This window comes from Saccoglossus kowalevskii, chromosome 15 (genome assembly GCF_978046115.1).
Source record: "Saccoglossus kowalevskii chromosome 15, keSacKowa6.1, whole genome shotgun sequence".
In the NCBI taxonomy this organism is placed as follows: domain Eukaryota; kingdom Metazoa; phylum Hemichordata; class Enteropneusta; family Harrimaniidae; genus Saccoglossus; species Saccoglossus kowalevskii.
In genome coordinates, this window is record NC_140655.1 from 26,559,720 (window position 1) to 26,703,898 (window position 144,179).

The 144,179-nt window shown below is 35.8% G+C and overlaps 3 protein-coding genes across 3 annotated transcripts; 2 read left to right on the plus strand and 1 right to left on the minus strand.

Annotated features, from left to right (window-relative positions):
- Positions 1-25,714: 25,714 nt before the first annotated feature.
- On the plus strand, positions 25,715-73,928 carry LOC102810020 (metabotropic glutamate receptor 8-like). The gene is made up of 6 exons (XM_085508554.1): positions 25,715-26,341; positions 49,558-49,873; positions 63,734-63,925; positions 64,361-64,708; positions 68,266-69,563; positions 72,400-73,928. The coding sequence occupies exons 1-5, from the start codon at positions 25,715-25,717 to the stop codon at positions 69,543-69,545; spliced, it is 2,763 nt and encodes a 920-aa protein (XP_085364680.1). The 3' UTR covers positions 69,546-69,563; positions 72,400-73,928.
- Positions 73,929-77,924: 3,996 nt separating this feature from the next.
- On the plus strand, positions 77,925-91,419 carry LOC100371887 (integrin-linked kinase-associated serine/threonine phosphatase 2C-like). Its single transcript, XM_006820087.3, has 9 exons — positions 77,925-78,119; positions 80,802-81,005; positions 81,976-82,090; positions 83,333-83,533; positions 85,254-85,341; positions 86,110-86,231; positions 87,804-87,923; positions 90,331-90,412; positions 90,862-91,419. The coding sequence occupies exons 1-9, from the start codon at positions 78,089-78,091 to the stop codon at positions 90,997-90,999; spliced, it is 1,101 nt and encodes a 366-aa protein (XP_006820150.1). The 5' UTR covers positions 77,925-78,088; the 3' UTR covers positions 91,000-91,419.
- Positions 91,420-97,556: 6,137 nt separating this feature from the next.
- LOC100372037 (glutamate receptor 2-like) lies at positions 97,557-111,373 on the minus strand. The gene is made up of 12 exons (XM_085508369.1): positions 111,281-111,373; positions 110,155-110,417; positions 109,702-109,881; positions 107,919-108,092; positions 107,430-107,534; positions 107,129-107,260; positions 106,017-106,226; positions 105,069-105,422; positions 104,309-104,441; positions 102,039-102,440; positions 100,655-100,827; positions 97,557-99,359 (listed from the first exon to the last, which is right to left on the minus strand). Exons 1-12 carry the CDS (start codon positions 111,309-111,311, stop codon positions 99,057-99,059), a joined length of 2,460 nt encoding a protein of 819 aa, XP_085364495.1. The 5' UTR covers positions 111,312-111,373; the 3' UTR covers positions 97,557-99,056.
- Positions 111,374-144,179: the final 32,806 nt, after the last annotated feature.

A 144,179-nucleotide genomic window follows, 5' to 3' on the forward strand; every position in this document is an offset into this window, starting at 1 on the left:
CAACACACAAAGGTTTGTTTAATCCAAATAAAAACTAAACGTATGTCTGTTCGAAAATCATTACCTCCAATGAGAATACACGATTAATAAACATTGCTTCGTAAAATACCTGTAAAGGAAATGACGTAGTTTCTTATCCTGTCATGATGTCAGATATCCTGCAAACATGCCCATTGTCTGTTACCTAAATTATTAAAATCAATATATGGTCTCTGCTCGACAACTGAACGTTGAGGTTATTCAACGCGAAGCCTGAGGGTTTGTTAGTGTGTAACATTTCCTAGCTGTACACAATGTAACAGATTATATTGACCGAAATATATATATTGACTGTGTTATCAGTCGTTATGTGCTCATAAGTCAATGATTTTTATCGCAGCTATCGTGGTTTGGCATATCATTTGCCAATCTTATATTGCACAAAATACAAAAATCGACCGTTCGTTACAGCAGCAGTTAACAAGAAAAAAACTAGGTATGTGAAGCTGCATGTCAAGACATTTTCACTCAATTCCAGTTGTCTTAATATTAATAATAGATATTAATATATATATATATATATATATATATATTTAAATCGATTTCAATGAGGTCTCCGCTTAAAATTTGCACATGACAGTATTGGTCGATATATCGAAATTAAAGTAGATCAGTCTCAGCAGCCCCGAGTTGATCTGGTAATGGAATGCACACTGAGAGAAGAAGAATATATCTAATGATAGTGTGAGACTATGTCTAAAAATATAATGTATGAATAACTAAAAATCAGGATATTGTGATATTACAGCAGAGTAATGTTAAAATATATCAGAGTATTGTTAGAATATATCAGAGTATTGTTAGAATATATCAGGGTAATGTTAGAATATATCAGAGTATTGTCAGAATATATCAGAGTAATGTTAGAATATATCAGAGTATTGTCAGAATATATCAGAGTATTGTTAGAATATATCAGAGTATTGTTAGAATATATCAGAGTATTGTTAGAATATATCAGAGTATTGTCTGAATATATCAGAGTATTGTTAGAATATATCAGGGTAATGTTAGAATATATCAGAGTATTGTTAGAATATATCGAAGTATTGTTAGAATATATCAGAGTATTGTTAGAATATATCAGAGTATTATTAGAATATATCAGAGTATTGTTAGAATATATCAGAGTATTGTTAGAATATATCAGAGTATTGTTAGAATATATCAGGGTATTGTTTGAATATATTAGTGTATCGTTAGAATTGGTTTGGTAACAAAAAATATACCATACACAACTTAACGTATTAGTTATGATGATAATGTATATTATTGAAGACCTGAATAATTTTGCGAGATGCTACATCTCATCATCTGTCCCGTTGCCATAGTTATACGCCCCCTAATCTCCTTAGAGCTAGATTTGCATGGAGGTAAAAATAACAGCTGCGGAGAAGAGACAGTATAAGATTGAGTGCAGTGAGAGTCTATTAACCCGTGTGTACTGCTACTCGTTGCTTTGGACAGGGTTATTAAGAAGAGGAAACCTCTAACGTATAACCTCGGTAACTTCATGTGACAAGTATCCAAATCTCGTTTAATCTTATGGCATCAATTTAAAGTGTACAGTGTTTATATTACTTATATACTTATATTAAGGAAAATGATGTGATGAGTAATAATACAATACAATATTGTAGTATTAAATATGTAAATTTTAAAAGCGACGCATAATGAGTATGCGTGTCGATATATACCGATTAAAATAGGATTCATCATCAATTATTTGTTTATTCCCCTTACGCGCTTTTTTATAGTCATCATATTGCGTAAAGCTGTTATCTCAACAGAAATCAAACGTCCCTACGCGATCAATACCAGGAAAACTAGCGTAGCATTGTAAGCCAGTGGTTGGGTATTGATTTCGCTGAGTGAGTCGTGATTTCTAAAGCTCAAATCAATGTTAATGTTGACAGTAATGCGTTCACGAAACAGCCATGCAGAGCCTTTGAAAAAGTGTGACACGTTTTTAGTCATATATGTTGTTTTAATTGCTCCCTGATAACATATGTCTCTGTTTTCGTGCAGAATACTAATTCATCGTCTCATCATAGCACCTTCTATGAGCAAGCATGGTTTCACCTTACGACACGTATGTAGTGTTAGTAAACGAACACGTGGGTGTGGTACAAACTTTATGCAACATGATATATTCATAGTATGTATTTGATCAAAAGGTATAAATAGTTCACTATCTTGAGGCAATGTGAGAAGGTTGTACATTATGAATCCTATTAGCAAACAATATCAGATTTAAAAGTAAGGTATCTTCGGGGCGGAGCTACGTCACAAGACGTTCCACGTTGCTAAGACGCACACCACTGTACCATGTATTTCTATGGGCTCTGCGAGAGTTGGTGTGGAGCCGATGAAAATAGCTAAAATCGAGAAAACAGCACAAAATCAACTTTGAAGTAATCCTGGGCAACCAAATTTATATATGTTGGACATGCAGTGGTGATCTTGTCTCAACAACCATCCCAAAGTACCGTTTTCTGAAAGTTTGCGGCCTTTATTTTCACCGTGATGGTTGCCAGGCGGTGAAAATGCCCGGATGTCCGCCCGAGAATACGTACAAATTTATGTTTGTGTTTGCTCAAATAAATTTATAAACCAGACATGAATAATGTTCAGAAAAAGGATTGTTTGCACAATGCAGCGCCCTCTACGCATGCAATGCTAGACATCAACTGTGATATTGCGCAAATTAAAAAAACGCTGCAAATTCTACGTAGTTTTATTTTAGATTTGAGACATCGTTTTAAATAAAATTCATTTTTGTATGCAAAAACTGTCTTTGATACAGGAAATGAGCAATACGTTAATAATCTGTATCGTTAATTTGCCACTGTACACTGGTTGAGTGCGTCACAGATTAAATGATGAGGCCAAGCCTACTTCATACCGGGCTAGCGTGTCACAGACTCAATGCGTACGATCACTCATGTTACCATTTGGAGATTGTGCCATAGCAGTAAGTGTCTGGGGAGGGGAACAAGTCACTCTACCCTTGTGCGGGCGTAACCATTGATTCATTTTGGAAACCAAGGCCACTGACGATTCACTCATCAACGGATTCAATTTTGAGTCAACTCTAAGACACACACGTACATCAGCTTGCTCCCGAGCGAGTCTGGCTGAGCTCTGTCACGTAGACCCACATGGACAATGGCTGGTCTCTTTACACGCAGACAACAGATAAAGCAACATATTTAGGTAATAGCTTTGTGAGAACATGTAAATGATGTTGTTAATAAAAAAATACTGATGATTGGCATCTTTGCTGTAATAAATTATTCAATACTACAGATACGTAGATGCATTACGATAGTAGCTGTGAATGACCCTGACCTGGTTCAGACCAAAGTATGTTGGGTCATATACAAAATTGCTATTTATAGTTGGGCATGGGACATACAGTACTGTAAAGTAAGCATTCTCTCATGAATATTACAATGGACGCCTTTTACAGTAATTGCCTCGATATTTAGAAATTAAAATAGACATTTTACATGTGGGCTATACGCGTTAATCAACAATCAAGTGGGTGTTCTAATCCCAATATGGAGCAACAAGGACACTTAAGCATATTTCATATTTTGCTTTGCTGAAATCATTTCTTCTTTGTGTGAAATTGATCAAAAAGCGTTGGTCAAACAATGGAAATCATTAATTCGGCGGGAAGCGGTTCATATATTACATCACTTGTGTCAAAATGAACTATAGTCTGAGATGGGGTTTTGTTCCGCGAAATTGTCTGAACTTGCTACTCATTTCGTATTTTGGCTGCTTGGAAAAAGGCGTGAATTCGGTGGTTCCGGGGGGGCACCGACATTACCACCTCTCCGGCTGCGAATATATATTATTGACGATTATTGTTATGATGATATTGATTGGTGTTTGCCATTTGAGGATAGTCACGTGATTTGTAACAATATTTGAAAGCAATTTATAGAGTCGCCGAAAGTTGTACTTTGTGTTATAGGGAGAAAAACACTCACTGAAGCATCATGGGAAATGTTGGTTGTGTAAAATTCATGATATACCTTAGAATCCTGAAATTGAATTTAGAATAACTCCTATACGATAATAAAGGAAGCCAGGCAACCATCACAAATAAACATATTCAGATGGCCTTGAGTGATTACAACAGTGGAAAAAAATTACGTTTGATTTGCAATTTAGATACCTTGTTCCTGCCAGGTGCAGGTGGTAAAATATTTCGGTATTTTTTTTTATACAAAACCAGTAGATTTTATAATTTCTCATGGTTATCACAATAATGAGGTAGAGATTTTGCGTGTAAAATAACATTGTAATGCAACTTTAATAACGTTAATCCATAGCATCTGTTTGTATTGAAACAGACAAACTAACAAACAAACAAACGAACGGATGACATACGGACGAGCAGACGTGCGGACGGGCGGACAGACATACATAGAGACAGATCTTTAAATCTTTTTTCTCAATTACCTAATATATAAACCTGTCCGAAAGAGAAATGAGTCACGTGATATCCGGTCAATCTTGGATGAAGATCATTAGATGGGATTACAGTCAGTCAGATGCATATGATGTCTGCTTCATATCCACATTTTCTCTTCTTAAATTGGGTTAATCTATTGAAGACGAATCTAATTCGGCTTTGATTACCATCTTATTTACGGAGACAAATAGCTTATTTGTGATCACCTGTATTTTGATATCGACTTTTTTAATGAAATACGGTAACTACGGTCATTGTCCCGGCTTCCTAGACACAGTGATGCATACACGATCAACCGTGGGACTGCAGTTATTCCTGTGAACAAAGCATTTCGATTCTGTATGAGCTATGCTGGGAAATACCGTTCAACGGGCTATGTAATTTCCATATATTCATGAGCATAAGCCGCGATTGAGTCATTCGCTATAGGGATATAGGGAAGCAAGCGTGATTCATGGACTGTAATCGGGTACACTTCTGTAAAACTATGTGATATACTAGTACGTTGGTTGTGTTCACATCGAGATGTACCTATGTACTCTACAGACAACCGGATAGTTATATTTACTTGTACATGTGTATTGACGGTGTTTTTAACTTTCAAGTCACGAAATCTATGTTGCGAAGTGTTTATTGAAAAGGTTATTGTTCCTGTTAAGACGTAATCAGGTGTTCATCTTGAAGCCTAAAAACGTAAGAACAGTAGACGTGTGTGAATTATCACCTAAGTGTTCAGTAAATATGCATCGTACAATCTATTAACATTCAGTCGCGAGTTATATTGTGTAATTCGTGCATTGGATGTATCGTCTAAGCGTAACTCGAAATAGTACAGTACTGGGGACTAACAGACCTTACCCGCAAATGGCCGCCAAAATCTCGTTGAGAACGAGAGGGCCACGGGACTTGTTTTGCTCCATGGGATTTGGAGTAGTAGACGCGATGGAAATAGAGAATGGAACATATTTTGGGGAGCAAAATCAAATACTGTGGCTTCCATGCTTTTACCGAGATCTGATATAAATATCGGATATACTACTATTGCCTCGCAGCATGTTGTTTCCCCATATTTCCCCGGTAACCACCATACGATTACAGAAACGACGGCGAGTCTATAAGTGACGTGCAAATCGTCTAAGCCTGCCATTTACAGCGTAATTTGGAACATAACTGGATATTTTAAGATCAAAACAGCAGAAATCCAAGCACATTCCCAACCACATTCATAATGTACTACATTTGAGTTGATAAATTTACAAGCCAGATTAACGCCAATATCAAAACACCTTAAATATAGATTTCAATACATAATACGGTCATAACCATGTTTCCCGCCATAAACCCGACTACGGAAATTAGGCCAACGATCTGTCGCTCAACGGTTTTTAACAAAAGATTTGTTACCTATAATAATAATAATAATAATAATAATAATAATAATAATAATAATAATAATAATAATAATAATAATAATAATAATAATAATAATAAGATACTTTATTACTGCCGTCTTTTTAGTATATTATTTAGGTATTAATTAAAATGAAAAACAGAAAATCAAAATTAAATATTCTAAAAATAATAAGTTACACAAATACTTTAGATGGCGATCAAAGGTGTGCCGTATTCATTAGTAGTCCGTATTCAATTGAATTATTAAATGATGGACACATTAAATGCATTGTTTTGGTGTATATGCTATGTGATTAGGCATTCGCATGAGCAAATAGGGCATATATCAAATGTTTAGGAAATCCAACGAAAACTTTGAGTACACACAAATGCGGAAATAAAAACAACTGGAGATATTGTCGATATATTACTAACCTGATAGGGCAAATATCAACACACCAAGTATCAAATCAATAGGGTTAACAGTTTTCAAGAAGAAATTGAAATTAACATTTGTTTCAAAAAATCGCGATTAAGGAATTGAATTCATCGCCAAGAAAAAAAAAACTAATCTGATAGAGGTCAACCTAATGTACATATCAGATATCAGATAGGGTTAACCGTTTTCAATAAAAATACAACAATTTGTAACCAAAAATTAAAAAATATACACTAAAATTTGAAAATCGGATATATGTTAATCTAAGGATATCCACCCAAAGATGTGACCAGCCTATAACATATTAGGGGCATTTGGCGCATTGTTCTCCTCAGAAATATTATGTTTTTTTTTAACAGAAATGAAAAAAAAACTTCTTAAAAATGTATCGTCCCAAAATAAACAAGTCTTGAAAGAGGTCTGTCTTGAGGCATCGTCACAACGAATACATCACTGTAGGCAAACTCTGTCAGACAAAAAGTCATATATAAGCTAAAAAGATGTTAATAGCCCTCGTTAGCTAGTTTACATAATCTTTGACAGATCAATTTCTGATGAACAATATTCCACTGAAACTTCTTAAGAGACGCCGAAATGATACATGGGATTGTCGTTACTTGTGTTCCATTAGGCAATCTCATTCGCCGGTGATTCAAAAGAAATTTTCCTTCGAAACATCTCCGTTTCTGACTTATTTATATCAATGTCTCACTCATTTTGCATGTAAGTGTTTAGGTGAGTGAGTTTCATCAACACAACTATAGTTCTCTAAGTAAAGACATTACCTCGCAATATTACAAAACAAAATTATTGCGCAATCCAACTGACGCTCAAAGTATGAAGTGCGCCACCAGCCGACCACAAGTGGTGTGATAGCAAGATAGACTATATTTCCGCATTTTTCGCACCACAGCCAAAGCTCACATCATCATACTATCTAAAATAACTGTAATTTAAAGCGGGAGGCTCGTCACCTGCGCACGCGCGGGAATTGAGCCCCAACACACGCTAAAAAACGCAAAGGCTCATGGGTATACGCTTGTTTGTAAACAATAACACGCTGTGGCCATCTGACGCATGCGCAGGTGACGACTCCCCCGCGTTAACACAATTCGTAGAGTTATACCTTATAATCACGAGGTTCTTTACATGCACTCTAGAATAAGACACCACAGTAGACGCAATATCAGCGAAAGAATGAACATTATTTGACGGGTAAAACAAGTCACGTGACTTTCTTGCTTTGACAAAAGATTTGATTTGGTATATTTAAACGTATTTCAAACAGATTAATTTAAATGGTACAGTGTTTAGTGTGGGAATTATATTCCCATTACATCAAATACACACTAACTCAAGTATACCTTTGACACAATTCCTAAATCAAAAATATACGTATACTAAACACATTGTGAATTTTATACCCAAGCCTAAAATGATGTATTGAAAAACAAATTTCAAATGCGCTAATTTGATTGCTACAGCGCCCTCTGTTATAATTCATTAAGCTGCATGATGGGTAATGCTTTTGGAAGTATTATCCAAGATGGCGGCTGTATGGTATGCACGTGGTTTGAAAGCTGGAACTAGTAATTGGAGTTAAAGCGGGGAGGGTCGTCACCTGCGCACGCAAGAAAATCCTAAGCGATGATAACAACACACGCTAAGAACGAAAAGGCTCATGGGTAGACGCTTATTTGTAAACATTGACACGCTATGGCCACCTGACGCATGCTAGGTGACGACTCTCCCGCTTTAATTCTATACTATCAGTGTGATGAGCTATTCCCGTACTCTGTGGAATGGGATATCGTCGTTTACGTGCACTGTCTCTTGATATAACAGGTTTATCTTCTTATCTTCCGAAAGTGTCAACATACTAGTTTGCTATAAATCTTCCTGTGAGATTTGTTGCGTAACTCAGGAAAGTAACTGAATAACTCAATTTATTCGCGTTTTGTTGATGGTCGCATTTCCACGACAAAACAATCATCATATGGAAGTGGAATCGTGTTATCAATTCGAGCAAGATATAGATACATAACGATTCAAAGATCTACCGAGGAATCCTCGTGTTTGTGGGTTGAGTAAACTATAATTGAAAGTAAATAAATATTTTAAACACGTCTGAAAACTAATATCAAACATATTTATTCATCGCACAGTCAAACGTATCTAAAGCCCCTTTCACAATTGTTGCCAAACAGACTACAACGGCTTGCGACTCGAAATGTTTCCCGTTGTACGACTCGTTGTAGCCGTTGTACCACTTATTGTACGATCCAGATGCGACAAAATGGTCGCATCTCGGTCGGGAAAAAAAACCGTACTTCTCCGATATTTTGAGCGACTGACGCGATGAAAAATAATTGCACGACAGGCAGTACGAGTGTTGTGCGACTTTGCACGCACTCGTAAAACCCCGAACGAGTGTTACACGAGTATTTTCATGTCGTACGATGATGCGTCCTGTCGTACGAGTCCGTTGTACCACCCTAAGACTATTGGAAGACCTGTCTTGCCCCCTTTGCAACGTTGTACGATTTTTTTTCACTCCCAATATAAGCTCGAGAACTCCTGAGCTTTCATCCCAAATGTCTGGACCATCCATACTGTAAACATGGCTGCTGCTCGACCAATAGCTCCTGGGAGGCTCTTGCATTTGCTAAGTCTGAGAAGGCAAATCCAAAACGTTCAAGACAAACATGTCATATTGATGACCTTACTAATCCGTAGACGTCAAAGACATGCAAGGCAAAGAAGAAGGTGGTGGGTCAAACCCTGTAATGAAGAAAGTCGCATCGCGTGTCGTATTTATAGGCCAACACCTCGCGCGACAGGTGGTGCGGTGTGTCGCACAATGGGTCGTAGCCTTGTACGATCGGTTGTAGTAGTCGTACAACGGGTCGCTAGGTCGCGCGACATATGGCGCTACAAAACGCATATGTCGTGCGACTTGGTCGCATCATCGTTCAACCGTACGCGTTGCAGCCGTTGTACGACTGTTGCACCCGGAAACATGAAAATAATCGCACGATTACGTCTCACGACTGTTGTATCCTGGTGCAGTGGTCGTTCACCTTTCGTACGATTTTATATATTGCTTGCGACTCAAAGACAACACTTCTACAACAGGACGGAAAAAATATTTTCGAAAAAAAAAATTATCGCACGAGTGAGGCGCCAATTGTGAAAGGGGCTTTAATTACATTTCCAACGCGTTTCCAATGCATTAAGATTTGAAAAGATGCATTTAATATATGTTTTGCGGTGTAAAACGAAGATCATAAATGTATTAGTAATATATTTCTACTGGATAAGAATGATATTGGTAGTGCGACGACGGATTTAATGTGTATGTAATATCTTGACGATCAAGATAACATGTGGAACCTTGGAGCGAGTGCATTACACACAGACTGACCGAGACTGGTCGGAAAACAAAAATACCATAGAAGACCTCAAAGTTGATAGGGAAATCATGGCAATACATACGTTCAATTTAAAACTAGAAATACAATGTCGTTGACGTTAAATCCTTATTACGTTTTAGTAAATTATTTAAAAAAAAGATATTTAAAAGCGTAAAATGGGTCTGAAACAAAATAACTAATAATAAAATATGAGGATTGGAGAGTCTGGGTGAACGTGAATAATAATATAAGTAATAGCATAAGGCGTTGATGAGTTAGTTTTCGCTGTTCAACTTTCAACTTTGTTTGATTACTCGTTCTTAGCCGACCGTGAAACGCCAGTTAAAAAGTATTAACTGCACAAAATATATAGTTTTCAACAACGGGTCACAAACAGCAACAATTAAACACGCTGTGGCCGAATTGTTAACGTGCGTATCGATAACAAATAAATGGTTCAGGCGGAACAATGAAATTATCTTCCACAACTGAAGGGTCGTCGAATATTTGAGGTCATATTTGCTGAATGATTAAAACGACCGCACGTTTCATGTATGATAAGTGAATGATTTGGTAATAAACGTACATAAGTCTGTTCAGTTTTGAACATATCATTATGATAAATATATTTCTTTAATTATATATCGTGCGATATCGTCATTGAAACGCTGTATTCTCATTGGTCGATATGTGCCACGTGCATTCACGATGTCAGACAATATCATGTCATCACTTGAGATCAATGCACGAACATAGCAGAAAGATTGCGTGTATGTGCGACTCGCCTGCATTCAATGTTTCCTCGTATTTGTATAAATATTATAAATCAAAACATACCCTTTTTTGTCAATTTAGGCTTGAAACTAAAAAGTGATTTGAAATTCCTTGGGTTCAACATCCAGGTAATTTTTATCTAGAAATTTAATATTTTCTTTTTCTCTTGTACGTGACCACGACGCGCTAATCACACTGTCTATTGCATTTTTTCACCAGCTACCACTGCAAATATATTTAATTTTTTCGACATTCCATTGTAATGTAATTAAGATACAGAAAGAGTATGCGGTAATTTTGCGGTATTTTACGGGGTATTTTCATCCTACCATATTAGGAAATGCGAATTCCAAATATGGAATTTGGACGCGTAAGCGTCCTCTAATAATAACAAACATGGCTGCCACCAGGGTTTGACCGGATATGACTCCAAACAAAGAGGCACGCTGATTCTGTTCTAGACTGTTTGTATTTCAGCATTCCCATGATGTATCCTTGAGAGGAAAAGGTGTATAATAGTAAGGTTATTACGAGGATACAGAAAAGTATGCACCCAGACAGTACACGGTCGTATCGTCCTCCACTGCGCGCCGGTCGATATCCTCGTAATAACCTCATACTATCGCAGTATGCGGCAGTATTTATACATCAACCTGTGTGTAATACAAAAAAGAAACATACTGAAATGTCAGACTAAAATTGTTGAATTCTTTCGTTTTTATGGAGGAAAAACAATATTTTCATATGTATTAAAGTTTTTGTTCATACATGTGTTGTTGAACACACTACATATTTTATAATTTTATTCAGCTGTTTCAGTCATAGTTCGGGACAAGTGAAATTACAAAAATATCGAAAATATAATAAAATTAGGTTTTGTCCCTAATTAATATTAAAATTATTATTGACATGTATATAGAATCAATTTTTTCACTTGTCAAAATCAATTGTTCGAATTTCCCAATGTCGAAAACGGAATATCTTTATCTTAGTGTTATACAGAAATGTCAGAATAAAATAATGAACATATCGATTTCCATTTGATTGTAATTCTTCCAAAGTCATATTTTTCAGCGAAAATGTTGCCGCAAAATATAGTCATAATTTCCCACTTCCTTGTTTTGAAAAATATTTGAACAACAAATGCGGAATAAATTGATGGAAGGTAAGATACAAATTTGGTGCTCGAAGGGTTAAGTTTTCTTCTCAATATTCGGCATAATAAGGTTAAAAACAAAATCCCACTTTTACACGTCAGGCAACATTTATATAGACGTAGAACTTCATTTATAACCAATGAATTCAATTTAACCGAGAGTAATTCTCATCAACTTGTAAATCAGAGTAAATGATCAATTCAATGAAACCCCTTTCGTTGTTAACTCTCTCGCGCTACTCCAGGAAAGTCGAAGTAACTGAATGATTGAGATTTCCTATTTCGTCTGACCGATGTGTCGTCTGGTCGATGTTTGTAGAGCGATTATTATGTTTGGCGTAGACATCGATTTACTCGGATACGTAATTTGTAATGAAAATGAAAATGAAATTATATATCTTACAATGGTGGCATTAAAAGAGTACTAATACTGTTTTGTAATCTGGATAAGTCATCACAACAATCCTTAATCACGTGACACGGTTTATGTTATTATGTAAAACATTCTCTTTATCATTTTTCTGGCATCTTTTGTGAAACGACCTGGGTTTTTTAAATTACATCAATTTATTTCATTATTGCGAGAAATGTTTAATTAGAAATTCAATAATTCGTGGAATAAGAAACGTTCCTTGCATACCCAAACCTACATTGTATAATACTCGGAACTTATACATCTGGCCTATGTTGCAGTGTGGTAAGCGGTACACGATTCTGCATGACGCAATTAGGCCTGTTCAAGTTAAGTCAGTTGCGAGCAAGCAATTCGTGACATTTTTTTATTTCACTTTTATTATTATTATTATTACTGGCAAAATACGTTTTTTTCTCCCACAGAAATCCATAAACCCTTTCTTGAGATGTTCGTTAAGGTGGCTGTAACATAACTGTGAAAGTTTATCTGTCTTTTTAGCATATGTTAAATCATTAAAGAGCGGTTACGGCCATTCTCGTGTACGAAATGAACCACCAGAATTTAAATGTGTCAATACACTGGCGCGATTGTCGCGTTTCTTTATGCGTATGACTAATGCTCCAATGACAGTGCCTGGAGGCAACCTCTGAAAGAGATGAATGCAGTTTAGCTATACTTTTTTCACAACGTCTATAATGCGTTATTATGTATCATTCGCAGTTGTGACGTTTAGGATTACTATATATCTCCAGTAAATATCATGAACTGCTCATACGATACAGTGAATAACCATATAGTACATAGAGATCACTAAATTGTGCGACAGTACCGTTTTTATTCAAATGATGGTAAACTGACAATTACTCATAATTATTCCGACTGTGAGTTTATTTAAAAAATGTATATTTATCGCTAATAATTAGTCATATATTTCATTACATTTTTCTGCCTTTTGACACTCATATGATTAAGAGATTATCACCTTCTACGAACAAGTGATATCAGTTGATAACCGCATAGTGCTCTGGTAGGGACCGACTATTGTGTCTTGTTCTTGCGGTACCACAGTGGATCATTACCGAATAACGTTACACTTTGACTCATGTCATATCATATATTGTATTCGACATGGAAGCGATAATTCTGATCCGGTTATATTGTATTGCTTTATTTTTGACATTAGTCCCCCAACCCATTTTGCTTAAATGTTCGGTACGCCTGTGATATAGCAATTACAATTGTTGATTTTAATTCAAAATTTCTGATAAAAAAACACTATTAATGTTATTATGATTGGAAGAGTTTTAGCTATATAGCTCGCAAATAGAATAATTGTCTTGAAGCGAATCAAATACACGCCACGTGTTTGGTATACAGATTCATATATACATGTATATTGTTATACGATGTAGATAATGAACATTTACACTTTCTACTGTCTTAATTGTAAAATTTGAATTTGAATGTTGGTATACATATTAATAATAATATAAAAGAAATATATACAGTACATTTATTCAGTATCCAAGTTCATAATGAAGTAGTATGAATAGGCTATTTGTTGCATCATTTTTATGCAGCAATATATCAAATCATCACCATTCACTTTGCGAATTCGTCGTTTCTAGATAGTATATATTAAAAAGAAATGGTTTGATACTAAAATACCGTTCCGGTGAATGCAACATATGATTGCTGGGAAAGATATATGATTGTGTGTGTCACCCAAACATAATAAAATGTCATACTGACGTATAGAAAATCCGGAAAATAAAAGTATAAACATTTCACCAGACGTCTTAAGACATTATATGTGTAAAAAATACATAAATCCAAAAACGTTCAAAGATAAATGGTTTAGAACTGCTCATATGGGTTCGTAAATATTTATATGTAATTGATTAAAACATCATTGAAAGTTACTTTTGTACGATTTGTTTATATATAGTGATTTTATGATACAAAATCGATCAACTGGTTTGCAGTTAACATGACTGATATCATGTTTGTACATATAATGATTGCGACATCAAACATTGAGCGGAGCTGGTTTTTACTATTTAAGTGTCAATTTTCGGCTGAAATTACTGACCATGCTCATTCAGATATCCAATGCTTTATATACGTATCAACTGAATATGTAAGGTACATTTCAAAACTTAAGGTCAAAAATACTATTGGATTTTAGGAAAAATATTCGATAGACTGCTAAGTAATCATGTCGACAACACAATAACACGTAGCATGGTTAAGAGATTATTAATATTAGTAACAATACTCAATTCATAACTCTGCGCAATGTTTACTTCGTTCGTAATACAATGTACATACATTGAAGACTAGAATATAAAGTATGGTGTTCTTTTTTTATTTTTTCTGGACTTCCTTGGACTAATCCACTAATTTCCCATCCAATATAAGATTCTGAATCTTGCTATTGCTTAAAGGGTACGCGTAAAGTAATTTTCGTCACTTTTGTTTTATTTCTACTAAATAAACCATACCTTAATATTAGCTCACTATCAAAGTGGTATATTCATGCACAGAAAATAATTACTTAGGGCCGAATATATTTTACTAATGGACATATATAAATAATGCATGACGTCAAAATATTATCAGATTCCAATCTGCTATACTGAGCTGAGCTGAATTATGCATAATCAAAGAATGTGAAATCAATTGGTAATTGAATATAAAAGTCCATTTCCAGACGCTCGGGAGTGGTCAAAATATATGATCTTGAATGTAACATTGCTGAAATGTACGTTATCTTGTATGACTTGTATGACTGTGAGATTATTAATGTTTTAGAAACACCACATATGAAGTAACAAGCACTAGCACAATAGTTTAAGTTAGATAACGTACAACATTATTTCACAAATCAAGCAAAATCAACGTCATTAAGGTCGGGGTTTAAACGAAAATTGTTTCATTTGCTGACTGTCGTTAAAAGAAGAGAATCTTGTAGTAAACTTAAAACTAGTTAATTTCTCTAGTTTGTACCCATACCGATATCACGAAAATTGATACCATATATTTTGTCATTCACATTTATTTATAACATTTGTGGCGATATTTTGTTTCTTTCTTCTTCAGATGTGTGCCCGTGTCCTTTCTTCATAAATGCAATAAGTGCAGTACGCATTTGTAAATATAATATTTGCAAGGTCATGTACGTGTACAAAAGTCTCGCACTCGATTTGATCAATTTAGATAACGTGTGTACTTGGAACAGATTTTCTAACACGCATTTACAATATGCGATACAATTATAACCAAAATAGGAATCATTAATATACCAATCGATTGATCTAAACTCAATAGTCATATAGGGATTCCAACGAAGTACAATGGTTCCCTAGAGTCAAATTTAAAAAGAACATCAAGATAAGAGACAGATTCTGTAATTTCTTTAAATTCAAGTTCAGGTGGATATATCACAGAATGATAATTATTGATAATGGAAGCACAACATCGATATTCCCGAAGGTGAAATTGAATGATTTTTCCTCCCTGTGTCTTATTTATTTATAACTTTCTAAAAAAACTTCTGCCTCTATAAATAAACAAATAAATCGGCCAAGTTTTGATAGCAGGAATGTTCGAGAGATCATGCTTTTACGTTTTCCAGAAGTTGTTTGGAATTCTTCAATATATGCATTTGATTAATATCACTCATTGGAAATATAACAATGCAGTATTTTTGTAGTCCATCTTTGACGGTAGAAATAACAGATATTCAGGTCTTAGAAAGTTCTTCGATTGAGCATTTGTAGACGAATCTGCTACAAATGTGGTGTGTTGTGCAGCTCATGTATACACTGTAAGTTGAGCAAGGCGTTGGCATTTTCCGGAGTGGAAATCCCTAATATTGTCATGAATTATTTGTGGTTAGCCATAATTTCATCCTTGTTGAATGTAGAGTGTTTGAGTTACCAGATGCATTAGCAGAGAAACGCGGAGAAGTTTATTAATCAAATATTAATTATAATGTCTCCTAGAAACAAACACAATATTATTGGGAGATTTATCAGCAGCGGCGAAAAAATATTTGTCATGGACAGAAGTATAATACTCGCGTGCTTCCACGTCGCCGAATATACATTTGGGTCGCGATTAAGTTTGTGAATACAGTAGCTGCACCTATAACAGCGCTGATCTATTCTAACAGTGTGTCATGTTCAGCCATCTGCCTTTCAGCCCGTTTATTGGCGTACTTATCAACAGAGTGCATTGTGTAAATTATATCGCCAATTTATTTTACGAAACTCACTAAATTTTGACTCAAATGCCATTGTATCTTTCGACGACCAGCATTCTGCACAATATTCAGATCACCTGAGAGTATGTGACCAATGGGAGCATAGACAAATGGACAAGATAAGCAGTCGCAAGTATATCATTAGGATGGTTGTAGTTAATGATGGTTATAATTAAAGAAAATATTTTGCAATATTATAGTAAATCGATTGCATAAATTAGTTATTCAAGTTAGTTAATTTAGATTCTTCTTGTAATTTAAATGTATTAATTTATTCTAGATTTGGGACAGCAGTATACGTATAATTTTTAGAGGTAATACGTAACCCAATGGAATATGATATTGGTGAAACTCCATGTGAAATATAACTAATTTTTTAATTTTCCCCTTTGAGATCCGAAAGAACTACCTTCAAGACACTGTTTGCTCCTCCTTACTGTGTTTCAGTGTAGGCAATGCGTGATTTACCGTGACATTATATACATTATATATGTGTTTTAGGCCTTAAATTTTAATCATTTTTCATAAATTAATTCATGTGAAATGCCACCATGCGATAAAAAATATTTTAAATGGATTTCTCAATGTTTGTGTTTGGCTACCATATAACCTTTGATAGCTTATCACGTATACATCTCTGCATAACCGACAATAAAATGTATTATTTACGCCAGGGATTTGTTTAAACAAGGGAACAGGGGCGCAACGCCCTCATACCATGGCCATGCGCCGCCTTATCCTGATTGTCTTCAACTGTGACCTGTCTGATAGTAATTTTGGCCCCAAGAACGCAATAGAATGCTACATTTTAACTTAGAATTATTAAAAACTCCACATCTTGATTGGGAGAACCCTATTTCCCCCACTTGGTGGCGCGGCAAAATTGCAGTGCTTTCTCTTGCATTTTTTTCTAGAAACACCCCTGAATTTACGCTACCATCCAAGAGTATTAGTGTAATTTTTCCACGGTAAACATTATAAATTATTGATGTTTCACATCACGTTATCATTCTTAAATAAAGCTTCGAGCTTCCATTAGTTTGTCAACACACCACTTTATGTAAGCTGAGCTTCTTTCGTAAACGACACGTCATCAATATACAGGGTAGTACAATATTGACTACAAAGCCGTGAAGGTTTGTACACTTTTCCCCGAGATTAATATATGTTATATTTGACGCCGATATCACGACACAACATCAACGCTATACATCCATGTGATATGTATTACCGATATCATGGCATATCAACGATATACATATATGTGATATGTATTACCGATATCATGACATATGAATGATATACATATATGTGACATGCATCACGAAAATCATGGCATATCAACAATATACATATATGTGATATATATCACGGAAATCATGGCATATCAACCATATACATATATGTGATATGTATCACGGAAATCATGGCATATCAACCATATACATATATGTGATATGTATCACGGAAATCATGGCATATCAACAATATACATATATGTGATTTAATACATCAACGACATTATGGCAAACATACCACTGATATGCATCCCGCAAAGAACACAATTACCTATTTCATGTCAGAGTGAGGTCATTCCACCTACCGTACAGAGGCAAAATATATTCAATTTCGTTGAATAAAAATGTTCATATAATTATTGATTTTCACATAAGTCGTATATATAAATTGTGTTTAGTCAAGCAACCACAAACTATCGTTTTGGGTCCCAATATAAAGCACAATATTTAAAATATGTATTTTCACCACACGAACGGTATATTATTCATTTCTGTGCAAATAAATTGTTTGCTGTATATATCTGGTTATTTACATCGTCCTAAAATAAAACCACGCAGACAGTAAAATTCTAGAAAATATGAAAAGGGAAATAGAAAAAGCTCACAAAATGTTACATGAATAAACATTGCCAGATGTTAGACTGTTAGATGAAATACATTCACGTAACTCGGTATGAGACGTTTAAATATATGTTATGTCTGTCAAATATAGACTAAAATGGTATTAAACCTAATAATGTGTCTGCATATGAATGCCACCTATTATATATTATACGTGCTCAGTTTGACAAACAGGATATACAATTATATAGCCAAACGAACGGACGGACGGACACATGGACAAACAGAGAGACTGGTAAAATATTATATCATCCATGGACATAATATCCCAACATTGACAATCACTTCACGCTATTATACGCTATTATATATTATACGTATATATTATATATTATACGTGCTCAGTTTGACAAACAGGATATATAATTATATAGCAGGAACGAACGGACGGACAGACGGACACATGGACAAACAGAGAGACTAGTCAAATATTATATCATCCATGGACATAATATCCCAACATTGACAATCACTTCACGCTTCTGAATTCATACCCTTATGTTATATACGAAGCTGAAATTGATATGCCCTGAAATACGACAGACGAAATTGACAACGTAGGTGAAATATGTACATGACACTAATACGTATTGTCAGACATGTTGTCCAACTGAAAACTAGTTAGTTGTACGGGGAGAATATAATGCATCATAGCCCCACAGACGTATCGTCACAGTCACTTAATTTTCAACAGTCTAAGGCTGGCGATATTTGCAATTATAGAAATTTTACCCGTCGTGGCTTATCTAATAGATTGACAATGCCATATTGCATAAATTAAGTCATTTTGAATATCGGTGTTGAAGCATTTTTGTCACCTTTACTTTTCATCCAACTGTGATCGATAATGATCGGTTCAATTCATAGCGGCTCACTGCACACAAGTTTAACAAGAAATCGTTGTAAGGGTCCCGATATAAATAACATAAATGGAAGCCTTATCAATGGGAAAGACGCAAATTGTAACAAAGGCGAATCTTCGCAGGGTACCCGTATTATTTCGTTCGCGCGTAGTGTAATGATCGTACAGCGAGGCTACATACGGGGGCCAGCATGGTTTCCAACGCTGCGATAAGTACTTGTCAGATTTCGACCTGCACAGATGGAACGAATTAAAACGCCATTAGTGTAATAATGACATGATTATATTAGTTTAACATTGTGAGATTACTCGCTAGAATGCCACAAAGGCAAGCATTTAATAACTTTGCTTATTACTCAGTTTTGCAGATTATAACCAAATTGGCAGTGTGATGGGGTGTGTAATAAATTGGAAGCGGGAGATGTTTTTTATTTTCTGCAGATGATTAAATTCTGAAAGATTATAAGGCGATCCGAAGAAAAAGAATGCGACTGTCTTCGACGAATTTGCAAAAGCTTTGTGGGTTATTAACTGCACAGGATATAACAAATTGAAACGAAGGATTTAATTCAAGTACACTGTAAACCATACCCCGAGCCTTGTTCCTGATTACATTGTCAATTGAAGAAGTAGTAAACTGTTTTGCCGGTTTTCTACTAATCATGACAATGTTGTAATTGGAAAGTCGTATGTATTTGGCCTCGGAGCATGAACAGTAGACATGAGATCCGGTGAATAAAAATGAAAAGCGACGTAAAATTGTGAAATCACAGTCCCTCTATTCTGTGGCAAAATGTTCATTCATTCCTTTCTCGTTGTTGTGATCAGCTCTGCGTCGGTGCGAGTCGGGTCGTCTGAATGACGTTACTACACATTATTGAAGCACATTTCATTATTATGCATGTTGCATATATGAATATTAGGTACTATGCCGTAGACACGAATGGCCGTTGAGATCTCGTTGAGAGCGAGAAAGCTATATGAGACTTGTTTTTGCCGCTCCAAATAGAGTTCGAATCTGTTCATAGTCATCAGGTAGACTGTCCAAAATGCCGTGATTATAAATCGGTGTAACGGTGGTCGCGGGTTCTGGCGGCTTCTTTAAATAGCTCGGAGCGAATTTCAGAGGCAAAACAAGTCTCAGCAAAATCTGTCAACCATTTGCGTCAAAGATTTTTTGGCATCAATTTAATTGTTCAAACGATTGTTTGAGTACGTAAGAGGCTGTGGGTAATTATAGCACGAAATATCTTCGTTGACCCCCTCCCATCTCTTGTAAACGAAAGTTTGCGAGTGTGAAATGTATGTGAAAAACATATTCCACTTAAACTTCAATTATACCATTTGATATAGATGCGTTTCTACAATGTGTAAATATGACGCATGCGACCAGTATGCGATGCGTTCATTTCAACCGGATGCATGCTCCACTGTTTTGTCGCAGTGTTGTGTAGAAGACGAGCATTACTTTTACAGTGTCTGCCATATGTATCTAGTATTGCCATATTCATTGGCGTGAAAAAATACGGTACGATTTATGCACACTGTAATATTGGAATCGCATACGAGATAACGTTTGTCTTGCAGTCCACGTTTTGGGATATGTAAGTTCGGTCAGAATCAAAGAGTTCAGAACTACGTGAACTGTACGAACAGTTACACAGTCGTTAGCAAAATGGCAAACGATTAAGTTAAATATAGTGGAAATTGGTTGGTTTGGCATTGACGGTAAAATACAATCAGAGATCACAAAACGGTTCGCACAACAAAGGCGGCATATTCATTTTACGGTTCATTGCCTTTATAGTTAAAATACTTTCTCTGACTGCATTGAAATGAGAAATGTTCATAAATGATTTTATTCACAAAATAATTCACAAAACTTACAACAATATATATATATATATATATATATATATATATAACTTACTGATAAACAACAAATCACATTGACAACATGTACTAAAAGTAATACTTTTATGATTAATGACTAATGAGTAACAAGGTATAATTACTCGTTACATGTGATGGGACACTATGAAAACACTGTATATTACGTAACGTATTAACACACGCAACATGTTACGTCTGAATAGGCGCTAAGAATATACAGAGAATATATGTTCGGATATGTTGTCATCATTTACACGAGGGTTTATATGTAAATGGCGCCACGATTTTCTAAACCTCCGATGAATATAGTTCAGTAGTATGTCAAGCGGTAGTAATAAGGACTTTTGTTCAAAAACCGGTGTCAGCTGCGGTGCGGATTTTGGAACAATCGGTTGAAATTAAGCTCGTGTTATTTAACCACGAAATCAATTTTTATATACTCCCCTGTGGGTGTTAAACTCGTCGTTCGTTACACAGAATGAACATACAACGGCATATAAGCCTTCTGAAGGGTCAGCATATAGGTATGTTATTCTAAATTTCGATATAGTATGATTTCTGAAATTGTGACGACAAATTGGGTATTTGGGGGTAATTTGTGACTCGCGACATTCTTAGGACCTATTGACTACCATTCTATGCATATACCGATGCCTACATTTTACTAAACCCAACAAACCTAAAAGTGCAACAAACTGAAAAATATTACATGCGGGTATAACCATAGGTGCATGTCGCCAGGGATCAGTTGGCAAAACTATTATTCATTACTTAGTATATAGGTGTGAATTGAAGATAGAATTTCATTTTATCATAGATTTACAAAAACAGATTTGGATGTTATCGGAGTTGCCAAATTGAGTGCCTTTTTATTCAGTAGTTCACATCTTAATAAATTACTCTATTGGGTTATCTAATTTATTGATAATAAGTGATATAATTGTACCCTGAAAACTAAATTGCATTTTTAAATCAATTAAATTCTGATTTACATCTAATAATTGTTATTATGTAGTGACCCTCGATCGATCTCCAGCCACAGACACAGTTCCGCATATCGTTGACACAACCACAGCTCCTTACATTGGTACGGACAAATTGAATGGAAGCATAAAAGTATTCTCTGCTCGTTGGTCACCAATACCAGTGCTCGTATAAATAACATATGATATAAATTACAAATGTATCAAAAGAAGAACAATTGAAGATTATACGCATTTTTTTAAACAAAATTTCAAATAAACCTTATACTTTTTAATATCGACCCAGTTCGTTATATGACGTAGCTTGTCATTTTCACGTACGTGGTGCTCATACAGCAAATGACCTATCACCACATGTCACTGACGGCGACACTGGAACCATTCATGCGAGTGTCAGTTTTATGGAGTTCGGCAAATGTTTTAATACCCCCAACCTACTAAATGCATAGTGCGGCAAATGCGCACTGTTCTTATGATCACGTGACATTATTTAATTACTCTTCTCTGTAAGCACCTTGAAATAGGATATGCTGCTCGTCGTGGCAATGGGCCGTCCCAAGGGAATCGACAATATTGGCAATATATGCGGGTAACGGCGTACTTTACGATGCAATTTTCTTAATGCATTTACAATGATAGCCTCTATTTCCGTCGCGATTACATTATTTTCTCGTTCGGGTGTAAAACAGGGGCACTAATATCCAATCAGTGTTATCTAACTGAAGCGATGAGTAGATTTCAGACAAGGTTTTCCTCACGTAACAGTACCTTTACATTGATTTAACTCCCCGAAGTATTTTCTATAACTCGATGCGACCGTGTCTTCAATTAGATTGAGAATTGACCGTGACGTCACCAATAGCTTCAACTTCTCATCAGTTGAGACAAAATTGAAATAGCACGTAGTTTGTCACTTTATAATGTGTTATTTTCAAATCAACGATGGGGGCTATGATTACTTGCAATGGATGTGAGTCACGGGTTTATTATCGCACAAATTATATCTCTTGTACACCGACTCCGTGACTGTACCTGATTATGAAACGACGCATTTGGTTCTAAATATACATGCTAGATTTGATCACAGACAAACCTACATACCCGAAACTGTTGTTTTCTTGACAACCGGATCAAGATTTATCGCCGAAATGCAATCGATTGGGGTTGCCTCTGGGGCAAAACAGTTCATAAACATTCGTCTATATATTTGGAATTATCCAGCTTATGGGCAGACAGACAAAAAAATGACGCCTAGATCGTCGATTGTCATAGATGACACGGTGTCTGCATTGCAGATTGAAATGAACAGTACTGACATTGAACCCTATAGCGGACAACTAGTCGCATTGTTATCCGGCCGGGTGAGTTGGGAGTGAGCTATTTCCACGTTGCGACGGAATGTTCAACCACATTCACTGATGACTATGTTCTAATTAAAATTTATAAGTACTAGGAAAGAAATAAAAAAGTACAACTCGGGTACAATACATGACACGACATTTGCTGGTAACGATTATTCACAGCAATTATAGCATTTCTGGTCGTACAACTGAAACGACATTACGCGACAACTCAGGCACTTAAATTGGACAACCGTGGGTGCCAATCACCGTACAACACGGAAGTGTGCTATAAATATCACACCGTCACGATTGGATAATATATTAAAATCTCTAGCTATTATGGCATTCTAAATTATTGAAGTTTTCAAATTGTACTAATATGAGAAGTCATTGCGGCACTCCCAGTCCCGTGGACGGGAAGAGTGATAGCTCTCTGCTTACAAGAACATGGGAATGTTTATTATTAACGGCTATTTGAGGTTTAACTTATTGGCAGATTGTCAAACGCGCTTCGCGTTGAGCAAGTAGTTTGCCTGGCCTCGCTGTACGCAATCAAGGGAACTTACATTACATACAGAACTACTGTCACACTTCTTTGTTGTGAAACATGAATTATTTTCATCGCGAAGTCAAATAGTTTAGCCAAAACGCAAACGTTTATGGTATAATACATATCCATGTTTGGGTTGGTCTGTCGGTCTAATGTAAATAGAAATATTGCAATATTCCAATGTTGTTAAGTTTGTATGCGATGAGAACTACGCGCACAACCATGTTCAAGTTAAAACTGGTCTTTCTGCGCCACTTCTTGTGTATATTGCAATGTCCGCGTTGCTAAATTGAATGACAGTGTGAGAAAATTGTCTTTTGATATTCAGCATAAATTCGTAGTGTAGTGGTGACGTAATACATCCAATTGAACCAATACATTATAACTTCGTTATAACGAACACCTCCCCGGATATAATGAACACTCACCAACTTTTAACAAAACCAATGTGCTTCATTATAGTGAACACTTCACTATATGAAACAAAATGTACCTCCCCGGAATGGTTGTTATATCGCGGTTACAGGGTAACTCGCCATGCTTGATTAATGCATTTACAGTAAGGCACAACAACCGAAAAAATACACACAACATACGGCATTAGTTGCATATAGATAGGCAGTCAGTACGTTCTTAAGTTCACATATACCGTATCGTAATGTCAATATAAACTTTGGTGAGGAAAATATCGTTCTCATTAGTTGTATTTTTTTTTCACAAAAGAGATGTTAGATTCAAAGCTGATCCGCAGGCTCACATTGTTTCAGCAAAAGTTGGTAATATCAGACACTGATCACAGAGACGCGCCAATCGTCTCATTTCAGAACAATTACGTGAATACTATGCTTTACGTTTAATGTCTTCGCCAATATTTGTTGTTCACATTTAGGAGTGTACTAACCCTTTTTATAATTCTGTTTTATTTATTTACAGTTTTCCCCACATTTACAGATAATTGGATAGTAACCATGACACAAAACTTGACGAATGAGGTGGTCGTATGATTTATCGAGCACTGTTTTACGGGAGTAAGAGACAATTGGGACGTTTCTTTAATGAAGCGAACCACTACTTCAAACGTCTCTGATTCGACAGTGGTTTTACGGTGTAAAGATTTCCTGCGATTTATCTTTTCCCAACGGAGTATAATAAACGTATTTACGCTTTTTGGCTGTGTCAATGTAACAGTGTTAACTATCACGGTCTTAAATTATTGGATTTATACGGATCGATGTTTCCCGCTAGTGTCCGAGAATCTATTTGCGGAACGAGGATTTAACTACTAGATGACTTTGTGGCTATTTCGCGCGACGGACAACAATTTATATAATTGATTTCATCAATGACACTTTCTTAGCGAATATACTAATTTATTATAATGATAATACAAGTTCGAAATTAGTTCTGACAGCGTGCTGCGATTATCACCGTGTTCACGAAATGAATGAACTGTGGGAGCATGCGTAGATAATGGGAACTCATTGGTTGCATTGCAGAGCAACACGTCCTCTGCGTTTAATAGGGAACTCTGCGCCTTTTCTATTTGTAAAGCGATATTGATTATTGTAGCTCCAGTGTGCGGTGAATTGTATGTGAGTATACAGAACTGATGTGAGACGCCAGTCGACGCAACCGGTGATATTGCTCTGCGCCCTGTATTATACACAACTGCGGATCAGATCACCTTTCGCGACATATCGGTAGCTTGCAGAGATAGACTGGCAATGCAACAGTGCTGACAACCCTATTTTCAGCATTCTACCGATTTTTAAATTTAGTTATGGCTCTCTCCTGCTATGTATTCGCCGCTCGAATCCTTGTGGTTGACACGTGTATATTGATGTTACTGGTCGGCTGCACGCATGCCGCCGAACCTACGGCAAATACAAACAAAGCCGGCAGCGAAGTCGACACCATCGCCTACAAGTACATTGCAGAGGAGTCTGTTCTTATGTATTACGAGCACGGCGTCAATATTACCTGGCCAGTCTATAAAGCAGCGACTATCGAGCAAGGTGAAGGTGACGTCATTTTAGGTGGCTTGTTCATGGCCCATGAACGACACGAAGTCTACGTCTGTGGCAGCATATTAGAACAGCCCGGTATCCAGGCATTGGAGGCTATGCTGTATACGGTCGACCGTATAAACATGAACGACACCTTTCTACCTGGTTTTAGACTCGGAGTACATGCTCTGGATGACTGTGACAAAGACACATACGGGCTTGAACAGTCCGTCGACTTTATTCGAGGATCCATCAGTAACATTGGCGGCACTGAGATAACTTGCCGGGACAATTCCATCCCCGTAGTGAACTACAAACAGATCACTGGCGTGGTGGGTGCGGCGTCCAGCATTAATTCCATACAGACCGCAAACTTGCTAAAGCTGTTCAAAATTCCGCAGGTACGTGACATGCATACTGAAATTTGATATTCATTAGCGATGTGATGCATATATTTATTATTAATATACTGAACACTTTTATTATTATTATTATTATACACAATTATTCTTAGCATGAATTCAGTTAAACACATGGCCCAGACTATACCATTAAAATAATCATATATAAAACCCAATGCAATACGGTAAAGTAAAAGTTAACACTTAAATTAAATATTTCATATATATATAAATTTAAACAATGTTTTAAAATGGTGTTTAAAAAAATGTACTTGAATGTGGCAAATTTAAAATCTTTATAATAACAGTTGTTGTTTTTTTTAATTTTGGTCGCGATTACACCAGGTCAACCCTCGACAATAATCTTGTTTGTCCCGACGTACAACATTCCAGAATTTCAGGAGGAGAAATATAGGGAGGAGAAAGGCGTCTTATAAGAAAGCACAATTTTATGTAATTCTAGGCGCTTAAAAAATAACATCATCTCAGCCTCCGAAACATGACCCATTAAAGACAGAGTAATCAACGAAACGGATAACCTTGCCAACACGTTTTTATAATTTAACATTGTAGTTCTACGATTTTTAATAAAAGTTCATCAAAAATCTTTCATTTGAAAGGATGGTAATGTGATTATTTTTGGTAGATTTTAATGTTCTACATTCTGCATTTTAACTAAAACTTGAGTGTCAAACCTCGACATTTTTAGATGACATTGTTGAAAAATAGCAATCTCTGTTCTGTTCTAAAAAAGCGGGTCTTAGCCGAGTAACTTGAGCACCCCGCCCCGAGTTTAGTCATTACATGTGATGGTTGCGATATGACATCTATTGACGAGCGTTCGTCGAATTCAACAACGCAAGACCATATCGGATAAGCTTTCGAAATCATAGGATATTTCGAGAGATTCCTTCTTACGCAAACTAAAAGATTTTACCTTTCAGCATCAGTGGATGCTAGGTCAAAGCGTCTAGGTGCTCGTGACTTCAACGTCAAAGTCAACTTTTTTAACATTTCACAAATTTTGAGCAAGACCTGTAGTCGATAAGGAATTACGCAAATTTCTTTAAACATTATCAAAAACATTCATTTTTAGAAACGTCCACACAAATTGGCGAAATTTTGTTTTGACAAGAAAGGCTGTACGTATTTGTTTCGGTTTGAACTTACACATTGGCCTTCATAACCATGGTAAATTTAAATTTCTCTTTTTTTAAACATATGTCACATAAATACTCACATAAGATTAAATGCAAATTCAGAGCTAAATTAACATCTACAATAATTGACATAATTATCATTCTGTTAATCATCGTTTTAATGATCAAGTTATTTAGAATCAGCAAATATTGAATATAGTTGACTATTTCATAATTATGCCACACACGTTGAAAACGCTAATTGCGGCAATTAACAACCCCCGTGTTGTTTGCTTTGGGTCTCTATCCTATTTTGCACGATGAAAGAATTATCACTTATTTATAAGTTGAATAATTTAAAATAAGTATTGACCTTGTATTTCAAATTATATTTGAATTTCAAGTGGTATTTATATTTGTCGAAAAATAAACACACTAAACTGTTATACTCTGAATATTTACTTGCTATTTCCAAAGAGCGAGAATACAAAGTTTTCTATAGCTATCAAGTTTATTTTCTGCCAGTTTTAACAATGCCCAAACGCTATCAGAATCCGGATTGACTTGGATCAATACTTGCATATTGTTAAAACCGCTAGACGTAGATGACGAATGCGGTGGTTGTTTGTACTGACACTATAGTGCCATCGAGCCGTTGGTACGTGCCTTCTGTTATATATCGTAATTTTTGTTGTGCTATCTGTTATATATCATATGTTAATATATGTAATATGGATATAGTAACGCACAGTGATATAATACACCCATGCATCGGAAACTAAAACGGAAACACCATTAGCCATCTATCTGTTGTTGTTGTTGTTGTGTGTGTGTTTTTAAGAATGATGAGCGGTAATTTATAATTACATAATACCAATCTATAATATAAACTGACATGTATGTGTTAGGAGTTTAATATGATTATTATATATCTTGCAAATTAGGGATGATATACTAATCTCGAGTCTCTCAGGCGACGTTTTAGCACCAATCGGTGACCTCGACTAGGCCCATTTGTTAAATTGTATTCACCGTCACGTATGGTTGTTTGTTTAACTGATAAAGGTATGGAGGTAACAACAATGGTCTATTTAAAATCGTGTTGATTTCGATGAGGATTATTCTCCAAATAGCTCGTAACCTATAACGCGTTGACGTTGCGTATCACGTGATTGACCTGGATGGTTAGTTTACAACGAGTTTTTTTTTTAAAAAAAGCTCCTGCAATTTTGTGCATACATCGTATAATCTGTCAATTCTCCGTAAGACCACACAGTAAACGAAATGTGACAACAAGAGAGACATGTCCATTATCTACAACCAATACACGTGACCTGGTGGCATGATGGATTGCACCTTGATATGTTGTGGCAGATATGGTAGGATGTGAATGTCTTTAATAATCTAAAATCGATGTAAATAAATGATTTTTGATTTTTTTTTTAATGTGTCAACTGAGGTGATATTCTCTGCTCGTGATAGGCACATTGAAGTCGAAACCTTCCAATGACAATTAAAGTGGAAATGAGCTGCTTGTGATGAAACATGATGTGGACAGTTATTGTCGATGTCTAATAACTGTACTCGACTCCGCAGAAAAAAAAGTTTAGATTAGAATGTCTATCTTGATTGGAACTAAAAAATGCCAATGTTCTCGTTTCGAGATTTTTGCGGATCACCTTGAAGTTTACGTGAAATGTCTAATGATGACTGGGGGGGATATCATATACACGATCCTCCGATTCAATATGTGTATGGCGTGGTACCATACCAAGTAACCATGGGCGAGACATTACGCACTTACTAAGAATCATTTGATTGCGGTATTTTGGTGACGCTGCTCAATTTGTGCCATAGAGTTTCGCAGTGCTTTGTGAGGTTTCGCACTGGAGTGATATAAACGACTTATACGGCGATGGCGAACTACGTTTTACATTCTACACATTATTCGTTTCGTGATTCTGCGCATTATTTTGACTGTCGTGTTGAGATACACCTAGGTCAAATTGATGAGCCAACGTCTGGTGATCATTCGGTGAAAGACCAGTACACTGTGACTGTAATGTTTTTTTAGAATTCCTTTGTTATTATCAGCGGATTAATAGAATGGCTGATTAAGACTCAATCTGCCCCTTAGCAAATCCAGCAACAACCTTGTCAACGATCCGGAGCATTTGAGTTTTCTTACTTTTATGAAGATAATAATGTCAAGCGAAAGTGCATGCTCCATTAATGGTTGGCACACAAGAGCCTGTAAAATGTAACCGTACACCATCAAAACTCATTACAGTTAAGTAAAATGACAATTTCAGTCTATTAAATATACATCGTTCCCTTGGAGCATCATCCTTTAATGTCGCAATGACATTCGTGTATATCTTAAAGAGGTTTAGATTATTTAGAGCCTTATTCAACGACCGTGTGTGCGTACAATATTTTCCAAACTGCATCCTCTTTACGGGAATTATCTCTCCCCTCCTGGTCATGCGCATTAAGTCTAATCGGAAAGTGATGAGTGAAACGTTTTCTAAACAGTATCTCTGCCCAAAGGAGATTTAAATTAAAAAAATGACGTCACAGTATTTCTCAATTTGCCACACTCCTTAGTATTGTGTGTACGACGTATAATATGACAGTGATCATCATTTCATCTTGTCAATACAAATTATCAATATTGTATCTCGAGTGTTCGGGGACAGTGTATATATGATTAATTGAATGGTACATAAAAATGAGAATCAGAGCGTAGAGGAGCTGTCTAACCGTGGCAATGAAAAGGTGCAATGTCACTCATGTGGTCACGCTGATTGAAAAACAAATTATTGGAGTAGATAAGTAATCATTATGATTCGATTTTCTAATTTGTCTCTTATTTATATCAAATAAACCATCAATTCTGCAGCCTATGACAAACGTTTTTTTTTTTTTTTTTGAATGCAACTACAAAAAACTAATACGCATAATATTCCACCGAAGGTTATGATTGACGTCATGGTAATAGCAAGCGGTATTTGTCAACGTCAAATATATGCCAATAGCTACTGTGAAAGCTAACGCAGCTTGCCTGTGATAATTACTGTTTGATGAGTGCTAGGCAAATGAACATGGTTTGCACAAACGTTTTTTTTCCATGATGGTGCTATTTCAATAGGTAGAGTGTTTAAGTGCATGTTATCCAACCTACTACTGTTCAAACAAACCACGCACTGTATGTCTTCCACGGTTGTGAACATGTAGTGGTTAAACTGAACGTGGGGCCTGGTATGTAAAGATATCAATTATACAAGTACATTCATCGCCAATTATTGCTAAGTGCGAGTATCTGCAGTCCATTGAAATGCTAAATCAACATAAATGATGGCTCGTCGGGATGAAAAAAAAACTCGTCCGAGCAGAATACGTATAACGCATGTGGTGAGATAGAGGAGCTTAGCAACAATGATATCTGTGTTTGGTATTTAAACTCATTATGTGTAAATTGGTGCGGAAAGAATTAAGATGATTGTTGTCAACAAATTTGCATACACCAACAATTCATATGTTGTATAGTTCATTCTTAATGTTTAGAGGACCTTAACTCAAATTGTCATGTCTTTTTTACTGGCAAAGCAAAGCAAATTTCTAGTGTTTTAATATTAGGTAATTGAGGTTGTTATCTTCACTCCCGGCATTAACACCTACTTCGTGGGTGTCGTGTTATTGCATGGCTCTCCTGTTTAATTGCTCACTAACGAGAAATCATTACCCTGTAACGGGCAGGCAAGTGTGATTCAACTGAATATAACGCGTTTATTATTCAACGTACCGATTGAATTACATCATTTAGAGTAAAAGGCATCAAGCGCAGCTGAAAGTGGCGCCGGAGGTGTGAATTAACGCTGCTGAGAATGACCTGTGAAAAACATTGAATTAATCAAACTATTCCGATGTACTTTGTGATTGTGTGAAGTTTGCACTATTTAAAATATAAATCTGAATGTGAATGTTTTATTTGCTTGCAAGGATATCTCGATTTGATATAATAATGTTTTAAATTTTCAAATCTCTATGAGAGGAATATTAATCAGTTATTGTGATTTTTTCATTATAATTCATAAATAAATCATTATTCAATCACGGCATTTATGTACGCAATAAATGACAGAACCTTCAAACCGACTTCCTATTTGAACTGACATGTTATACATGATGGATAAAGTTTTTTTTTAAATATGACGTAAATTCGTGTTACCTTCAAATACGAAGGGAAGTGACAATCATCCATTAAAACATTGCTATTAATTCACATTTGAAAATATAATATTCTGTGGGACTCATACGTTGCAATATTTATATGCTATAAAATTGCAATTAAAAAAAAACATTCACGATGATGCCGACTGAAGAATAAATACAGTAATTTGTGACGTCATAAATTAATGTCGGTGAATTCCAGCTAGCCACCGAGTAGAGCATCGCTTCAGTTGTTTATCTGTACACTTGAAAACCAGTGAATCAATCTAAATTCATCACAACATATCAAGGGCACTGTTATTCTCCATCTGTCAAATATAACAGATTCTTCCATCACTTCTAAACTAATTTACCCTGAACCCTTGTTAAGGGAGCGGTTATTTGTAAAACATAACATAATTGCATTGATCGATAACAGTCACTTATTAGCATATTAAACTATTTGATACGAATTCTGTAAAAACGGGGCACACCTGGTTGATAGTCATGTATGTTCTTTAATGAGGATATCGATTATTGGTTTTGAATGTTATTGACTATTTCGTTGATGTTGAGGTCAATGAATGAATGGGTCATAGACAGGTGAATGACAATCACGGACAACGAAAACGACATGCCATACAAATATTGATTCAATAGTGCAGTTTTAAAGTTCCGTTTTTTTTAAAGTGTTCATCAGTATGCAGTGAAACGTAGACTAACTTAGCTGAGATACCATGTCGGTCAAGATAGATTATTGTGCATGTACAACTGTGCTACGATGATTGATTGTTCATACACATGTAGTAACACGCGCTGTTGGTAACATCGTGGCATTTAAGCAATGAAATGTGTCTGTTAAGAGAGCGTAATCAATCAATAATTGTATTGTATTAATTAATCGCTATCATAATCAAAACTGTCATATATCCATTATGATCATTATATTGGATTAGCAGCCATTGGACGATGCGATATACGAGTGTGTATCTGATTATGTCTGTGGCAAAAAGCTATTTGTGTACACGACCGTCCGGGTAGTTAATTATACACCTAACTCGTTATAAAGGGCAGATTTGCCGCAGGTGATGCATTTCAGTTATCATGTTTGTTTTAAGTGTCTGTTACATAATTCCAACCTTTTCCGACCGACGAACTATTCGTTATTTGCTTGTTATTACAAAACGAATCTTTAAGTCGAGATGACAGGGCTGACTGACTCGAAGTAAATGTTCGAGTTCGTGATAACTCCACATTAACGCCCTATGTTTACACATTGGCGGAGATATTATATTATTAGATTTTAAAGAATAGTCTAAATCAGTTCCGTTCGATGAAGCGAGTGCGATGACAACCAGAACATTGCCATGTCGGTCCAATAAAGTCATTTACCTCCATGGTTCAATATTGTTTATTATTAACTACTAAGCCACTGTTGTCCGAATTAGGCAGATTATTTAAAATGATAGAATTAATCTAGATTATTCAACATGATAGGAGATACAGACAACGTGAAATTAGCGCTCATCTGCATTATTCATAGCATATTCATTCCAGGAAAGTTGTTTTTCGAATTGATTTTGTTTTTCTCAATATACTAAACAGTTTGGTACCATAATATTGACATTATAATAAAGCATATATCTCGTGTGTTTATATATCTTGAATTTTTCTAAATCACGTGACATACGTACATATACATATGATCGACAATTTTCGTGGCTATATAAATACTACCGTGGTATAAATTAATTACATCCCGGTCACGTAATTATTACGCACGATATGTATATATATATATATATATATATATATATATATATATATATATATATATATATATATATATATATATATATATATATATATATATATATATATATATATATGTATGTGTATATATATATATATATATATATATATATATATATATATATATATATATATATATATATATATATATATATATATATATATATACGCAATACCTTTATGAACAATATGTTATTGCCCACCTATATAATGTTGTACCTATATAGATAGCGGGGACGGGTGGAGGGCCATGTACACAGCATTCCAATGTGAACTTTTATGCACAAAACGCAGTTTAAACTATTGCTTTCACAGATACTTAATGCTTAACTGTTCGATGACAGATCGGCACAGCAAAACGTTACGTAATTTCATTACCGTGAAGTCGCTTCAAGCAACCATTCAAATACTAATTGGACATGGGCATTTATCTGTCAAACTTCAGAGTTAAATATACTGTTGGCAAACTGCTACTGGCACATGATGACTCAGTTCACAACGTCAGCCACATTCGACTACAAATCGTACATAATCAAATGGAAATGATTCGTGTTGTAATAGAAGAAGTTTATAACGCGATTATAATAGGAAACGTGCTGTCGGTAATGTATTAGAAAATTATGGGAATGAGGAAATGCAATGCATTACGGTAACTCGACTCTCGTGCCTACGAGATTGACGCAAGTGAAAAACATGTTTTGCGGTATAATGACGGCATTAGAATATTGCCATTTAATGTTCTAAAATGTACGAACGAGTTAAAATCAGCGCTAACTAGACTTAAACGTCTAGACGGACACTTCTCTTTCACTTTCTTCACATGTTGCTTGTGTCGAGTCGCAAAGCTGTTGACAGACTCGAAAGTATAATATAGTAACCATGCGAAGCAACTTACTGTGAAGATAAATGATCGCAAACATCTGTTTTGTTATATTCAGACAGTTGTGACTGAACACAGATGAAATCAGCGAGCTTTAGCACAACTGGAAAAAATTCAAAGATCAATTGTGTGTTTTTTGTTCTCCTATACCGTGTTGCGACTGGGGTGTATTGACATGTGTGACGCCATTGTTAGAGAACAAATACTATATAGAAACATATATATATATATATAATGTGTGTGTATTTCACAGGAAACAAATGAACTCTAATTACGTGTGAATTCCTTTGATCAATTCGTTTTAATCATTGTTTTGAGGTAGAGTGCCAAAATCGTAACAAATTCTCTGAATATAATGAGCGTGGCTACAACACGAGAAATATCTCAAATTTATTTAAAGACAAGTAATCATTTTCAGCAAAAAAATCAATAACAGCCCATTTCACTGGGACACAGATCTAAAATGGGAAACGTGAGGGTGGGCATTGCACAGGCACTTTAAACATGAATTTTAAACACAAGTGCCTATAAACTTGCGTTTGTATTTGTATAGTGCTCATGGTACTACGCCATAATGTAGATGTCAAGTCAATACTTTTAACTTACCAACAGCAATAAAATGTAGCCCATGAGATTGAAAAGTCTTCTCATATTAACATATGTTCTTTTCTACAATGCTGGATGTTTGTTTTTAATTTCACTACGGCTTGGCTTACACTATATTCTCTGTCATATCATACATTTACAATTGTTGCATGACTAAACCGCTGTGCTGATAACATGTGCAAACATTCGCAATAACATGATTTACTGAATTATTTTCGTATATGCCAATCACGCCAACTAAAAGCGTGCGTCTTTTGTTAGACCTCCTCGCTGCCGCAATCAGCGTATGCTTTGAAATTGTATCCCTTTCATCCGAGATTTAGTCTGAGTGTGTATATTACAAAGGTGCTCTCAACTCAACCGTTAATACCCTATGGTCTCCAATTAAACATCCGGGATACACGATATTATTCATTTGTATGCATGGTCGTCGCTGATAACATTGCAGCAACAGAAAACTCTTTTGTATTACGAGTGTTGACCCCCCCCCCCACCACCACCACCGAAAGACTGCATTGAATGTCACACGTCAAACATGTGCACAACTGCAGTCAATTTTAAGGACACTCCACCTGAATAGCGATTGGTTATGGAACCGCGGAATGTGATAAGGATCCTTTCTATTAAAGCTTTTAGTAATTTGTCGATTTCACTGACGAAAAGAGTGATAATAACACTATTCTAAGATAAGTAATATGTATTGCATTTGTAAGATTATGTTGTACAGACAGACCTAGAGAGTGCAACTGAAGAGCCAACCACTATGACATCAATTACTTCTTTCGCATAAAGGTTACGTAAAATTTATTCCAATTTCCGTTTCTCGGTGAAACCATTAACCAGTCACACAGCCTAATATATGCGTATATAAATAACATGTCTAGTAGAAAGTCATAAGTTTATTGAGTGGGTATCAATAAGCGCAGCTGCTTGGAAAAAGGGCGTGAATCAAATAAATCACGATTCTGAAGTTAAAGTCTGTTGGAATATATATTTTCTTTTCTCTAGCGCGCGCATTATTATATTCTGTTTGATTGCGCCGGGCGGCCTGGTGTATGAAGTTGGTTAATAGCGTACATAGTTAACGGTTTGTTTATACAAACAATGCTGCACCAAGTTACTACAAAGTCATCGAGGGTTTGTCACAAAATGCATTTCTTTGAACATACTTAGATAACCTGGATGATCGGATGTTTCTCAGGACACAATAAATATAAACATAAAAGAACGATGTTCTGAAAAACAGTTCAGTGATCACTGAATTAGTGCTGCAGCAGAGATTGCAACATAAGATACATCCTAAAATGGAAAAAAAAATATTAAAAGTTGTTATATATCATTCTTTGTTTAGTTGTCAGGATTATGAAAATAAATCACCCTGACTAATAATTACAACTGCGTTACCATAACAGCGCTGGTTATATTTAATTATTTGTTGTTTAGTTTAGTGATATAATTAGATGTACAGAATGACATCTTGAGCAGTTTAAAAGTTATTATGCAACGACATTCCAGTGCAATGAAACTGTTTGTATTACAGTCCACGAATCAATATAAAAAATGGTGTAAAAAATGGCGACTGTTTTTCTTTTAACATATTGCTTGTACTTCACTTTTAATGTAACACCAAAGTCGTTAAACTCATATTTACGCACATTTAGTCAATAAATAGAAACAAAATGATATTTTCATTAATATTTTTATTCAAACTTGGTTGAAAAGTAAAACATATTCAAGTGTTATATGTACTCCATTTATCATCTTAGCTTATTTGAGTGTGGTCAAATAGTTGCATTACAATTATATGCAAAAATAAATAGAATATGTAATATATGTAACAGAATAAAGATTGCTAAGAATGTGTTTGGTAACTGTTGTTTTGTAGATCAACAAAAATGTGGTCGTGTTTATATGTAGTCGAAAATATTGATATTTTTGCTCACTTATTTGGGACTTTCAAAATAAGCTCTTTACATGGTCATTTCAGTCAATAATGGTAAGCATATGATCACAAGGCGGGAATCGTACGAAGCTTCTTTCATCAACGCATCGTATGCGAGATGAAGTAAACAGAATGATCTGTTGAAATTATAATCCCCGGGCACACACTTCAGTGCTTGAATCTTGGAGGCCTGGATCTTGAAATATCATATGTATACTTCAATGCATAAACTAAACATAGTATGGTTTGATCAAACACACATTGTGAAGTATATTGTTTGAATAACAATCACCATGGTCATGTCATTGACAGTAGTGGCAGACAGTTTCTTTATTTCACACGAAATGATATATGCATTTTGAATAGACATAGACAATCCATTGTGCGGCGCATATAGTGACAACATTCGAATTAAATTGATATATGATGCATTTAACAATTTGGACCCTATTTTCATTCAAACATTATATTTTGTCTAATTATGATACATAAGATACATTTTAATTATTATTATCAGCATATATCACGCACATAGTTGTGCCAAATATGATTGCAATTGGTCATCGCTTGCACATATGCTGTTTTCCTTAATATATATATTGACATAGACAAATCATTTAGTAGAAGCTGCTCCCCCCCGCTCCCCCACCAAGTGACGACGAAAAACCTCATCATTATTATTACTTTCGATACTAATTGGATCATGCAAAAATAAACACAGTACCACAATCTTCGAGATGATTATAGAGTTCAACTGTATAATTCACACTACGCTTCAGTGTTGGGACTGCGATTTGTCAACGTGACACTTTGAGTGCGTTTTGTTTGTTTTAATGACCAACTAAAATCCATTTAAAAATCAAAACATCGGGGGGAGTTATCTGACTAAACAGTTAAGTCTAATTTCAACACACCAATATCACAATATTGAATCTAAGGCCATAAACAAAAATACGACTGAAGTGTATCAACATATGTATTGATGTACCTATGTTAGCGTCTCGGCTTCCTCACCAAAGACTCCATCTACAAAGTTCTTGCCATAGAAAACGCAATCATAAAAAAAACTCTTTGTATCGCATTTAATCGCGAGAATAAAGCGGATCATAGCTGTGCGCATTACTAGAAGACTTCATTTGGTTCCAAAGTGTACCCTTTAAATATAAGGTCAACACTTTTCTCCTTTTGCATCGTGCAAAGAATCTTCCTTGTAAATTCGTACTTGCTTGAAACCCATCGTGTAAGCAACAAAAGATCGTGTTCCTCGCATTTCTGGTTATTACAGCTTAGTACAACATAATGGTGTGTCTTTCTCCCATACAATGTATCGGCATCGAGTTACAACTTTACACAGTGATACGGAGATTGAATTGTTATTAATAGCCGTTATAAGTTATACATTTAATGGGGTTATGCCCTTTGTATATTACTTTCTGACGGGATTATTTGCCCGTCATGCACATAATAATATCAAAACAGATTCACTTCCTCACTCAAATTCCATCTAAGTACTGTGACGTCATCAAGTTGTCTACATTTTCCCACTCGCAATACAATGAGGGTGTTAAACAATATATGTATAGTTTGCGAACGTGAGCCGAGTGGCTCGTTGAACATCGCGGCTCACACTTTGCCGTAAGATCTGTGCTAAGTCGGATAAACCAACCTGGTACTACAACTACTATTTTCAGTTTGTTTCCGTCCTTACTCTTTATTTAGTAATCATTTTGTAATAACATAGATGTGATTGCCAGTACAAGATCACCCGATGTTACAATGATATACATTTAATATTGCATTCGTATTACAGCCATTATAATACACACTAACATAAACCAAAGGCTAATTACTCATTATAACTCAGCTAGCTTTGTATATCAACATGGTAATGACTACAAGTCAACTCCAGTTGCCATGGCAGCAATCAAACTTACTACAGATGATAGATAATTTCTATTGCTTAATTGTTGCCACATGCTGCGATAATGAACACTTTTCTCCTGACACAAATGTCTGACTATAATGAGTTCAAAGTCTAACCAAAACCCCGGCACGTCTTTCATTTATTAGAATGTATTTAGATGCATGTGTGCAAGAAAAAAAAGAATGACAAACCTCATACGCATGCGCATAAATATATATATTTATGATAATTCTGAACGTTGCTACAATTATCGTCTTCACGTCGGAAGTTTTCTAAAGAAAGCGTGATGAAGTAGGTATATCCCATCATTCCCCAGTAATATGAACGTATGTGTCCCTGCGTGTATGATTGTTACCTGTGTACTTGTATGGTTGATACATACTGACTGTATGGTCAATAGACGTGTGAATGTGAATTGTATGGTTGATAGATGTGTGATAGAATGGTTGATAGATATGTAATGGTATGGTTGATAAATGTGTAATTGTATGGTTGATAGATATGTGATTACATGATTGGTGTGATGGTATGGTTAATAGATCTGTGATTACATGGTTGATAGATATGTGATGGTATTGTTAATGTGTGATTGTATGGTTGATAGATGTGTAATGGTATGGTTGATAGATATGCGATTACATGATTGATAGATATGTAATTGTATGGTTAATAGATGTGTGACGGTATGGTTGGTAGATGTGTGAATATATGGTTGATAGATGTGTGATTACATGATGGATAGATATGTGATTGTATGTTAATAGATGGGTGATGGTATGGTTGATAAATGTGTAATGGTATGGTTGATGAATATGTAATTGTATGGTTGATATATATATGTGATGGTGTGGTTAATAGATGTGTGACGTGATGGTTGATAGATGTGTGATAGAATGGTTGATAGATATGTAATGGTATGGTTAATAGATGTGCGATTATATGGTTGATAGATATGTGATGGTATGGTTAATAGATTTGTGATGGTATGGTTGATAAATGTGTAATGGTATGGTTGATAGATATGTAATTGTATGGTCAATAGATATGCGACGGTATGGTTGATAGATGTGTGATAGAATGGTTGATAGATATGTAATGGTATGGTTGATAGATGTGTAGAGGTATGGTTGATAAATGTGTAATGGTATGGTTGATAAATGTGTAATGGTATGGTTGATAATTGTGTAATTGTATGGTTGATAGATGTGTGATATAATGGTTGATAGATTTGTGTTTGTGTGGTTGGTAGATATGTGTTTGTATGGTTGATATATATGTGACTGTATGGTTGGTAGATGTGTAATTGTATGGTTGGTAGATGTGTAATTGTATGGTTGATAGATGTGTAATTGTATGGTTGATATATATGTGACAGTATGGTTGGTAGATGTGTGTTTGTATGGTTGGTTGTTCCATGTATGTTTGTCTAATTGGTTCCTGTGTGCAGATTTATTTAACAGTCATGTGCATATGAGGTTCATACCCGTGTGCTTGTTACATGTGTTTTGTGAGAGGCTCGTGTGTAGATACATAGGTCTTAGCATTTTCAGTTGTAGCACGTTATTCGTAGGAGAGATATCAATTGTTTATGTGGTTGCTGCACGGATCAGATGCTTTGTGTTTCTATACTAGTATGTATCCCTGTAAAGTATATAAATTCATTCAGTCGCCAATTTCCGTTTCTCCATTTGTTCAGTATTATTCGAACAGTCCGAGCAAATATTCACAATCCGCGATTTTCCAAATTGAAACTTCTGCTTACGCCGGTCACGCGAACGAGTAGTATCACTTCCATATTATTGCTCGGGGCAAAGCTTGTTTTACACTAATTAGCGACACGTGTATATTTCTGTCCCGTTATACACAGTCGTATTTTAAGGCGATGGTCGCAGCTGTCTTCGATAGATGTCGGTCAGAGGAGAACACTCGATACTTATATCATCTTGCTCATTTATAGTAAACTTCGAGAAGTCGTGCAGATCTTAAACGTATAATTAGGGAGAATATAAGATTTTAGCATTCTAGATTCGGGGGATGTTCACGTACTAGGATTATTCCTTTAGAGTGTTTAATGACGCGTGGAGCGGTAAGCCCGATATAACTACACTAATCCAGTTGTCGCCTTAATATCCGTTGCCCGATTTCCAGGCATGCATGCTAAGTAGTCTTTTCATCAGAGCGTAGCTTCATGCGATATTACTATTGGCTAGAAGAAAACGGTCTCAAGGTCATCTATAAAATTTGAACTTGGTAATTATGATTCGGCTGATTGCATGCGTATTTTCTCCGTTGATACACCGTGTCGTGTGTCGTTGTCACTCTATCCTTATCCTCATACATTTGTATGTAAAAAACTGTATGCACGTTCATGTTTTGTACAACTTGCGGCTGTATGAACATAATAACATTATTTTCTCCCTGTAGCAATAATTTCTCCCGTCGAATAAATCATTTCTTTAATAATATTTTTAGCTTTTTTTAATCTTATCATCCTCTTCCAATAAAAGCCTTTTTTTCTCTAGAAAAATGAGTTCATTGTGTGGGTGATAAATCTTGGCTATATTATCACACAATTGCTTTTTTATTCCCGAAAGAGGGGAATTAAGGAATGCTATTAATTTAATCCTGTGTAGAAAGAATTGAATATTGTTGTGCATTAGAAATATGTGATCCAATCTGCCAAATTAATCCCCCCATTTACCTTAATGGCGATCCTAATGCTCAGTAGATTCTTCCTTACTTGTCTTATTAGAGAACACTCCACATAATATAGTCAAGCAATTCGTCTTAATTTTTAGTACATCCGTTTCATTCTTAAAAAACGTCCAAATCACTGCGAACGGTGCACTCGGCAAATTAATTCAGCAGTGCCCGATTCTTCATTAAGTCCCTATCGCCTCTGTGGAAACGACCCAAATAAATTGTAATACGGGTAATACAGTGGTAATCTGAAATAGGGAAAATATGCATGTAATTGGCGTCCTCTGGTTAACCGCTATTCCCTAAGCAATTATACATCGCTTTAATTCGGGGGTTTCATCATATGAAGGTTAGAAAGCTTAAATCTGTTCGTACACGTGGAATGATTCCTTGTTACTGAGGGCGAATCTTGTAATGCTCAATCCACGGTTTAAATTAGAAGTAACTTAACGTGAATGCCAGTGTCTTCAACACTGCAACAAATGAAAGGCAAATCCCCCCAAAACTTGACACAATCACGCAAAATAACAGTCTGCAATATCCATGGCGTTGAATACGTGATTATATAGGTTGCCCTCATACATTATGTTTGATATGCCACTAGCAAAAAAACGGAGCTATCACGTTGAAGCGGCGAGACACATTCGGCAACGGAAAACAGCATAGTTACCAAATTCTTAGGGACGGACATCCGAGTATTTTTACCGCCTGCCAACTGTCATGGTGAAAACAAAGGCCGAAAACTCTCGGGAAATTGTGCAACATATATAAATTTGGTCGCTCAGGAAAGCCGCAAAGCGACTTTAGCTGGTTTCACCGGCTCTTCGATCGGCGATCCACAGCAGCTAGCGCATGAGTCCATAGAAATATCTGGTGCACTAGTGAGTCACATGCGATTTTCTTAAATAACGACAGAATTTGGATTACAAAATTAAGATTCTTGGTAACAAATTGATCTTTTTTCATGAATGTGATAACGAACGAACATACATAAATTACAACACTTAATATATTCATAAGAGGCGTTTTAAAAATAGACCGATTACCTACATATCTTGTGTCTACATGTTACTTGAGCAATCTTTTTCACCTGACAGCATCCCCCAACAACCGAGACTACGGCCATATCAACCATTCTCAAAAGAAGAATTTTATTTCTCGATATGAAGATAAAAATACCATTACGTGAAAAAACTGGATATTGCTCACATAGATAAATTATGACCAAGTCATGTGACCTTCTTAATTACACACAAACTTGAATATAATTCCCATGGATATATTGGGGTTACGCTATTTCTGCTATTTCTGCTAACTGGAAAGTGTCCGCGTGAATTTGGTAGATTATTAGCTTGAAATGTGATCTTGCTAATTATGTGATTATCTAATTCCAAGAAATCGATACTGAGTTATTCCGAGAACATCCATGAAGAGATTTAAATAAACTATTAGCTTGTCGCGTGATCTTATCAATTATTCATCTAATTTTCTACTAATTTGTTATTGTCCACACGGATGAACAAATTCGGATTGACTATTAGATGGTCGCGTGGCCCATGTACTTAGTGATAATATTAGATCTTAAGTTTTTTTTTCCTGTCATTTCTGTGACTCATAACAAGGCAGTAATGCTTCAAGTGCAATAAGTGCTAACGATTAACTCTGATCGGCATCCAGGTATTTTTCTTTAGTTTCAATACAAATTGTACGCCGTTTGTGTATTTCAGAGTGTGGTATAATGTTTTTGCAAAGTTTACGTGGAACATGCTCCAGCATGATAGCACTGCCTTTGTGTGTCATATGTGCTGCGCGTTTTTGTTTTTGTTTCTGTTTTATTTTGTTAGTATGTGACGAACTGTGTAAATTATATTAAACGTAAAGCAAACTCAGAGGTTACACATTGAATTTGAGGAATTGAATATACATTTTGTCGAAAGGCAATCAGCAGAGAGTGTCTTCATAAGAAAAATATTCGATTCAACGGCATACTACAGTTTAGTTACATCCCAGAAAATAGCAACTAAAACGGATCGACAACATTCAAAAATGGGGAATGTACCCATGAATCGTGTTCATACAAAGGTATTTTATTTACAGCACGTTTCTCATAAAATTACAGTTGGATATGTAATACGTACAAGTTAGAGTTTTATATTAATTAAAAGAATAATTAATATGACATTTATATAAAACTTGTCAAGCATTGTCACTATAGAAAATTTAGGTAAAAAATAGTCTAACAATAAGATCGTATGGCATGAGGAAATAGGTAGACGTGTAATTAATATAATCACTGGGGTGTTTCAAATGTAACATTAGTTAATTAGCAATGTAATTGTAAATAGAAAAGGAAAATATAGTTTTTCTTTAAAAGTAAACCACTCAAGCATAGTCACTATAGAAACATTTGGAAAATAAAAAAGCAAAACAATACGATCTTATTCTATAAAGAGATGGAGTACTTTGAATCTAACTCTAAATATTGGAGATTATTTTTGTATTTAGCGATGTAATTATGAATAGTATAAATTCGTCTAATCATTAATTACATCATGTGGCCAGGTAGTTCCGCCCAAAACAGTCACGGCACAATATGTCAGTCTTTCACAATTGTGTTTCACGATCGAGTGCTTGTATAGTGCTGTATTTGTGTACATTCAGACAGGTTGGTTAGTTATTATAACTTCTTAGATTTTTAAGTCCTGGTAGTATTGGAAAAATAAATAGCCAGATAAAAAGTCATGTGACTGGTCTTTAATTAATCTCTGCCAAATCTGTGCATGTTTTCAATGCTTCTTTTAAAACAAGATACACATGTTCCTCATAGCGTTCGATTTGACGGTTTTAGTGCGTATGTGCTCACATGTTTATGGATAATATAGCCGGTGTTCATTTGCGATTGTTTTGGGCTTTCACCATGACAACTATTCTATTCAACTAAATCACTGGCGTATTTTGTAATATCTCATTACATCGCAATACTTTCGTTAATTAACACTTAAATTGTTAACGAAAGAAATGAGCATGATATCAATTCTGTTGTATATGTATTGAACATTTCTATTTCTTTGAAATTTGCAAAAACAATAATGAAAACATTTTTATGAAAGTATTTTCTTAATAACAAATTAATTAAAACAATGCTACAAACTTCATAAATATACAATTGACTGCGCATAGGAAATGTGGTCACAGATAAAGCACTTACACTTCACAGTTGTCATTGACCATTTTGTTCTAGAGTCCCGTGACAGTATGACAGTGGAGTGCGCGGTACATTGTCTGATATTTCACAGTAGATTGGTAGATTAGTTAGGTGCCCGTCTGTTTACCGTGAAAATGCGTATTATAGTGGCCGTGATTTCGAATCTTGCCTTGCGTGTTATGTGTTCGTAATACGTCTTAATTGATACATAAGGATTAAAATTACATTTACATAAAGTTGTGCGAGTGTTGTTGCTGTAGAACTCGCGATTTAATTATGAAACGTGTGATTTGTACACATACAACTACTATAATATTGATTGATGTGACAAGTTATGGGGTGTTTTAAACTGTAGATTTGAATAACTATATGGAATACTTTCGTTAAATAATACCACAAGTTTAGTGTGTTGTGAACAGAATTGAGTAAGTGTGTAACGCATTCTGATCAATGAATTCTGATGTATATCACGTAGTCAAGTTGGTTGAGCAATTTAAGTCCATATTGGTGGAAACTCAGCTTTGGACTATTTGTTTTTTCGAAATATATAATGTAACAATAAATGTGTTAATCAAACATTTGGTTAGAAATTTGTTGATATGTATACAGTTTCAAAAAAATAGTTTTCATAAAAAGAGTAAAGTTATTTAAATGTCGGTTAAATACATAACTTTTCATTCATGTATTCTAAAAATGCAACGTCTTGAAAATGCGCAATAGTGTTTCTGCCTTTCCTGGGAATCTATTCAATACCAGTGATCATAAATAAACTTTTTGAGATACAGGTATCGTACCAACGTGCGAAGGATCAACACTTATCTGTCGGGCAAGGTAGTCGTATCCATAGAAAACAAGGCAACGTCCTTAGCAACCAACCAAAAAACATTTTGGGAGAACAAAAACATAACTGAAACTACACTAGTGTTAAGATGCTAGTTTGATGCCTATCAAACTATAGAAGCCAGTTTAGAATCACATATTTTCATATTTTGTTGACCAATGAATCTAATCTATAGTAACAATATGTTTTGGGGTGTAGCCATAGTAATTATTGGCATATTCATAGCAACATGGTTCATCAGCCTAATGGCTGCTTGTAACTAATTATCATGGTGTCCTTGTCCATTGATACACGTGACAGGTTTAATAATTGGAAACATCAACATCTGCTTCCGAGTAACAGAGTCAATGGCACTGGCATGTAAATGTGCAAACTCACAGGGGCTCTGTGTGACCCGCATTGCGCACACGCCCCAAAGTCTAGGTCAGCATATATCTCCCCCGTTAAGCATTATCAGAACAACAATTTGCATTGACATCAAATCACAGTTGGAACCCAAAATAACGAACACACATTTGTGTGGCTGCCTTATAATTATGGAACAGTAACCCCTAGCAACAATGGTGTTATCCGTGTTACTATAAGCGACTCCGAATAGAATGTGCGCATCTATGTTGTAACAACGTGTGTCTGATAAGGTCGGTACTTTTGTGTACCGTATGAACCGCTGGGTTAACTGTTTGCTGAGTGTGCAGATGGGAAATTGTCCTATTCTTAAATTTGAACAGTACGTTATAGAAAATTTGAATAACCAATGTGACGCAACATTGATGTGTTTGCTGTTTATCGTACTATATTGTTCCAGTGGACACATTTCGATTACCAGATTCGAATAAGTAATGAAATAAGTAGTATTAGTTGTATATTGCATATAGTATTAATTATTACATATATATTGCAGAATTGACAGAGGCATGTAAATTACACAAATAATGAATAAATTCGTTGTTACGAGTAATATAAAATAGTGTCTACGTCATACAACTATTACATTGAAATAGTTTGACAATATGTTCCACTTACGTGTTGTAGAGTCTATGTCTTTTTTTTTTAAATGTGAAAGATCTAAATTCGGCTGTACAATAACATTGTTGATTACAATTTGAATGTCGCACATATTTTAAATAAGATATTATTCATCATAAACACTTAATAAGTGGATACGTATGTTTGTAATATTTGCATTCAAAGCGACAGCTCCGACATCTGTCTCTTCCGGATTGTCTAAGTATAAATTGCAAGCACGAGTTGCGATGGTGTATACCAGTGCATGTTACCACTGACACATACGCCACGCTTGGACTACGTGACAAGTTTGCGTAACCATTTTCATATCATACTAACAGCGTGTAAATTCAGTCTGCTTTCCTAGCTCCAAAGGTTCGGTATAACACAAGCACATATGGGCCTTAACAGAGGTTCAACCAAAGTCGTAATTCTCGAATAATCTAAATGGTTTAAAGGTCTCCGTGTCGGTATATCGGGCCTTTTTTGGGTGGTCACCCCGGGCAGAACTCCGACTGGTGCGCTATCTACCGTTTATGTGCTATAACGACTGTGCAGCTGGCGATCGATTGATTATTGTTACCGTAGCGTCAAGGAGAAAACGTCTATAACACGCAGTCCAAACGTCGTGTTTTCCATGATTTCTGGGAGGCTACGCATTGATTGAAATTCCGATGTTTATTTTAAAACTCGAAAACATATTGTGTCCATAAAATCATAATAAAATTAAATTAAATTAAATTAAAAATAATAAACCCCATGGCTTGAAACTAATAACAAGTAATTCATAAGAATTCTGTCTTTAACAAAGATGGGACAAAAGAGATTAGAAAATACCGATAAAATTGACATTAAAACATTTACACGGATAAGCAAGTACTTTAAACACGCCCGCAAACATTTATATTGTCAACGTATCCTTGTGTTCTCGTACTCGTGCTTTTTTTATTTTGTTCAACTCAATATTCATTTAACTGGGAGTTTCAGTGACCACGCATTGCTTGTGTAAAGGAAAGATTATACATTCGTTTCACCCAAATTGAAATAATGCCCCCTCATCCTCGTCCGCCAACATTTTTATTCCGTGATTACGAAATGCGTAAACTGACTTCACACTATAGTTATCGTACATTTGTTGGTTAGTTTGTACAGTAAGTTTTGAATTTAGCATGAAAATAAGATTAAATCCATTTCAGACTATAATTTATGCAGTTTCTAACCACAGACATATACTGACAAGGTGACCATTAATCATGTATTGATTATTACCGATATAAATGTCATGCAATCCTTCTACACTCTCCCGATACGCACAGTCTCAGTTTGTTGTTCGTACTTTTAACAGGAAGGATTTTTATTCAACAAGAGATATGGTAATTTCTCTTTACATCACAATTAAACCAGTATTAGATTAGAATCAGTTTTAGAATAGATCAAAGTTGTCTGAAAATTTCTTTCCAGGAAATAGGTGTATATATACAAAGTGAATAAGTCGGTCGTTTTCACTAATCAGTTTTCCACCTACGCGAACTGTCACGTTTTTCGTTTGATTACACCGATTCAGTCGATTGATGAACTCCGAGCGCAAAAGATAAACATGAACTAATCTACACTGGTGTCTGTACATAACTTCACAAAACACTTGAAAATAGTATGGACAATTCAAACACACGCGTAGTGATTGAAATAACTTGTAGTACACATATGTTTACCAGTGTTCGCTGTAAGAATAAAAGGGCCGCTTGAATACAAGTGTGCATAATGAGTGGATAGCAACACTGCAATACACCGTACCTTTCTATAAATCACGCCCTCTGAAAACGAGTTTTTTTCTATGACGTAACTAGATGGACGGTACGCCGTTGATTTCGTTGATATTATTCTGATATCCAGTCGCCCGTAAATAAAGCGTCCTGGTCTTATTTCATCTACTGTAAATAGCGAACGACCACACAACCAACCAGAGTTGCCAATTTAAACCAAATCACTTACACCCAGCTACTACGTCATTTAGACGTCACATGCGAGACTCGTCACTGGAGGGCGGTGTGTATTCATTTTCATCACGCTTTTCGTGCATGTGATTTCAAAAAACATCAGTCGTTTCAAGGTACAAAATAACAGCTTATTTCATCCGACATGCTACGGTGACGATAAATCAGGCGATGCGAGATGTTAATACAAGTTTAAGTGAATGGTGTTTTATGTATAGAGAACTGAAACATGTTTTGATTGTAATCAGCGGTCTTATCTCTCGATCCCATTTAGTAATACAATTTATATACATCTCCCGTGTGTACGGATCGTGAGCAACTTTTAAAGAATCGTTGATACTGGGTCGTGGACTGTCTCGTGACGACATAAATTATTCACATCATATAATAATATTGTAAAAACAGAAAGAAACACAAAGTCACTAAGTTGGAGAACCCACATTGTACTCGGGTATTTTGACACAGGCATAATTATATATCTATGATCGAATATCGTGGTTAGAAAGAATTTACTTCTGGCTTTAAAAAAATCGTGTATTGTACTTTTACAAACAATATTAATATATGTGTGAATTTATTCACAAAATTGCTCGATATCAAAACAGGCAAAACCGACTGAAACTCTGTTCGTTCTTGTCCTTATAGCCTGAGTGTACACGCAGCAAATTTGAATATTCATTCTAACTATCTTTGTTGTGTGATATTTTTCCAGTGAAAAATATTGAAATATTATTCAACATTTGTCTGAAACTGATTAAAATCCGATGCGAAAAATAAAATCTAATTTTGTTTATCCTTTTTTTAATTGGGATACTTCATTTGTTTTTCGAAGAGTGGGGATAACAAAAGATGTCGATGTACCCAAAAAAAATATGGCGATTCATTTTTAAAAATCCGATTGATGCTATGTCATCCATTTCAATAATAATAATAATCATCGTTTTCTTACTCAACAGATTAGTTACTGGTCAACAAGTCCCGATTTGAGTAATAGGGAACGCTTCGAGTATTTTTCCCGAACAGTTCCGTCTGACTTTTACCAAGCCGGTGCGATGATTGAAATTATTCTCCACTTCAACTGGACGTACATTTCAATTGTGCACGAGGATTCCAACTACGGAGTACAGGGCATATCTGCGTTTACTGAGCTGGCCAGAGAATATGGCATATGTATTGCACTGACTGAGAAGTTTCCAAAAGACCAGGGTCAAGGAAACGAAGACACGTACGACAAAATTGTGAAGAATTTGTTAGAGAAACAAAGCGCCAGAGGTTTGTACATAAGAAAATCTATTAACGCGTAAAACTGAAAAAATACGTATTAACACAATATTCCCGACAAAGCGACCATGTTCTGTCAAACCATAGCCTGGCCCATGATACTTTTCAATGAAACACACCATATAAGAAAAAACGGAATTGTGCATAAAATTCTGTCGTGTGATATTAAGAGTACACGTGACCGGCGTTGTGTTAATTCTACCATATTTAATTAATCAAAGAAAGCTTAGAAAGAACTCCCGTGTGCTGAGAGTATTGAAGACACATTAAAAATTACTTCAAAATTACTTGTACATGAGATATTGATAGAAAAGTTGAAAACTAATTATGTACATCAGGTAACTAATATGAACAGAACAGAACAAAAAAATTAGGAATTATTATGCTAATTAGAGAATTAATATGAACAAATTTTAACCCAAAATTAATCAGGCCTGTATATTGTCCTAGAGCATTTATGTACCAAATTTTATTCAAATGTGATGATCAGTAATTGAGATATCAGTGTTAATTAATTATGTTAATTAGGAGATTAACAAGCATAAATATTTACCAAAAACTAATTGGGTTTCTGCATAGTTCTCTTTAAAAGTTTCATTAAAATCCAATTTGTGGTTCTTTATATATCAGTGGAACATTATGCAAATTAGGTAATTAATATCCAATTAAAACTAATTAGGTCTCTGCATAATCCTAGAAGATCTATGTAGCAAGTCTCATTGAAATATTATGATTACTACTTGATATATCAAAAGCTGAAAATTAATTAATTATGCAAATTAGATAATTAATATGTACTCATATTACCTTAAAAACTATCAGGTTTGTGCAGTGTCCTATGACATCTATGTACCAAGTGTCATTGAAATGTGATGATTACTACTTGAAATATCAAAAGCTGAAAATTAATTAATTATGCAAATTAGCTAATTAATATATACTGATATTAGCCTAAAACTATCAGGTCTGTGCAGTGTCCTATGATGTCTCTGTACCAAATTTCATTGAAATGTGATGATTACTACTTGAAATATCAGAAGCTGAAAATTAATTAATTATGCAAATTAGGTAATTAATATGTACTCGTATTACCTTAAAAACTATCAGGTCTGTGCAGTGTCCTATGACATCTATGTACCAAGTGTCATTGAAATGTGATGATTACTACTTGAAATATCAAAAGCTGAAAATTAATTAATTATGCAAATTAGGTAATTAATATGTACTCATATTACCTTAAAAACTATCAGGTCTGTGCAGTGTCCTATGACATCTATGTACCAAGTTTCACTGAAATGTGATGATTACTACTTGAAATATCAAAAGCTGAAAATTAATTAATTATGCTAATTAGGTAATTAATATCTACTGATATTACCTTAAAAACTATCAGGTCTGTGCAGTGTCCTATGATATCTATGTACCAAGTGTCATTGAAATGTGATGATTACTACTTGAAATATCAAAAGCTGAAAATTAATTAATTATGCAAATTAGGTAATTAATATGTACTCATATTACCTTAAAAACTATCAGGTCTGTGCAGTGTCCTATGACATCTATGTACCAAGTTTCATTGAAATGTGATGATTACTACTTGAAATATCAAAAGCTGAAAATTAATTAATTATGCTAATTAGGTAATTAATATCTACTGATATTACCCGAAAAACTATCAGGTCTGTGCAGTGTCCTATGACATCTATGTACCAAATTTCATTGAAATGTGATGATTACTACTTGAAATATCAAAAGCTGAAATATAATTAATTATGCTAATTAGGTAATTAATATGTACTCGTATTACCCTAAAAACTATTAGGTCTGTGCAGTGTCCTATGACATCTATGTACCAAGTGTCATTGAAATGTGATGATTAGTACTTGAAATATCAAAAGCTGAAAATTAATTAATTATGCAAATTAGGTAATTAATATGTACTCACATTACCCTAAAAACTATCAGGTCTGTGCAGTGTCCTATGACATCTATGTACCAAGTTTCATTGAAATGTGACAATTACTACTTGAAATATCAAAAGCTGAAAATTAATTAATTATGCTAATTAGGTAATTAATATCTACTGATATTACCCTAAAAACTTTCAGGTTTGTGCAGTGTCCTATGATGTCTATGTACCAAATTTCATTGAAATGTGATGATTACTACTTGAAATATCAGAAGCTGAAAATTAATTAATTATGCAAATTAGGTAATTAATATGTACTCGTATTACCTTAAAAACTATCAGGTCTGTGCAGTGTCCTATGACATCTATGTACCAAGTGTCATTGAAATGTGATGATTACTACTTGAAATATCAAAAGCTGAAAATTAATTAATTATGCAAATTAGGTAATTAATATGTACTCATATTACCTTAAAAACTATCAGGTCTGTGCAGTGTCCTATGACATCTATGTACCAAGTTTCATTGAAATGTGATGATTACTACTTGAAATATCAAAAGCTGAAAATTAATTAATTATGCTAATTAGGTAATTAATATCTACTGATATTACCCGAAAAACTATCAGGTCTGTGCAGTGTCCTATGACATCTATGTACCAAGTGTCATTGAAATGTGATGATTACTACTTGAAATATCAAAAGCTGAAAATTAATTAATTATGCTAATTAGGTAATTAATATCTACTGATATTACCCGAAAAACTATCAGGTCTGTGCAGTGTCCTATGACATCTATGTACCAAATTTCATTGAAATGTGATGATTACTACTTGAAATATCAAAATCTGAAATATAATTAATTATGCTAATTAGGTAATTAATATGTACTCGTATTACCCTAAAAACTATCAGGTCTGTGCAGTGTCCTATGACATCTATGTACCAAGTGTCATTGAAATGTGATGATTAGTACTTGAAATATCAAAAGCTTAAAATTAATTAATTATGCAAATTAGGTAATTAATATGTACTCATATTACCCTAAAAACTATCAGGTCTGTGCAGTGTCCTATGACATCTATGTACCAAGTGTCATTGAAATGTGATGATTACTACTTGAAATATCAAAAGCTGAAAATTAATTAATTATGTTAATTAGGTAATTAATATCTACTGATATTACCCGAAAAACTATCAGGTCTGTGCAGTGTCCTATGACATCTATGTACCAAATTTCATTGAAATGTGATGATTACTACTTGAAATATCAAAAGCTGAAATATAATTAATTATGCTAATTAGGTAATTAATATGTACTCGTATTACCCTAAAAACTATCAGGTCTGTGCAGTGTCCTATGACATCTATGTACCAAGTGTCGTTGAAATGTGATGATTAGTACTTGAAATATCAAAAGCTGAAAATTAATTAATTATGCAAATTAGGTAATTAATATGTACTCATATTACCCTAAAAACTATCAGGTCTGTGCAGTGTCCTATGACATCTATGTACCAAGTTTCATTGAAATGTGACAATTACTACTTGAAATATCAAAAGCTGAAAATTAATTAATTATGCTAATTAGGTAATTAATATCTACTGATATTACCCTAAAAACTTTCAGGTTTGTGCAGTGTCCTATGACATCTATGTACCAAGTTTTATTGAAATGTGATGATTAGTACTTGAGATATCAGTGGAAAAGCCAAAAATTGATTAATCATTATGCAAATTAGGTAATTAATATTGCACAGATTTTTACCCAAAACTAATCAAATCTGCGCATTAGTTTGGAGCATCTGTGTGCCAAGTTTCATCAAAATCCAATGAGTGGTTCTTTAGATATCAGTGGAACAGTCATGAAACAGCAAAAAATCAGCTAATTATCATGCAAATTAGGTAATTAATATGCATGAATTTTTACCAAAACCTAATCAAATCTGCGCATTGGTCCAGAGCATCTATGCACCAAGTTTCATCAAAAACTGCTGTATGGTTCTTGAGATATCAGTGGAACAGACGGACACACATACACACACACACACATACAGACAAACTAACTGCAAAGACTCCCTTTTTGTGCTTCGCACACGGGAGTCAAAAACAATAAATAATATATTACAATACTATACACCCGAAATAGAGGAAACCGCAGTCGCTATGTAGTACTGGATTAGTCTAAGATAAAATGAGATAGGATAGGGTTACAACAATTTGCATATTTGAAATACGCCAAGTGTCACCTGAGTACTAACAGTCGCAATGTTAGTTGCCGAACATCTTCGTACATATTAACACAATGCTCGAGTAAATTAAAGTAGATAACATTTTTTTTGTATATTTACACAGTGTGTATGTAGGTCAACCAGAACTACGTGCTCAACAAATACTACTATAATATTATTCTACATAAGCAGCCTAACGTCTCAATAGTTAACAGCGAGAATAACTATTTACACTAAACATACCATGAGAATTGTTACCATCGGTTGCGGACAATGATTACAATGTCGATACGGTCTTTTCAATATTGCATGTATGATTGCTTCAAGTGCTCTCTCCACACGCAACGCACTGCATTCTTACATGGGATTACATCATACACCGGTACTTGCATTACACAACAACAATACCCACGCCATTATTATATTCCAGGTGGATAACATACAATTCAGACACTGCATATGTTTTTTATCGCAAATATGTTTTTTTGTTTCAAACGAAAGACAATGCTTACCTATCGAAATGACGTGTCTATTGTGACCTTGTCAATTAGTAAGAATACGTTTTCAATGATTAGTGAAACTATTTGACAATCAATCCATGGATTGTGGAAATGTGTAGCTACCTACGGATACTTTTTCGAGTCAAAAGGAAATACGAATAGTTTTAATAACGACTGTATAGTAGGATGATACGACTGAGACCAATATTTGGCAAATAGTCGGAAACGTATGCTTGTATCGAGTTTACAATCAATTATATATTCGTGCGACGTACGTAATACAAGTACATGGTATCCCGGGGGTATCCCTAGACCCACGGCGTTGTCGAAGTTGGCGTAATTTACATTTGCAGGGATATTTACACCGCCATAGAAAATGAGGTAAATGACAGAGCTCTGATGCGCAAACGGATGACCCAGACATAAACTTGTAACTGCCATGCCAACCTCTAAGATGTTTTCGAGAAATGTACTCATATACGCATGCACATTCTGTGTGTTCCGTCCTATCGTCCGATACATGGCGGTGTTTTGAGCGGGTAGCCGACAATCATATGTGTATAACGCCCCCCCCCCTCCGACAACCTCGTGAGGTATCCCGATGTATGTCCCACAGACGCTAACTTCGTAGCAGATCAAGTCAAATACGAATCGACGCTTACCACATATTTAAAGACATCCTCCAAAAATGACGGTATCAAATCTAATTGAATTTAAATAAGAGTTAGAAAAAAGGCAAAGTAATAATAATAATAATAATAATAATAATAATAATAATAATAATAATAATAATAGTCATTTCAGAATTTTCTTCTTGATTCAGTTTGTGGTATTTGTAGTACAGGTGTTTCAAGAAGTGTTGTCCTAATTTTGTTTTGACCGTAAATCTAGCTTTTACTTTAGAATTTGTTTATATCATTCGTCATTTTTGTTATTAAATGTATGTGGCCAAATACGAATAGAGCAATAACTTGGATACTGAGGCTATTCGGCATGGGGCGGGACGAAATAAGGCTCGAAAAATGTATCTGATCTTGTGCGGTTAGGAAATGTAGATGGTAAAAACATTTTGAAATGGTGTTAACGTAACGATAGTAACGTAGTGTGATGTCAAGCCCAATTACCAGTGATATGACATGACGCACCTTGATTTGTACATACTCAATTACTTGGTGGGAAACACAAAGGAAAGGTGATAAAAAGTCCGGTAGTGATGGGCACACATGTAGTGATGAGGTCATCAATGGCACACAAATAATAACAAAAAAATACAAAAAAAAATATTAACATCAAAGTCTCTAGACTAATAGATATATATTCTTTTGTTGCTCTCAATCGATACAATTTAAAGGGCGGTGGTCGTCGCATCGCGTCCTGTTCGATATGGGTCTCATAGCGACGCACAGAACGCGTGGGAAATACATTGTTTGTTTACATGAAATTTCAACACGCGCTGCGCGACGACCACCGCCTTTTAATGTTGGTCCATGTACATGCTACGTCACAACGGCGCATGTGAAAACAATCTTTGATCCCACGCATTTCTGTATATTTTCGCTTTTATTCCATACTTCTACGAATATTCTCATTTATTCTCACCTTCAGTCCAGGTTTTCTGACAATAAACAAATTACAGAACACACCATAGATTTAAAATTCGAATATGTTCTCACGAGGAGTGTGTAACATTTAAGAGTTGTTCATTCGAGTCATAGTCATTAGCATATTATGCAAATCATAGTGGGGTATGTTCTAACGCTAATAACTTGAACATTAGTCTCAATTGAAACTTTTCCTTTTTGACTATCCCTTTTATTTTCATTAGCCATTTCCCTGTGGGTGAGAATATTGCTAATATATATGCTTTACCGTGTAGTACCTAAATCACTGTTAATATAGTATACGCATTCGGAGTCCTAGTCCCATCGGGCGTTATTTATCAAAGTTTGGGTTTAAATGTATTTGTCAAATGTTTCATTGCACTACATTTTCCGAATACAAAATACGCCCACATACACTAAGACCACTGTAATCCCCCTTGCATTTGATGCGAAGAAACACTTTCACCATAATTACTTGATAAAACTCGCCTAAAACCTGTATGGTCAATAATAGTTCATCAAATTGTGCAAACATCGCAATGAGAAACAAATGTATTAGTGATAAACAGTCAAATGATTGAAACCTCACATTACATTGATATGGATATGGCGTCGGGATGAGACAGCATTGGCCTCAGGTATCTTTCCCCTTATCTCTGATATGCACGGAATAAATATGGCAATTAATTATTTACCAGTTTTCCAATCTGGTTATATCAAGGAAACACGTTGCAGTCCCTGTTGATTACGCGTCAAAATATAGACCAACAGAGACAATCTGCATGTTTCTGACGCTTCCCGTTTCCATAGTAACATTGATTTGTTTTTTTCTGCCCATGAGAGAGGAATTGGGCGGAACGTATGTGAGTATTGTATTATCACCATACGTTCATGTATGTATTTATTCTCCACGCTCTCTGTAATACCAACGGAATTGGGATAGTTGTCTGAAACAGATAACGTTTAATTGAATTCGGGAGTACTTTCTCCATTAGCATAAATACAAGGACAATTTAGTGTTTTACAATGCTGTCTGAGGAGCTAAGGTATGCAAGAAACCCATTTCTTGTTTCGATGTCTCCTTCACACATGTACAGTTTTTATAGAACACAGTTTAATTATATTTCATTAGTTTGATGCCGTATGTACAAATACGTATCTATCAAGCCACCAACACACATATGCAAGATATGCAAGTTGCCAGGTTATGTATTTAATATCGAAATTGTAGTTGAGCGAGTTACCATGGCGCCCGCCCATATGACCGAGATGTCACAAATCTCAAATCAACACGCAAGGTTTGGCTTTAAGTGTCTAAACGAACGACTTATTATTTGCACGTTAACAATGTCCGTTAGGTGGGGGAATTTAGCACATTTGGGGAAGGGTATGAATTCGAAACGAACCAAAAATATCAGCAAATTAAAGGATTGCGTATGTGCAACAGTTCAACATGAGCATACACCAAACGATGTCAGTACTGTGTGGGTATTACTTTAATGTGCCCACGGGGGAAATGAACATGTGATAGTTGCATTAATTTCTACGCTTATACATATACAGTAGAATGATATCGGTGATATTGATAGAATATTGGCTATCAATATCCACTATATGTTTGAGATAACCTTATCTTTGGATATTCAGAAATAGCTATCAATGTCCCGGTATATTATTATTATATATGCAAGGACGCGTGACGTCAGATACAATAAACAACTCGATTCGAACTAGCGCACATACTACGTTAAAACACCGATTGTTGTCTTGATCTCATGACGCGTTATTATATACCCTATACATAAAATATGTTTTTGAAATGCAGTCCCTCACCCCCTTGGCTGTTTTCGCAGATTTTTCGTCGCCGGAGCGATTCACGTCCCAAATTTTGGTTCTCTGGGCGTCTCTAATAAATACTCTATCTAACCGCTGGACTGAATTAGCTGAATTATGAAAAATTCATAGAAGATTGGGCGAAAATCGTCGTTTTTGGCCTAAACATTTTTTTGCTCGCAAACGCAAGGGCGATAAGACTCGATTTTCAAGAACGCAGGTCGCTCGGATCGGACGGTTTCTATTGTTTCCAGTCTGTTGTGTGTCTAGAAACATAATAACTTTGTTTTTTGGTAAATATAGAACATGCTCTGTTCCAATAAAGGATTTTGATATGCAAATCAAACAATTTTAATAGTTCCTTATTGTAACGTCTCCCATATAAATAGTCCTGTACTCCCCAGAATTTGACAATGGTACTAGCCCAGAATTGACTTTCTGTTCAGCGCGTCTTTGATTGTAGCAATGTTTACGCCACTGTACGAAAATACGCACACTCGCGAATTTGACAACATTCACTTGAGCGTTTTAGGATAGTGGGAATAGAAGCAAATAGATGGAAATGCCAGTTACGTCACTCATGATGATTGATGATTCGATTGCTGGCCGGGATAGATGTATTTAGTGTTCATTTCTATGCATATTGTCTACACCTGCGATTCTCAATTTCGATGTGTAAAATCATATCGCTGCTGTGGACGGCGACGGCTGACAGATTGTTTTGGTTCTGCGGCTCTCTTGGCATGGGCAACTGATTTTTAGGTTTCTGTTTTTTTGATATTCTGACGTTCACTTGGTCGTATTTTGTATACATGTATACGTATATACCACTCAGACACTGACAACAAGTAAGTAAACGGGTCGGAACATAGTCAACATGCCAGTGGGACTCTGAAGGCCCCGGAGAAAGCGCCATCTTACAACATTAATGAACGAAATTTACGTTACAATTTCATGCTTCCGAACAATCTGATATTTATGCTGGATAACAAAGTATACAAGTACTGTCTACGATATACTGCATAATGGAAATAACATACCTATCTAACCGCTGTTGATTTTTGTACAAAATTCCAAGAACACAAAACAAACAACTGACAACAATCGACAAAACAAAAACACTACACAGTGACTGTAGAAACACCAGTAAGAAAAAGATACTGTGGAACTCATTGCAAATGTAAATACAAAATAAATGTCAGTGAATACAATATTTAATAATTTGCAGCCTCCATGGACAAGTTCACAGCCTCTAATATTGCAAAACCGTTAGTTGTGAACTGAACTTTAAATCTCATCAGGATATCCATGTCGTGTTAAGCATTTGATCGTTATTATTGAAAACACTGATTATTGTATTATCGAAGTTTCTTAGATACTGTGTTTGAGTACTTTTATATATTTGATTACATGCACCATTTTTGTCTTAAACCACGTCTATAAATAGAAATGTTGGTGACACAAGTGCGAACGTGATAGAAAACACCACTTTATTACGCATTTCTATAATGGTAACTTTCGACCAATGAGGGACATTCCCGCCTAGGGTTCAGAATCCCACCGAGCCTATAAATAGGACGCGCAAGTGTTTTAGCGCTAGTCTTTACCGCGTTGTTGTGTTCAACATTTGTTTACATAGCTCTTTATGGTAAATTCTCCGGTGTATCAGTGGATATACTGTATTGATGTAATAAACTACTTTTACGCGTTTATTACTTACGTATTCGTTTCCTGTGATTGATTTGTTTGCATAGCCTGGCATTTCTTACTTATTTTGGATATAACCCCGTCACGAATCATAACCCCACAATCCACATGAAGTTACACAGATAGAAAAAAAAATGCAATATTAAGACAAGAAAAATTATGCTTTTTTTGTCAAGGCTATATACTAAATTCACTTGTTTTGGGTGTATTTTTGTGAGTGTACATGTATCCATACAATTATCAAAACTTAAAATGTAATCATAGTACAAATGTAAAGTAAACAAAATTATCGAGTGATTTTGGATTTGTTGGAAAAGTACTTGAAATGCTGTGACATGGTCTACTATTGGTGGTGGGAATTACCAAGCCAGTTTATAAAACAAGCCGGTAGGCTGGTTGGCATCCGCTCCGCTCAAAAACAAGTATCATGTTTTCGGCTGTTGCCATGGTAGGACATGAACGTGCAGCTAACGTCGGTTTATAACTAAAACCGGGCCCCGTATACAAGGTTCGCAAAAAAACGTTCAGTCTTTAGAAGTCACTTTATTTTATTGCTAGGACGTATTCTGCTGTTAAATTTATTATTTCCAACCGTTTTGCGATAGTATATTCTAGATTGAAACATAGAGGCAAAAAACTCCATGATTGAAGGCAGCATTTACAGTTCATTCATAGTTCAAAGTTGCGTTGGGATTACGTTGATAGAGTGTAACAATGTTGGCGCCGGTGATCTCTTACCAGTGCGCAACGTAGCCAAAATAAAAAAACAAAAACATGATCATATAAACACTGCTATTTATAATAATATAAAGAATGGTAGGAGGTAATAAATTTGGGGCGAAAGTATTCAAAAATCAGTTTTTGGCTGTTGCTATGGCAGCGGTGCGCGAAAATTTGTTTTCAGATTTTACAACCTAACTAAAGTGAAGGTGTGACTTGCCCGCCAAGTTTGAACCAAACGGCCCAGCCAAAAAAAAATCACAGAAGAGTCAAATTTGTCGGTAATGAAAACATATATCAAAAATTCAAATAGTAACTTAGTGCCCACACTCAAGCTCAGTAGAATGAGCTATGTCTGAAGAGTTTTATCCTAAATTTGTAGGAGGAGATTCATTTAGCACGAAGCTATCCAGTTTTTTGGCTGTTACTATGGCAACGATAGGCCAATATTTTTCTTCAGATTTTACCTAATAACTAGGGTGATGGTGTAACCTGCCTGTCAAGTTTGAGGGAAATAGGCCAAGCCAAAACAATCACAGAAGAATTAATACGTGAAAACACCGGAAACCACACACTCAGAAACACAAAATTGATTTTAAGGGCAATCCTAGCAGAACGGATCGCCAATAGTGAACAAAAATGTTCGTAAATATTATTGACCGCAAAAGACGCTCATCGCGAAGTGTCTTGTTTCTGATTAAAAAAAACTGTTCAAGAAATCTCTATATAGTTTTCCTCTGCACGTGATAATAAATATTTAAAAACTGGGTCTTTACCGGTTTTATTAGCAACCACACTTAATTAAAAAAAAAACGATTACTAGTACGGTTATAAAAAATATTCGTGAATTATCGAATCTTAACAAATAATTAGAATGTATATTAATATGACATTAATTTGGTGCACTTATTTTGAAAGAATCAAGAACTGACTTTGAGGATATATGTAATTATAAAATTAATGCGACTAAGTTAATAAAACCAAGAAGTCATCTTTGTTATATTTCACAAAATAAACATGCATAAGTTTGTAGATAATTATTTTTTAATTTATTTTAAGCCCTTAAGAAATTGAAAAAAAATAGTGAAAATGAAAACATATTTCTAACATGTTGGGGATGATATCAAGGTGTCCAATGTTAAGCTTTCTATGTGTTCTGGTTCAGGTACGATAGGAAACTATAAATTGTTTGAAATGACTAAAGCCCTTGAGATTGTAATCTACTTTCACTCTCACGACGAGAAATAATGCTGTATATTTGCCAAAGATATTTTTAGAAGCATGATTAATAATGTAACATTAAAAAATTAGGTTATCAAAATGTTTCACCACATTTTCCCCAAAGGTAGCTTTGCTTTTAAGTAACCGTTGTATGTCTTGATCCGTGTCAAGCCAGTAAAGGCGTGACCCGGTGCCAATTTCCCTCAACCGTTGAAGGAAATTACAGCAATGGGAATAGAAATCTTTAAAATATACATGCACTAAAACCAATCAAAATCTATACACGATGTATATCGTAACAACAGTTTGTTGTACACGAGATATATTACTCTCTGTCTAGATGGCACAGAGCCCTCACTAAAATAAAATGATAAAAAACGTCATTTCTGCTCAAGTATAATTGAGGTCCGATATCATTATATAGCTGTCCCAGTGTTACAAAATATACACACAATATATATACATTGAGCAGTGATACAGCGACTGGTTACCGTGGAGACTGGTCACTATGGCGCCCTTTACATACAAAAAGTTGTGATTTTATTAAAATAACTTGACTGGTAGTCCTATATTTCGTCACTTTATTTAACAATTATACCATTCATTCATTTTATTATTATATAATAGTGGTTTACTTAATGCTCCGTTGGTATTTTTTTTTTTTTTTTTTGTTTGTGAAAACATATTGTTATTAGGCATTTTTCTGAAATTAAATAGCAAGATTATTTTTGTTTAAAGCGAACCTAAATGCGGCCTTAATTTATAGTTGTGTATATTCTAAACTGTATTCGAAATAATATTGCAGTGGTTTAATTTTAATTTTATTATAACTGGATAGGCATTTGAAGTGCTTGCAATTAAACACCATGGTGGCCATTCAATATTTAAGGAGCGAAATGTGAAGGTCGAGCAAAGTGAAATTATATATAAACAGACGGTATTAGATTATTTCTGTTGAAATACTCATCCATTTTAACAAAAAGCTTAGACGTGAAATCTCTAAAAATGGAGTACGTTTTCAAAATACCTAGTTACCCAAACTCTTTTGGTCATAATTTTACTTCCCCGCTGCATTATATAAATCTTAGCCTAAATGTCACTCACTTCTTAACAAACAAAATGTCTTTGAAAATGTCACCAACTAATTTGTCACTGACGTATATTTTTGCAGCATTGTGATTTGCTAGAAAAAGCAGATTTGCGTCAAAATTGTGTTATGACATGATTAAATCATTGTATATCGCGCTATCGTACGATAAAACGAGATACTAGCGTTGCCCAGACCACGTATATAATATTAAAAATAATATAAAAAAAAACGTGTCGTGGCAGTGTGCGTAAGTCTGATCAAATATGAACGTTTATGCTGTCAGTCGCCGATACAGAGCCACTGCAAGTCAGGCACTCTCAAACTCACTGTCAATACAGTTGACTGAACGAGCATGGAAAGCTCAATTTATCGGTTGGATCAAAAATAGATCGCTGACGCACCGACAAACAGCGGCTGCAAACAGATGTTCATCTCCAAGTATTGATTTTGCCAAGTTAATCCGGTGTATATCCTGGACGTCTTCTTTCGATTTTCATGACAGGCGACTAGCTTAGACAATGCATGTCACCCACATACACCGTGCTGTTAGCGTTCGCCCTGTTTTTATTCTCTAAGAACTGACTTGAACTCGCGAGATCAGTGGTTCTAGATCCTCAACCACGCCTTTAACAGCTCTCGGAGACTTGTAGATTCTCTGTTTTATCATACGTACACATTTTTTTCATTCATTTAATAATTTCAAAATAAAAAAAAAATATATAAAAAAAATATTTATATATTGACACACAAATGTCAATAGATTAAATAAAATTGTTATTGGCGATTTGGTCATGTAAGCATGATAACCGTATTAATGCAAATCAAAGTGTAATTGAATAAATCTGCAAATATCTGATGACGTGTAAGCGGATACCAATAATTATGTCTTTATATTTACCGTACAATACAGATTAAAAATTATTATTTTTGAATTAAAATATTACACATTTTTGGAACACTGAGGGCACTGTCAACGCTGAGCATGTTATATCCAACTGGGTTCTTATAATAACGTTATGTTGTTGTTTTGTTTATTCAAGTTGTCATAGTGTATGGATCGGAGCAGGATGCTGCTGGCCTCATGGGAGCAGCCAAGAAAATGAAAGGTCCTGGACACTTTGTATGGGTGGGAAGTGATGGATGGAGTAATAGACAACTGCCCGCAGAACAAGGCAAAGAGAGTATACTAGAGGGCGCTATTACGGTTCAACCATTAGCAGAACCAATTCAAGGTAGGAGTGTCAAGGGTTCGTTTACGCCAGTAAGCGCGTTTGAAGATTGTTCTTGACTGATAAGGTCGTCGGTTGTTGGGGAAAAAAAGATCGAGCCAAGAGCAGTATATCACGGTGTTTCAAAATTGAAAAGGCTTTCCTGTAATTAAAACTATATATTGGATATATATTTAGAGGTATATTTCAGTGATTAGACTAGCTACCGTGACGAAGAAGACTGGGTAAGATGGCAAAGTGTATGACTTACCCGGACGAAAATACCACGTGACCCGGAAGTCCACAAATAGCCTATTCTTTTAACAGTACATGTATATTGGCGCTCTTTTGGTTAACAACCAATTCGTAAAAACGCTAGAAACATTTATTCGTTTAAACTATATTTATTCAACTGTACTTCAAATATCTTTTACATATTCCATATTAATGTTGTTTCAGGTTTCGACGACTATTTCCTAGGCCTAGATCCAAACGACAACGAACGCAATCCGTGGTTCCAAGAGTTCTGGGAAACGCATTTCAAATGCATGCTTCCAAACTCAACAATAACACCGAATAATGTTGGCTTTAGAGGCAAAGAATGCACCGGTGACGAGAAGTTGCAAAAGGGGAAAGACTACGAACAGGACGGGCAGCTACAGTTCGTAGCGGACGCTGTGTTGGCGTTCGCGTACGCTCTTAAGGACATGCACGCCGATAAATGCGGCGGTTTAGGGCTTTGCAAAAAAATGCAACCAATAAAAGGCAATGAACTATTGGAGTACTTACGGAAGGTGTCCTTCAGTGGTAAGCTGTTTGGTCGGGGTAATTGTCCAGAGCATCTTTCTTTCGTGCATTTTATGGTCTTTTATTTCTCTTTTTGCTCCATCTGTGTTTGTCTGCGTCCTCGTAACCATTATGCTTCAATTTCGTTATGGTAATAAAATTACCATATTGTACTACGTCATAACAATGTTGAGCATGATGCCATGTTAACCCCCCCCCCCATATTGAGTCAACGTGTGAGTGCATGTGGGCTTGTTTCAAATGCATGACACGTGTATTGTTCGGTTCGTAGTAAAGTAAAGGCGTAACCAAATAAAAGCATGGAAGTATTACTGTTGTGAATGCTTACTATAGAATAGTTTGCAATCGTAGTTACTTAGTGCAAGCATCCAACGCGTCGTAGGTGGCGCAATATATATATAGTTCCGAGTCTGATTAAAATCGGATGTGGTTGCAATCAATTGATTCCCGATGTCCTGTGCACATCGCCTCCAACCACATCTGAAACACTTACCGTTTTTGACATTGTGGAATTCTTTCCTTTTTTATAGAGAAAAAAAACCTGAAAAATATAATTAACGATGTTTTTTATTAAGAATAAATCATAACGAAATGTATTCCATATACACCCATGAATAATTTTCATATTACACAAGAATATTGCAGAAAAAAGATAATTTGCTATATTCTTTATATTTTTGCCTTTTATTTGTCTTGAATTATGACTGAAAGAAGCTGGATGAAATTACAAACTATGTAGTGTGTTCAACAACTCATAAATATGATTTTACTTGGTAAAAATACTTTTTCAGGGTTCCGCCCCCGCCCCCCCCCCCCCAAAAAAACGAAAAAGTTTAACAATGTCAAAAACAACAAGTCTTTATCGCAGTCTTCTGACCAAGTGACTGAGGAGCAAATCACGTTCTTCTGTGACAGGAAAGTAGTCACGGAAACCTCGGAAACATTTAAAACCGCCAAATTTAGGGTACACAAATCGGGTTAGGGTTAGGTTTAAAGCGGGAGGGTCGTCACCTGCAATTGAGTCTCAAGCGACGATAACAACACACGCTAAAAACGCAAAGGCTCATGGGTAGACTCTTGTTTGTAAACAATTCATTTACAGTATTTTTAGTATTTCCTTTTAATTTTCATTTTTTTTTATTATTACATGTTTTTGACTTTATTGTATTTTATGTCAAGATCTCAAATGGGATACGATAGCAATAAAGAATGACTTACTTACAATGGCATGCTATGGCCATCTGACGCATGCGCAGGTGACGAATACCTCGCCTTAAAATGTTTGTGTTTCCGGGGCAAACCCACACTTCGGTTAGCGATCATACGAGACTCCGCGATGGTCGGATACGATGTACATCGGCGGGCGCACTTACAAGCGATCGATACATCATAGTGATTCGAATGTTGCGTCAAAGTATCAGAAATCCACAGTCAACAAATGGTAATGTCATAGAAACAGCGAATTTGCCGATATCGTGTTAGGCAGACATCCGGGGCAGACATCTTGAATTCACCCCAAACAAAATACAAGATATGAAACGCAAAGCAAAAACCTTTCTAAAGACTTCGTTAGTCAGAGCTCAAAGTTACCTTCAGAGTCAGCTTTAAGAATCTTTTGGTGTCCACAAAATCATCTTCAGCATCGTGAAGTGACGTTTGATACATCACGTGACAACGGGTAGACGTAGGTCAAAGGTCATACGACAAGCGCTCAATTTAAATTGATGAAAGCTCAGGCTTCTTGTGTGTATGGTCCTTTGGGTTCGCCGTTTGAGATTGTAGTGCGTTATATTGCAAATCATTTCCCTTCAAAGTAATTTTCTCCCAAATTCTCAAGATACATACTAAGAGAACTAAAATCATTTTTTCCACTCTACTGTTGTTGATATGATTATATTAATTCTTAGACTGGGAGATATTCGAAATCTAATTTGAGTACAGTAAAATGAATAAAGGCATTAATGTTTTAATGACAATTTATAAGATATAACACATTTACCCTGGACGACCCTTCTGCTTCATTCGAATCCAAAGAATGTCCTTCCATTGACGCCCATTACCCATGATTCTTTGCGGATTTCAATCATTGGTCCATTCTTACTGTAGTGCCACGTGATGAATGGTCAAGTTGTCTTCAATTAACATTTGAAATTTAAAAAACATTTATTGATATTTTATATAAAAACATTCATGCCTTTATGCAATTCACTGTAATTATTTGCTTTTTAATATTTATATCGTTTTGATTACTAACTGCCAGTGCATGTAACGCTTTGTTACTATTGAACGTAGAACTAGTCGCATGCGTTCTAAGTTGTGCTTTGATTTGTGTGGGAGGGTTTTCTGCAAATTATGACATTTGGCGAACCTTTTTCGTTGTTATCAATACAGGAAGTCATTTTTTAAATCCATCCGCTAACGAAATTCTACCAAATTCGGCATTCATCGGTCAGATTCGGAGTTCTTCGGCCAGATTCGGCATTCTTTTGTGAACAAATATCTCGCATGTGAATATCTTATTACCTACAAACCTGAACACTTGTGCGTATTTGAAAAAAAAAGAAATTGTCGCTCAACAACGTTGATTGGCTGGTGACAATTTCGGTTTCAATCTCGCGAGTTGCATGAAGAACGCGCGTCGAACGTCTGCCGCAAAACTCAAATGATTTGATTTTGAACTCGAATTTCTTTATTTCGTAGCTCGCATCGAATAGCCGATCTTTGTCAGGGGGGTATTGGGTTTGAATACCCTTACTCCATCGAAATTGCCTATCATCAAATGTGTACAGCACATTATTAAGCATGGAAATATATCCCAAAATACTTTTGCGTTTGTCGAATCCGACGCGATGTTTAATTTGTCGCCACGACGACGCTATGACCTTTGTTTGTCCTGTTTTTACGTTCGATTTCACGCATAACGCGGGATCTCGCATGAACGGAATGCGTTTATCATAACGCCGAATTAAAATTACCTAATTATAAGTTGATTGTTTCGATTGAGAGTCTGACAAATTGCATCTAACATTATGTGTTTGTGTTCGACGAGGATTCAAGATGACTGATTTTATCATATTACCACGCCAGCTACTAATACTACTCTGCAGAAAACAACAAAACAATAATACCAGATGAGCATTTGCTGGTTACCTCAAAACGTTAATGTATTTGCATATATATAAGTCTAGCCTCTTTTCGATGTCGTCAATTAAACCATAGTTCCTGGTTGACCAAAACCATTTTCGTCTTAGGTGCGTACACACAAACATGTGACGTCAGCGATTTGTGAGTTGCCCTTCACTGTGCTTACGATCCTGGGTCCGCCTTTGTATTAAACATTTGAACAGCGCAATGTGTTGCACTCTATGCAGACAAACGGAGAGTAACAGAGAGGGAAACAAGATCTTCACACTATATTTAAATCACGAGCAAAGTACCGTTCCTATTTTTCTTTTATATGGCATATTTGAATAATATTGCCAAATATTATAAAATCTTGAGTGTTTTCTTGTTTTTAGTACACCTGGATTACGTAATTGTTATTATTAATTTTTCAGGAATTACTGGTGACACCTTTGAGTTTATGAAAGGAGGAGATGGCCCGGCTAGGTATAAAATAATGAACTACCAGCAAAAGCAACCAGGCAAATACGGTTATGTGGATGCAGGTCAGTATGCAGACCACACTCTTGAACTGGACCTGTCTGTCTTACAGTATCGTTTGGAGGAACCCGACTATCCCCAGTCTATATGCAGTCTACCTTGCGGTCCAGGAGAAAAAATGTCAATGATAGAAGGGGAAAAATGTTGTTGGGTTTGTGTGCCGTGTGGAAAATATGCTTATCTTGAAGACGATCTGACATGCGCAGAGTGTCCTGACGGAACCCTGCCCAACGAGACTCTAACAGGATGTTTTGAGATCGAGGCTGTGCACATGGAATACAGCAGTGTATGGGCTATATCTTCGATAGCCTTCGCAACCATCGGCATTATGCTGACTACTGCCACGGTAGTATTATTCATCAGGTATAACGACACACCCGTGGTGAAAGCATCCGGGCGCGAACTAAGCTACGTACTATTACTCGGCGTATTCCTCTGTTTCTGCATGACGTTTCTGATGATCACCAAACCAAATGACATTATCTGCGGTGCTCAGAAATTCATGATCGGCATCGCCTTTGCCACCTGTTACGCTGCGCTCATGATTAAAACAAACCGAATCGCGAGAATTTTCAACAGCGGGAAAACCTCAGCGAAGAGACCGAGCTATATTAGTCCGCAATCGCAGTTGGTTTTCACTGCCGTGCTGGTTAGTATACAGGTGGTCATATCGTCAGCGTTCATTGTAGCGTCACCTCCGAAAGCTATACGTCACTACCCAACGAGGGATGAAGCGCAACTTGTCTGCCGAGCCACAGTGGACACTTCGTATATGCTCGGACTTGCTTATCCAATATTTCTGATGGTTCTTTGTACTCTATACGCCATAAAAACTCGTAAAATCCCGGAAGCATTTAACGAAGCCAAGTTTATTGGCTTCACTATGTACACTACGTGTATCATATGGCTAGCGTTTATACCTATTTACCTTACCACAGCCAATAACATACAAGTTCGAATAACAACAACATCATTTGCCATCAGTCTGAGTGGCTTTGTTGTATTAGCGTGTCTTTTTTCACCAAAAGTCTACATAGTTGTTTTCCGACCCGAACGAAATAAACCCCAGTCAAAGATGCTGACAAACAAGAGGAAAACGCCTCAGGCAAGGCCAAGTTCATCCTGCAATACGTCATCAGGGGCAACTTGTACAGAAAGTAAGAGCATGCTCTAATACGTAACTATGGTTACAGTTAAGTATACCCGTTTCAATATCAATTCTCTCCCTATTTTACCCTAATTTGTTACGTTGCCAGCACTTCGCACATGTACAACCACGCTGTCAATGACCAGACCAGACTCGACCAACAATGTCAATAAACAGACGCCCCCACTGGTTATGTATAGTGGGTATGATTGCAAAATTCGTAACATTTCCCGCAATGCAATTCAAAGCCTGATTAACTTGAATTTAACGATAATACTAATACTAATAAAGTACTTACTATTCACTTAGTATTTTAAATTCGCGTTTATAGGACATATCAGTTTTATGTCGTTTCCTTTTTCGTTTATTCGCATAAATTTTACAATGCTGATATATTCCGTTTTACTTTCACCATTTCATCGATGATTCTCTGAAGAAAACAACAGAATTACATATACTTTCTAGATGTGTTACCTATTTGACCGTATATAATTCAATCCATGTCTTTGTTATTTTATGTATACACTACATTATGACTGAAAACATCCTTCAGAACAATGCTTTCAGATATCAGCTTCCATAACCATCAAGCAATGGTACATTTTGCAGCTTTCGGACAAATCCAACAGTTATTATCTGTACTTAATAAAATCGACAAGTAAAGAAAGTTTAAGGGTACAAGGTATCTAATAAAGAACAATGTTGATGGTGAATATCAACTTTAATTAACATTCCAATTAACAGATTCAAAACATTTTGAACATATTAATGAAATAAAATAATTATAACAACTGGACACATTGTGGAGAAGATTTCGTGTTTATATTTCATTTAAAATAAATACCGTGGAGAGAACGAGACAATAAATAAATGACGTACGGAGTGATGGAGGCACATGTATGGCCAATTCGTGACACCCAAATATAATACCGAAATCAAAATCAGGGAATAATAATATCTAAAGCCCGGGCCTCTAGCCGAAATGCAACTTTCTATGAACACTGCGCATGCGTCAAATGAGCACCTGTTACTTGTTCTCTAATGGTAAAAATGCGTGACGTATAAACTATTTGTAGCGGTTTATTTAGAGTGTACTGTAAAACATGTTTTTTAGCGAGCATGTTAGTTTAGCCGCTAAATCAGCTAATCTGCAATTTTGCTATTTCAAAAAGTAACAAATTTAAAAAAATATATATTCTCGCAATGAGATTGTTGACACGTCAGCTATATTAAGATTCTTAATTTCTGCATTTATGCCAAAATGGCATGTAGCTATTTGAATATGTTTTACAGTATTCGATGTGATGCATTGTGGGAAGAGTTACATTCATGTTCATCCACTGTCTGCCAAATACACCTCATACGCAAATGGCCGCCGGCCAAGATCTCGTCGGGCGACCGAACAACGCAACTAGTCACGTGGTTTCTCGTTCTCGAGATTTCGGCGACCATTGGCGTCTATGGTCTGTTTCCCTAAGCTTTTCTATCCATGATTTTTCCTGAGTTCATAACTTGCTCAATTTTTCAATGGTGGCGCCCTTTTTTTAAATTGACCTGAAAATATTCCTCTTGCCCAGTCTTGCTAATTATTATCCAGTGGATCTTTGTTAGATTACATGGCAACACGCATGCCTTTCATTTGGTGTGTGCGACAGATAAGTTGCCAGTTATCTGGCGAACAGCGCTGAATGGTTATGGGTCATCATTACATTTACATACTGTCATGTTATGAATGGTTCTCGGATTGACATATATTAGTGTATAATTATGCACAAATATTAATATGTTCTAAACATTGATATATCGACAATAGTCAGCGAGTTTGCATGCTGATGTTTGTTTCGGCTTTACGTTTAATTTGTTATTTACATAATTCAATTGTTATTTATTTTTTGCCGGAAAAAGAGTAAACCTGGACCATTCATCATCATTATTCTGTCATTCGCACATCGTCTCATAAACATCATACGTATCTTCACAAAATGCAAATTTAAGGATACCAGGCAGCGTAATCGGTTACATGATAAGGTTAGCTGAACATGAAAGGACAAACACGATAATCCGTAGTCTATGTAATGTAATATATGATACAGACCGTGACTGTAAAAGTCCTGCTCGCCAAAATGCGGTCAATGCATAAAGGGCGCCACCAAGCGACCTAGTAATTTGACACCATTAATGGCACTATAATTTATGTACACATAACCATCATTATCACATTTTTAAATCCAGACTGAAAACGCACTTATTTAAATGTGCTTTTAATATTTGACTGATTGTTTATTGTATCAGCGCCTTTGATCTTCATATGTTGGAATTGTTGCGCTTAATTAAATAAAGTTATTATTATTATTATTATTATTATTATTATTCTGCAAGTTACAAGATTATATTGAGAGGTTACTACGAGGATGCCGCAAAGTATGCACGAAGACAGTACAGCGGGAGTTTCGACCGACCCGCAGTGGAGGTCGATGCGACCGCGTACTGTCTGAGTACATACTTTGCGGTATCATCATATTAACCTAATTATTATACATCTTTTCCTTCCAATGATACATCATGGGAATGACGAAATCCAAAAGGTTTAGAACAGATTTCGCGAACTTCTTTGTGTGGGTTCCTGCCAAACCCTGGTGGCAGCCATGTTTGTTTTTATTATTAGAGGACGCTTACGCGCGTAATCGTTCCATATTTGGAATTCGCATTTCCTAATATGATAGGATGCAAATACCCAGTGCAAAACCGCAAAATTACGGCACGCTGTAACTTATGGCGTTACGACGACAGATGTATAATAATAATAAACAATATTGATGCAATATGACCACAATATTTGCAAGTAATTGAATCCCTTCTCATTTCTAAACCTGTTTAGTAGATGTGGAAATAACAAGGGGAAGTAGGCATTTCTACCGAGGAAACACCTTGAGACCAGAAGATGCGGGAGAAGTCAGACTATGATACTGACTTATTACGCAGACAATGTTAGCAAGTAATTGCTTCCAACATAAATTCGAACTACAGGCCTCCAACCCGTGTCCTCGACGCAGTCACTAGCCCATGTGGATGTGGTTACCCACCGAGGAATTCCGCAGAAATGTTGAATTGTCAGTGTCGCCATTTGGGACTAGTTGTTGTGACAGGTGATGTGACCAGTTTGTGTCAGGCACCGATACTCTAGATCTGTAACGGTTACGTGCAATTCATTGTAGGAGACGATGCACCTTACACGCGTAACTATATACGCCTCGTGAATATCTCCATACGCCTACATGAACCAAAATACGACGAATATAACGTGATGAATGAATAAATAAAGGCCTACGTTTTCGTTGACCGCTATCCTACCTTGTATTTCAATATGCACAAACTGTTTTTATAATGTCTTCAAATAGCGTCAAACGTTCATTTAATTTGACTTGTATGCTGATAATATAATATTGTTTATGTACACCTGTGTCTTGTACCATCAGCTGATCGTTAGAACTCCATTGTGGAAGGGGAAATGTCAATGCGTTCGACAAAAAAATAAATGTAGGAGGATGTCTTTAGTTCGAGTTCTTGAGTATCAAACTTGCTGAAATGCTAAATGACTGTATACGTCACTACACGAACGCCTAGACGCGTCGCTAGTGATATCTCCTCTCACCTATTTCTGTAGATTTGATTTGTTGAATAACATCTCGTCATAATAAACACTGCCAATCGTCTGTGTGATTGGAGGGGATTGTGAGGTGATAAAGGGTATTTCATTTCCCGAACGCGTTGCATAAATCTGGTTTCCAATGGATGGTGAGATATCACTAGCGTCCTAACCAGGCGTTCAAGTTATTGGAGTAGCGTACAACAAATACAGCACCGCGTACATTCTAGACCATAACCTAGTATCAAATAGACGCAGTCTTTGATTAAAGCTATCCTCTTGTCCACTCTTCAGCTGGGAGAACCATTATGATTAATGACTCCAAGCAAGTTCTAAAGCTTGCAACAATATGTGTTCGTTCGTATTCATGTCATTCCACAGAATATTGGGATATATTATAAAATGGTGATTTGTAAGCACGCAAAAAAAAATCGATTATTTGTCGAATCTTTTTGAAATATCCAGAAGTAATTTAAGCTTGTATATGAAGTGAGAGTGTAGTTTTTAACAGATCATGTAAGTGAAGTGAGTAAAGTCCGTCATGCCGCTAATATTGATTCCATAGCAACACATACAAAGCAATACTTGGGCTGGATAAGCACTGCTCATTCCGTCGTGCTTTGAGGTTTTTTTTGGCATATTTGTGACATTCTTGTATATAAACATATTGAATATAAACAAATGAATGAACACTTTTTTGGAGGTTTTTTTTCAATGTTATTTCTAGATATATTCGCAAATAAATTTATGAATATTTTAAATAATTGACCATGGTACTTTACTTTAATGAATGGACGATTATGTCGCTATGTATATGAGTATTTATACTGTCAATGATGTATGGAAAGTGACGTCACAACAATTAAATGTGTTGTCTTTATAGAATGTAGTTTGCTATGGTGACATATGATAATTCAGTAAACGTTTGCTACAGCTGCAAAGTACTGTTTTTTTGTTTTTTGTTTTTTTATTACTCATAAACAAAAAAATACAGAACTTAAGGAAATAAATACAGAAATAAATACTGTTTCTTACTAATATCTCCACCCTAGGCCTGGTGTATTATTATATCTTATATACGTCTTTAATGTGCAAAACGATTTCATTATTTTCTAGTTTTGACTCGTGAATATTTTGTTCACTTAATGAATCAGAAAACAAATTATTCGACAATGATTACTGTCTCCATCATGGCATCGAGTCATGATTCTAACAGAATCGAGTACACTGGACCCCTTTTTTTATGGAAATCCCCTCACACCATTCGTCCACTGCCTTCTTTAATTATCTTGTAATAGTAATGGAATCCTTTAACACCTGCCGTTTCCAGATTTCCTTCAAAATCTAAACAATCGCGCTTCTGTTTTAAAGGCCAACTTCTCCTAAATATTTCATAACAATTCATCTTTAACGTGTTTAGTTAACAGTAATGAAGAATCCTTGCAAAAAGTCATACTCTAATAGAAGCTTAATCGTCTTATTCTTGTCTGAAGGGTAACAATTCCTATAAGTTTTATGAAAATTGGTTCATATTTTTTTGAGTTGTTGATTTGTCGTTTAATGAGAGCAACTCCTTAAAATTTCATGACAAAAATCACCCATAACGTTTCGAGTTACCTGGCGATATAGCTTAGTTGCAAGAAATTATGTTTTAATGGTAATCAAGCCCAAATTTCTCCCAATATCTAATATGTAGAAAATTGTAGTTCGTAATTGTACTACTTGGTAAATTATTTAAATATAACAAGACGTTGAAAACAATGCAATTACTCTTTCGCAGTGCAACAATATCTATATCGCTCTTACCAAGTACCACAAAAACTTATATTACATATCGGTTTTAGCAGCTTTCACGAATTGTTCAATTTTATTTTCAACAATTAAATCCTTTAATCGTAGAATTTTCGAGATATCTTACTCACAGTCAGACAGGTAAAGAGGCAAACAAAATCTAAGAAGCAATATCATTTTGGCGGAGTCAGTTTCCGAAGATTTTATCCTTCAGAAAAAACGGACCACAATCTGCTTACAGGAATTACATCATATCATATTATACCATGAATGAATGAATCATTAAATCCATTAGGAAGTTAACCATTTGAAAATTGGAAAGAGGGGTTCTGGGGGGAAACGATTAAATTGCAAATTGTTTTTTCCTGCAAACACACTTTTTTTCTCAGTGTGGGAGATGTTGAGTATAATCATTTTTTTTTCCACCAAAAGAATTTCGATTTACTCATAAATAACAAGACGACTCATGTCTACAACAACATGTCTATTGGTTGTGAATCAATAGTATCACACAATCTATAATGTAACAAGCCCCCTCCCCGTTCTTACGGTTTAATACACAGATAGATTTAGGATTCATTATATAATATATTTCCAAAGTTTCAGAAGAAATATAAATACTGTTATTATATATTCAGCATTTACAAAATATAAGTCACAATAATATATACATAGAATTATTGTATTTGAATATTACGTCATTGGCCAAAAGTGATTATGTTTGCTAACGTTAAATAATTCATTTGGTAATACAAAATATGTACACTGTATTGTATTTATAACAGAGAGCTTTGTTATGAAATCTGTTCACTCCACTTTACCCATTTTAGTGCAAATCGGTTTGTTGTATGCAAAACAGCCTACACATGTATTGTCATACAATACATTAACTAAACAGTAGAACTATCAAATCAAATGATTATATAATTTCGAGATGACAACTGCTGAAGTTTGTTGAAAAAAATAATGAACCTTTGTTTTTTTTAAATCAATAAACCCCGTATTCCTGTCAGCTTTAAAAAAAGTTAAAATTACGTAAACAAAAATGGCAATGTAGTAAAATTTACATTTGTAAATTTAAAATTTGTAAACAGACCAAAGTTTTCGCAGCTTCGGTAGAGTGCTCTTTTGGCATGTGTGTATTTAGCGTTGAGTGCAATCCGTGCCAAACTGATTATCAGTTATTAGTTATCGAACTAGAGCAATAACATACTCGCCATGTCGCCAAGTCTTGATCAAGGATATCATTAAAGTGAGGGAGTCGTCACCTGCGCATGCGTCAGATGGCCATAGCGTGTCATTGTTTACAAACAAGCGTCTACCCATGAGCCTTTGCATTTTTTTTCGTGTGTTGTTATCGTCGCTTGGGGCTTAATTCCCGCGCGTGCGCAGGTGACGACCCTCCAGTTTTAAAGTAAACGTATTCAGCTTTTATTTGAAAGTTCTCAGTCACACTGCTGTTCAATATCACGAGTATGATAGCAAGTGATGGCCAATAGTGTTAGAAACCACATATAGGTTTTTTGAGATTTAAGGATCTGAGATGTAGTATCACCAGTACTAGGGCGCCATCAAGTACACTTCTCTCTGCTTTTTGGGCTAATCTGCACTGGCTCGGAAGGTTGTAAATGATTAGCTAGTTTGAATTTGCATAACAATACTGACAATGAACGTGCATTCAACGCCACAAGTTTTTTTGTTTTTTTAGCCAATCAGAATTCATCTTCCAAGCCAGTGCAGATCAGCCGTGCTTTTTTCCTGACAGGGAACTCTAATATTGCTGTTCAGGCCAAAACATCGTTATATTATGTAAAACTTATTTGGTATTATTATTATAGTATATGTGACTGAAGTGTTTACGTAAACAAACATTTTTTTTTTTTTTTTTTTTTTGCATTTTGCTGAGCTTAGTATCACAGAACTGTGAAGAGATTACCTATCAAGAAAGCAGTACCCGCAACTGTTAGCGACCGCGTGATGGCGCACTTTATTAAAAAATGACCTACTGGCGACTTCAAATATCCAAAAAATAGAAAAACAAATATTAAAATCGATTATATGCAGTCATAGAGATATGATTTTAATAAATACGTATCCTACTTGAATGTATGTCACATAAGTTGTTATGGGCTATCCCGGGGGGGGGGGGGGGCTACTTCCACATTAAGTGGGTAAGGGTGTGAAGCCCACCTCTCGTGAACCATGCTCACTTCTAAACCATTTGTTTTCTATTTATATACCCACTTCTAAACACAAGTGTATTCAACGAAAAAAAACACCCAGCTCACAACTTTCGCAACCAGTGAGCGCACCCGGCAATGCATTTTATTCAGCCTTTTCCAGTATATGGCTTTGAATATAAGGATCTGTGAAAAAGTAAAGTGCTACACACTTCTAACCAAAACATTGATAAATGGCTACCCACTTCTAAACAAAATAACGTGAAATGGCACCCCATTCGGGCGGCACATACCCGTATTGCACTTCTATGCAAGTACCCCCCCCCCAGGGGGGGGGGGCTATCTTGTGCGTCCGTCTCGCTTATGATGTTTAGCATTTGTGAAATAACTACAATGGAGTTCTGCTGTATTATAGATTTTATATAAAACGCCATTGTTTAGTTTACAATAGCATACGTTATGGCACTAAGTCGTAACAAGAACATGTTAAAAGACTGAACGCACAAAAGGAAATCGGAGATAGTGTCGTCGAATGAACAGATAGTGTCGTCGAAGTAGGGCATCTTACAACATCTCTTCACACTAATTCCTTTGCGTGCGCTGGTGACGACCTCTCGCTTTAAAAAAATTTAATATTTATGACACCCAGAACAAGCATCCAGGGTGTTTTGGACTTGTAAATGCTATATTAATTTGCACATAGCCGTTGGAAAGCCAGTCCAAGTTGCAGGTAACCAGAAATGGAGCACTGAATCGTGTTGTTAACGACGTGCGCCCTCTGGTGGGCGTTTAAAACCAGGGTTGAAAGTCAGAGGTCGTAGGTAGATATCTACTGATCGAGGTCACTAGTTTAGGCAAGCGATTCAAAAAAAAAATGTCTTTACCATTATGATATGCATCTTTTAAAAACTAAGCGTTAACTGGTTGGTACAAGAAGTCATCAGTGCGTTATTATGGATCTGTTTGCAGATATACCAGAAGCAGGTAACGAAAAGAGAAAGGAGATTCCGTGAAAGTGTCACGCAAATATCATGTCAGTATCACTGATTAGGATAACACATTTAAAGTCTGAGTCGAGAGCTGGAGGATGTAGAAAAAAATTATGGCTAGGGTGAAATCTGGGGGAAAGAAAAATAGAAGAAAAAATCCACAATTGTCAATTTTTGGCAATATCCACAAAATATATCCGAGTCTGCTATCTCCTCTCCACAAGAAATCTTTGTAACATTTGGCAACCAAAAAAGAAAAAAATACATACTTCCTGTAAGATTCAAAATCACATTTCCAGTCACTTACCTTGCTAAATTAATTGAGTTATTACAATACAAACTCAAATGCTGTCAGGTGGATACATGCTAAATTTGAAGAGAAACGTATAATTACAGGTTGTGGATTGCAGCTTTGTAATGATACTGGCCCAAACACCTTGATTCCTGACAAGCTACCTGCAGTATGTGCACAGTGTATGTAGGCAGTCCTTTGCACTCAAATACTGCTTAAATAGCATTCTACACATCTAAAGTCGTGACCTTCTTAACCTTTTCAGCACCAGACTTTCTCATCATATTTTTTTCTTATATTCTTCAATATTTCTGGAAATGAACCTGTACTCATGGGCTATAGAGAAATCGAGACTGTTTATTCGCTTCACTCGATTACAAGCAAGTTACACTTAAACAACAAACAAACTACAAATAGTAACACCGGGATGTGATTGGTTGAAAGAACTGTGGGTGTGGCAACAACAGTGGGTGTCTAATTAGGTCAGACTAACATTCTCCGCAGAACCCTAATGATTGTGGAGCCAACATACAAAATTTGAGTAAATTTTCAGTTTTTACTCAATAAATTTGGCTACTTTTTTTTCCCAATCTTTTGAAGGAAACAGGCTATTATGTGAATTTGTGATGTTTCTTTTTTTTTAGCAAAAATAAGATTGGATCAAACTATTTTTTTTTTTATTTATTGGGGAAATGAATAACCCTGACATCAGGGTATCAGGTGTGGTTTCATTTTTTTTATTTGGAAGGTATGAATGATATTGAATTCGTTCAGTTGACCAACACTCTGGGGGAGGCATTTAAATTGGAGCTATGGTACCCACGCAAAATAACATTTGCAACAACAAAAAATACATTACAAGTACAAAATCATCAAAAGCAAACCTAATTTGCCGGGGAAATTTTTGGAATGTGATGTATGTTGGGAGACAAATTTATTCTCAAGAATCATCGTCGGTGTTCCAAAAAGAGATTCACGAACAAAATTAAGACATGGAGATTGGAAAATATACCCTTAATTGTTTTATTATTTTTTTTAATTTTATTAATAACCCTAAACATCATACATGCAAAGACCACCCATATACTATGCATTTTTTGTGTTCCAGCTAAATTGGCCAAGTCATGGCAATTTTATTGTTTTATACAATACATACTATCCAGAATGTTTAGTAGAATCTCTTGTGTTGATGTGAATTTATGTGGTATTTCACATTGGACCAAAATTAAAATATATATATATAAAATTGCCACGACTGGCCAGTGTATGTTGCATCATGTGAACCAATTTCAAATTCAAGTCCCCCTCCCAATACAAATACATCTGATATTTGAGCAAAACACTTGCTATGGCGTGCACAACGTTTTAAACATTAGCCAAACTAATGGTAGCTTAATTTGATTTTCTTGCTGATAAGAACATTAAAGGGCGACCATTAGAATCCTTGGGGGGGGGGGGGATTTGTTAAAAAAAACTTGCAGGTTTTGCAGTGAATAAATGTTGGCACATCAAATAATAATAACAGATAAGAAACCGTTCAAAAAATTGTACTGGTCTCACTCTTCTAGTCATACCCCGAGATTTCAAATTGTTGAACCCCTTTTGAATTATTGACTATTATGTGGAGCTACTACTACTACTACAAGACAGCAAATCAGAGATATAACTTCATTTCAGAGATAATATATTTTATAGTGTTTACTTTCTTTCTTTTTTTTTTTTTATATTGTGCCATATTCTGTTTTTTTTATATTTTTGCTACGTAACCAGTTTAATTCCTACTGGGAAATTTTATGCGTTCCCAAAAAAACTAACTTAAAGTATCACACTGCAACACTGCAGCAGAAATTGGTCTACTATATTGGCACTGTGAATGTAAATAACAGAAATGTAATAATTAATGTAATAATCAAAAATACGAATAAGTCCTGTTTAAACAAGTTTTAGTTTATTTGATTGTTAGCTGTCTGATTATTACCAAGTGTCCAAAACCTTGGTATCCTCGAGGCGGAGCAATTTCACAAGACGTTCACCACTGTACCATCTATTTCTATTGGCTCTGTGCGAGCTGCTGTGCAACGCCGGTCGAAGAGTCCGTGGAAAAGGAAACAGCACAAACTCAACTTTGATGTAATCATGTATAACCAAATGTATATATGTTAAACATCCAGGGGTAATCTTGTTACACTGTTCAATAGAATCTCAACAACTATCCCAAAGTACAGTTTTCTGAAAGTTTTCGGCCTTTGTTTTCATTGTGGTGGTTGCCAGGAGGTGAAAATACCCAGATGTCCGCCCCGAGGATAGTGGGAATAGTGCGTCTGTGTGTACGTTGTATCTCATTGCAATTGACATGTAAAATGTACTTGTCATTCATTCCAATAGACAATCAAACCAAAGAAACTATTCTTACAGCCACCACTACCCAACCAAAGTTGCAAAATACAGGGCCATCATTATTTGATGATCTTCCAGCTGAGACTACTCTGAAGATTGCTAGCAAAGAAGTTACAGATGTACTTGGTTACATACCTCCAAAGCGAAGGAAACTTGAGGAAGAAGATAAAGTCCTCTCTAGATCAACACAAGGTAAAACAGTTGTTACTACTTAATGACATGTCCAACTACACCAAAGTCAGGTAAGACATGAAGATGCCAGGTAGATGCTTTTCTTCAATTGGTGCAGTGATCACGTGACACCAGGGTAATTTTACTGTTTCTTTAAATCTATGTAGTTTTCTTTATATTCCTTGTTATTACGGGCCCGTGCGTTATTTATTATGGTAACCCGTGAAAATGACAGGAGCTGAAAGCGAGATTCTGTTGGGACCGTGAACAGGAACATGTTTGGAGAGCATCAAGTCGGCGTACATGCACGTCGCACACTCGTTAGAGGCACTCCTTTGATTTCCTGCAGATCAGAAAAACAACCCAGAAGACACCAGGAACGCTTTGCGGATTGTATTGCAGCCAAACTTGCAAGGCAGAGGCGACGAGGTTTGTGTGACGATTGCCGGTGAATTAAACTTGGACAGATTTGAGTGGACTTTTTGTGGGATTGACATTGCCGCATGTTTTCTGTTCAGAAACTGTTGTTGCTATGGCATCCTTATATTGAATGAATTATTTGTTTAATACTTACATTTGTATTTTATTTATTTTTATTTGACAAGTTAGTTGTTTGTTCCCCCAGGCGGTATAAATGCCTTTACGCTCCTCACCACGCCAAATTAGATTTGAATAGGATACAATTATTTTAATGAAGTTGGGAGATTCGCACCGAAACCTAAATTCTCCATTGTGCGTAAAACGAAATATCTCGCGGTGGACTTGATGCGAGAAATACCCGAGCTTCACATGCATGAATAAAAACATGCAAATACTTATATTCATGAATTTTCACTAGCCAGCTGGAGACTTACTCTGAAATGTTGCAACCAAATCAGGTAGTGTTCTTTAACATGAATCTCCCTGAACATACAAGTAAATGTATATTATCATTCGAACCAATGATCCATGCAGATTTTATCTAATAATTTCTTGTCTCTTACTTCAACAGAATGTTTACCTTTGAAAGCATTTGTAGCTGAGAGAAAAGGCGAACGAAATGAAATGCAAGATAAGCACACACTCATAGACGACTTTACCCAGAGTTTTCTCTCTCCTACTGATGTGTATGTACCTATTTACAGTAATATAAATCTCTCACTTAAAACAATAGTTTATCATTTTTGTAAGACTCTGTATCTGCATTTCTTCTAAAGTGTATCTAAATTTGTTTCAATGTCTGTATTTTCCCTTATATGGGATAAACTACGTCACTAACATTGAAAATGATCCAGGTTAATGACTTTTTTTACATTTGACGCAGAAACACTTATATTAGCATGTGATGGTAATAGAATCGCTCACTGATCACGATGTAAAATATTTATTTTCTTATTTTGGCTGTTATGTCTCATTAATTAAATTTCTACAAGCAGAAAATATTTAGTTTGGTATCTATATGTATAACAATAGTTATTATAATAATACTGGAAAGACCGTACCAAGGCACTACTGTATCACATCATACTCTGCACACTGCTCTGTAAAAAACTGTGTCAGCATTCTTTTTAAAATGCATCATCACATTAATATTATCGCATTCAAATTTATTGATGCACACGCAAACACTTTTTTTAACATTGGATGCACAGCAACGCTATAGACCATTGCAGTGACTGATTGAGAATAATCGGTCGCTCATACTCGAAAATAAAATAATTATTTTATTCGCTGATGTAACACATCAGCAAGCGGCCCAAGTGTTGAATTATGCTGTATCACTTGCTGATTGGTCGGGAAATACACTTTTTATGGTCACCTCGGCTTCAGGCAGATGTAGAGTCACAAGCTCTTTCCTTAGCTGATAATTTAGTGGCCTATTGAGTGCTTTGGAATTAGCTAAATTGTAATCAGACTCAGTGTTTAAAGCGTGGTGGTCATGTAAATAAACAATGTATTTTACACGCGTTGTATACGTCGCTATGAGTCCCATATCGAACAGGACGCGGCGCGACGACTGTCGCCCTTTAATAACTGACCCCATGAAAAATTCTCGTTGCCCTTTCTCAATGTTATAGAAAGCAGGGCTTAAAATTAACATAGACCAAATCATAATGACTGTCAATTTGGACTATCAGAAATTTACAAAAAGTTAAAATGTCTCTCTTTTGATGTACAAAAATAACAAACTACTAGTATGGGTTGTCTACAGTACTACATATTTAGGATGATAATTATAACCATTGGAAGGAATATTTTAGCATCTCAACTTGTATGTCTATGAATGGAGAAATACTATAATCTAATGTAATAATCCAGGTATTCTGTCACCAGGGTTACACTCATTTGTTTTCATCTTTGTCCCGCAGATCAAGGATGGCCTTTTACGGAGTATATGATGGCCATGCAGGGGCCCGAGCATCGACGCATGCTTCTCAGAATCTTCACCTCAATATTATATCCAAGTACCACAAAGCAGAAGTCTCCAACAGAGATAAGGAAATTAAAAAATGTTTAATTGAAAGTTTTAAAAAGACAGATGATGACTTCTTGAAAGAAGCGTCGACTCAGTAAGTGTGCATAGTCATGTTGTTAGTTTCTTTAACGTGATGTATACAACAATGCTGGTATCTGTTAAGAGTACATTGTAGGTGCTGTACTTCCTTCGTTATTCTCACATTATTTGTTGCTATGGTAACATTAGAGTGAACACATACTGTATGTAATTTGTTGAGAGGGGTACTTCTATGTTTCAGTAGACATTAAATGGCGATGACATGCGCGATGTATGGGTCTCATATGAACAAAGATGGCAACTTTGACTGTTGCGCAGATCAACGAGTACAAACTGAAACTTTAATTAGGTCTTTTATGTGGTTGAAAGGTAACGAAGGAGTCACAGGTGGTGATTAGTACAAGCCGCGCCCAGGTAAAACCTCATACTCACAGATTTCCATTAAAAAAGTGCATTGGATTGTGGGTAAATCAATGTTTATCAACACAAATGTCGCACGACAACTACCGCGCTTTAACTAGCTAATTTTGTTGGTGATTGGAAGGTATCGATCAACGGTAATTAGTACAAGTAGCACCCAGTTCAAAATTCATACTCTTGATTGCCATTAGAAGAGTGCATTGCATTGTGGGAAAATCAATGTTTATGAACACAAATGTTGCACATGAGTGGCGGGATGACTACCGCCCTTCAAATATCTCAAATGCCATGTCGCATGTGCGCCCTCTAGTGGTAGCCTTTTAAATCCTGGTGAGATGACGTCGCTTTTTGATCCTTCGATGTCGGCTCTTCCTATCATTGCGAAGCAGAATTTGCCAAAATGTTTAATTGAAAGTGTGTTTTTGCGGAGCCCCACATTTAGATGATGTTTTAATCAAGTATGACTCAACTTAACTACAAAAGTTCTTCATTGAAAATGCTCATATGTGTCATTTGTGGCTACACACTTTTTGAGTCAGAACAACTCAAGTTCAATGACTTGTGATGTTGAATGACACAACTATGATGTCTGCTCTAGTGTAACCATAGTAACTGTCATGTCATGAATAAATGTATGTGTCATTTCATCGTTTTTATGTTTACTGCTATGTCAATGTGTTTATAGTGTCAAAGGTTTTTATGTTTACTACTATGTCAATGTGTTTATAGTGTCAAAGGTTGTTATGTTTAATACTATGTCAATGTGTTTATAGTGTCAAATGTTTTTATGTTTACTACTATGTCGATGAGTTTATAGTGTCAAAGGTTTTTATGTTTACTACTATGTCAATGTGTTTATAGTGTCAAAGGTTTTTATGTTTACTACTATGTCAATGTGTTAATAATGTCAAAGGTTTTTATGTTTACTACTATGTCAATGTATTTATAGTGTCAAAGGTTTTTATGTTTACTACTATGTCGATGAGTTTATAGTGTCAAAGGTTTTTATGTTTACTACTATGTCAATGTGTTTATAGTGTCAAAGGTTTTTATGTCTACTACTATGTCAATGTGTTTATAGTGTCAAAGGTTTTTATGTTTACTACTATGTCAATGTGTTTATAATGTCAAAGGTTTTTATGTTTACTACTATGTCAATGTGTTTATAGTGTCAAAGGTTTTTATGTTTAATTCTATGTCAATGTGTTTATAGTGTCAAAGGTTTTTATGTTTACTACTATGTCAATGTGTTTATAGTGTCAAAGGTTTTTATGTTTAATACTATGTCAATGTGTTTATAGTGTCAAAGGTTTTTATGTTACTATGTTCATGTATTGTTTGTTTGTTTATTTCAGTAAACCAGTTTGGAAGGATGGTTCCACTGCCTTATCAATACTTGTTATCAATGACATCCTCTATATTGCCAACTTAGGTGATAGTAAGGTTTACACATTTTCCTTCATTATCATATTTTCATAACAATTTGCAACTTGTACACTAGTAGGCATTGTTTAGTATGGTATTAGATTAAAACAGTGCATTATGGGTACTCAGTGAATGACGTCATGGATGTCCCTATTGCATTGTGTGTATGAAGGATTATCTAAAATGCAATATGGTTATCAAGGAAACAGACAAGCAACAGGGATTGACTAGTAGTCTCTGTGGGGAGGAATTGACTGGTGGTTTGTATTGGCATGGTGTGACTGGTGTGCTTTGACCATCGATCGTCTGGTGGTGTCGATTGCATGGCATGGACTGACTGGCTCTAATATAAGGGCATGGATTGACAGATGGGTAACTAGAGGCAGGGATTGAATCATGATTTCTGTAGGGGGGAGTGTGTTTAGAATGGATGGTATAGTTTTAGCGTAGTAGGTTAACCCAAAATATCACTAGAATCTTTCACTTTGTGATACAAGCACCAAATTTTGTATGTTGCATGTTGAACCATACCTTCAACAAAAAAGCACATTAGCCACCAAAAAAAATCAAAATGGTCTCCATTTTATTTTTTTCCATGGCTAATGTGCTTTTTTGTTAAAAATATAGTTAAACTGCAATCATGCCAAGTTTGGTGCTTGTATCATTAACTGAAATATTTTTTACTATCCTGCCGCGCTATTTCTCTAAGAAGGAAACGACCCATGATTTATGCTGAGAATATATTGTAGCTAATATTTTTGATTTCGTATTATTCTATTGTTGCAGGCTGTGCTCTGTCGGTACAACAAAGAGAGTGATAAGAATATGGGAATATCGCTATCAAAGGAACATTCACCTACACTGTATGAAGAGAGACAGCGAATACAGAAAGCTGGAGGAACAGTGAGGTAAATATTGGTTTTTACTTTGTCTCAGTCCATTGCCTTTATCATTTCACTGGGAGTCAATGGTGCGTGATTTCAAGCAGTCCAAATACTGTTAACCATTATATATGTACCACACTTCCTCTAATTATGATGGTTTAGTAAGGTTTGAGTCAAATTGAATGTCATCATTTTCATGCTTTCCTTATTATTGGTCAATGCCAAAAAATACTCAAAATAAAACAAAAATAGAGACCACTAGACTTCTTGTGGTGAAGAGTTTTGCTCAGTGTCAATAACAAAATTGCATACTATTGATCTTAGTATTGTTAAAACACTTGACATTTATTGTAGTGACTGATAATATGAGGTTATTATGAGGATACTGCAAAGTATGCACGAAGACAGTACAGCGGGAGTATCGACTGACGCACAGCAGAAGTCAATGCGACCACATACTGTCTGAGTTTTTTATACATCTTTTCCTACCAGGAATATATCATGAGAATGCCGAAATCCAAAATGTTTAGAACAGATTTAGCAAACTTCTTTATATGGGGTTCAGTCAAACCCGGGGGCTGCCATGTTTGTTTTTATGATTATAGGATACTTATGCCATATTTGAAATTCGCATTTCCTAATATGGTTGGATGCAAATACCCAGTGCAATACCACAAAATTACCGCACATGGTTAGTTATGGCGATACAGTACTAGTAACAGATGTATAATAATAGTTTGTAATAACATACAATGGGAGTCCTCTCCTATAATGCATTGCATGTATGCATAGTATCATGCTAACTTTGAATATGACTCTAACTGCTTTAAAGATCCACAGTATCATTTTCAAATAATTTCTTAATATTCTCTTACAAGAACGTTAAGAAATTAATTTGTATTCTGTGATAATAAGTTTTACATAAAGTTAAACAAAAGTTGTGGCTTAAAGTTGTATTGTCTGAGAAAATAGTTTGAAGGCGATGGCATGTCAAGTAATAGGTATAATATAAGAAATGGTAAAATTATGGTATTCTCAAGTTAGCTATGCTAGGAATGTATTGTCATTTGACGTATACCACAGAGCAGATCTGTAGATTCAGTTGATTGATTTTTCAGCATCTTAGGGTGTCATCCAAATATTAAATGACACACAGGTTTTTCAGCTTGACAATCGAAAATAGAGCAGCATCACAAAATCATGATTTGATGTATTTGACTTTTTATTAGGACTAGTCTGAGATGCACACCAGATTCTTCAGGAGTTTCCTGTATATAGCAATTTTGTTCCTTTTCAATTTATGTTTTACCCATAATGCCACTGTGTTCGTATGAACCTATGTACTCACTAAGTTAGTTGCATCAAGCACCTGAAACACAATAAACAGCAATACATGATGGGATGTATTGTAGTGAACCAAAAAATAACTTATTGTAATTGATAAATGGTGTCAGGTTTCAACAAATGCCGTAACTTTCAGATTCAATTTTTGGACAAAGTAATTTTTTAAGGAAAAGTTCTAATCTGCATATATAAAGTAAAAGTGATGTCCAGATTATTTAATAATTTTAATCATTGCTGTATTTTCTGCATCAGAGATGGTAGGGTGATGGGAGTTCTTGAAGTTTCCAGGTCAATAGGTGATGGTAGATTTAAACATTGCGGTGTTTCATGCATTCCTGAAATTAAACGATGTCAGTTAACAGAAAATGACAGGTAAGACCTACTTATCATTCATCAATTACATGTATCATATTCTACCAACATTGTAAGTCCGTGTTTGAAAATACATTGTACTAGTAGTCAGAAAATTGGGACTTGAAATTGTTATATTTTGTAAGCAGTTCAAAATTGTTAATTATTCATTTGCATACTTTTCATTTGCATATGCTTTGTTCATTTGTTTCATTTCTCCACTGCGCATGGTTATTGTAGCTTAATGCTAAGAAACGACATTAGAGACCAAGTCTTGGCTGAGAGCAGAAGGGGTGTGAGCCACGGCCAAGCGTCGTCACCGAAACCAGCTCCGTGATATGAGTCGCAGATTTGATTCACATCACGGAGAGATTAGCATGGTACTCGATGGAGGCCAGTCAACGCAGGGGTTACCACCTGACCGCCGTTGCGGATACCATTTCCGTGCACAGAGTTGCATGTTTGACTCTATTCACGAAGAATGGCAGTGTGTTAATCAAGTGGTTGCCCGCATTCACTGCGATGACAACCCCCCCCCCCCCTTAACTTTATTGAAACAATGTTGAAATGTAATACAGGTTGATGCAAAAGTTGAATGCTTAAATTATGAGGTGGCGTGTGGGTGGGATAGCTTATAGACGGGTTCAGGTCACTTTCTGAATGTGGAATGACTATGCTAAGGCAAAGCAGGATACAGGAAAGCTTAATGATTGCATGGCAAATGAGATTAGGCGAATGACCGTCACGAGAGTACGTGCTTAGAATATGCATGTGAATTGAAATAGCATGGGCGAGGCGTGCGCAAGATGAAAGGTCACGTACCTATGAATGGGGGTACACGTTGATGTCATGTGAGGGGCATTACGGCTGGCGTGTGTTGCTTAAGTCATGTGTAGGAGATTAAGATAGAAGCATCGTTGCCCGGCATTAACACAGACTATGCTGTCGCATAATCATACTATTAATGCTAAGAAACGACGCTAGAGACCAAGTCTTGGCTGAGAGCAGAAGGGGTGTGAGCCACGGCCAAGCGTCATCACGCGTCGTCGCCGAAACCTGCTCTGTGATGTGAGTCGCAGATTTGATTCACATCACGGAGAGATTAGCATGGTACTTGATCGAGGCCAGTCAACCCAGGGGTCACCACCCAACCGTCGCTGCAGATACCATTTCCGTGCACAGAGTCGCAAGTTTGACTCTATTCATGAAGAATGGCAACGTGTTAATTGAGTGGTGCCCGCATGCACTGCGATGACAACCCCCAAATTATGAGATAGCCGGGAATGACGCAGCGACAAGCAAGCCGAGGAATCGGTATAAATACATGTTGTGGCATTAAAGTACATAACGGTGATGTTGCTCGTGATATATAAAATGCAAGAGGTGGTCGACATGACTGAAAGTTAAATAGTTGATACGAACATGTCAAGGCAAATGTCTAAAGCGAAATATAGTTCATGTAAATGAATGTAACGAGGTAATAACGAGCGGGTACAAAGTTGGATGGTCGAAGGTAGCACCAAGTACCTGGATGTGGCAAACAAGATGCCAGTGTGAGAGTCGCGTGAAGTTGAGAATCCACAGGTAGTAGGAGGCGCCTAAGATGAATGACCGCTGAGGATTCAAGGCTTGTAGCTTTGAAGAAGGTGTGTCGATATACACTATGCGTTGCTTCGCCATCTTCCTAGAGTCTTGATTAACCAATCTGGCACGTTCGCTTCTGCTGCGGTTGTTGCTGCCCCTCGTCTGAAGCTGTGGGTTGTGTACAGGCATGGATTTTGGATCCCAGCTCTAGTCAGCAGGTCACGCAAGTGGGTGGTGAGGCTTTGACGTGTAAGCCAACTCCCTGAGTGGAACTGGATGGCTAGCGTTTGGAGTGATGGGGCACAGATGCTGCGATACTTGGTGTACGCACGAACAGCACAGACTGAGGTGAATGTAGGCGCAATTTTGATGATGCAGCCATGACGAAATGGATCTGTTTTGGAGGCACGCAACTGGAGGTGTAGCTCGATTGCAGTAAAGTACGGGTTTTGTCGAAATGCTGGGGCGAGAGTAAATTCACTGACTCTAGGAATCCAAAGAACGTGACCGTAAATGCTGACCATAGCATGAGTTGTCATTTGTGTGGATGGACGGGTGCGTTCGGAGTGATTCTTTCAGGCGTCTTAGAATGTTCATAGTGATAGGGAGTCGTGGTTTCTTGGTGTCCCCTAATGACCTTTTGATGCCAAGTAGTGTACGTTGTAACTGTACGTTGTCCGAAATGTTGTCTGGTTGACCTGAGTCGGTGTTTAGATGGATAATGGCCGCCAGGTAGACCTTAATGGTTTTGTACATTATGCCAGTCTGAGCTAGGTAGGTGGCAAATAGTATGGTTGTTTGTGGTGTGACTGGGTATCTGTTAAACTAATGATATACATTTCAGGTATATTGTCATAGCTTGTGATGGGCTGTGGAGGTCATTCAACTCTGAAGAGGCATTGCAATACATAGATACAATATTACAGGTAATTAATTTATCTTTATTTGCATATCAATGCATAACAACCCCAAGACAGTTGAAAGGTGTTATATGTAAACAAGAAAAGAATCTCATCCAGAACAAGTACACTATAGCTCTATAAATTTGTTTTTGAAAAGTTGTTGTACAAACCATTGTCGAAGATAACAAAATTGTATTTTATTTTCCAAGAAGGTAGGCTGAATATTGCACTAAAATGTTGGTGAGAAAAAATGTATTAGAAATTTTTATGTGAAAAACATAAACATCTTAAAGCGGGGGACATGCGTCAGATGGCCATAGTGTGTCATTTTTTATAAACAAGCATCTACCCATGAGCTTTTGCGTTTCTAGCATGTGTTGTTATCGTCGATTGGGACTCAATTCCCCGCGCGTGCGCACGTGACAACCCCTCTGCTATAATTAAGTAGAAGTCATGTTGTATTGTGTTTGTAGGGTGAGTCACATGAGAGAACTGAACTGAAGACAGTAGAAGACTCCAAGTATGAGATGGCATGCAACAAGATTGCTAATGAAGCTGTCAGAAGAGGAAGTGCTGATAATATCACTGTTGTCATAATTAGAATTGGTTAATTTAGTAATTGATAATTTAATTTTTCGACATTCAAATAAAAATGGGGGAGGGGGGCATTTGTGTCCTTGTTGTAGTTGTCATTGACTCGTTTGTCAAACGTTTTTGTGGTTACATTTACTTTTTTTACAGTTTTTATCCAATCTTATTCAAACTTGGTATTACATTAACTAGTTTGGGATCTTGGTCAAGTTTAATTTCAGTATTTGTACATTTTTCAGGATATTGGTGAAAATTCACTTGAAACTTTTCTTTTGGTTTCAATTTTTATTTGATCATTTTCAATATTTTGAAATACTTTATTTTAGCTGGAATCAAATTTCGCTGAAAAGACTTTTTAGGTGTTTTGTATGAATTTATTTTCACTCGAAAGTAGCGAAAATTAATTCTGAGCGAAAATAAAGTATTTTACAGTATTCTTCTTATTATTATGGTTTTATTTCAAACATAGTTCATATATAAATACAAAAAAGTGACAAACAAATATGTAAAAAGATGAAATTACAGACTATACAGATTTGAAAACTATGACTAAACTCAGTAGACTTCGTCCAATGCTTCACTAAAGCAGGCTTCCATCTTACATCACTATTGAGTATTGCACAGACAAGCGTATTGCTTGATGTTTGTAGTAAATCTTGAAAAGCAGAAATTAGCTTTCTATATAAATCGGTAAATGTATTTGTACGAACGAACAAAAGTTCCTGCCCTAAAGTCATGGGCGTACCCTAACAGTTTATGAAAAGCATTTATTATAACTGACCCGAAGGGCATTAACAGTTGACTTTTTATACATACACAATAACTGGCAGTAATGCAGGCTAGAACAAAATGTTTTAATAACAAAAGTTTGACTTCACGGCTACAGTATGAACAAAGAACAAATGTTTCTGACAATCTATGTTCACATTGTCTTTCAAGTCACAAGTTATGTTATGTTCCAGATAATTAAACTGGTCAACAAAGTCATCATTATTATTATATAAATACAATGGTGGGTAATTGTTCATGCAATTACGACCATAGAAATGCATAGACTTATTTGAGTTGTAGGTAATGTCATGCTCTTCAGCGTGTAACTCACAAATATGTAACATTTTGTGCAAACCTTTAATAGAGGGCACAATTACACACATATCATCTGCATAGCTCAAATTGTTTATAACTTACCACCAATAAGACAACCACATGGCATGCTATTGAGTGTTACACTAAGATTATCCATATAAATACTAGACAGTTCTGGGGACATTACTCCTCCCTGTCGAAATTTATTGGATTATATGTAGTATAAAGCAAAAACGTGATTTGTAATTTTCCTAGCAAATCTGGCTTGTATAACTTTTGCCAAATGTTGCTCATATATGTTCCTTATTTGGTAATTTTCATAAGATTAATTTCATATATTATTATATAAAGAACATTGAAAATGATATATTACATGTAGGAATAATTGAGGAACACATTCACAAATGTGGCTAATATATTTTTCTTGTCATATTTTACTTTGTTCTATTTTGAAACTTTCATATAATTCATGTTATCTTATTCTACAAGGACATCTAGAATATATTAATTACGGAATATGAATATTAATTATAATTATTCATTGTTCAGATTTGTTCACAGCTACATTTTTGACAGTCTTTTCCACGCAAAATGCTCAGATATATTATTGCATTGTCAGGTATTTTATAGTCACATTTAACATGCAAAGAAAAAAATCATACTAATCGATTAACATCATATCATTAGTTTATATTCATTCATCCAGTTATTTAATCTATATTCTCAGTGGGCAAGGTTCTAATAGTTACGCTACGTTTTGTAATTCGTTGCAGCAATATTTTTTGCATTCAAAGTGGTAAGGTGTACTTAAATAGAACTTGGAAACATTCCGTCTGATTTTTACTGGTTAGTGACGAGAAGTCACATTTCTGTACTATCGTATAATTGTGTAGCAGAAATATTTGTCAAATGGCTCTGGAACCTGTATAAAAAAATATTATTTTATCAAAGCAAAATTACCTTCACATTTAACTAATTTCAATTGCGTGTGCTGTTAATTCGATATGACCTACTACTGTTGTACACATACTGTTTTAATCGTTTCCAACAAATGTTTCAACTTCACAAATTTGTGAACATTTCAGACAGCTTTCTCATTTCTGAGAATGATTTTTGAAAACTTGTAACTTTTTCCAACTTCTAAACACCATTTTTGATATCATAGATGACATTTGACAGACATTCCAGAAAGCACTTGGAAACTACTTTATCGATTTATAAGTCTTGGACTTTCAACCACATTCTCACATTCCATATAACCTTGGCAAAGGATGTCAGTGCTTGTACATTGTCTCAGCCATACCAGACAATTTACTTTCTATGAAAATTACTGTTTCGACGATAAAGTTGTTTCTTAACAAGTTTTTAACAAGAACTTTTTCACCTTCCAAAGTAATCTTATAAATTATTAAATTATAATTATTGTGCAGGTGAATCGTTGTGGTTATAACTATTTTTGAACTTTTAATACAATTTTCCTGCTTACCAAAGCCATTTTTCTGACTATCCAGACGTGAATCTTGTATTCTCACTATGTTCTGTTCTCTTCAAACTATTTTCCAGAATTGTTTAGTCAACTTTTTTTGCATTTCAAAAAAACTTTTGTGACTTTCAGGCAACATTTCCGTTTCAGGATACTATTTGAACTTTTCAAATTTACTGTCTAATAGATGCAAATTTTCGGTCTTGTAACATGATCTTTCCTCTTCTCAGACCACTTTTTGACTCCCAAAATCTTTTCCCATTCATAATCTACCTTGCAAATGACTTCAGAATCATCTAAAATGCTTCATAACTTTTCAGATCACTTTCTAGAATTTAAAATCAATTTTGCCAACATCTACATTCTTGTCGTCTGAAATCACGACTCTTCTGACATTTCCGCCTTCCAAAGCAAAGTTTCTGACTTGGCAGGCAATATTTCTACCTTCCCAAACAACGTTCAATACTACTAATGCAAATCCCCCCCCTAAAAAACAATTTCGGACTGTAGATCTTTTTTATTTTTTCCCAAAACTGCCAAGCAATTTTTGCCCCTTCCAATCAACTATTTTATCCTCGGAGACGAATGTTTTGTTCCCGTCAACCTTTCAAAGCAACTTTTTTTCTGCCAATGAACACAACTACGTTCTGTTCTCTCCCATCTTTCAAAGCATTTATTTCTACTTATAGACAACATTCCAAGAAATTTTACTGCAACTTTTTAGTCTTGTAAAAAAACTTTTCCCTCTTTTGAAACTACTTCACGGACAGTTACAGCCAATCTCGCAAACTTCTTCAACTTTGCTGATCGCGTTTTCGTTCCCTCTAATTATATGTTTTAGACTTTTGACACAACCTCTTTCTAATGTAGCATTTCCAACTTGCAGACGAGATTTCGGTCATTCTGCATTTAGAGCTGCTTTTGGATTTTTCAAACAATTTTCACCCCTTTAAAATTGACTTTCCAGTCGACACTACTCCATCATCTAAAATAGCACCTCAGGTGCTAACAAATTAGTCACTGGAAGGGCCCAGCACCCCTAGCCTCTGTTTTAATGTTTGACGAACCAGCTAGTTATAAGATGTCGAATCCAGAACTAATTCCACCTACCTGGAAAGAATTCCCGATTCCGCATTCAGAAAATTGAATGACAGTACTCGGAACTCCTAGAGGGCGCTGATGAATACGCTTTTCAAAGATGCTGTAGCTTTCATAAGTAATGTGTTAAAAAGCATTGTGAAAAGATACGGCTTATTTAAGCTGACATGTTTATTCTTTTGTTTATGGATCAAAGTACACACTCAATGAAGTATTGAACAAGAACTTTGTTGTCAACAAAGCAAGTAGTCACTCATGCACACAAGTTTATATATAGACAGGGAGTGTTTTCATTATGGTGTATTCTCATTTTTGTGTATGATTATTGATCATGGTTAATGTATTTCCAATTCATTAATTTGAGTCAAATAAAATATACTATACTATAAACAGTAGTCATCTCCACAACGGCGTTATTATTGGTAATCTGGTCGTGGGAGTTGAAATATCGTGGTAAAGGTGGGCCATCTGAATGGTTAACCACTTCCATTTACTGTGGCGGCACACCTAACAGCTTCCCAGCACAACTAATCAACTATCAGACTATGTTGAAAGATCTGGAAAGTGTTACTGACATATTCAGGAAGAAGGAGATTTGTTGGCGAATATTGTGGTGGTCACAGTGGTGTCCGACTCCCTCCCTCTTCATGTATTTGGTGGAAAGATGTGCCCAATCATAGACTTAAGAAACCTAATCTATACATACCTGTAGATTACTTCAAAATTGTAACTGCAGCCTATGTAAGCCACTGCCCACATCAAAGCGATTACTTGACAAAGCCATTGATATACCTACACTTCATGACTCTTGAATATATGCATGGACTTCTCAAACAAATTTTCAAAATCAAGTTAAAGTTTGAAAACTAGCTTTGGAATTTGAATAGCTGTATGTCCGAAAAGTAGTTTGAGAAGACTGAAATTTGTTGTAAAGTTCGGAAAGTTCATATGAAAACATATTATCTGTAAATGTTGGGGAAAACATACCCTTTTACTGTCAATTATTTTGAAAAGACGGGAAATCTGTCCCTTAAAAGTCCGGTCAGTTGTCTGAAAAAGTTCTATGTGTGGTTTGGTAAAATAGGAAAGCGGTTTGAGAAAACAGGAGTAGTATCTTCAAAGTCGATATAAATAGATATTTGTATGAAAACTTTACAAACTTAATTTGGAAGAAAAGAAAAGAATAGTGTCTGGAGCGTTTGAAACGTGGTTTTTGAAGACATCCAATTGTCCGCAAGGCCGAAAAAGGATAGCGGGATGTCAACAACGTCGGAAGTGTTGCTTGCAAAGCAGTAAAGTCCTGAAATGTTGTCAGAGAAGACAAGGTAATTGTTTGCAAAGTTGCTATGGCAGGTGTGATAGTTGTCTGTGGATTAGTTCGTGAAAACAATGAATTTGAAAATTCAAGAAGGGGTTTTGTAAGGGAGCGAAGTTATTTGAAACGTTTGATGGAATGGACCAGTCATCTGCATTGCATTGGATGGAAAAATTGTATACCATTTCTGAAAATGGTTTAAAAATAAAAAAAAAGTCTGGTTCATAAAATAAGTATGTCATATGCAAATTTCAATAATTGGCTAGAAACGTTTCTGAAAAATTTTAATTCATTTACAAGATCGAATGTCGCTTGGAAAGTACGAGTAGGAGTGGTAGTTATCAAAAAATAAGTCCGTACAATTTTACACACCTTTCATGCAACTTTTAATCAATTATTAAAATTCATTCAATAAGTTCTGCAACCTTTCAGAAGTCAATCGTCAGTAACCTTCGGAAGTCAATACATAATATAATACACACGTAATCACATGATCATACCATCATGGACAGTTTCCACAAATATCGTGGTTAAGTATAGTAGTAATATTGAGCAACAATAACACAGGACCAGTTCAATAGGAATCCCAATATTTTACAATTATACAAAAGAGTACACGGTGATAAAGCGCCTCCAATTACACAAGGCTGCAGGCAGTTACCGAGGAGGTTTCGAAACATTCCCAGACACTTTCCCAAGAAGTTATTTAGAGATTATCAAAACACTTTATGCCCTTGACATATGATCGTATGGGATGGCGTCGTATAATGGATGTTCCATTGCCAGTTTATTTGCCAGAACACGCGTCACTCAGTCAATCTTTCCCAATTTGCAATCTTCTACTATTTAACTCCACATCAATAACGTCATCATGTACGAGTTTGTGCAACGATGTGTGACAAAGTACAGTGAATTTGTCGCGTTTTATCAAAAGTAACGTGACACAGCTAGCTGAAGTCGACCGCTACTCTTGCTGGAACGTATCCGACCAGTTCGGCGGAAATGTCGCACATTAATGCAATAAATGTATATGTTTAGTAAATGATGAGTACAAAATCAAAAACTGCATTCAAAACAAAAATGTTCAGATGCAGATAATTCGGGTTTTAAAAACAATCAACGATTGTATCGACGAGGTTTTCGTAAAACGTTCAAAATAGAATCAACTTATTAAATTAACGAGCGTTTGGATGCATGAGTTATTTATTTTTGTTGAACCCACCTGAAAACAAGATTCGTTGTTCTGATTAACTGTCACGTAGGCAAGTACGTAATCATGTGGCGTTACATCGATCACTGAAGGATCTAGGAAATTGTCTGATTAACTTGTAGTTTGGTATTTTTTGTCTGCTAAGTAGCTGCAATCAGCGAAGTAATTGCAATGAAAGCTTAACTTAATGTGACGGTCATCAATCTCTGTCCCATCTCTAGTAGGAATTATTTGAAACTTGTTATTATCGATAATAATTGCCTGACCCCTTAGTTTATGGCCCATCATATATCTCAAAGTTACTGGGTAGTTGCCTAACAGGTGAGGTCAAAGTAAATATTTTGCGCCTGCTGTAAATATACACAATACACTGTTTTCATATATCTGTTTTTAAACATAATTTAATAAGTTTATTCTGAAATACTGAAATGTTTTAAAGCTTAAATCACAAAAAGTACAGTAGTAGGGAACTGTCCCTCATAAAGTTTTTTGTTAAAATAGTTTTTTTTTCTTGATACAACAGAACCTCCGAGTGTTGTTTATGACTGTACATATATGGTGTGGTAGAAATATCGTGTATATTATCAACTATTGCTTCGAGAACACGCCTGTAGTGATTACAGTCAGCGTAAATTAGAAAGGCTTGCAGACAATCTGTTTAAAATCCCAGGCACACGGAGGAATCCAGGTTATTTGAGGCCGGTTATATTCCATTTCTGTGTGATCAACATACAGGCGGTTGTCCGGGAATACGACTCTGACATCGCAATAGCCAGAACATAACTGCATTCCATGCATTCCTCGTTGATACGTTTAACTCCAGACATCTGCATTCATTCAGCAATTTTGATTTGTGACGTCACCAATTATATCCACTTATATGCACATCATACACTTACGTATTCCTATATATATATATATATATATATGATATTTGCACGAACACATTGTACGATGCTCCAAACTGCGATTTAGGAGGTGTTGACAAGGTAACATCTGCTAACCTGCATGATCGATATCACGTGGGAAGACTAGTGGGCAAACTCTCAAAGATGAACAATTGTCATTATAACAAATGCAAATCAATTTAGCAGGATAACGCTAAAACATACAAGTAAAACGTGAGTTATTTCTCAATGATGGACAAACTAATTCAAACCATGCGACATGCATTGCTAACATTTATTGATACAGGTAACAGGTGATGATATCTACACACTGGACATTGTAATGTGATGCAGTGATTCTAATTTACACTAGTCCTTGTTTAGAAAAGGTGTGATGTGCATTATGCCATTGATGCACTGGAATAAGTTAACTGCGATGCAATGTAGCGAGTGTAAACAAGTTCTTTCTTTCTATTTCATTTATACATTGGTGTGAGTGCGTGGCAGTGAGGAAAGTTATATTATTTACGTTTTGTTTTTGGAATAAGAATTATGTGTTCTATGCCATTTATATATAAGATTATGGCATCCGCTAACTGAGGTAGAGTAAGCAATAAGTAGTCCTTTCTTGGTCTATGTCTTGTACACATTCATTTTTTATAGTTCTTTATTGCTGTGTGAACAATCACACGAATTATGTAACGCACGTGGAGTAAACTGACTGGGACAAAGGGCGCACAATTTTGCTTAAATTATTCGACAACTTGTCCATCTTCAAGAGTTCGTTTAATACCTACCGATGAACATGTGTGGTCAAGACAAGTAATACTTAAAAATGCAGGTGCAAATAACATAATGGCAAATTAATGTGTGTCAGTGTTGGGAAGACATCCTGGTTAATGGGGTTGTATTAACGGGTTAGATTAGGTGCAAGGTTTGTCAAGACCAAACGTGCTACATCATGGCAACATTCCGTGTTACGTGATACGTCATGCCCGTCAGTAGACTGAGACCGTGTTAGACACCTCGTTTGGTCCATTTGCCCTCACGTTGGTGGGGTTTAATCGCTGGTTATTCAACTCATGCCTTCTAACATCCTGTGTTCTGTAGTCCTCTAAGGGAACTACTTCGTATCGCGCTCGTGGAAAGTCACGATTTGCTAAGAAATGTTGATTTATGGAGACCCGTGGTCTCAAATTATCGTAATCGATGCAATCATCGTCCCTTGTTCGCCGACCACACTGTTTTAAGTTCTTGCTAGTAGCTCGTATTCGTCTTCTTAGTGCTTGGCACCACGAAGGCTGTGAAGCGTATACAAAAAAAAGAAAATATTAAGCAAAAAAAGTCATTTACATGGACAGTATGGGGTTAGATCTGTGCCAAAAACATTTCTCTTAGCATTTTACAATTATGTTAACATTCTTTTATCATTTTGTTAGCATTTTTACATTATTTCAAAATGACAAAAAAAATGTGAACATAATGGTATGATGCTAATAACAATGTTTTTGGCACTGATCTCACCCCATAGTACAGTTCTTAGTGTAATTATTACGTTAAACAAAACCGAATCTAATCAATCATTTTGAATCAGAACTTGACGGAAACTTGTATACTTGTGTACACATTTTGACATGAACTGGTTACGGAATAGCGAAAATGTTTAATTTTGACACATCTCTAGTACTAAAATGGCTGCAATACGGTCCTCTTGAATCAGTTCATGACATGGGTTCATTTATCTATTATTTTTTTTTATTAACCTCTGATTACTCGAACGATGCATCGACACTAACTTGAAATAATTTCGACTGATAATTTATTTCGAAAAAAATTGATAGATAAATGATCGATAACCATCGGCGGTCGTAACTAAACATGCGCGTCGATAGACTTAGTCTTTTTAAAATAAATTAGCATTTGTAAATGTAGTTTCATAAAATTACGAACTTTCTAGTTTTTTCGGCACGCGAAATAGGTAATACAATAATCGTGGCGTCATGGGCTGTATTATCACTTTCCGTTCGTGCACAGTACTAATCCATAACGTCAATCGCCCAACTCCGTGAACAAGAAATATCAGATTATAAAAAAAAAACAATTGACAGAGGAAAGCCAAAAAACACACATGAGAAGGAAATTATAAATTTACACTGGAGTTAAACCATCTTCCCCAACAGAATTTTTAATCTCCATCTTCTAATGTAATTCTAGTCGCTTTCCAGTGAAATTGTCAAAAAAGAGGCATATTTCTGTAGAGAATGTCATCATTTTCGCGTAAAAATGATGGTCGACCATCGAATTTGCACGCTACAACACAGTATCAATAAAAGGTATAACGATAACCAATAGCTTTAAAGAGGGAGGGTCGTCACCTGCGCACGCCCTGGAATTGAATCTCAAGCGACGATAACAACACACGCCAAAAACGCAAAGGCTCATGGGTAGACGCTTGTTTGTAAACAATGACACGCTATGGCCATCTAACGCATGCGCATGTGACGACTCCCCCGCTTTAACATTCTTGAAGCCGTCTTCGTTCACATATACCACACTTCGACCGCAGAACACATAGTAGGCGTTAGGCAATACATACCTTTTTAGCCGGCTCTATCTTGACCGACGTGGTTTCTTTATATGACGCCCAGCACCACTCCACCAACATTATAATGAAACCGAACCCAAAACCGGCAAACATAAAATAAAACACACCCGCCATGTTGTTAATACTCATTTGGCTGCCGGCTTTCTCTGTGCTAGTTTTCTTATCTGAAAAAGGAAATATATACTTTTATCTACTTCCAAAATGTTACAGTTCACAATCATTGAATTGGGCGATAAAACAATAACTGATAAAATAATCTACAGAGGCAACACGGAATTTGAACACTAAGATATAAACATTTATACGAATATCATGGTAAACATGAAGTGGTGTCAGGTGATTTTAAAACAAGTGAGATTATCCTGCTTCTCAAGTGCTCATTCTGATTCATAATCAAATGGTTAATATCATAATTCCTTGGTTTATATCAGACAAGTAACATTGATGACATCATTATCTGTGAACATCATTACCATATTAAACTGTAATATCTGCTAAAAACAAACCATTGAATGATGTTAACCATGGTTAATATCATTTTTACTACAGAAGAGAACGTTTCTTTAAAACATCGACATAAGCACTACGTGTCCTGGGCTGGTGTATAAGTTGTAAACCCCTAAGGCAGGAGGGAGTGAAATATTGCTGTGGAGATGTGTGAAATTGAAATCATCTCTTTTCTCATAAAATCTAGTAAAACACCAAATTTCAAAGCACAGTCCTAAATATGAAGCAGAAATAGCAAATCTCCCATTCATCCAAGGTTTATTATATATTTGGAATCTAATCACTAAATTAATATAGAAATTACATCATCAATATACTCTTACGAATGAAGAAAGAAATCAGTCAGCAAGTGCGCAGAGTTTGTTGCCAGCTCCTCCAAACTTGACAAACAAATTAGTTGGCAAATATAAATGTTAGCACACTAATAATGTCTTCGAAATGAGTTGCATCATAATTACTTCCCTTGATAGTTGACAAAGTTGAGGTTAAAAAATTCAGCTCTTTAGTTAGGAGATTCAGATGACCCAGCAATCATTCAAGCTTTGTATGCAGTCTGGGTACCAAGTCATTTGTTACCTCCTTGATAGAAATTTGTATACAAGTCTTGAATGACTTGTGAATCATTAGCATTATTTAATTAATATAAATACCGTTCATCTAAGTTATCAGTAGTATTATTTTGTTCTCGATAGTTTGGATTTAGTAGCGCAATAATCAGTAAAACTTTTCTCCAAATATATATATATATATATATATATCTTATCATTTATCATCACGCGCAGAAACCGGCATAATACAGTAATGAAATACTGTCAACTATAAAAACGCACGTGAAGAAAAAGTATAATATAGTTTCTAGATAACTCACCTTTGTCACAGATTCCCGTGAAATAATTATTCGAGAGTTGCTCTATGTATCCACTTTGCCGTAGCTTTAAAATTTCTAAACTAAAAATGTCTGTGAGCTGTGAGTGAAGCGGCAAACCAAGTCCATAACCCATTTTGCCAAATAGTCTGCCAACGGTCTGTACGTCACATGGCTCCTTATTCGCCGCGTACTCCAATATAGCCGAATCCCAAATGAATGCGTAATTGCCTTCTTTCACTTTTTTTATCCCCTCCGTCGTGTTGTCCACGTTTATCATGGAGTTTGAGATTTTTTTGTAAGGCTCTACGCCGGCTTGTTCGAAGTACGATTCCGGCTGACTGTTATGCACAGTCCCGTATGGGATGCTGCTTTGTTTTGCCAAGTCATCCACGGAACTAATTCCTGTAATGTATAAATGTTTATGCCTTAGAACCTGTGTGATTCTAGTTTCACAGTGCACGGAAATATGCACTGTGCTACGATATATACACATTTACTCTCATGAACGTAACGCACACTGGATGTATCTGTGATGATTTATTTTGTGAAAAACTGAATATGAGAATAGTGCCGTGCGAGACGGTGCCGCTGTCAACTGGCTCCCCTTTATATTATTATGTCTAGAAATTACTGCCGATTAACACCCTGTATTATAATAATTTGTTTAAATATATGTGGTCGCAGGTACAGGGTTGCGTGCTGGTATAAAACAAAACAATTTCATTTGTCATTAATAGGTTTGACAACTTGAAATCACATCACAGTTATTAATCATATCAACAGACGTGTTTATGATTTATGATCTTACAGTCAGGTAATAGAAGATTTCAGTAAATGTCTACTAATATTGATAATAAATAAATGGAACTTCAAAAGTATCCTATTTACGTTCAAAAGTATACTGGTAATATCTTACAGTTAGGTAATATAAGATTTCAGTAAATGGCTACTTATATTAATAATAAATAAATGGAAGTTCAAACGTATCCTATTTACATTCAAAGCTGTAATAAACTACAGTTGGTTGATAGCAGTTTACATTGAATTTCTTAGAACATTCCTATTTTTTAACGAAGTTAAAAAGCATTATATTTTTGCTTTCTAAAACCTCGTAATATCGCAAGTTTAAGAATCTTAGAAAGGGTATTGGGAACAGAGAAGAGTTTAAAATGTGATTTCTCATCCGGGAGGAACATCAAGGATTTACTGAACCTGATCGTACAGGTATATTCCTGGTGTCGTTCAGGTTGACTGACATGTTCATATTTTATGGGGCTAAGTTTATGACCAGAAATAAAAATAATCTTGGGCTAAAGCTCAAAAAAATTACAGTTGTACCAAATATGTCAAAACTCAAGATTGTTCTAGCTAGCTCATCGATATACTTCAAATAAAATAATCAGATATGTTTTTCATGCATAGTTTATCTGTAGAAATTGGGGAAACATTTATCATTCACCATTTTTCATGAAATTACACACTCATTAGTATTCTAATTTGCATATTCAGATAATTACCACTGGTAATATGGATGCAGACTGCATCAATGTATGTGCCTATCATATTTCATCCAAATATATTGAGTTGAGATAATCCATATTCAGTAATGTGTAAATGAGGTAATTTACATATGCAAATTATCCCTAATAGCAGGGGCATATAAATGATATCAATGTATATCCCCACTAAATTTAGTTCAAATCTGTTGAGCTGTTGATGAGTGAATCCAAACTTAGTGAAAAAATGCAAATTGTCTAATTTACATATGTAAATTAACGAATAGTAATATTTAGGTGTAAAACGCCTGCATTTCAAGTGTGGTGAGCAGCAGTAACATGAATTACATATGCTAGCAGACAGTACGTATGCAGTACCACCTAACTTTCTGTTCATTGGAACATGGGCGCCTTTTGAACGTAAGGACCCTTTGAACTCCTAACAGTCGTCGCTCAGTGCATTACAGTGGTCACGCGGTGAACCTTCGAATTTCATGCAAACAAATAATGTATTTTACACACTTTGTTGTCGTCGCATGGGACCCATACCAGTGTCTTATCTGACGACGTGTCTATCCAGCCCATGTGGATTGAATTGAATTTAGATTTATCAAAATCGATCCATCGCGGCAAAAAAGTAGATTTCATAATTTCTATTAATTAATGAATATACCTGGTACATGTCATATTTTAAAGGGCGTTTGTCGTCACGCCGCGCCCTGAAATTCGAACACGCGCTGCGCGACGACCACCGCGCTTTAAACGTGTGCTTACCGGTACTCATTCTAGCAACAGTGAGAAAAGCAGCTAGGTTGGCTGTGTAGTTTGCTGTGATGATAATGACTGCCATCCACCAAAATCCACCAACTATTCTACCAGATATCGACCTTGGATTGAAATCAGCTCCCTGGTGAAACACCGATAAATGATTAGTATTCTGGCATGTCAGAATGTAAATATATTGTTATTCAAATAAGTATCGTGTCAGATTTCTAATCTATTGTTAATTCGGATATGTACATTTCAAATATTTGAATACATTTTAGTCTAATATTAATATGCGTTGAAAATGAATGGTTATAAGCACAATACAATATTTTGTTTTATTCTTATGTCGTTGCGAATATGCTGAATATCCGAATTCCTATGAAACACGGAACCGTAATCGCGTAACTGGAAAATTAGTATTAAAATCATTATAAAAAAGTATGTGTTCCAGTATTAAAAACATATGTTTTTGCCCATATCACCTCTTAAAATTGCATTTCTATAAAGGACTGCAATTTAATTGAGTCGAATTAAATTACATTTAAAATGCCTTTCTATAAAGGATTGTGATTTAATCTAGTTTAATTAAATTGTATTTGGAATGCATTCTTATACAGGATTGCAATGCAATTGAGTTGAATTAAATTATTGTATTTTAATGGCATTCCTGTATAGTTCCACCATCGATTCTGATTCTGGTTCCGGTTCTGCGTTTTATAGAAAACCCTATTTCCAGCGAAATAACCACGCACTCGCTGTCACTTACTTGTTGCATCCAGGAAGCGAATGAAAACCACAGAGCGTTATAAAGATTCATAGAATTTCGTGCATCGTACGTAGAGGTATCACTTGAATCGGGACGCTGGACGTATGCACCATAATAGCCATAGGGACTGAGATAACTGCAGACTGAAACACACATGCCGGCAAACAACATGGCAAGCAGAATAGCCATCCACAAATCATAGCTGAATGGGTCGAGAAATGCGAACAGGCTGCGTTCTGGCTCCTTGACTTTCATTAGAATGGTCAATCCGAGGTCCAAGTATGGTTTGGTGAATGCGATGTACTGTTGCCTTTCGTAACTTATTGTGAACGGTGCCACTGCCACATCGGCTTTCTGTGAACGAAAAATAAGTTGTTTAAACTGTTCGATATAAGTCCCATATGACATATGCAACGCGTGTAATGCATTCTCCAAGTATCGACTGAACCACGCCATCAACGGCAGAAATTAGTCGAGGCTTGAATGATGGCTTGTAATGCATACTGTTTTCAAGCGCGGCAGACGTGCGCATGTGCGACATTTGTATTGACAAACTTTGATTTTCCCACAGTCCAATGCGCTCTTTTAATGGAAATCACAAGTATGAGGTTTTGCCTGGGCGCGACTTGCACTATAGCTATATCCTTCGATACCTTCCAACCACCTCACAACTACCTAATTAAAGTTTCGTAACGCCTCAGTGTGTACTCGTTGATCTGCGCAACAGTCAAAGTCGCCATCTCTGTTTACTAGTATATGAGAACCATATATCTCGCGCATGCGTGGCGCGACGCGTTTGAGGCCAAATCACGCGCGGGTTTATGATTGATTCAGTGTAAACAGTTACGTTTAGTAAATGACAAAGAGATATCGATTTCGTCATCATTTTTTGAATCTGGATTATAACCACGAAAATGCATCTATACCATAGTTTTGTGATACACTTACTCCCTGGATGAGCTGACCAACCATGCCATTCCATCTAACCCTGTCTGAGTCCTCGTCTTTTGCGCCATACTGGCCATCGGGAACAAGGGTCATCTCGTATTTGAAATCTAAACTACTCTGCAATTTGTCCAATAAATCTTTGCAAAAGCCTTTATATCTATCGTTGCCCTTTTTTGTAGGATCGTCAGACATCATAACAAACGGCTCATCCTATAAGCAAAGAAATCAAACCAAGCTTGCATATTACTATGGAGTATACAGTGTGGTTTTCCAATGTCTGATCAGTGTAACCCCTTTGTATCACTATGGTAACGTTGTTGTTTATCAAAACTTTGAACGCCGAAGTAAACTTTTGCCATCTTTCGCGAAAAAAAAACAAAAAAAAACGAAACAAAAAAAAAACGCGTAAATATTTTAATATTTTTTCTCCAAGAAATATTGACCTGTCGCTTTAAATATCAAGTTCATCTGGTCCAAAACTAAAATACTAGTACCTTATAGAAAAATTCATGATTAAAACGTGGGGAAAATCCCTCAACATTTAGGGGTGAAAACTCGTGGCGTTCAGTATTTTAATATGTAAAATATGAAAGAATTCTACGTTGCTAATCCTCGTTGTCTTAAAGCAGGGGGGGGTCGTCACCTGCGCACGCGCGAGTCTCATGCGACGATAACAACACACGCTAAAAACGCAAAGGCTCATGGGTTGACGCTTGTTTATAAACAATGACACGCTATGGCCACCTGACGCATGCGCAGTCGACGACTCCCCCGCTTTAACACATGTTTGTTGTACAATGTTTCACCCTAAAACACGAGATTCCTCTGGAACAATCTAACAAATAACTAAATTGAAGTAAAAATTGTAAAATTGGAATAGTTCATGGAAAAGAATATAGAATAAAGTCAAATAATGTACCAAAAGCAAATACGTTTGTAGATAGAAATAGCATTCTGGGTAAAATTCTTTTGCATAGAGTCAAGGGGCAATGGAACACGTAGAAGCGTAAAATTACAAGATTTAAACCGCGTTCTGTGTCCTCAGTCAACGATCTATTCTACGTGAAATACATATATAGATGACCAGCTACCTGAAGGAAAAGTCGACTTACCAATATGGTAGTGATTTTCAAAGTATAGTTACTGAGATCAAGATTACTATCAGTCGGAACTGTTCGGGTATTTCCGGGGAAGAACACACGTGTCGATATCTCCATGTCACCTTCGCCATACCATCCGCCCACCTGCAATTACGAAAATCGTTCCACCACGTGATTACATATATTAAGTTACCGTAGATTACGTAATAAAAAGAAGTGGCGGTAAACGCGGTGCGTCGTTTGATATACATTTTTTGTGTTTAAATGAAATTCGAACGACTACTATAAATACAGAGAATTATCACAGACTTACTTTTTCAAAACCACGGTTTCTCAAATTCACGATATCATAGTGAGCCACATCGGGCGCGTTGAAGTCTGTGAAATTGACATAATTCATTGTGCCATTGCATTGCACCTGTAATTAGAACATGCCGTATATATTACTCCTTCGTGCGATGTACATACACCCAGGCTTCGGTCATTGCGTATTAGTTTCGCAAACTAGCAGGACCTAACTTGTACACTGCATAGTACTGTAACACTTGTGTATACTTATTTTAAACGTCCCTCTTGTTTGTTGTTGTGTCATCTATTAACCCTATTATTATTATTATTAACTCGCAATCAGCATGGTTTGACTTTAATCACTGTATAAAGTCTCCAGTTGTGACGCTAACACTGATTGGCTATTCGCACTGCCAATCACTTGGCCGATTTTTTGTAATATTAACACGTACTATTTACTACTGAAAAATACTAAATCTATAATACCTACTCAAAACACGACAGAAAGACTTACTTTTCGTATATATTGCTTTAGTTTTTCTCCATCTCGCCATTTCTCGATGTCTCTCTTCGAACACGTTCTAGCTGGATAAGCGGGTATGCTAAGATTGTGTCCGTCTGTCAGGTAGTTATGCAGAGCATGTCCTATAGCAATTACTGAGTCGTACGTTCGCAATACGGACGCCATCTGTTTTAGAAAATATGGTGGCTTAGAAGAAAAAATATTCGAGAAACAGATTAAGTATGACAAACACTTTAATTCAGCTGAAATCTCGAGTCGGAGGTCATGACCTTGAAAGGAGACTTCCTTTCACAGTTACGACTAGTGCATTATATTATTTACATATCATTGGGCCCATATCTCTCCGGGAAATAAATACCTAACAAAACAGTGGAAATGAATAAACAGTGCATAAACGGTAATACCGATATTAAATTCAAACAAACAATTGTTACTATAAACAATGACAAGCGTTATTTACAGGTGCATTATGGGTACCTTTGAGTTTATGTTGTTGCAGCACACATAACAGTATACATTTAGTGAAATAACAATGCAACTGCGCATGCGCTTTTAATTAGTTATGCAATGCGCAAGTATAGTATATTTCAATCTTATTGACATTGCCCTTTTTAAATTAATTTCATGTCCACCGCTTTGAGTCATGCTGTAAAAGCCCATGCTTACAATGCGACATATTTTGGGGCACAGACAAAACTGACGCCTCCTACGCGCCTTGACGTGACAGAAGACAACTTTAACATATAAGAACATACATAAGTAATAAAACATTGCACGCACGGCAAACGATCGATGGCCACACATATCTGCGGAAGAGTTTGGGTGAGAGGAAGGATACGATGATGAACACTGAGAATAGAGTTGCGCCCTCATAGTCCGCGTGGACACTTCTCGCAGCTGCTATTAATGTGGCTCTGCTTGACCTGGTTGAAGTCATTGTCACTAGATGTGCTAAACATGTTGCATTCACCCCTGACCACATGCAACTTTATGTTCGCTGAATTTGGAAAATCAGTGAATATTATAGTGTAGTGCTATATTGTTATTAGCCAAACCTTGCGGTGAAGTGTTCCAGTAACTGTGCTAGTCAGGAAACTATTTCTAGGAATACGTGCCTGGGGGTGAACAGATTGGATACTGACTGAAACGTACAACAATATAATCCATGAGTGAATACAGTTCGATTTGGTCTAAATTAGTTTGCCAATTTCATTCGTAGATAAGGAAAACCCAAACGACAGGGACTAGCGCGAAGGAAAGGGACAGGAAGGTGCAACTGGAGTAAATATATTACACACCGACATGGCAATATACAGCAACGTGTAATTGGCATACATTAAACGTGTTATACATACCAACCGGTTTAAACCTGTTTACATATATGTGTGTATGTCACTTACAGTAGGACGAACAGACAGACATACATTAGTAAGAGAGTCAGAGCAGAATGCTGCTGAATGAATGGCCAACTTTAACTCGCTTGGTGTGATGACGACAGAGGAAGTGACGTAATATCTCAAACAAGAAATTATGAGGAAGTAACGTAACGTAAACAGAAATCACCAAAAAATCGTCGGGAAGGCTAAATACATGCGTGATGCATGCAATTGAACTTAACTGAAATAACTGAAAATACAAACAAGTGTTTCACCTCAGGGAATGTACTCCCGCCATCACCAAAAATGGAGTTATAATATGATTAAAATAGGATTATGACATGCATGAATTAGGTATGCAGATCAGAAAGAGAGAAAATGAATGAATGAGTGCGTACATTGAACTGATCAGTACAATGGTGATTGACCTCGAATCCTCGACTCCCACTGGAAGTTGGGTCCGTATTCCAGGCTTCAAGAAAGTTGGTGAACAGCATGCCCTCACCGACGGTAGGCCTCGTTCCTATCACTCCTATCAAATGTGGCGGTATTTCGAGACAGTCTTCATATAGTCCTTCCTGCAGAACGAGGTCGACAAAAAGTCATATTTATTTAAAAACTGACGACGGTGTTTGGTCGGTAATTTCGATTCTGGGCATATTATTTTTAAGTGTCGGGCGACGAAAGATCAAATCTATGTCGACGCTGAACACATTTTCTTTGATAGAATTTCGTACGTATAAATATAATCGAACAGGTAGACACATGACTGATTGATTTTTTTCATTGATTGATTAATTTATTGATCGATAAATCGTAACTAACGATGACTAATGTACGATCGTAATTACCAGCGCTGTGACTCCATCCGTAACCACCCACGCCCAGCCTGACTGAGTCATTCCTAGTTCCCCAGCCTGTCTCAGCACATATCTGGCGTGTATCGCTAAGCAGTTCAGTATCACCAGTCGTACCCCTTTACTGCGAATTGTGAGCAGCTGTTCCCTCGCGTCTACGCTGGAAGCATTTTGGGTTGGCAGAAATCGACCAACGTGCGAGATCACCCAGTTCTTTAATATTGCTATCCGTTGAAATTCTTGAAGTCCATTTATTCCTGTGAAACAAATTTCATAGGGTCATAGAACACGGCCAAACTCTTTATTTCTCTGGACGTTTGCCGTATGTTGGCGACCAAGTAGTTTTGTTCAGTGCGTATGGCCGAAAATGATTCTGTTGACAACTAGTATATCATATGAAATGTTTTTCTGAGTTTAAACTTAATAATAGATTCTAATCCAGCTGTGACGTAATACTGTATATTTGAATTCTGAGCGTTGGCGTAAGCACATTTAAAGAATTAATCGCATTAAATCTCAAAAATTCAAAAGATAGGTCGATATAAGAAATGGAACGAAATTATCGATTTCATGTGAGAATTATGATATTTGATATTCAGTTGTTTTCGGTTTGAGTGAGAATTAAATATATAAAACAAAATTCAGACTGAGTCACAGTGTTATGAGATGTCAATTTTTAAAACGTATATAGTATCACTTAATTTGGTAATCGTTGTTCAAAGTAAATACTGTAAAACAAGTCTTTTAGCTAGCATGTTATTTTAGCTAATTTAGCTAATCTGTAATGTCGCTAATTCAAGATGTCGCTAATTTAAAATAAAGTACATTTTCACATTAACTAAATTAAGATTCAGTTAATTCATGTATGGATTCAAATTCGCTAATTAAAAATGTCATGTAGCTATTTAAGCAATGACCCTATTTCGGGTATATCAGGTCGAAACTGTTAAATAGTGCTTGGAACAATGATTACTAAATATTTTCTACATGTATCTATCTTATGTATCTATCTTAAAAACTTGCATCTATTTGCAAGCCTAACATAGTAGTGCAATTTGTATCCAGCAGTGCACGTGATCATGACTACGACACGTGATCAGAAAATGCTTAAGGAACTCACCATAGTCTGTCAACGAAGTCAGGATGGCCATTCTGGACCAACGGAAATGTGCAATAATATCGATCAGCGCGCGGCTCTGCCAACTGTCTGGAGCGCTCATCTTGAACAAATACCCATACGTATTAGGATTCTGGGATAAGGTGGGATCCGTTGCAAACGGCGCAAATTGTGGGATGTGCAGACCTTCGGCAATTGGGTATACAGCCTTAACGTCTGAAGACGTCGTGGGTCCAACTATCGCTACTACTCCACGGGATATTAAGTTACAAGCTGTAATGAAAAGAATTAGCAAATTTTGAATTATATGCAATTATCGTGCGACATGGTAATAAATGTTTAGTTATTACGCTAACACCAACAAATCGAATTGATTATATTAGGAAATGAACATGGCGTGTTAGCAGAATTGGAGACATAGGTGTTCTGTTATATTAAGCAATTTCGATTTCATTATGAACATTTATAATGAGATATAGTGCATGCATATATCACGTTATGGTAGTAGGTTTATTCTTTGTTTTGTATTGTTTTTTACTATTATTGTTACACATTATTGTCAGTTCCTGTATGTCATATGTTGAATTGGAATAACCAAAGGGACGGCTCTGCATATATACGGTATGTTTTCTATATTAGTGCATTTAGTTATACGACAGCGTTTAATATGTATCATAATATATTTGGTTAGCTCACGACGTCATAACTATGTCTACGTTCCCCTAGAATGTAAATCGTGTTTCAAAAGTTCACAATGACTGATGTAATTCAAGTGCGATTCCGGTGTCATTGTATCAGTGTGTGTGGCAAAGTTCTTTTATTCGAATAATTTCGCCACGCTGTTACCGTTGAAAATAAGTCTCTAGTAACCGAGTCACCCGAAACTCAGTGTCGACATTAATGATTTATTTATTTTTTTTAAATTGTGTATCACAAGTATGTCACATGTATGTATTAAATTTACCACACATCTCACTGTATACACATAAGTGACGTCACTGGGAATCATCAAGCAGACGGACGAACCGCATGTGGACTTTGGAATCCAAGAAGAGAACTATTGCCAATGGAAACATTTCATTTTCTTTAAATTGAAGTGTATTTATATTGGCCCGGTTAGTCAGTGCAAAAGAATCTGACACATGAATTGTTTATTGATTCAAATACAAGTTTGGTTATTAAGTTATTTATTCAGTTGTCATTGAAAGTTGCTATCATTTTATCTATGTAATCTTAGACGTATTCAATCACGGCTAAGTGTAGCACGGCCTGCTGCGACAATACTAACAGGCGATGTTATTACAGCAAATTCACCGAACTCTGAGTGCAAGCAAGCATAGCGCCGCCAACGGATACTAACACTTTCTTATGTAGTGTTTCCGGTACAAATTAATGTTTCATTTCCGAGATTAGTAGAATTCAAACACAGCTTCTTAGCATATGTTAAGACACAGTCCCTCATTCAGTGCTCATTCTCTGTATAAAGATCGCAGTTGTATATGTACATACGCACACATTTTTTTAAAGCGGGAGGGTCGCCAACTGCGCACGTGCGGGAATTGAGTCCCAGGCGACGATAACAACACACGCTAAAAACGCAAAGGCTCATGGGCAGACGCTTGTTTGTAAACAATGACACGCTATGGCCATCTGAACTCATAGTTGCTGTCGACATAGGAAGTAAAGTAAGCAAATAACACCGAATAAACGGCAAGGTAAAGACTATGTCTAATTATAGTAAATACGTACTGCGTGCGTGACTCGAACCGGCGCTCGCGTACGGCACCTAATCGCCTAGCTTCACGCCACTACACGTCTTCCCCTCGGCCACCGGGCATCCCCACCGATTAGGTGCCGTACGCGAGCGCCGGTTCGAGTCACGCACGCAGTACGTATTTACTATAATTAGACATAGTCTTTACCTTGCCGTTTATTCTATGGCCATCTGACGCATGCGCAGGTGACGACTCCCCCGTTTTAATTAATCAAGCGTATTTCAACATTTTTTGTTAAGTGTAACACAGTCACGTTTTCTCCCTAAAACAAGCACTAGAAACTTTTATTTTCACATTCAAAACTGAAAAATGCAAATTTCAGTGTTATATGACTAACTTGTCACAAATTAGAATTTCCCCCTGTTGCCCAAATGTATATATTGTGTCTTAGTTTGGCTTATTAAAAAATAATTCATTTTTTACTCACAACCGTGACATATTTCGTTTTTTAACAGATCAACCAAGTGAGTATTTTCGTAAGTTGTAATCAATTGTTTTTATTTTCGTGATGATGTAATTTAAATAAATAAAAAAACGTAAATTCGTAGACATGGCCAAGGTGTAAAATGTAATCAGCTATTTTATTCGTCCGTAATTTTTACAAAGATATTAATTATTGTACTAAGTGTATAAAGCATTTTCAAATTAAATGTCTTAATTTCCAATTTTTATTCTTAAACTCCAATCATCCAAAATATTATAAAAAAAACTTAAAATGTAATTAGGAATTCGCTTTATCTGTAAAGTGTAAAAACCTATTTTTTACTGCAAATGGAACTTTCATTTTATTTCCTGTAAAATGCCGTAATTATTTCCTGTAGTCTGTACCAGCTTACTTCCCGGTTTCCTTGCCCCCCCCCCCCCATTGCCAATATTTTTGACTAGTTCTGTTGGAGGCTTAGTCCACACAGAGTAAGATACTGAATGTATAGGAAATTTCGTCTTGGACGGGGTCGCCAGAAGGAACTGGCCCGCACGGCAGTCACAGCGACATGTACATAAAATAACATATTCATAACTATCTGATCAGCCAAAACGACGGAACTTATATTGTCTAAGGTTTTGTATTTGTGATTTATATGCCGTAAAATACTTTATTTTAGCTGGAATTAATTTTCACTGAAAAGACTTTTTGGGTGTTTTGTATGGAATTTATTTCACTGACTTTTGATGAGTTGAATGTAAAATATAGGAAAAAAGATATATTTGCTGGATTTTATTTTCACTGAACCAGTCCTTCAGCGAAAATAGCGAAAATTATTTTCAAGGGAAAATAAAGTATTTTACAGTAAAACGTAGTTGAATTTATTTTAAATTATACTACGATTTACTTATGAATATTTCTTGTTTAATACTTGTTACCCAATATTCAATTAAATAAAATAGGAGAGCCTCCCTAGGCCAACTAATCAGACGTTTTCAATTTTAATGAAAGGCACCTATAACTGTATATCAATGACTTACAAGTCATTGTCAATGACACGTCCCCGTTCCGTTCATATTTGAGTGACATATACATTCAAAGCAGATCATGACCGAAATGCACCTGCATATGTACAACACATTGTGCTAAATCTGAACAAAATCCATCCATGCATGACTGAGATCCGGTTCTGGAATTGTGAAAATACGTGATTTTGATGCATTTTCGGCCTTAAAATGGCCATCATTCCGCTATTGTTAAGCAGATCATGAAACAAATGCACATATCTATTTGTGACATGATGTACCATGTGTGTGTGAAGTTTGAACTTGATCAATCCAGACATGTCTTGGATACGGATCCAGAACTGAATTCTTTAACAAAATGGCCGCCAGTCGGCCATTTCGAACTTGATCCGAAAAAAAAGACGTGCATCAAGGTCCTATTATGTTTAATGTATGTACCAAATTTGAATGAAATCCGTCCATGCATAACTGAGATCCGGGTCCGGAATAGTGAAAATGTGCGATTTCAATGCATTTTCGGCCTTAAAGCGGCCGCCATTTGGCTATCGTTAATGAGATCATGAAACAAATGCACATACATATTTGTGACATGATGTACCTTGTGTGTGTTAAGTTTGAACTCGATCAATCCAAGCATGTCTCAGATACGGATCCAGAACTGAATTCTTTAAAACAAAATGGCCGCCAGTCGGCCATTTCGAACCCGATCCCCCCAAAAAAATGACGTGCATCAAGGTCCTATTATGTTTAATGTATGTACCAAATTTGAACAAAATCCGTCCATGCATAACTGAGATCCGGGTCCGGAATAGTGAAAATGTGCGATTTCAATGCATTTTCGGCCTTAAAGCGGCCGCCATTTGGCTATCGTTAATGAGATCATGAAACAAATGCACATACATATTTGTGACATGATGTACCTTGTGTGTGTTAAGTTTGAACTTGATCAATCCAGACATGTCTCGGATACGGATCCAGAACTGAATTCTTTAAAACAAAATGGCCGCCAGTCGGCCATTTCAAACCCGATCCAAAAAAAAAATGACGTGCATCAAGGTCCTATTATGTTTAATGTATGTACCAAATTTGAACAAAATCCGTCCATGCATAATCGAGATCCGGGTCCGGAATGGTGAAAATGTGCGATTTTGATGCATTTTCGGCCTTAAAATGGCCGCTATTCGGCTATCGTTAATCGGATCATGAAAAAAATGCATGTGCATATGTCCCATATAATGTGTGATGTATGAGTGAAGTTTGAACTTAATCGGTCCATGCATGTTCGAGATACAGGTGATCACGGACGGACGGACGGACGCACGGACGGACGGACGGACGCACACAGGGCAAAACATAAGTCCCCGTTTTCGGACTGCGTCCGAACGGGGACTAAAAAGACTGTACCGCGCTTCATTTTGCGGGAACAGACAACATTTAATTTCACATATGTTAGTATCGATCTATGAACCCAATTAACGCATTTCCTGTTTACAAATTTTTCGAATTACTTGTGTGTTATATCACGATACAGTTCATTAAATTTGGAGTGAGGCACGAACCTCAGAGAGGCAAACTAGACAGACCCCATTATGCACATGGTTCAAAGCACGCCCTTATTCACGAACTAGACAAAGATTGATACGTGATTCACATAAATAATATGGGTTTATGTCTGCATGATATCGTGACATACAACTGAGTAGAGCAATGCGTTAAAGATAGGTCATTATAAACTCATTCTGTGATACGGCCGTCGATTTTTCCCACGAAGTTAAAGGGTCGTCGCCCAGCGCTTGTTCGCATTTCATACAAACAATGTATTTTACACGCGTTGTGTAGGTCACTATGAGTCCCAAGTCGCGTCACGACGGCAACCCAAATATTAAACTCGTCATAAACATTACATCAAACAAGTTACATCACTAGTCGTGTAAAACTCTGTCTAGGTGTCGGAGTGACATATAAGAGATACTTGGCAAACGTCGTGCGACATTTCTAACGGTGTGTACCACATTTTCAACATATTCCTTTCGTTTATGAACGTGTTTGCCATACACAAAAAACAGTTTATCGAATCTACGACCCAGCATTTATCCTAGCTCCCCAAAACAACAAACATGTAATGGTTTTATATTTGTATAGTATACAGACTGAGGTGATTTTTTTTTCTGAATGAGCGCCGCGAATTTGATCAAACACATAAATATCGCCGGTTTGATTATGTGACTTATACGCTATATCATTTGAACAATAATGAACGATCCACCAACCCATGATTAGCGCAAGCAAAGCTTGGTGGGGAGTGTGTTAATTTAGCTATACTCTTACGTTATCAATATCATCAAATTTTTAGAACAGTTAATTGAGAGAGAACATCACAGTAAACTGAAAAAGTTTATTCCTACTGGCCGTACAATGTGAAATTCTCGAAACCTATTTATTTCACCATTGTGATTCCGCTAACGGTTCACGATTGTCAAACGACATGAACAATTATAAATAACTGGCCTGTACGTAACCCCTGAGAGAAGTAGCGTAGCGTAGTATCCGGCAGGTTCAGAATTTATACAGACTACAGGTAGTACGTCATCGTTGAACTCGATTGCTAAAGGGCGGCGGTCGTCGTGCCGCGTCCTGTTCGATACATTGTTTATTTACATGAAATTCGAACACGCGCTGCGGGACGACCACCGTGCTTTAAATCTTAATAAACCGCGCTTAATGCTGTTAGCTCGATCAGTGGCTTTGAGAACATCAATACATGATATGACATGGGAGAGTACCAGCAAGAAGGCATGTTATTCTAGTCAGTGTATTGTGTCACGTGCATATTAAAACGACGATTTTCAAATAATAATGATATTACACTTATATGTAAAGTCTCCCAACTACTATTCACTCCGAGAACTCTTCTCTGACGACTTGCCATAAATAAATAGAACATTTATTTTGTTGGTGACACCGATTTGGCTCACGAGAATGCGTTAATTTCTGCTTTCAGACATGCGCATCGAGATGAAACGTGGAGATCTATTTCGTGATTATATTGTTTTGTACAAAAGTTAGAATACATTTGTATCCCCGAATTAACATTTTTTGATCACTAAATTGCATACTGACTGGCATATCTATTGACGACGTGTTTTAAAAATTGTGTAAACGAAATGCATCATGGGTAAAAAAGGGTTATTTTTAACGTTTGGGATTGTCGCCCAATTGCCTGACGTTGTCAATGTCCGCTTATAATAAGTCTCATTCAAATGATGATCTCGTGAGATTCAGACAATGGCAGCAATTAAAGCGGAAAGGTCGTCACCAGTGGGAACTGAGTTCTAAGCGACAACAGCACATGTCAAAAAGCAAAGGCTCATGGGTAGACGCTTGTTTGTAAACAACGACACGCTATGGCCATCTTCCACATACGCAGGTGACGACTCTTCGGAATTTTAATATGGCGGCCTTTACAAAACAACCTAGTTAACATCACAATATAATAAATATAATTTTTAATGAATGAGACTTGCACCATAGACCTTGTCTTTTAAGATCTATGCTTGCACTAATATGAATCAGTAAAATGCTAAAATTAAATGTTAGATGTTATTCATGAAATTGTTTCAAAGGCAATAACCAACATCGTTCTAATTTGAATAACGCATCCACTGCATTTCAATCCATAAAATTATGCACTATTTCTGTCTGCTCGCTTCTACTTACTAGTACGCCACACGTTGCTTTCAGGCTTATTTCGCTAATCCATTTTTTGCCTCCAGCGAGATAGCAATATTTACGTTATTAATGAGTTTAATCATCCAGGTCAAGATAAAGCTTACACAACTAATACATCGTACATGTTTTATTTTGATATGCACGGCACTGTGTCGACGATTCCACGGCGATTAGAAGAAGAAAAACACGTTTCCCTGTTACCCCAACAATAGGATATCTGTACTCAGGCTGTGGAGTAGAGATTGCAACGATAGCGTTTAAATGGAATCGGCACATGTATGAACGATCAAATGTTTTGTTTTTTTGTGTTTTTTTTGTGATAACCGGAAAATACAAATAGGTCATCTTGCTGTACACGGAGTCAAACACGACCGGTGACGTCACAGGGCACAATACTGATTAATATGAGCCATACAAAGTGAACCACATCCAATATGTACCAGCAATGGAGCGTTGTAATTAATATATCGTATATTAGGGTGTACAATCGAAACGTCATATTGACAATGACAACAAACAGCTATTAGGTTGGCTTTTTTTTTTAATTAAATAAATGTCGGGGGTAGTAGCCGATCTGATAATATTCGTTCAGCTTAACGTACATTAGCGGTCCTAAGTCCTAATATAGTTACACATGTGCGATATTGTATGTTTCTATGTAAAATTATAGATGCATATTAGTTTGTGTACACATCTATATATAATGAATACAATAATGTAAGACCAGATAACCAATGACACCCTATGAAGGTGGTATTATATGCACGACTCCTCAAACTAAACAAAAGAATTGCGATTTTTGACGGGAATACGTAAAATGATATCCAAGCGATATTATATTATTAAGGCGTATCTTCAAACTGAATGAAAAAATAGTCATTTTTACTACGAATACTTGATATTCCTATGAAAAACATGTCTTCTAACTAAATAAATGTGTTTACCATTCGGGATGCGTTACCGAAGTCTTTCGTACTTATTAATATGTTTTTGCTGTTGAGATCTTAGAAATCGTCATTGTGCAAAGCCTTCAGAGAGTAGAATTGATGCCTTATACGTTTTTTTTCCTAGTCACATGCCCTTGCCATTAAATGTGTACATTACACAAGTCATGCTTCAGTTAATGATTTCAGTGTACGATTTTGATAATTCAAATAATTGCAGAAATAATTTATGTTATCAACAATTGTCAATCACGGTCTGAATACATGCAGGTCTACTTCAGGTGAAACAGCTCCCTCTACGTTTTGAAGTGGAAGTGGAAGTCATAGCTGTACTGAGTGATGTGAACTATATCATCCGTATTGCTATTGGTTTTGATTTGCTCTTTCCATAATACTGATCGATCTGCCTATTCATGTGTACGCGGTGTGTACATAGCAGAATAGTTATCAGCTGTACTGATCTATTCAAGCGTAAGGATTTGTTTATTTGTCGGCGTTTTCACAAAGAACGCAACTGATTAGTGGTGCGAAGTGATTGACACCCAGCCAGTGCAGTCATCACCATCATAGCGTCAAATCTCGGGCAGGCCAAATATAACCAACACCCTGTTTATTAAGTTCCACATTCTACAATAACTCTGTTATCCGTTAATCTGTGGAATCCAGATATCCACGTTCATTTATAATATGGGATCAAGGTCACCTTCAAATTTATTTTTAAATAAAATTAATGATCTCAAAGATCGATGACGTATTATGATAAGTAGACAAATTAATAATTATTATTATTACCGCTCTGGAAAAGATGGTTGTACCGAACGGAATATTTCTACATAATATCTACACGCTCTCATTCAAGTTGCCGAATTACTAGTATATTAAACAAATGTTACTGACATTGGTTGGCCGTCTAGAAACATTTAGGGCAGATTCATTTATTTAACAGCAAATATTTAATTTTGCACCGACTTTTAAGATAAGTTAGTTGTTTGTTTCACTTCGTTTCTACAGGTTACTTGCACGCCCGTTGTCATATGGGAGACGAATATTTATCTTATTTGGGAATCTCTAGATGCCGTCAATAATCACGAATCTATTACCATCGGGTGCTACGACACAAGCACAAATACAAATACACTGGCAAGTTTCAACATTAATGTAGGAAAACACATGTCAAAGATCGCGTTCCTTGAGACAAATGAACATTACTCGGTAATCATTTGAAACAGATTCTATCAACAGGGTCAACATGAAAGGTTAATACCGTATTATAACTTATAATTAAGAACAATAACAGTGGAAGCACGTCTCAATAAAAGAATACACTTCGTATAAGTATTGCGTATCTCAATTTAAGTGCACGTTTAGACTAATACATTAGGGATGTGATCTCTCTGCTGGTATATTTGGTTTAGGGTTTTAAAAGGTTTAAATAACAAGACACGAATAAATCAATTGTAAATGAACGAGTGCGTGTAGACATTGTTACATTCCACCCTGATTCGAAATCACTCAACACAATATTGAGGTCGTAGAGTCAAATATTAAACTATGGACTCTGTAACAGACCGGAAGTCCGAGCAGGTGTATACTGTATTTGCATATAAAATAGAATATAACATACACACGTTGTAATAAATACTACTGTACGAGTTGGGCCGTGTTCACGGTCAGCACGCCTGAGGGCGAAGTCAGTATATTGAGACCCGGCACGTGACAGGTGACTGAGTCATTCCATCTAGAGCCACGTGACAGACTAATGAACACTCGTCAGTTTTTGTTGGTCGTTATGAATTATATATTAAAGCTCTGTCTACATTCAAGTTACAATGCACTGTTTATTTCCATGACTACTCATCACGTGACTGTGATCGACAGAGGTTAATATGCTTTAATTGAACTTGTAGACTTTATCATCATGTTGTTTAAAGTTTTAAATACAGGCTCGAACGTTCATGCTTATTACCATACTAAAAATGCAATAACTGTTATGTTCTTATGACTGGAACCCCATTTCGGGGATATCTCAGAGTTTTTATAGTGACTAACATAATAGTGTTATAATCCGTCATATTCACAGGGTTTAATATTAGCGCATATGACAATGGAATGTTCAATTTTCCAAATCTTACGAGGACATACTCTATTCGTTATGAACTGTATATGCTGTACGTAAAAGCACTGCGTCACGACTTCGTTACGTTTTAAATTCAACTCGCAATAAAATAGAGGATTGATAACTTGATAAAATTAAATAGAATGCAAAGTTATATTTTATTTTAGTTTAAAACAATTACATATCGGAAATTCAAATTGTCTACTGCGTGCATGGGTTGCGTCGTTTTTGTATTTTTTTTGTATTTTTTTTTTTTTTTTGGTGTTCGCCTCGACTGTGCCTCCACGCAGCACGTGCATCACGTCGTGTAATAATAACTCTACAAACATTTCATTCGAGAAATCGCGGCAGCTGCTAGGTTGGGAAATGTACAGTAGTTTGACATAATATTTCATTGCAGGAAATGAGATTAATAAAAGGCGGTGTTACCACACTAGAAAATGATCCAAACCCTCCCACTCCAATTTTTAATGCACTTTTTTGTAAATCGTAATAGGGAAGTAATCTATATCCTGTTTTTAAAAAGTTGTAAAGTGTTAATATACGACAGAATAAATCCTGTGGTGACATTTTAACGTAGTGCAATAATGCATCCGCTCACTTCCTCTTCATCGTATTATTTCAATTCAATTAAGCATCGTAATTCAACAAACAAACAGGGCGTTTGAACCTCAGAAATTAATTTACCCCCCCCCCCCTCCCGCCTCAACTGTGTATGTCCGAAATGTTGGCCCCTTTACTGAGCAGGTGAGATAGTCAGAAGTTGCTGGGGTGCAATAAAATGTCACTCTCTGTAATCACATCGGTATGCACATCTGCTGGATTTGACGTCCAAGGTCACGCGAGATTCGACAGGTGCTTCGGAACATTTACATATGCATGTATCTGAAATATTATAACCATTCCTCTAGGTATGATGCCAACGAAGCCTTTCTGCGATATTATGATCTGCTCCGAGATCTTGACAATTGAATTCAGAACAAATACACGGACATCGTCACTTCGTAGTAACATTTCATATACTCAGGTGATTGCATCTTCCGTTATTTTAATAAGCCAGTCTAATAGTCGGCTTATTCATCAACGTGTGATGTGGATTTACTTGATTGCTATGGTTACATCAATCAATTGTGTCCAACCTCGAATTATTGAATAACTTTAATTCTATATTACTAATAATGTATAAGTTTTCAATAAATACAGTGCTATAAAAGAACCGGTATTAAACTCAAAGAATCGTATTAAAAGGTTCGTTTTTTCTCTATCGGGATAATGGACGCCACTGAAATCCCAAGATTAGTTGTGAGTATTCTCTCGACTGAGTTAATACATCGTAGAATCCATCATCAACGAACCATTAGGAAGATTTCCCTCAGTGATGGCCACTTTGCCACGTGTTAACTTCTAAATGTCTGCATCTGCAACGCACCATATGCTACCGAGGCGTGAATGCGTGACGGCACCCTGGCGACTGATTGATAGAATATGTCTGGCTAATTCTCCTACTAGATAATTCAAGACTTAATGCCCATTAATTTGAATAAAGATTGCACAGATTTAGCGTTTGATTTTTTTCTGAAGGTCATAGCTATGCTGGAATTGTCGTCACATCTTACCAGTTTTGGGTTTTTATGGATAGGACTGATCATCGGTAGAGTAGATCATCGGTAAAGTGGTTGCAGATCCAGAGTTTAAACTCCACCCGGTCATAAACACAAATGGAGAGGCCAAAGCCAATGCACCCTGGCTGAATGTGCCATAGTCTCAACAGGGAGGCATAAGCCAACCCTAGGCGAATGTGTCACAGTCTCAACTGGCCGGTGCGCCTAAGCCTCTTTACCTTGGGGCAAGTGTACTGCAGACTAAATGGGAAGGGCAAAGCCACTATATCCTGACTGAGTATGACACAGACGGGTCAAAGCTGATTGAGTCAGTCACGAATGCGGCTTCAAGTTTGGGGGCCTTGGTTAAGATTCGAAAATTGACGCCAGTTAGTGCTTTACTGAACCATAATGTCATTACGAATGTGTGCAACATGTGTTTCAAAATAAAAACAAAAAATATGAGAGATTGGGGTCATATTGTCGAAAAAATTCAACTTTTTGCCGAGTTCAAGGAGATGATGACCTTGAATCAGTAGTTCGCATAGGTAGATGTTTTCAAATTGATTATAATTATAATTTAGGACAACAGTACATCATATAATTAATATTCAAGACTATATATTCGCGATTCTGACTTAATCAGAACGATACTCTCACACAGGTGACGGTGTATGTATACTAATGCGCGCGCTAGTTGAGTGACGTAATGATTAATATCAATCACATCAACATGTGCGTACTGGCAAGTTAAGAAATCAGCGTGCCATGATGACGGCATGGAATACATTCGGATCCAGTGACATTTTAAGGTTAATACGAGAATACCCCAAAGTATGCACGGAGACAGTACAATTGGAGTATCGACCGACGAGCAGAAGGGGTCGATGCGCGGTGTACTGTCTGAGTGCATACTTTGAGGTATCCTCGTAATAACCTTATTACTATACATCTTTTCCTTCCAAGGATACATCATGGGAATGCCGAAATTCAAAATGTTTAGAACAGAATCAGCGAACTTCTTTGTGTGTAGTCCGGTCAAATTCTGGTGGCAGCCATGTTTGTTTTTATTATCAGAGGACGCTTACGTGCGTGATTATTCCATATTTGGAATTCGCATTTCCTAACATGGTAGGATGAAAATACCCCCTAAAATACCGCAAAATTACGGCACGCTGTAAATTATGGCGTTATGTATAATCATGTTCTATATCTGCAGCGTGAAACATGCGTCTTTAGACAAACAGAAGAGGATTGTGATCAAAGTACCTTTTCAACAGAGGGCTGTTACCCTTAAACAGAAGGTGCGTGTGCACTGTTAGTACCTAATAGACACACACTACAATATTGCGTGTCTGTCCACAACTATACTTGATAGCACTAAATAACAATTGAAAACACAAATGATGTAACGTAATGCCATATATCTGACTCATCGCTTTTTGAGAACATCTGTATTTTATATAAATATTGTATAAGGATAAGACAATTAGATAAGGATTCATCAAGTACAGTCATAATTGAATCATGGTTGTATAAATCCTCCATTTGCATATCTTAGCTCTTTAATAAGCTGTTTAATATTCACGCCATCTTACTTTAAATGTTTAAAATATTAATGATATTATAGAAAAGTCGTGATCTGCAAACAAATTGTCAAAGTAATTGGCACTCAGATTTGAATGTGGATGATATGGACAGAGCATTTCTCCCGGGGGTGTTAACAAACGTTGAAAGTAGAAAATAATGAACTCGTAAACAGTAATAACCGCGTGTTGAAACTTAAACGACGGAGAAAGATCAGTGCCGGCGACACATTCTTTTTTTTTTTCTTTTTCAGTCTACTTTAGAATGGCTTTCTGTACTTTCACATCTTTGAATTTGCACCACTTAAAATTGACATCACATTGTCGACGAATTCGTAGTTATTACTTCGCGAAGACGCGGGATTCGTCAGGTGGCAATATGGTGTCAATAGTACAGCCTGGATGTGTACTGACCCCCACACGTGTCGCTGTCTATTCGGCCAACACTGCACGTGATTTATCTATGTATAAGTCGAATGATGTACTCAATAACTGACACAGCAATGGTTGGGCATGAATTGATGCTGTATCAGTAAACCAACAATATCTATTATCAACGGATTTAATGTTGTTGTATATCTAATATAGTCCATCTGACACGATATATCTTATACGATATATCTAATGTTGTATATCAAATATAGTACATCTCACACGATATATCTAATGTTGTATATCTAATATAGTACATCTGACACGATATATCTAATGTTGTATATCTAATATAGAACATCTCACACGATATATCTAATGTTGTATATCTAATATAGTTCATCTGACACGATATATTTAATGTTGTATATCTAATATAGTACATCTGACACGATATATCTAATGTTGTATATCTAATATAGTCCATCTGACACGATATATCTAATGTTGTATATCGAATATAGTACATCTGACACGATATATCTAATGTTGTATATCTAATATAGTACATCTGACACGATATATCTAATGTTGTATATCTAATATAGTCCATCTGACACGATATATCTAATGTTGTATATCTAATATAGTCCATCTGACACGATATATATAACGTTGTATATCTAATATAGTCCATCTGACACGATATATCTAATGTTGTATATCTAATATAGTACATCCCACACGATATATCTAATGTTGTATATCTAATATAGTCCATCTGACACGATATATCTAATGTTGTATATCTAATAAAGTACATCTCACACGATATATCTAATGTTGTATATCTAATATAGTCCAGCTGACACGATATATCTAATGTTGTATATCTAATATAGTCCATCTGACACGATATATCTAATGTTGTATATCTAATATAGTCCATCTGACACGATATATCTAATGTTGTATATCTAATATAGTCCATCTGACACGATATATCTAATGTTGTATATCTAATATAGTACATCTGACACGATATATCTAATGTTGTATATCTAATATAGTCCATCTGACACGATATATCTAATGTTGTATATCTAATATAGTACATCTCACACGACATATCTAATGTTGTATATCTAATATAGTTCATCTGACACGATATATCTAATGTTGTATATCTAATATAGTACATCTGACACGATATATCTAATGTTGTATATCTAATATAGTCCATCTGACACGATATATCTAATGTTGTATATCTAATATAGTACATCTGACACGATATATCTAATGTTGTATATCTAATATAGTACATCTGACACGATATATCTAATGTTGTATATCTAATATAGTCCATCTGACACGATATATCTAATGTTGTATATCTAATATAGTCCATCTGACACGATATATATAACGTTGTATATCTAATATAGTCCATCTGACACGATATACCTAATGTTGTATATCTAATATAGTCCATCCCACACGATATATCTAATGTTGTATATCTAATATAGTCCATCTGACACGATATATCAAATGTTGTATATCTAATAAAGTACATCTCACACGATATATCTAATGTTGTATATCTAATATAGTCCATCTGACACGATATATCTAATGTTGTATATCTAATATAGTACATCTCACACGACATATCTAATGTTGTATATCTAATATAGTTCATCTGACACGATATATCTAATGTTGTATATCTAATATAGTCCATCTGACACGATATATCTTATACGATATATCTAATGTTGTATATCAAATATAGTACATCTCACACGATATATCTAATGTTGTATATCTAATATAGTACATCTGACACGATATATCTAATGTTGTATATCTAATATAGAACATCTCACACGATATATCTAATGTTGTATATCTAATATAGTTCATCTGACACGATATATTTAATGTTGTATATCTAATATAGTACATCTGACACGATATATCTAATGTTGTATATCTAATATAGTCCATCTGACACGATATATCTAATGTTGTATATCGAATATAGTACATCTGACACGATATATCTAATGTTGTATATCTAATATAGTACATCTGACACGATATATCTAATGTTGTATATCTAATATAGTCCATCTGACACGATATATCTAATGTTGTATATCTAATATAGTCCATCTGACACGATATATATAACGTTGTATATCTAATATAGTCCATCTGACACGATATATCTAATGTTGTATATCTAATATAGTACATCCCACACGATATATCTAATGTTGTATATCTAATATAGTCCATCTGACACGATATATCTAATGTTGTATATCTAATAAAGTACATCTCACACGATATATCTAATGTTGTATATCTAATATAGTCCAGCTGACACGATATATCTAATGTTGTATATCTAATATAGTCCATCTGACACGATATATCTAATGTTGTATATCTAATATAGTCCATCTGACACGATATATCTAATGTTGTATATCTAATATAGTCCATCTGACACGATATATCTAATGTTGTATATCTAATATAGTACATCTGACACGATATATCTAATGTTGTATATCTAATATAGTCCATCTGACACGATATATCTAATGTTGTATATCTAATATAGTACATCTCACACGACATATCTAATGTTGTATATCTAATATAGTTCATCTGACACGATATATCTAATGTTGTATATCTAATATAGTACATCTGACACGATATATCTAATGTTGTATATCTAATATAGTCCATCTGACACGATATATCTAATGTTGTATATCTAATATAGTACATCTGACACGATATATCTAATGTTGTATATCTAATATAGTACATCTGACACGATATATCTAATGTTGTATATCTAATATAGTCCATCTGACACGATATATCTAATGTTGTATATCTAATATAGTCCATCTGACACGATATATATAACGTTGTATATCTAATATAGTCCATCTGACACGATATACCTAATGTTGTATATCTAATATAGTCCATCCCACACGATATATCTAATGTTGTATATCTAATATAGTCCATCTGACACGATATATCAAATGTTGTATATCTAATAAAGTACATCTCACACGATATATCTAATGTTGTATATCTAATATAGTCCATCTCACACGATATATCTAATGTTGTATATCTAATATAGTCCATCTGACACGATATATCTAATGTTGTATATCTAATATAGTCCATCTGACACGATATATCTAATGTTGTATATCTAATATAGTCCATCTGACACGATATATCTAATGTTGTATATCTAATATAGTACACCTGACACGATATATCTAATGTTGTATATCTAATATAGTCCATCTGACACGATATATCTAAAGTTGTATATCTAATATAGTCCATCTGACACGATATATCTAATGTTGTATATCTAATATAGTCCATCTGACACGATATATCTAATGTTGTATATCTAATATAGTACATCTAACACGATGTACCTAATGTTGTATATCTAATATAGTACATCTAACACGATATATATAATGTTGTATATCTAATATGGTACATCTGACACGATATATCTAATGTTGTATATCTAATATAGTACATCTAACACGATATATATATAATGTTGTATATCTAATATAGTACATCTGACACGATATACCTAATGTTGTATACCTAATATAGTACATCTAACACGATATATATAATGTTGTATATCTAATATAGTATATCTGATACGATATATCTAATGTTGTATCTCTAATATAGTACATCTGACACGATATATCTAATGTTGTGTATCTAATATAGTACATCTGACACGATATACCTAATGTTGTATATCTAATATAGTACATCTAACACGATATATATAATGTTGTATATCTAATATAGTATATCTGATACGATATATCTAATGTTGTATATCTAATATAGTACATCTGACACGATATATCTAATGTTGTGTATCTAATATAGTACATCTGACACGATATACCTAATGTTGTATATCTAATATAGTACATCTGACACGATATATATAATGTTGTATATCTAATATAGTATATCTGATACGATATATCTAATGTTGTATATCTAATATAGTACATCTGACACGATATATCTAATGTTGTATATCTAATATAGTACATCTGACACGATATATCTAATGTTGGATATCTAATATAGTATATCTGATACGATACATCTAATGTTGTATATCTAATATAGTACATCTGACACGATATATCTAATGTTGTGTATCTAATATAGTCCATCTGACACGATATACCTAATGTTGTATATCTAATATAGTACATCTGACACGATATATCTAATGTTGTATATCTAATATAGTACATCTGACATGATATATCTATTATGGTATGTCTAATATAGTACATCTGACACGATATATCTAATGTTGTATATCTAATATAGTACATCTGACACGATATATCTAATGTTGTATATCTAATATAGTACATCTGACACGGTATATCTAATGTTGTATATCTAATATAGTACATCTGACACGGTATACCTAATGTTGTATATCTAATATAGTACATCTGACACGATATATCTAATGTTGTATATCTAATATAGTCCATCTAACACGATATATCTAATGTTGTATATCTAATATAGTACATCTGACATGATATATCTATTATGGTATGTCTAATATAGTACATCTGACACGATATATCTAATGTTGTATATCTAATATAGTACATCTGACACGATATATCTAATGTTGTATATCTAATATAGTACATCTGACACGGTATATCTAATGTTGTATATCTAATATAGTACATCTGACACGGTATACCTAATGTTGTATATCTAATATAGTACATCTGACACGATATATCTAATGTTGTATATCTAATATAGTACATCTGACACGATATACCTAATGTTGTATATCTAATATAGTACATCTGACACGATATATCTAATGTTGTATATCTAATATAGTACATCTGACACGATATATCTAATGTTGTATATCTAATATAGTACATCTGACATGATATATCTAATTTTGTATATCTAATATAGTACATCTGACACGATATATATAATGTTGTATATCTAATATAGTACATCTGACACGATATATCTAATGTTGTATATCTAATATAGTACATCTGACACGCTATATCTAATGTTGTATATCTAATAAAGTACATCTGACACGATATATCTAATGTTGTATATCTAATATAGTACATCTGACACGATATATCTAATGTTGTATATCTAATATAGTACATCTGACACGCTATATCTAATGTTGTATATCTAATATAGTACATCTGACACGATATATCTAATGTTGTATATCTAATATTGTACATCTGACACGACATATCTAATGTTGTATATCTAAAATAGTACATCTGACACGATATACCTAATGTTGTATATCTAATATAGTACATCTGACACGATATATCTAATGTTGTATATCTAATATAGTACATCTGACACGATATATCTAATGTTGTATATCTAATATAGTATATCTGACACGATATATCTAATGTTGTATATTTAATATAGTACATATGACACGATATATCTAATGTTGTATATCTAATACAGTATATCTGACACGATATATCTAAATTTATATATCTAATATAGTACATCTGACACGATTTATCTAATGTTGTATTTCTAATATAGTACATCTGACACGATATACCTAATGTTGTGAATCTAATATAGTACATCTGACACGATATATCTAATGTTGTGTATCTAATATAGTACATCTGACACGATTTATCTAATTTTGTATATTTAATAATAGTACATCTGACACGATATATCTAATGTTGTATATATAATATAGTACATCTGAAACGATATATCTAACGTTGTATATCTAATATAGTATATCTGACACGATATATCTAATGTTGTATATCTAATATAGTACATATGACACGATATATCTAAATTTATATATCTAATATAGTACATCTGACACGATATATCTAATGTTGTATATCTAATATAGTACATATGCCACGATATATCTAATGTTGTATATTTAATATAGTACATATGACACGTTATATCTAATGTTGTATATCTAATACAGTATATCTGACACGATATATCTAAATTTATATATCTAATATAGTACATCTGACACGATTTATCTAATTTTGTATATCTAATAATAGTACATCTGACACGATATATCTAATACGGTATGTCTGACGGGGAACATTATTACAATATTGTATATCTAATGACACCGATCTAGTACGATATATCTTATGTTTTATATCTAATATAGTTTTTTTGATACGATATATTTATTGTGGTATATCTGATGCTATACATGTCTGTGTAGTATGGTATATCAAAAGTAGTATACTATCTAATATCTGATGTGGTATATCTAATGTTGTTTTTATAATTTGTCTTATTTGGCAGATATATCTAGTAATGTTGTTTATCTGATGTGATATATCCACATCTCACGTGGGTATGTATAGATTGTGTAATATGAAGTATGGTATCGATGCACATCGCTTCGTGTAGTTCGGTTGAAGCCTTTCTCGTTATCATCTACCATCACAGTCAAGTAATTATAGGACGAAGGTAAGCTCGGTCAAACTGGCATGTTTTGTTGGGTGGGGTGGAATAATGGTCCAGTAAATAGTCTACATGTTTCTGGGCCAGGGGAATCTGTAACGACATTGGTCATTCGAGACCATCCACACACAAATATGTATATATGGTGGACGTCTCGTGTGTTGTTTTTTTCTAATGTGGTTTCTGATACAAATCTAAGATCCCAATCGTATTCCTGAACGCAGACCAATAGTGTGACCGATGAGACATGAGTGACGCCGCATTACGAGCAATTACAAGTTCGTAGTCATATATGCCAATTATAAGACGACGATCAAGTCTGGCAATAAGCCGTGAATGTTTCCTGTAGATTACGTACAACATTACAATTGCATACAATGAATCTCTTGCCAACCAAAATAATCTCTTTTACGACACAGTCTGCGAACGTAGACACGATCGGTATATTTTTATATTCAGTCCTGCTTCCGTTCCTTTGATTGACATTTTATTAAATAATCCTTATACTATATTAACAAGCCAATCAATTGATTACCTTATATTTACTTTAATTTAAATTCACTCCATATATAGTTGTGTTTAGTACAATTACATCACAATTAAAAAGTCTCACAATGCAGGCATGTCTCGTAGCATGAACGGTCGTGAGATTAAGTAATACAACTAAAACTTGATGACTTGCGTAAAATAAATGTCATTGTGATTTTGTCTAAATAAATACAGCCGTGGGGCGAATAAATATATTATTTTATTTGAAATATCGCTAGCTTCCATCCGTTAATCATTATTTATGTATTTATCGTTAGATAACTAGTCAGATAAGGACAAATCTGGATATCGCGGCACTGAAGTTATTACTTTTTTATTTATCTAGGGGTGCGTAAAATTTCAGCAATTCGAGTGGAACCACCTGACGACCTTTTGGTTCTGGTGGCTGTAGTGTGATGCCCCCCCCCCTTCTAATGAATTGTGTGTGTCAAAAATGCAGAATTTCCTGAAGGAACTTGTGTAAATTGCAGTGAATACATGTATCAAACTATGAATAGGGCCAGTACATAGCCGCATAGCCGACGTAGTCGATATGCTATGCGTAGCGTTTTCCTCGCACCTGTTCATTTTAATAGCTTCTTACTTTTGTTAAATGTTCACACCTGTATACAACTAAAATTACTTTGGATTTGCAGTATGCAGTACATTCATACGACTGTTGACTGCGACAACAATTTGGATGATTTGTGGCGCGTTCGTTTGAAGTCTGCGGGGTTCACCGGCAATTAAGACTTTTCCCCGTAGCTATTGTTATGGGAAAGTGTGTGAGAAAGAGACATGGGAAAGCAGCAGTACGCCGTACAGAAAACGGTAAACGTCATACTAGAGTGTAGACCTATTGTGAACTTATCAAAGTTCATACGAAACATGTAATTGAAACTTCGGAAATTAATTCAAAATGAAATGCGACATCTTACACGATGTTTGCTAATTAGTTCCGTACTTTGACCTGTGTATTATAGTTGTTTGTTACTCATTTGCTCCACTAAACGCACATTCAGCGTGATTTGTTGGAGGTATTAAATGTATACAAATTATATGCCGGACTTGATTTTCAAACGTCCCACTTTATGATTGATGTAGACCTTTTGTTATTTTGGGGTCGTCGTCGAATGGAAATGATTTCCCAATGGCCCCATGGCTTGAATGTTGTAGATTCGTGTTGTGATATGTTTTTCTGTATTTTAACTTTTGAATTTTTTTAATGAACAAATCAATTATTGTAGCGAAATGAAGCTGATCGTATCAAACTTTTTAGAAATACATTCATTTAAGTTCCATAATTTATGATAAGAAATTATTATCCATATATTGATTATTCAGTTGATGAAAATAATAAATCTGGCTAAATATTTTACGTATAGATGCAATATGATGAGACCATTCATGTTTTATTTGAAACAAAGAATTTATACAAAAAAAACTGCCGACAAACAAGCTGCTTTCTGATTGGTCTGAATGTTAGATATTAGGGTCGGGTAGCCAATCAAATACAATCTTGTAAATAGCTTCGCATCGATTTGCATGTTTTTTTAAAGCGGGAGGGTCGTTACCTGCGCAAGCGCGGGAATTGAGTTCCAAGCAACGATAACAACACAGGCAAAAACGTAAAGGCTCATGGGTAGACGCTTGTTTGTAAACAATGACACGCTATGACCATCTGACGCATGCGCAGGTGACGACTCTCCCGCTTTAATGCTGTTTTATTAGGAACTACCATGAACGTAAAACAGTGTTTTTTTTCAGGGTATAGCTAAAGATTCTTTCTATGATATACTGAAATTTATGCGCATGCGCGTTATTATTTGTTCAATACATCGAACCAGTACGACGCTGTCTACTGCATGAACAGCTCCTAAAGCAATGTGCTCATCAAAATACAGTATCATACAACATTTTACAGAAAATAAGGTTTTCGTCCATAATGTGCTTTTACGCAAAACAGATATGCATCAAAACATGCACTGTGTGACACGCTTTTTAGAAAACCTTGTTATCAAATCGACAATTTTTTTACGCTTATAATAGAACTAGGAATGTTTTTCGAAAATCAGACGGTGTAAATGTAAATGCCGATGACCTTTAATGTGTATACAGTATTTCTATTATCGTGTCACAAGTAATTGCCAAACAAAAAAAGATGGGTATCGTATTTACTAAGCGCGTAGAGCACACACCTTTAAGATATAAGCGGGGGTATGTAAATGCCAGCGTTATCTAGAAATGGGGTCTATGTCTTGGCAAACAAGCAATAGTCTGACTGATGTACGTTGCGATAATGTCAGTTGGAATGGCATTAAAACAGTGAAACGAGCACCGGAGACATAACTCACCGTCCAAGCGTGTATGCGTTTTACAAAAGTCCACATCATAGCTTATCTTATCAGTCGAGTAGTCCTGGTCGAATAATATCTGTTTTGTCATCCGATCGTATTTACATTCCTGTGACAGTTATTGTAGTTGTCATGGTAAATGTTTAATTACAAATCGGAGTTTTATCGGACGTGAATACATTTATGGAGGAAGAGATCGATACAAGTGGGATCACGTGGCCAGGAAATTAACATTGTTACACTATCCACTTCGATTTTGATTATAAAGTGGGCGAGAAGGCGCTAGAAGGCAAAATAATGTCTGCTATTGACAATTTTGCTTTGCTCTATACATGTCGATTGTTTTGTTAAGTCGTCGGTATATACTAGTATATGACACGTACAAGCCTCCCCTCCCCTTCCGACGAGGGGCATACCTTGTACGTGTGTGGGGTGTACATCATTGCTCATCTACGCTAGTTTCAAGTTATCGTGATTGAATTCAAGTTTGTAATTATTTCTGCTACACTGACGTAAATGATCAAGATGTCACGTGATGAGAAAACTCAGATGCCGCGGATATATAACACACATGCCTTAACATGACAGTCACAAGCACGCACTGCAACAATTTATACCATCCGATGAAACCATTCATTTGATACTTTGAGCGTATTGACTTTTGAACGACCGCCACACATGGATATAGTCAGGCGATGACGCCCTGTGGTATGTGTACTAGTACTTACTCACTACCGTGCGCGTAGCATGTACACGTAAAATAACACTGTAAATTGGTCGTTAACCCACTTAACTCGCACAGGGTATCACAAAACATATAGACTCTCCGCAAACAACCTCGAAATGAGGGATAGATAACGGAAACAAATAGTTGCGCACAGACGAAGTACGTATTGCCATATTAGGATTGGCATGCAAATATTTTTGCATCATGATTGATATATATTTATATTATACAATTCAGCAAACCACCAAATGTAGAATTATTCTTGTCAAACTTCCACAATACTTCAAAACATCCTCCATGTCGCATACGACTTATTTACCACTTCCGTGTCACTGAGAATGTTCTAGAACCGTACTGTGTCTGGGTGGAATATTCTAGATTTTTTTTTTAGTAACTGGTTGAATAGGTAATAGAACACTGCAGGAGGCAATAGAAGGTAATGGAACATTCTAGAAATTTATAGTAAATTCCAGACTCATTATGTATGCTGATGTTTGCAGAGTATAATAATACCAGTACCAGTTGAAACCTCATCTGTTGGTTCCGTGTTCGTATTTTATCATCGCCGCCATGGAAGTCTTTCTGTTACTGTTGCCATTTTGGTATTTGAACCATCACACCTGTACTATACCAATTACGGTAATATTACGTTGTCATCACAATATGCGAAACCAAACTTGTGGAAAAGGATTTTCTCATTTCCATGAGTAACATATGTACTTAATCACTCATACTTCGGACAAGTAATGGTGACATGCCTCGCGTTTCTAAAGATGGAGATAACTCGTTTGTAGAGTGCAATCTCACTGTGGTGTATGTCATTTGCATAACATGTGACGATGCAACGTGCAAAAATGTGTGTGACGCGGAGGAAGAAGTGTCGTTGATTATACATTATCTCTAATTAACGAATATTCATATCCCAGATTGAATTAATTCACTTTCCAAATAAATCTTGATACGATATCCAGTGACATAGTAGCAAGTCAAATGACGTAATGGAAATAGTAGTAAGGCTGTTATTATTCTAGTTAACGCTCCATACATTATATTTCATCAGACAAGTTTCGTATGACTAGATGTGTTTAATCTAGTTATGTGAAAAATATTCATCGGCGTGATGAGAATTCCTAAGTAAAAAAAGAAATAGTCGTCGTTATTTACAATTATCAAAACAGAAATGCTTAGGGACACGATCCGATAGCTGATGCCCGATACCTCCGACTTTAAAGTATTACTGAACAGCTGACGTTGATGTTAAGTGTGTGTAAGTCTGTCTATTATACAACTAAATCATGCTCGGGTTACTGCAGTAGATTTTCAAGACACGGTATGATTGCCAATTGTTTCCTCTGCGGTAGATGTCAGAAAACATATGAACACAGTGTAAATGAGTTGATCTTAAATAATGAAATTGTTGACGGAGTTATATTCCATTATCAAGATAGCGCGTAGCGCGCGCGTTCGTGTAAACAGCGTATTAAACACGCACCAAGTACGTCGCGTGGGAACCGTATTGAACACGACGCAGTCACTGCGTCTTTCGTATTATAATTTTGATAACATGATATTTCAAGACATTAACAAGATTTGTTCACTGTTACGTTTGTTTTTAACTTGGAGATAGACTGTGTTGCAAATTACCATAGCGACGAGTGCTGACGTATCTTAGCTTTATCGAACCAGAAAATATCTTTGGACTATCCAAAAGGTTCAACATGTAACATGCTTGCTCGTTTTATATAATTGAGTAAAATAATGAATATCAATTTCAGTGCGTTGTATATTATGATTAGTTTTGAACTGTACAATTATTGTTAAGAAATAATGACACACACTAATCTGAGGAATTGCAATAGCGCAAAGGAATTTGTGAACATTAATTTGTTCACTGTTACGTTCGTTTTTAACTTGGAGATAGACTGTGTTGCAAATTACCATAGCGACGAGTGCTGACGTATCTTAGCTTTATCGAACCAGAAAATATCTTTGGACTATCCAAAAGGTTCAACATGTAACATGCTTGCTCGTTTTATATAATTGAGGAAAATAATGAATATCAATTTCAGTGCGTTGTATATTATGATTAGTTTTGAACTGTACAATTATTGTTAAGAAATAAAGACACACACTAATCTGATGAATTAAAATAGCGAAAAGGAATTCGTGAACATTAATTGGTTTTAATTTACGTATATATGTATGTTGTAATGTAAAATATGTCGATATCGTTAGGTTGTTTATTAAATTTCATATACACACACGTACAAATGCATATGTATAAATTGCCGTTTCATCGTCCGTGACAATCAGCTGAACACAATATAGTCCGTAGAAAAAATATAGTTCAGTAATCAGTCAATTTTCGCTAATAAAGTATGCAAGAGGAAAATGATTTTGAAGAAATTCTTAGTGTATAATGATCGAGAAGTTCAAATCTCGCCGATTGTCAATATAACATTCACTTGACTACATTCTTTAATATCAAAGCTTCCAGTTGAAATCCCGTCAAGATTAGAATTTAAACGTGTTTACCTACATCGGTGAAAATGTAAATTTAAAGAACTGCGCAAAAAGTGATTTATTTTCGTCTTAATTTTCATTGTGGCTGTCCTCTAGCCGATGGACAAGTTTGGGCGTCTTATTTATGAAAAAACTAAAACATTTCTCATTTATTTTTTAATTTATCAGTGATATATGTAATTGTTCGAATATCGAATTTAGACCCGGTCGCAAGTTTTCTCCCACCAAATCATGAAAACATTGACTGATATCGATCAATTGCTGGATGTAGAATTTAAAAAAACACACTAGAATCTTAAACATTTGTTTTAAATTCAGAAAGTAAACCCACATGGGAACCCGAAAGCTTCAAACAATATTTCTGTGTCACACATGCAATGAAAAATGCAATGTGGTTTGTTGATCTGTTTTTTCTTATCTCACACTATAGTCACGTGATGCATGCTCATTTGTATATCTTGGCGCCAAATTGAACAGTACCATATGTGAGCGCTGGACGTAGTCTGCTCACGTATGATCCACGTGCATGAGCTGATATAGATATGTTCAATTGCATAAGGTGACGTCACATCCAGCTGATAAAAAAAGTCTATTTGATAAATACAATTATGTATTTTTACAATCTACATGCAATTATGTGTAATTAATTGCGCAAACTGGGAGTTTGTAAAAAATGTTTTTGTGGTAAATCACAAAATACGACATAAAAAGACAAGACAATATCATACAACGACTTTTTTTACCAGCAGATTATAACGGAATAATATTATATGCCACTTAAAACAGTGTATTGTGGGTACTATGTCAACTGTTCCCATGACCCAGTTCTATTGGTCGAAATTGATTACGTTCCAACCTAATCAAGTCACTATTGGTTGACAATTGTCACGCCACCAAATTATTCGTACTGTCTGGCGTTAGTCTCGTTTAAACCACTACATCACTCTAAGACATTTTCAATGTACAAGGCCGCTAATGTGATTCACAAGGGCTACAGTGTTGCAGACGGGATAAAGCATATATACAAGGCAGCATTTGATACGTCGAAAAAAAACTGTCAACGAACAAGGTGCTCTCTTATTGGTCTAACTGTTAGATGTTAGAGTTGGGTAGCCAATCAGGCACAATCTTATATGTATATTTGCATTGACTCCAGTATTAACGTTTGGATCTACATTAATCATTCAGGGGCGAATATGGTTTATTACCATAGCCTAAGAATTACAAGGAATCCATCATAAATTCGTGATTTGGGCAAAAATCCAAGATGGCCGCCACCACATTGCCAACGCATAGGGCTACTTATGAAACACAAACCAGACCTGGAATTGGATTTTGTTGAGCAACTCAAATAAATTGTAACCGTATAAAAATGCGATTTTTTTAAAAATTAACACAAAATGAAATATATAGATAGAAATGAAATTGAATTTAACTGTATATATATAGAATTTTTAAAATTCAATGAAATTTAAATTGAACTTAAGTTACATTCAGCCTAATGAGTCTAGGCATTACGATTGGGTGGATGTACCTTATATTAACCTGAATTTATGCATAAATCTATGCCGATACACATATTTCGTTAAATTGACTTCAATATTAATTTACCAGTTACGCAGTTACTGTGATAATATTAGTCCCGGTTCTGTGCGTTAACAGAGAGCCACCGGGGAGGTGGATGACATGCAGGTCACATCACAAGCATACAGACAGATCCAACATAGACAGACCCCACACGTTATCGGCCTGAATAGTTACTGGTCTCGTTCCCGCAATGTACTGCATGTCAAACAAGCTACAATAGCTACTTGATTGGAATTGTGTATGTGAGGTGATACAAAAAGGAATGACTTTTTAATTCTATTGAACCTTGAATAAGCTTACATAGACTGGTCAGGTCATGAGATAACAGAGCAAAGAATAACAGGGGTTAGTGTAACAGCTGTCGTTAAATTACTGAATATTCTAACATATAACAGAATAACTCAGGAATTAGTGTTCACGAGGAAATTATGTATTTCTTATATTATTATTCACCATGTTAGGAATCCGCTCAAATGTGTTTTAATTACATATTATATATTAGGATACTGGCACCTATAAAAATGTTTAAAATTTGCTTATGTGAGTTTCTCTGTAAATCAAAATGTTTCACTGTCTAATTTTAAATACACAACAAATGATAATGTTTCGAGTCCTTTTTAGGAATGTCACACTATACAATGCCCAGGGTGTTTTATACACATCATGTGACAATTTTGACTTTCCGTTAACGACCAAGATTAGTAATTTTTAAAAGAGATGAACATAGCTGGATTCGAACTCGAACCTTCTTTTTCTACCTGGAATTCAATGTCGATTAATGGTGTTCGGACGTTGTCATGTTCAGAGTTAGATCATGGAAATTCACCAGTTGATTTTTATGTAACATTGAACGTAGTATCTGTCTGTCACATTTCAAAATGCAAATTGAGTGCGATCAATAGAAACACATTCATTAACTCTGACTACACGATCTCACATGTTCCCGATCCACATATATCACACGAGATTCCGGGCTTTTATAGCGTAATTCAATTGGAAATGGATCAACTATTGCATTTCCACAGTGTAATTGTTATGCTGGGCTGCTAACACGACTCGCTGAATGTGGTAAACGACATGGTTTGGGTGACATGTGACATTTTTTAATACATGTGGTCTCGAATCGTTATTTCGTGTCGGACTTTACTATAAAGAATGAGCCCGAGTATCCGGGCTTCATTATGCATATACTAATCATCGTGAGATTAATTTGAGTAAATCGCCAAATGACTCATCACGTTTCTGACTGCTTTACGAATTACAGTGCATCATATTATGTCAATCAATTTACCAATCAATCAATTTACCAATCAATTAATTTAATATACGAAAAATGTTTAACCTGAAAGCGCTGAATACCCCCCACCCCACCCCTTCTCTCGCATGGATCTGAAAATAAATAGGCCCTAATGTTTTTCATTAATTTAAAAATACTCAAGTTTGATTATAACAAAAATCCTGTAGTAACGAATTCTGGTTCATTAAGTTACAAAGTGCACGTCTGCCATATATCTGGTGTTTGTAACGTTTTATAATTATCGTTTAAAGCGGAAGGGTCGTCACCTGCGCACGCGCGGAAATTTAGTCCCAAGCGACGATAACAACACACGCTCAATACGCAAAGGCTCATGGGTAGACGCTTGTTCGTAAACAATGACACGTTATGGTTATCTGACGCATGCGCAGGTGACGGCTCCCCGCTTTAATGTCGAAGGAACAATAAATGCGACAAAAGTTAACATACATATGTATAATAATAAAACTAAATAAAAAGAAAGCAAAATGACATTTTTTACAAATATTTTCAGGTTGTTATACGGAGTTTTGTATTGCACTGACCTGGTCGTCGAATTGTTGCTGTTTTGGCAAAATGCAGCCAGTGACATAAATCTACAAATGATTATTTTTCTTTTATCTTAACAGAACGTACGATATACGTTTTGATACACAACGGCGTTACTAATTGCTACATAGTGTGATAAAGCGAAATGCTATCATGACTTTATCATTCACTATTGAGGCGGATACATGCTGCGCATTAATATATACAGCGCCCTCAAGCGACAAAGCGCATCTGTGACGTCGAAATGGCGTATTTGTAAAAGCGTTTGATAGTGGACAACTCTGTTAGCTTGTGTTGTCTTAGTTTATTCAGAATATAGAAACGAAACAACTATATTTTTAAGTAACGGGCGACCACACATGAAAACAATGTCGACAATGTGGACGGTGTCTCGTACAACCATTTTACGACACAGAAGCGCTCAATTGATAGAGAGCGCTATTTATAAGACAGATGCATGGCGCAAATCAGATCTTATTTGACATCAGGTGAGATTTAGCAGGCAGTTTTGTTTCTTCGCCCACATGCCTATATTGTCGCGTGATTGAGAAAGTCCTAACGACAAGTAGTTCACCAAGCTGTGACCTAATATTGTGTACCAGCTGCTTCGACCGTAATGAGCTGGCGTCTCGCCAATTCATTTTTGGCTTGTACACACGCAGCCTTGAATAAGGTCCTTTACTTCACGAATGTGCCTTTATTGGTAGTCTATTCTATACTGCATTGCTAATGTGTTCAATTGTCCGTATTTGGCCATATTTGGATCTTTTAAAAAAAGGGGTCAATTCATGGCGTGTATGAGGTTTTAAACTAATCCTTTTGGCATATGGCACGAAGTACTTTGTCTGTGAATAATTCCTAAGTGATAGAATATTTTATTTTAAATTAATTTATCCTGTTGTCGCAATATTAGAAAGACGAATCGCGCTTCATTATGTGTGCTTTGTTCGCATTAAGTGAATGTAAAGGGGGGTTGATTACAATTTGGGTTGCAGGGGTGGTCAGTTTTATCGCGCGAGTGAATCTAACAGAAGATTGTTAAAACACCACATTCAGAAAGTAGATATGTTGATCCCAGTCTGCGTGATCTTATCAAATGTAACATATATCGGTTAAGAAGTTTAAAAGATATGGTAGATTGCATCGGGTGACAGATACAGTGTCAGCCTTAATAAGAGCAAACTAATCATTTTGTATAATGTCATTTTAAATTTACATTTATGTATCTTGCAGATTGCACTGTTTCTTACAGTAAGAAACATCCCTTACAGTGAGCAATGTCTATTACAGTGAGCAATGTCTCTTATAGTGAGCAATGTCTTACAGTGAGCAATGTCTCTTACAGTGAGCAATGTCTATTGCAGTGAGCAATGTCTATTACAGTGAGCAATGTCTCTTACATTGAGCAATGTCTCTTATAGTGAGCAATGTCTATTACAGTGAGCAATGTCTATTACAGTGAGCAATGTCTTACAGTGAGCAATGTCTCTTACATTGAGCAATGTCTTTTACAGTGAGCAATGTCTCTTACAATGAGCAATGTCTTTTACAGTGAGCAATGTCTCTTATAGTGAGCAATGTCTCTTAAAGTGAGCAATGTCTCTTAAAGTGAGCAATGTCTATTACAGTGAGCAATGTCTATTACATTGAGCAATGTCTCTTATAGTGAGCAATGTCTCTTACAGTGAGCAATGTCTCTTACAGTAAGCAATGTCTTACAGTGAGCAATGTCTTACAGTGAGCAATGTCTCTTACAGTGAGCAATGTCTCATACAGTGAGCAATGTCTCATACAGTGAGCAATGTCTCTTATAGTGAGCAATGTCTTACAGTGAGCAATGTCTCTTACAGTGAGCAATGTCTTACAGTGAGAAATGTCTCTTAAAGTGAGCAATGTCTATTACAGTGAGCAATGTCTCTTACAGTGAGCAATGTCTCTTACAGTGAGTAATGTCTCTTACAGCGAGTAATGTCTCTTACAGCGAGCAATGTCTCTTACAGCGAGCAATGTCTCTTATAGTGAGCAATGTCTCATACAGTGAGCAATGTCTCTTATAGTGAGCAATGTCTCTTACAGTGAGCAATGTCTTACAGTGAGCAATGTCTTACAGTGAGCAATGTCTCTTACAGTGAGCAATGTCTCATACAGTGAGCAATGTCTCTTATAGTAAGCAATGTCTATTACAGTGAGCAATGTCTTACAGTGAGAAATGTCTCTTAAAGTGAGCAATGTCTATTACAGTGAGCAATGTCTATTACAGTGAGCAATGTCTCTTACAGTGAGCAATGTCTATTACAGTGAGCAATGTCTATTACAGTGAGCAATGTCTCTTACAATGAGCAATGTCTTTTACAGTAAGCAATGTCTCTTACAGTAAGCAATGTCTTACAGTGAGCAATGTCTCTTACAGTGAGCAATGTCTTTTACAGTAAGCAATGTCTCTTACAGTAAGCAATGTCTTACAGTGAGCAATGTCTCTTACAGTGAGCAATGTCTCTTACAATGAGCAATGTCTTTTACAGTAAGCAATGTCTCTTACAGTAAGCAATGTCTTACAGTGAGCAATGTCTTACAGTGAGCAATGTCTCTTACAGTGAGCAATGTCTCATACAGTGAGCAATGTCTCTTATAGTGAGCAATGTCTTACAGTGAGCAATGTCTCTTACAGTGAGCAATGTCTTACAGTGAGAAATGTCTCTTAAAGTAAGCAATGTCTATTACAGTGAGCAATGTCTCTTACAGTGAGCAATGTCTCTTACAGTGAGTAATGTCTCTTACAGCGAGTAATGTCTCTTACAGCGAGCAATGTCTCTTACAGCGAGCAATGTCTCTTATAGTGAGCAATGTCTCATACAGTGAGCAATGTCTCTTATAGTGAGCAATGTCTCTTACAGTGAGCAATGTCTTACAGTGAGAAATGTCTCTTAAAGTGAGCAATGTCTTACAGTGAGCAATGTCTCTTACAGTGAGCAATGTCTCATACAGTGAGCAATGTCTATTATAGTAAGCAATGTCTATTACAGTGAGCAATGTCTTACAGTGAGAAATGTCTCTTAAAGTGAGCAATGTCTATTACAGTGAGCAATGTCTATTACAGTGAGCAATGTCTCTTACAGTGAGCAATGTCTATTACAGTGA

What these genes read in the sequence shown, in the direction of transcription:
- LOC102810020 (XM_085508554.1), top strand. Translation starts at nt 25,715, where the DNA reads ATGGCTCTCTCCTGCTATGTATTCGCCGCTCGAATCCTTGTGGTTGAC. An exon ending in AGAGAAACAAAGCGCCAGAG is followed by an intron (nt 49,874 to 63,733) that starts GTTTGTACATAA and finishes TGTTTATTCAAG; the next exon opens with TTGTCATAGTGTATGGATCG. An exon ending in ATTAGCAGAACCAATTCAAG is followed by an intron (nt 63,926 to 64,360) that starts GTAGGAGTGTCA and finishes ATGTTGTTTCAG; the next exon opens with GTTTCGACGACTATTTCCTA.
- LOC100371887 (XM_006820087.3), top strand. Translation starts at nt 78,089, where the DNA reads ATGGATCTGTTTGCAGATATACCAGAAGCAG. An exon ending in TTTCTCTCTCCTACTGATGT is followed by an intron (nt 82,091 to 83,332) that starts GTATGTACCTAT and finishes TTTGTCCCGCAG; the next exon opens with ATCAAGGATGGCCTTTTACG. An exon ending in CCAACTTAGGTGATAGTAAG is followed by an intron (nt 85,342 to 86,109) that starts GTTTACACATTT and finishes CTATTGTTGCAG; the next exon opens with GCTGTGCTCTGTCGGTACAA.
- LOC100372037 (XM_085508369.1), bottom strand. Translation starts at nt 111,311, where the DNA reads ATGGCCATCCTGACTTCGTTGACAGACTATG. An exon ending in TGTTGCTAGAATGAGTACCG is followed by an intron (nt 102,441 to 104,308) that starts GTAAGCACACGT and finishes TATACATTACAG; the next exon opens with GAATTAGTTCCGTGGATGAC. An exon ending in CACGGGAATCTGTGACAAAG is followed by an intron (nt 100,828 to 102,038) that starts GTGAGTTATCTA and finishes TTCCTTTTTCAG; the next exon opens with ATAAGAAAACTAGCACAGAG.